This window comes from Akebia trifoliata, chromosome 16 (genome assembly GCF_017979445.1).
Source record: "Akebia trifoliata isolate Shusen 1 chromosome 16, ASM1797944v1, whole genome shotgun sequence".
Taxonomy (NCBI): domain Eukaryota; kingdom Viridiplantae; phylum Streptophyta; class Magnoliopsida; order Ranunculales; family Lardizabalaceae; genus Akebia; species Akebia trifoliata.
In genome coordinates this window covers 16,385,086-16,517,992 of record NC_141390.1, presented here as the reverse complement: position 1 = coordinate 16,517,992, position 132,907 = coordinate 16,385,086, and the positions used below count along the sequence as shown (strand labels likewise).

The window sequence follows — 132,907 nt, the reverse complement described above, 5'->3', positions numbered from 1 at the left end:
ATGAAGAAGAAAAAAAAAAAAAAAGCTTGAAGAATGAATGGGCCAAGAGTCGCCGAAAGCCGTCGAGATTCGAGAAAGCTCAACAATCTCGGAGGCTAGAACCGCATTCATTCTCAACCTTGGCGGCAACTCCTACAATTGGGAGGAACGTCGACGAAGATAGAGATCTAAAGCTCTAAGATTTCAATTCCATGAACGAAATCTCGCTTAGGCACCTTCGATAGGTCCTGATGAAGGGGTTTGAATGGTGTCTTCTTCAAGGAAAATCTTGGTTTTAGTCGAAAGCAACAGAGAAAAGGAGATTTTAATTTTAATTTTTGTTATAAACTCTATTGACACCCCAATTTTTAATTGTAAAACCTCAAAGGTTTTGCACAAAGCGACAAAAAAAATATGCAAAAGAAAACAACAGGAAAGATAGTAGGATAAGCCTACTAACTTAGTAAGATTGGAATCTTACTAAGGGATCTTAGTTCAGCTTCAATAAACTTGAGGCCCATTGTAAGTCCATTCAAAGCAGCCCAATTGGATATGGAATGACTCAATAAGTGTAAATCATCTTGAATAGATATTGAAGCAATTTAGTCACAACCCATGGGTAAACATTTTATGACTCAACACAGATTTTTGACAACTCAACGAGACATCTTCGGTCTTTGGGATGTTTTCCCTCAAAAATTTGCTTAGCTCAAGCAAGAAATTCAAAAATGACCAACATGGGTTGAACATTACTGAACAGACCTTTCAGGGAGTTTGGCTTGCTAAAGTTAAAGAATGGGATTTTCATTCCATACATCACCATGCTCCAATTGAACATGAGTTGGATTAAAAAAAAAGGGGGACTTGCTGTTGGGACACTGATGGGCAAAGCAAATGATTCCATGTGTATGTAGTGAGTAACACTGATCGAATGGTAGGGAGAAAATGTCAAGAAAAAAAAATTTGTAATGCCACCTGTCTTATTTGGCATCACGCCTTGCCGTAGATGTATTGTAACTATCTGAAGTCAATACCAACTTTATGCCACGTAACAAAAGAAAATTGGTAACCTTGTGGGCTTTGCACTCTCCAACGAATTTATTTCAAAACCCAGCTTCTATAAGCCCATCACAATCTCCTTTAAATCACAAAAAGATTTCAAAAAGTGGGCTCATTGCTACGTGAAGAAAAACAGATTTGACTCCTTTTATTTCACCAACACCTGAGCATAAACGTTTGGGGATCAATCAAATATTCTGTTTGGGTTCATTTATTCTTAAACCGAATCCAATCATTAATGCATCTTGCACATGCCTCTAATGACTCTTATCATAGCTTAAAGAACATCACGTCTTGGTTGAACAGATCAATGATGCACCATCATCAGCTTCGCCTCTGACAATGCATCCTTGAGGGGGCATTTGTAGACATCAAAATTTAAACGGGCCCCAAACATACAAGTCTAAATTGGAGGTCCATTTATCGGGACAGACTTCATATGTTTGGGTTTGAGTTTTCGTAGATAAAGCCCATGATCCAGCAAATCCAAGTGATCCATATTAAATATCGGGCCTTATACCTAAATAAATGGGTTTGGCCCAATAATAATCCATAAAATCCTTAAATGAGATTTGGACAAATTTAGCCTCTTAAACAAATCAATTAAACTTCTTTAAGTTGGGGTATAATTGGAAAGCTAAAAGACATTTAAGTCTATAAATACAAGAGCCTCTTTTATTGAGAGGGGATCTGGATTACTTTCTCTCAGAAGACAGAAGCTCTCTCTCTAGAGAAGAAGAAGCTCTCAAGCCTTCCTCCAGAGACAAAGCAAGGTTCTTCAGAGATTCAGACTCCGGCTAAAGAGAAGATCAAGCATAAAGCCCTTCTCCGGAAGCCAAGAAAACATTCTCAATAGATAAAACACGAAGCTCGGAGAGAAGAAGATTTACAGAAGCCTCTACAAAAAATTAATCACAAAGCAAAGACATCGTCAAAGCATCATTCTCAACCGATAAAGCGTGAAACACGGAGAGAAGAAAAGTTACATACGTCATCACTATTTTGTATTTGACTGTTAATCAGAGGAAACATTGAGATCTGTATCTCCTTTTAATCGAAATCAATAAAATCATTTGCGATCATATTTCACGAATCTCGAGGTAGAATCGTAGAAATTTATTGTCGACAGTGTCTGTTTAAAGTAAGCATCAAAAAAATATTTTCTAATTAATTTAAAAAAAAATAAAATGTTATTAATTTTTTAAAGGAAAATCATGTTCGTTCATATCTTCATTTTTTTATTTTTAGCAACATTACAATATAAAAATATTTGTTAATATTTAATTGTAATTATTGTTATAAAAATATTTTTTAATTAAATTTTAAAATTATTTGTTACTATAATAATTGTTAAAATTTAATACTACATTAATTTTTTAAAGAAAAATCATGTTTATATCTTCAAATTTTTGTAAGCAACATGACAATTTAAAAATATTTATTAATATTTAATTGTTAATAATTTAATTTTTAATTATTTTTTTGTAAACATAATAATTGTTAAAATTTAATATTAAATTAATTTCTTAAAGGAAAATCATGTTCATATCTTCAATTTTTTATTTTATTTTTAGCAATATTATAATTTAAAAATATTTATTAATATATAATTATTAATTTTTTAAATTTTAATTTTTTTGGTGTAAATATAATAATTGTTAAAAATATAATTTTTAATTAATTATTTAAAAAGAAATAATAAGAAATTACTTACACTGTTTTGAAAAGAGGTGGGATAGTGTTAAGTTCTATTTATTGTTTATTGTTTAAATTAAAAATTAATATAGTTCTTTTTTAAGTTAATTTATATTTATTTTGTAAATTTAAAAAAAAAAAACTTGGGATAGAGTTAATTTCTATTTATCTTTTATAATTAATAAGTAATTTTTTTTTAAATATTGACATGCTTTTTATTTTTTAAACTATATAAGAAAAACATGGTGTAGAATCCTATCTAACGATAATTTCTATTTATTTTTAAATTAAAAAAATTATAAATAGAGTCCTATTTGGCATCAATTTCTATTTTTTTGAAAATTCAAAAAAAAATTAGAGGAATTGAATCGTACATGGAGTTAATTTTTATTTATTTTTAGAAATTAAAAAAATTAATTTTTAAAAATTAATGAATCGAAACTATTGCTTTTTAAGATCTAAGCAGAGGTTATATTTAATATTTTAAAATGTACTTTTTATTTTATTGATATAAGAAAACTAGTATAGAATCCTACATGGGCATTTTTTCTATTTATTTTTAAAATAAAAAAAAAATGTAGTCCTACTTGACGTTAATTTTATTTATTTTGTAAATGAGAAAACATTAAGATAGAATCATATTGGGGTTAATTTCTATTTATTTTTTAAATTAAAAAACTAATTTTGTTTTTAATTTCGACGTAATTTTAAGTTATTTTAATTTTGGAAAAACAAGAAATAAAATCCTAATTGGAGTTAAAGTCTTACTTGACATTAATTTAGTGAATAAAATCCTACTTTGAGTTAATTATTATTATAATTATTATTATTATTATTATTTTTTAAATTGATTTTTAATTGATTTATTTTTAAATATTGACATACAAAAAAGCTTTTGCTTTTAAGAAAATTTTTTAATATTTAATTATTAATAATTTAATTTTTAATTATTTTTTATAAATAGAAAAAAAGGTGTAAATATACTAATTGTTAAAAATGTAATCTTTAATTAATTATTTAAAAAAATAATAAGAAAATTAGTTACACCATTTTGAAAAGACATGTCTGGTTAGAGCATAATTTTTTTTTTAATATAATAATTGTTAAAAAAATATTTTTTATTTAATTTTTTAAAAATAAAGCGTAATTAATTTTTTAATTAATTATTTGAAGAGACGTGTGTGCTTAAAGTGAGTATTATTTTTAAATAAATTTATAAATAAAAAATATTAAAAAAATGAAAATATAATAACTAATTATTTGAAGAGACATGTTTGCTTAAAGTGAGCATTAAAAAAATATAATATAATAATTGTTACAAAAAACATTTTTTAATTAATTTAAAAAAAAAACATAATTAATTTTTTAAGAAAATTTGTTGATATTTAATTTTTTAATTATTTTTTATAAATAGAAAAAGTAAAAATGTGTAAATATAATAATTATTAAAAATATAATCTTTAAATAATTATTTATAAAGAAATAATAAGAAAATTACTTACACCTTTTTGAAGATACGTGTCTACTTAGAGTGAGCATCATAAAAAGATATTTTAATATAATAATTGTTAAAAAAATATTTTTTAATTAATTATTTGTAGAGACGTGTCTGTAAGTATTATTTATAAATAAATTTATATATAGATAACGTAAAAAAGTGCTAATATAATAATTAATTGTTTAATTAATTATTTAAAGACACGTGTCTGCTTAAAGTGAACATTAATTAAAGATTTTTTAATTAATTTTTAAAAATAAAACGTAAAAAAAATTAATTTTCTTTTTAGAGGTAGAGGATATATATTATACACATCTCAGTTGGATTATGGTCCACGTTTATAGGGTTGACAGGATGTCTTTCTCTGTAGCGGAACCACAAAAAAAGTAACACCATTAGGATGATTATGAGAAGACCACTAGGATAAAGAATAATTGCGGGCTTCATTGTATCGTTGTCATTTTGACCATAATTATTTGTATGCTTATATCCAGAATTATTCCTAATCACGAAACAACTTTTGGGAGATTTGATATGAGCTTACGATTCTAGAATGTGAGCTAGTTTACATTTTAAAATTACAAGATGAAATTATCACTTTGTAATTTGTATCTATTTATAGATGAATAAATAATGATTAAGTAGGCATTTTAACTCTGAAAGTGAATGAAATTTATGGGAGGGACATATTTCTAAATACACCGTGAGTTTAGGGACGAAATCTTAACATCCCACTCATTAAAAATCTTTCGTTATTTAATTAAATTTAAAATTATTTATTACTATAATAATTGTTAAAATTTAATATGAAATTAATTTTTTAAAGGAAAATCATGTTCATATCTTTAATTTTTTTAGCAATATTACATTTGAAAAATATTTGTTAATATTTAATTATTAATAATTTAATTTTTTAATTTTTTTGTATAAATTTAATCATTGTTGAAAATATAATTTTTAATTAATTATTTTAAAAGAAATAATAAAAAAATTACTTATACCGTTTTGAAGAGATGTGGGATAGAGTTAATTTCTATTTATTGTTTATTGTTTAAATTAAAAATTAATATAGTTTTATTTGAAGTTAATTTATATTTATTTTGTAAATTAAAAAAAAATTGGGATAAACTTAATTTCTATTTATTTTTTAGAATTAATAAGTAATTTTTTTTATATATTGACATGCTTTTTATTTCTTAAAATATATAAGAAAAACGTTGTATATAATCCTATCCAACGATAATTTCTATTTATTTTTAAATAAAAAAAATATGAATAGAGTCCTATTTGGAATCAATTTCTATTTTTTTTTAAATTAAAAAAATTAGAGGAATTGAATACATGGAGTTCATTTTTATTTATTGTTTTAAAATTAAAAAAATTAATTTTTAAAAATTAATGAACCAAAGCTATTGCTTTTTAAAATCTAAGTAGAGTTTAATATTTAATATTTTAAAATTTAATTTGAAATTTTTTTATAGAAGAAAAATTGGTATAGAAAACTACATGACATTTTTTTCTATTTATTTTTAAAATTCAAAAAAATATATAGTCCTACTTGACGTTAATTTCTATTTATTTTGTAAATGAAAAAAAAAATAAGATAGAATCTTATTGAGAGTTAATTTCTATCTATTTTTTAAATTAAAAACTAATTTTGTTAATATTAACGTAATTTTTAATTTTTTTTTTTAATATAAGAAAAATATGGTATAAAATCCTAGTTGGAGTTAAAGTTAGAATCCTAGGTTGAGTTAATTTATATTATTATTATTATTATTATCTTTTACATTGATTTTTAATTGATTTGTTTTTAAATATTAGCATACAAAAATGCTTTGGCTTTTTAAGAGAATTTGTTAATATTTAATTGTTAATAATTTAATTTTTAATTATTTTTTGTAAATAAAAAATGTGTAAATATAATAATTGTTAAAAATATAATCTTTAATTATTTATTTAAAAAAATAATAAGAAAATTACTTACACCGTTTTGAAGAGACATGCTTACTTAAAGCATCAAAAAATGATTTTTTAATATAATAATTATTAACATAATATTTTTTTAATTAATTATTTGTTACTATAATAATTTTCAAAAAGGTGTAAATATAATAATTAATTTTTTAATTTATTATTTGAATAGACGTGTCTGTTTAAAGTGAGTATTATTTATAAATAAATTTATAAATAGAAAACGTAAAAAAGTGTAAATATAATAATTAATTTTATAATTAATTATTTGAAGAAACATGTCTGCTTAAAGTGAGTATCAAATTTTTTTTAATATAATAATAGTTAGAAAAATATTTTTAATTAATTTTTTTAAAAATAAAACGTAAGAAAATTAATTGGCTTAAAAAAATAGAGAATCTTAAGATAATATTACATGATTGCCTTTTTTGTATCCCTAAAAAAATTGGACCGGGGCTCTACCCGTTTGCCCTAGTCCGTTGATTGAAATTTTGCGTAGAACAATAGAATGCAAGACATTTATTGCGCTACAAGACATTTATACAACAACATACACAGACGACTCAAAAAATAGGCAATCACACCAACAAGATTATTTTAGTTGGAAATGTCATTTGAAGAGCAAAGGTTTACTTCAACAAATCAAGTTGTAGATCTTTATAGGTAAATTTCATCTCTATATCAAATATGAACTTTGAAACATTAAAATCTTTACAAATTTACTTCAATTAATATTACTTGCTACCAATACTAAGAATACCAAAAATTTTGATACATCAAACAAGTTTGAACTAGGAAATTACAGAACTATGCAACATGTAAAATAAAGACTCAATAGTGGTAAATTGTACTAGAATTTAAATTATTATTATTTTTTTTACATTTCAAAAATACAAAAAAATGGTCTTCCCTGGCATTTTCAAATCGCTTCAATATGCTAAAGAACCGTCGGTATTATATATTAACGACGGTTGGTGTTTAGCTGGCAATTATAACGGCGTTTTCAATGGCAGTTATAGAACCGCCACTAATAATATATATTTTTCTAGCGGTTTTATGACTAATTACCGACAGTTATGAAGTACCGATACAACTTTTCCTCCACGTGTGTTTTTCTATTATCGGTGGTTATAAACGGCCGGTAATATATAATATAAATGGCGCTTATTGGAAATCGCCACTGAAATAATGTATTAGAAGCGTTTGAAAAACTGTCGGTAATATAATATATTAACGGCAATTGTTAGGAACCGTCGTAAAATGTGGTATAAGAGGCATTTTACAACTGCCGGTAATATATCATATTAACAGCATTTCCTGTAAACCGCCGATAAATCATTATATCAGAAGCACTTGTGTCAAATGCTGGTAATATATAATATTAACGGCGTTATGTTAAAAACGCTGGTAAATCAAGTATTAGGGGACGTTTTAGAAACCACCGGTAATAGTATTACTAATATATCAAATAATACCGGCTATTTCCAATAAATGCCGGAAATCTTTAAATAAAAAAAAACAGAAAATCTTTATAAAAAAAAAATCCCTATAGGTGAGAAACAATAATTAATAACAGACAAACATGGCTCTAATTCTAAGAATATCCAACGATGAACAGCCATAGCTAAAACTATAGCGCATGGGGTACCCCACTTGTTTCTAAATCTGGACATACATGTCATACCTGGATTAATCTAACATTCTTAGATACATTAATGCAATATTTACAAGTGGATGAATGTTATAAGTACACAAATTGTTAAAAGAGAATAAGTGAACAAATTGTTACCATACAAGTGACTGAAAATACTTCCATTGGGAATGTACTCATTGATAAGTATTTGTTGTCCATTTTCTTGGTAATAACCCAAAAGACTGACGAAATTTCGATGCCGAATGGATGAGAGATAGCGTACCTGATAGGAAATAGTCTCAATCATCCAAGACAAAACATGAAAAATAAAAAAAAAAAGCAGGAATGCAAATTTATGGAATTCAAGGAAAAAAAAGATCACCATTGGCAAATTTGCTAACACAATATGAAAGAAGTAAGAAGGATTAATCCGTTAGAAAGAAAAATGATAAAAACTTGCTAGTATGCAATGTTTATATCTTGTGAAGTCCTTAGATAATTGGCAGTAATTGTAAATCATCCAAGGCGTTTATTACCTCTGTCATAACCATAGTAGGTGCACTAGCTCGCTTTTTATTTGCGACGATCATTCCATCATGAAGTAAAACCTTATACACCTCTCCAAATTTTCCTTACCCTATCAAGTTTATGTTGCTAATGTTCTTTGTAGCAACATCTAATTCTTCCAACATGAAAGACCTTGCTTCTCATGAATTAGATGGAAGAGATCCAGCTCTTGTCAAAGACAACTCAACCTCGTTGTTTCTTCCTTTTGCAAAATTCTAGAAAAAACAAAAAAACAAAAAATCATATTTCCTTATATTCATAGAAACTCAATAAACTTGAAAATTTCCTTATCCTCTTAAAAGTAATGTAGTTGCACATGGAACACTACCTTAAAGGGATGAATCAGAGAAACCTGTCTCAGAAGTTCTTGAAATGCTCCTTCTATGAGATAGGCAGAACCATAAAAATATAATTACAATTCCTACTAATACCATGGCTCCTGCAACACCTCCAAGTAATGCTACGAGATTCCTTTACATTTGGTATGGGACACGCTACAGCAATGCAGAACAATGATCTCAAGGTATGTACTCATAAACAATTAACTTGAAATATAAATTATATAAGAAAAAAAGCAAAGAAAAAGAAAGGGTGTGGTGGGAACACAAAATTGCAATTAGAAAACAACAACAAACAATCAAAACCATTAGATTTTTAACAAATGATTTGGGAAATACAAGTGCAATGGTGGCGACAAGAAGTTAGAAAATGCTATAGAATTTGAAATTTCCAAATAATTTCTTAATAGGAGAGTGAACTAAATATAGGATCCATTAAAGGCAACAAATTAACAAATCGATCTAGGATCCATTAAAGGGATGTGTTTATTCCCCAAACATTCAATGCTAAATACCAAAAAGAACTAAATATACATTGTAAGATACATGTCAACTATTTTCCTATTTGAGAAAGAAAAGCTTCAAGGGACATTTCACTATTTGGCTATAGGAATCTCTAACCCCTTCTCATGGTATATCTGCATTCCTTACTAATACATATATAATTCTCTATGAAGTATAATCATGTTTGAAAAAAAAATAAAGGAAAAAAAAGAAGAAACAAGTTATCATCTAAAATTATTCAATTTCATTGTGGAAATTACATACTTGATGCAATATCTACTGTTCCATTAACACATTATACATTTCCTTCTCAAATCATCTTTGGGTGGATCAAAACAAACATCCAAACAATCAATAAACAAGAAATACCCTGTTAAGAAATGGATATGAGGATCCAAAAATAGTTACAATTAGTTTTGATTGTGACCAATTAGAGAACTTGTAACCAATAGAACAAGCCCGAATTAGTTAAGGCTCTGATTCTGAATCAATCCACCAAGTGATTGTGTGTCTGTGTGGTGGGGGGGGGGGGGTGTGGGGGTAACTACACTGACTACAATAGCCAATTCCCTCTTACCTTACCTCAGACAAATGGCATTGCCACCATGCATGGATCAATATTAAAATTAAATGTTGAAATGGAAATTCATTCAACTGCTTCTCTGGCTCAATCTGCCATAACCACCTTCAACCAAGTGTCGCAACCTTCAGGTGTGCCAAACAAACAATGAAATGCAAATGAAAGCATGTGTTAGGAGGGACTTTGTCTACAATTTTAAAAGAAATAAGATTACAATCTATCCAAAAAAAAAAAAAAATAGAGAGAAATAAGCTTACAATCTGATTAGGTGCTTACACAAAGTTATCCTTCTTTGATCCACACTATTGCATAATCTACACTTTCATCTAATGAGGCAGTAGGTTTATCAATCTTGTCAACCCTCCAAATTTAATTTCAATAACTCAAATTACCAGACAAATAAGAAAACTCCAACCCTCAAGAAATAGATCCAAGTTCATGCTATAACATGAACTAGTAAACAATAATACTCACTATAAGTTGGGTATCTTTAAATATCAAATTACCAAGAACAGAACAAATCCCATAAAACTTAACCCTTAATTGTTGCTACCCATACTCTATTGATCAAAGATGCAAAGTAAGGCGAATCAAATATTGCCTTGAATTCTATTGCATTTAAAACATGATATTAAATAGAATATTCATCAGAGTCGTGATACACTGCCTAAATTGGAAGTGTACTGATAAACATAGATTTCTTTCCTCGAGATACAAGTTTAAAAATCAATGATTCTCTATGCATTGCTACTTCAGCGTAGTGTCCAATGCAGGCAGTCCATTATTTTCCTATTCATAATCTATTTATTGTTTTAGAGTGCCTAAATGGTACCTCGAAAACTAAATAAGTCTTTTGTCAATCTTGCATTTCTCTCCTAAATTCAAGCAAACTCTTTCAATCTGTACATTTTCAAAATTGGTCACATTTTGTACATTGTCATGGGCACCATAACACCATTTATTTTTAAATAATCAGAATGCACACATTTTCAAATTGTTGAGTAAAAGGACGATTCTATCTACTGATTGACATAAATGATCGAAATCTCCTTATTTTACGATCAATTGAATGTGGTGTTAACAATACATCAAAAATATTTAAAATGATCATTATAGTTGTTAGAGATAGTTATTTGAAGTTATAATGATATACAAAAGATATGCTAGAAGTCTGTGATATTGGACTAATTTTTAAAACAAATGGAACATGATCAATTTATTTTTATTTTTATTGTAATATCCCCAAAATACTCCATTAATGGTGTCCAAGACATGCAATTCCATTAAAAGAATGTGACCTTCATAATTGGAGTCCAATGGTCCCTATGTACTTCCATTTCTATAATCTTTTCTTCCTTGAACACGTCGTCAAATCTTTCATCTCCATTAATGGTGTCCCTATGTACTAAGGGTTTTATTATCTCCCAAATAAACTAAACATGCATTTACAAAAAAAATTAAAACATGCAAATTGGTCACTATATTTCCACAGGATTTGATAAATTTAATATTAATTTTTATCTAATCATTTGTTAAAATATTTTGGATGATTGAAATCATAAATAGTATAACATGCTTGTGGACATAGTTCTATAAAGAAAAAGAACAAAAACTCCAGCATTCATGAAAAAAAGAACATTCAAGATGAAGTACATGAGATTTAAATGAGACTTATCAAAGTAAATGAGATTTAAAAAATAAAACCTTCACAAACCTCAAATCTGCAGAGCCTTGGTAAAAAAATAGAAACGAGTTGAGCTACTTTTCCTTTTGTAGGGATGAAAACTGTAACAAATACGAAAAGGGTGTGAGAAGGAGAGATTGGGAGTTAGGGTGAGAGAGTAAAATAGAGAGAGTATGATATAGACAGAGAGAGAGTGCGAGAGGGAGAAGGAATGAAACAGAGGGAGACGTACAGTGCAAAAGGGAGAAAGGAAATAAAATCGAAGCGTGGCGTCAAAACAAAATGGTGATTCATCGTCGATTTCGCAAAAAATGTTGTCTATATTTACGCACACAAGTATACGTATCAAAACAAGTAATAAAGTGATAAGAAAGTATAGTTCCCATGGAGACTAAATACCAATCTATTGCTAATTACCAATTTATCTCAATCTAATTTTATCCAAACAAAAGTAAAAATAGGATTTAAAACTAAACAAGAAAATAACGCAGATAATAAATTTGAAGTTTAAAATCAATGAGTGATGAAATATAGGTTTATTATTTTCCCGAAACAATCCACTTGATTAAATTCTCCTTCCCTTTATGATAAATTAATCCACTATGATTGTCATCCAAGAATACTAAATTCTCTACAAGCATCTTCCGATAGTCATGTAAAAATACCCTTCTAGACTAACTCCCTATATGCCTATGAGAATTAAATCAAGAAGAATTCATTAAAAATAAGTTCTCATAAGGAATGCACATGCAACCTGAGTATATTCCTATATCAAATTAGCATATGTTAATCTATCTAGGTCATGAACAAAAAATAACTCTGCCGATATTATTAAGGTCCACCAAATCAATTCAATCAATGATCAGTTATTCAAATCGCATTAAACATTAGATAGAATAAATAATCACACGTGGGATCATAGAAGAAAAAAAGAAAACTAATCAAATATCATGAATAGGTTCCATTATAACCGTAGATTAGAAATTAGTTCATCATTGAAAAGAAAACAAAATCACCAAACTATTTAACCATTCTTAGATTACAAAATTAAGAGAAGAGTTAAAGTTAAAGAAGATAAAACTCAAGAGCCGATCTCCAATTCCTGTCATCCTTCTCAATCTTCTGCCTCCAAGAAAAATCCCAAAACTTCTGTCCTGAATAAGGCTTAATCATTCTTATTTATAGGTATGGAGTCATTAGGGTTTAAGAGTCTCAAAATCCATTTCTAATTCGGTCCCCAAAAATTAACATGTAATGCTGGAAACGTAAGCAGGCTATAGCCTCAAAACATGTCATGCCGCAGCTTGTATTTTCATATTTCTGTTGTGCAATTCTTGAATTTCTGCCGCGACTTCGTTTTCTATCAAGCTGCAGCTTGAAGACTTTTTAGCTTGTATGTTTAGCTTCTTTCTTCCGAGAGTGAACCAATTTGGAGTTAGAATTTCTCGTAAACATTGCCAAATATCCTAATGTTCCATATTGTTCCTAAACTATAAAATAAACATAAAAATTAAATAAAAACATAGAATCATATAAAAAGTATAAAATAAATTAAACTTAACTAAAAATAACTAAAAGACTCTAAAATTAACAAAATATTCTATTTAAAAGTGGTTAATTTGTAGGTATAAAACCTACTCATCAAATACTCCCAAACTTAACATTTTGCTAGTCCTCGAGCAAAACAAAAACATAGAAAAACCTAACTAAGGAAAAGAAATTTAAAACACAAATAAAACAAAAGTGATGACACTAACCTGATTCTCCATACTTGCCTCAAAGATTGCGCAAATTTCATAATTCTCAAAAAACTTTAGAAATTGAAACAGTCTAGATTTTCAACCCAAATGTCATTCAACCTCCTCTTGAACCATCTACATATGTGCAAACAACCCCTTATCATTTAATCAGTTTTCAACTCAAATCAGTTTATGCAATCAAGAGTAAACACAAGTGATCTCTAGATATTGAAATTGATGAACTCCATAGGCTTACTTTTCATGTTATTCTCCACTAATGTAGGTCGTCACTCAATCAAAAATCAATAGGACTTTTATTTGGCTGGTAATGTGTAGCTGGGTTAAAGGTAGGATAAAAGAAAATTTTGTGATTAGATTACCCCTTAAACACATCAATCTCTTAAAATTCTCACAGAATGCAAGCTTATATTTCAATAACAAGTCACTTCGCATTCTTAATCTTATTTCGCTTCATTTCCTTGAAAACCTTTTACTCACCAATTTTTTATTTTTTTTAAAGCCCACTGTACCCTCAAACTTATTTGATTCAATGCATTCTTTAACAAGAAGGGAAGTAGTAATAAGAATTTTTTTTCTTTTTCTTTTCTTTCAACATAAGTACTTTCCGAACCTTCAATTGAATATTCTCGAAACTTTGCCTTCCATATTCTCAAAACTTTACCTTCAACCCTTGTTTGCATAGCTCAAAATTATTTAGTAACAATCAATATGCCTAAGAGGTGATGGGTCAAATTTTGGAAAAATTAGACAAAAAGGCTTGGTTAAAATTGTGGGTGCCAAAGAAAATGAGAAACACGGCTCAATGGGGAAGACTAGTAATAAAATCAACATAGGTAAGCTTAAAAGGCTCAATCGATCAAAGAATGGCCTAAATCATGTCCCTAATCAAGTGCAACCTAGGATTTCGCCTCGAGTAACAATCAAATAAGTTTTAGAGTTCATTGAGATCATGAATCACACTCAAAAGCATAAACATTCTCCAAGTATATCAAACAACCAAGTGCATCAAGATTATAAGCTCAATGTAAAAGAGTTCAAAACAAGGTTGAATTTCATCAGAGTTAAGCACACAGACAAGTTCAAACTCCATCATTTTTCAAGAACCATGTCTATACTCATTCAAAATCATTATCATTGGCTGTAGAATATTAGGTAAAAATCATCACAAAAGACAAAAAATTTTTTATTTTTTATTTTAACTTAAACACACCAAAACCTAAACTTAAACACATGAAAGCAAACACAAAAATCAAAGAAAAGTTTTCAAAAAAATACTACTCCCACCCCCAAACTTAGTTATTGCATTGTCCTCAATGTAATCAATTAGAACCAAAGGTAGGTGAAAGAACTTCCTTGAAATATTTATTGACAGTCAGGAGTCATCAGCATCATCTACGCCATCTTTATTGCTATTGTCATTCAGTCCAGGCAGTAGTGATGAAATGGTGAAGTTCATGTTCTGTTACTTTTCACAACCAGTGGTTAAAATTCACTACTCCAACAACAACTAATCGTAACCCAATCACCAACAGCCGAAATGACAAGTATCGCAGCTGCACTTAATTATATCCAACAAACACCATGTATATCAAACAACCCCTAAAATTTTCAACAACTTAACCTTTCCAACCTCTCTCATTGTCATTGAACTTTTCACAAACACTTGGTGTGCACAAAAATTTAATGATCTCCCCAAAATTTAGTAATACTAGCTACGGTCACAAAAGACCGTACATATTGTAGCACATAGTACTCTACCAATCAAACAATCCACACACCTATTCCAACATCAATCACTCAACATCAATCACCAATTAAATCCATCAAATACTCCCAAACAGTCATAATTGCAATAAAAGGTCAAATTTCCCAATCCAAATAGTCAAATTTTGTTCACAATATGCAATATAGGTTAATTGAATGTAACACTTATGGAAAAAACCTGATGATACCCTAATTGATTTGGTTGAATCAACAAAGAAAGTACTTGGAAGATCTGTTGAAATTTGGTGAAATTGTGCTCACGGACTTGATCTCTCTTTAGCAACCCTTGAATATTGATAGGGACACGTAGAAATAATGTTGGAGAAGAGGGAGAGAGATGAAGAGTCTTCTGTCATAGAGGCAAGAAGAGAAGGTTGGTTGTGAAATTGTGTAACATTAGAAATATTAGGGTAAGTGTAACCCTTTTCTTTGTGGGTACGAGTTTGGCCCGAGGCCTGGTAGAATATTATGCTAAGGCCTGCATTTTTATATTTCTGATCAGTTCTATCACGGACTCGTGCCTTGGCCTGAGAAGAGTTAAGCCACGACCTCTTCGAACTATGAGATCAGGATCTGCTGTTTGGTTTAAATGCCACGGCTTCTTCAATTTGTACTTCCACCGTCTTGCATCATGTTACCAATTGAAAGCGCCCTCAATCTGCGGGGTGCGCGGATCCACTTTTGACCCTCGAGGTTTGGGAGTCGCCACCTAGTTATTACGGTCTAGGAACCGGATACTGACTTTAAACGGATAAAGAAACTAATCTACTAAAGAAAAACTGAATCCGGGGATCACATTACGGGATTGGAAGGTGTTAGGCACCAACCCCGCCCGGCCAATGCCGGTCTCTACTTATCCCAAATAAGACTACATTGCTAACAAATAACTTAGATGAAAAAATAAAAATAATAAAAGAAAGTTTACCTTCGAAACGCAACAATTCTATTCCCTCAGATCTGATAAAATCACTCTTTGTACCGTACTCTTTGCTTGTTCTGTCTTCGGATCTGATTTCTGATCTTCGAGGTGAGGTATCTCTTTCTTAGATCTGGATTCTTCGAGTTTGTTATGGATTTTGGGGTGTTTTTGAAGGGTTTTTAGGTATTTTTTAGGCTAAAATCGAAGAAGGGATGTTAGGTAAGGAGTTGGGGCTCCAAAACTAGGGTTTATGAGAGGCTAGGGGTTTTTTTTGACCTACTTCTCTTAGGGTTTATGATTTGATATGAAAATAGGGTGTGAGGACCTCTATTTATAGATTTTTTTAAGAGTTGATTTAGATAGCATTAGTGTTTGATTATAATTCTTTTAATTAGAGTTGTGTTTTAGTTAGAATTATTTTAGGTAGAGTTGTGTTTTAATTAAAATTATTTTAGGTAGAATTGTGTTTTAGTTAGAACTCTATTAGATAGAGTTATTATTTAATTAGAACTCTATTAGGGTTTTGACTTTTGGTCTTATTTGATTGACTTTAAGATTTTGACTTTAGTCTTAATTGATTGACTTTAGTCTTCTTAATTGACTTTAATTTTGACTTTAGTCTTACTTGATTGACTTTAAATACCTTTACTTTAGTCTTTCTTGATTGACTTTAATTGTTTGGAGAACCTCCTCTATTATATCTTTAATTCTTTGGACCCCCCAAATGGAGGGGTCCTTAAAGAAATATCTTACGAACCCTCAACAATTTTACTTGAGAGTCCGATTGATCGATTTTTTTAATTCAAAATTTTAAATTAATTTCATTAATGTTTCACTTTAATTATTTAATATTTATTTATTAATTTTGAAAATTTTAATTATAAAAATTGTGAAATTATCGTTTTACCCCTAAAGAGGACTTTTCGCGTTTTAAGTCGGTTTTTGATGTTCTAGGATGTTTTAGAATCGATTTTTCATAAGAAATTTAATGGAAATATTGGTTTGTGTCATTTATGAAATTTTTTGTGTGAAATGGTCGTGAACTTTATGAGGGGCATTTTCGTAATTTTGTCAAATTTTATGAAAATTGGTGAAATGATTTATTTGATTTCGATTTGTTATTTTATGTGTTCGAAAGGGTTTTCCTAAGTGTAATGTAGGCTCTAGGGATATTTTAAGGTTAGGGGTATTTTGATAATTTGATAATTTTTAGTGATTTTTATCGTGAAACTTCTTTTTTATCTAAAAAATGATGATTTCTATGTTTCTGGAGTCGTGTTTTCCTAGCGTAGCGTGGTTTCTACATTTTTATCAGTTCGAGATACCTCATCCGGATTTCTGAAACATTTCTGGTAACAAAAATAAGCAATGGAAATAACATCCATCATTGGGAACCATTGCGATCGGGTTGACGAGTTGATTAATCAGGCAAGTGCAAAAATGGGGTGTCTACAGATGCTCCTCTTTGGCATAGGATTGAAACAAACTAGATAGCAAATCTATTTTAGTAGATAGTGTGATATCCGAATGCCAAAGCTAGTGACAGTTCATTTTACAGTCTGATTTAGTAATTCGCCGGGGTGTTCGGATCCTTGAGGGTAAAACTCTCCCCGAATTAAAAAAAATGTCAGGTCCTTGAGCGCGAGCTCTCATTGACATTGTCAGATCTTTGAATTTTAAAGAATTCTCCTTGACTAAAAAGTGCAAGTGTGAGTGTGTGTACTGTGTGAAACTGAGTAAAAATGTGTCAAGTCCTAGAGATCTTCTCTTACTGACAAATAATGATTCAATATTGAAATGTGCTTATGCAACGAAAGCAATCATGGCAAGGTTGAACAATGAGGTAATTGGAGTCATAACAATGTAGGAACTTCGTTAAATCCTATTTGAAATTCTTTTTTAGAGTTCGAAAAAGTATGAGTCTCGTTTATCGGACTCGAACTTATTGTAGCCACGTTTCTCGGGCTAAAGAACTTAAACAATCCTGTTAATTCAATATGATTCAAACAAAGCTGGAGTCTTGTTTCTCGGACTCTGGCTAAGGTTTACAGGAACTTAAATAATCATATTAAACATGGAGTCTCGTTTCTCGGACTCGAGCTAAGGTTTGTAGGCACTTTAAAAAGCCTATGATTCAAAATGTTGGAGTCTCGTTTCTCGGACTCGAACTTAGGTTTATAGGCACTTCAAAAAGTCTATTCATTCTATGATTCAAAAAGTAGGAGTCTCATTTCTCGGACTCGCACTTAGGTTTGTAGGTACTTCAAAAAGCCTATTAATTATATGATTCAAAAAGTTGGAGTCTCGTTTCTCAAACTCGAACTTAAGTTTGTAGGCACTTCAAAAAGCCTATTAATTATATGATTCAAAAAGTTGGAGTCTCGTTTCTCAAACTCGAACTTAAGTTTGTAGGCACTTCAAAAAGCTTATTCATTCTATGATTCAAAAAAATTGGAGTCTCGTTTCTCGGACTCTAACTTGGGTTTGTAGGCACTTCAAAAAAACCTACTCATTCTATGATTCAAAAAGTTGGAGTCTCGTTTCTCGAACTCTAACTTAGGTTTGTAGGGACTTCAAAAAGCCTATTCATTCTATGATTCAAAAAATTGGAGTCTCGTTTCTCAGACTCAAACTTACTAAGCCACGTTTCTCGGGCTTAGATTTATAGGAAGTTAAACAATCTTATTAATTCATTCTATGATTCAAAATCGAGCTCAAAGTTTGAATGATTGGGCCTTTATTGGCTTATCATGCATCTGGATTCATAATTATCATTGGACTTCATCGAACTTCTAAGTAAGATTTTTCTTTTTATCATGTGATTAAGAACAAAAACTTTGGAATTAAATGACCTTTAAAAATGCCCCTAGTGTCAAGGTTGGCTTTAACTAGGACTTGACTACGAAACTGATGGAATGGATTACGTTTGAAAAATATGGACTCTGATGTATGACAGATAGAAGAACTGACATTCTCTTAAATTTAAGACTCTTAAGATTATCATATATGCAATAAAGAATTGATCATTATTTTTGAGAAATGCTTGAGTCGGACTTAAAAAATCTTAATAAATATTAGAATAGAAGATCTTTCTCTTCAAAGTGGTTGATGATTCTACATCTTCCATTAGCGAACACTTGAATAAGTAAACATACTTTTGAAGATCCTACAATGTTCAAGATGACTTCTGATTTTTTCGATTTCAACATTGTCTTCATCAGATGCGAGCTCTTGGCTGAAAAATGAATATTGTGACTTGAATGGTTCTGTATTTTCTAATTTCTACACAAAAGCTTCCTTCTAAATTTTTCTTCTTGATAAAACCTTTCCTTCCATTTGATGATGCCCTAATTTTTGCCTAGATCGTCTCTTCAGATTTTCAATCTAGCGGGCTTCGTTTTGCTTTTTCTTATGATGTCTTAATTTTTGCCTAGGTTGTCTTTTCAGGTTTTCAACCTAGCAGGCTTTCTTTTTTTATGGTTATGCCCTAAATTTTGCCTAAGTCGCATTTTCGGATTTTCGACTTAGCGGGCTTCTTTTTTTTTCTTGATGATCTTGAATAACCAGCTCGACAACTTCTTGGTTCCCTGCACCTTAACCGAGTCAATTAGCATTCATGAGGACTTAATAGGTGGGCTTAGGATATGGTTTAGAAAGAAAAGATATAAGGCTCAACTTCCCAAAATGCCCCTAGTTTGATATTCTCCCTTTTCTGTCAATTATTTTGATTTTTTTTCTAAATACCCCTAGTTTGACATTCTTTTCTTTTTATCAATTCTTTTGATTTTTTTTCTAAGGCCCCTAGTTTGGCATTCTTTTCTTTTAAACATTTCAATAGGGGATTTTCCTTTTAGATGACAAGAGAATATACATATTCTTTGCGTGACCGGGCCTGAAGTAACTTCTCAGGTTGCCTACGTACCCCAAATATTTCTTTTTCTTTTAGGATCAGGTCAAAACGTAGTTCATACTAATATTCCCTCCCAAGGTTGGTTGGTGTGGTTTAGAAAGAAACAGGCTATTTGATTTTTTTAGAGGCTGTAAGGGGCTAAAGAAGGTTTTCTTTTTCTTGGTAAGATAAGAAAATGGTTCGACCAAAGAAGGCCTCCCTTGATGAATGTTGCTCGACTTGATCAAATTTTTAGGAATTCGATATCTGGATTGCTCTGTCAAGTAAGGTTTTTTTTTTGGAATGAATATTCTTCAGTCTTCTTTTGTGAAATCGAGTATGATTGAATTTTCTGACTATTAAACTCTTCTAAAACTTCTAGAAAATCTTTTATTCTCTTATGAATGAAAACTTTCCTCTTTTGAGTAAGAAACATGGTAGATCTACTTGTAAGTCTTAGCGTCTTTGTCGATACTTTCAACTATATCATTTTTGACCGATAATCTTTGACTGTGAAATCACTCTTGACTTTATGTCTTGATCTATGTTTTTATGTAATCCATCCAATATCCTTATGAGATCATGTAAGAAATATTGTTGAATTTCTCAAGTAAGTTTACTATTCTCTCATGTTTTCTTGAGGATAATGTATCACCAATTTGCATTTCTTGAGTATACTCTTTAATTCCAATATTTATTAAGTTCAGTTAGTGAGCTTTAAGTCATTTCTCATGTTAAATCTTATATTCAAATCATTATTGCACACATGATAATCAAAAGCTTCTTTATTTATTGGAATTGAAAAGAACATAGACTGACAAACCTTACTAAAACCCAAAAATAAAGATGACTAACTGAATTCAAAGACTGACGCAACTAAAGCTAAAAAAAACTAAGAAGACTTAAAAGACGACATCATTCTGAATGGAGGGACACAATTCTAGAGTCTATTCCACTTTAGTTATCTTCGATGGATGACTTGAATTTGCCTACTTTTACTATCTTTTCATATTCTGATTCAAGCCTGTCATATGCGAGACAACCCGTTGCTTCAATGATTTCTCTATTCTTCAGTTCTGTCACTGCCTTAGGGTAGTTGAGCTCATTTTGGCATGGATTGAATGCACTGTTAAGACCAATTGGGTGAATAAAAGAAATTGGGTCAATTGATTCGGGTTTGGATATAGATATTAGGTTCAGAATAGAAGGGGGCTGATTTTGAGAGGTAGGCAAATGGTTAATCTTCACATTGGGTGCAGTAGGAGTGGGTATAGTGACTTTTCCTTGCTCAATAAGATCTTGAATAGTATGTCGGAGAGTAATACACCTGTCAAGAACATGACCAGGCATCTGATGGAATTCACAGAATTGCCCATTATCCATGTTTGGGGGAAGAGGATTAGGCAAAGGCTTAGGTTGTAAAGCTGTCAGCAATCCCCTTTTCATCACTTTTTGATAAGCAACACTAAGGGACATTCCAAGATTGGCAAACTGCCTTCTAGGCTTAGCTTGTGAAGGTTGAGTAGCTTGAGGAGATAGTGCGAAGGTGGTGTTGGCCACTTGTAAGGAATTGACATTAGGTTTGAATTGTTTGGGTTTTGACTTAGACTGGTTACCAAAAAGTTCCGAAGAGTAGGCATCCTCAACTTGATTTCCAACATCAAGGAGGGATTGAAAAGTGGGAAGGTATTGAGGCATTAAGTATTTGGCATAATTTGGAGTGAGATTCCTGAGGATAATCTTGACTTGTTCCTTCTCTTGAGGTCGATCCCACAATTGAGCGACTTTAGCTCTCCATCGAGCAATGAACTCAGTGAAAGTTTCTCCGGGTTTCTGTTTAGTAGTTTCTAGGTCTCTTTTTGTAAGTTCAATATCCGTGTTGAATGAATACCGACCAATAAACTCCTTCATCAATTCATGGCATGTTCTTACCCGAAATGAATCCAATGACATTAACCAGCGTAGGGCATGACCTGTAAGGGTTCTTTGAAAAAGTTGTGCCATCTGTTCTTCACTCAAACCCTGAGATTGCATGATGCCGATATATACTTTTAAGTGAGTCCTAGGGCATCCAATACCGTCAAACTTCTCCATATCTGGCATTGTGAACTTCTCTGGCAGACGGACCGTGGGAAACAAGGTCATTACCCCTAATCCAAGAGTAAGATCGTCAGGGTCTTTAATATTCTTCAAAGCAGTTTCAACCTGAGTTATTCGATGAGTTAGGACAGGGTCGACGTGTAACTGATCATCTTCTTGGTTTTTAATGAGGTCAAATACATCCTGAGGTTCTATAGCTTTATCTTTTCCCTTTTCAATTTTCAGGGATTCAATTTGTGTTTGGACAGAAGCAATAATCTGTGCTTGAAAAGATTCTAAAATCTGACAGAGCGCAGCTTCATCCATAGTACTCGTTTCTTCTCGTGGCAAAGACTGACTAGTTGGCAATGGTACTCTGGAAAGACGACTATTTTCATGGATCCAAAGTGGCATAGATGGAGATTTAGAACGTTTAGGACCAATTATCACCTGATTGGAAGTAAACCAAGGTTAACCATGGATTCTAAAGGTTTGACTCTTAACCACATGATTAAAGTTTCGATATAGAATAGCCCAAGTCCAGTGGAAAATATCGAAACCAAATGCACTATAAGTCTATAGTGACCAAGAAAGTGAGAAAGGTATAGGCGGGTCTACCCCTGATTGGAATTGAACTTTTGATCAGACAAATTAATTTGATCCTAAGATCGAATCTTTTTATACAAAGTGGTTTGGATCTTTAAAAGTGAAACCAATTAGTCCAATTGATTTGGTATTGATCAGTTTGATCCATTTGTCAATTGGGCCAACTGGTTTAAGTAGTTCAAATTAATTGGTACATTTCACCGATTGGGTCGGACCGATATTGCGGATTTTGTTTGATTATTCTGGATCGGTCCGCCCACTTACCTGTTGGTTGGATTAAATTGAGCAACCTGAGAACACCAATAGTCAGTTCGGGTCGTGACCTATAGGAAGGTTTCTAGACTCTAAGCTTACTACGTGCAATGCATTTTATCTGGCCACCCTTGCCCAAATACACCTATATACCTCTCGATACGTGGTGACTTGGTTTGATATACCGTATAGGTGATAATCTAAAACCTCAACTCACTTCTCTGAAGCCAAAAACAGTTAGTTTGATCTCCAGTTGAGAGGTGGCGCACGATGCTGAGTAAGGGCCCACTTAAATACCTCTCATCTAGAATAAACATAGTCTATCCCCCTCGTACAGAAGGGTACAGCGGGGCAAGATCTCGCTTAGGCACCGATTTTGACCAAGAAGTGCAATTGATATACTTAGATTATCTTTTACATACCTATGGGTACGGGTTAAGAGTTGTAGCTTTCATAAATGGTTTGGCATCCCACGAGGGGACCGACCATGTACTAGTACTACGTTGGCAATCGGGACATGTGACTGTGTGGCTCACAATAGGTCAAAGGCTCAGGTCGCGTCAGCCTGGGTGCATCAATATTACCTCTCAGAATAACCTGATCAGACGGTATTGATGCCCCAGTTTGATATACCCAAAGGTACGTGACTAGAGTTGTGGTTTTCATGAATGACGTCGCATCTCCGAAGAGACCGGGCTACGCACTAGTGCCACGTTGGCTACATAGGATGTGTAAGTGTGCAAAACAGTAAACGTGTATGTGGTGTGTGCAAACCAGGGTGGGGTGTACCCGGGGCCTTTTCTCGAATAAATGGGCCCATGGGCCAGATCAAACCATCAACACATGGATATCAAATATTGATAAAAAATACAGAAATATCCAACATATCCAATTCGAAATTAAAGCATGTATATATCCATTAAGATCATGGCATTTCAAATAATCAATCAATGAATATAACACAGAATAATCGATCAAATCCAATATTAAAACATGCACAAAAAATTCATTTTTATTTTATTTTATTTATTTTTTCCTTAGAATTTTAGGAATTTTTTTGCATTTTTGAATTTAGGACTCAACAAATTTCTCAATGGGAACTTGGGTTATCTCGACTAACACATTAAGATTCCAAAATTACTAAAGGTCATTTAGGCCACGTGATTTCTTCATTGATAATCTAATATCACAACCTTTTGATTTGATGAGAAAAGACTTGGATCGGAAAAAAAAATTAATTTTAAAAATGAGAAATTTAGATCCAAGGTTTTGAAATTGAGTGATTATGAAATCTTAAATCAAAGTTCAAGATGAAACTTAATTTTTTAAAAAATTAAAATCTTCTTTTAAAAGTTCATAGAATTTTGTTCGCCACAAACACGTGGTATGGGATCATGCTTTTAGATGCCACGTGGTGAGATAAAAATCTTTAACAAGATTTGAAATCTTGCTACCTTAGTAAGAAAAGCGATCTCCCTTTTTTTTTTTTTTTTAAATAAAATTGCCGCCACGTGGGGAGGTCAAAGATGTTAGCAAGATTTTAAATCTTACTAACTTTGTGAAGAAAACAATTCCCAAATTTTGTTTTCCGGCGACCCTCGCACTACTCACCGTTTTTATTATTTTTTCTTTAAAAGTATGGCAGCCAGCACACACAACCTATGCACCATGATCACAACAAATTTTTTTTTTTATGTGTGTGTTGCCACCAGCAACATTAGTTCAAAACTTTTTTTTGTTACTTTTTCAAATCAAACAGAGGAGCACGTTTGCTCTTTGTTTAAAAGTGTGACTGCCAACACATACCACCCATGTACCATGATTACAACAACAAAATTCTGTTCAAAACTTTTTCTGTCTCTTTTGAAATCAAACAGGAGCACGTTTGCTCTTGGTTTAAAAGTGTGGCTGCCAACACACACAACACGTGTGCACCATACGCGCAACAAAAAAAAACCCTTTTTTTTTATATGCGTTACTGCCCACACACACAAAACCTATGCACCTTAGTCACAACAAAAAAAAATAATCCTTTCTTCTTTATGTGTTGCTGCCAGCAAGAGAAAACTCGAAACTTGCTTCTTTTTTCTTTTTTTATATACGTTGTTGCAGCACACACAACTCACACGTACGCACATCACACGTCACACATGCAGCCAGATTCTCCACTCTCTCATAATTTCTAAAACGAACCCAGATTTCTTTGAAAAAAAGAAAAAAAAAAATCTCGTCTGCCATTTACGCTCTGTTTGAGCTCAAAACCGAAGCAGAGACCTTCATGGAACAGCTTCCATAAACATCACAAGCCACTCATTCTTCCGTTATTGGCTCAAAAATCACGAGAATTCTCGTGTTGCAGGTTTGATCGAGAACACTACAGTAGAGTTCGTGATTTACATTGAAATCCAAATCAAATTTTCAAAGAAAACACCAACAAAATTGTTATGAAATTTTTTTTAAAAAAAAAATCTTTAAGTGAAATTCCTCCAACTCTCCAACAAAAGAAATCAGCCTTACTATCCTTAAGAACTGGGTTTCAAACCCAAAACAGAAATTTTCGATCGCGGATACAAACGATTTCAAAAGAAATCAACAGGGATTTAATTTAAAAAAAAACTATTCCCAACGAGATCCATTATTTCACTTTGAGAATTGAAGGTCTCTTACTGATTTGAACCAGCAACTCTAAATTTATCCTCGACCGAAGAAAGAGAGATCGATCTTCTCACTTAAGTTGCATCGGTTTCGGAAAGAATTAAACTTTTCGTCAAGAAAAACAATGAACCCAAGTTACGAATCGATCGGGCTGAGATTTCAGCCGATCGGACAGAGAGATGAGCTTGGTCTCTTGTTGAAGACGATGAACACATGTTTAAACCGTTTGGGAAGATGGTGTGGGAATAAGAAAAAATAAATTTTATTTATTACACACCATTCCACACTCTCAAACGCTATTATTAAGTTGGTGTGTAAACCGAAAGCCCACGTCATTATTAATGACACACCAACCCAAAATTATTGTTGGCAGAACCTCAAAACGAAAAAAATTTCTCTTTTTTTTGTTAAAATTTTTTCTTTTTAATTTCCCTCTTGCTGTCAATGGACAACACTACTTTCCTAACCCAAAAAATTATTTTATTTAAAAAACTAATTACACACTTTTTTTTTAATTCTTTAAAAAAAAAAAAAAAACTAAGAAAACAAAACACTGTCCAATAATCAATGGCAAGCACCCTAAAAAAAAAAAAAAATCTACACACGTAAAAATTAAACGCTAATGGTTCACCAATTATCATATTATCTTTAATAAAACCAATCATTCCGCAACCCTTCATTATTTAGGGTTACGTTAGATGACCCTTGATTAACTCACAAGAATAGTATGTCGAAGCCAAATATTTAAAGTCAAAACACATGCTCAATGATCGAACAAAAAATAACAAAAAACAAATATGCAAATATAACACTGAATATACAAATAAACAAAGAATAAATAAATAAATAAAATCCTAAGTCATGTTAGCGATGATCTCATACTTGGGGGTTTTTCAAGTTTGATCCTCAAGAATCCCCAGCGGAGTCGCCACTGAAAGCGCCATCGATCCGCGGGGTGCGCGGATCCGCTTTTGACCCTCGAGGTTTGGGAGTCGCCACCTAGTTATTATGGTCTAGGAACTGGATACTGGCTCTAAACGGATAAAGAAACTAATCTACTAAAGAAAAACTGAATCCGGGGATCACATTACGGGATTGGAAGGTGTTAGGCACCAACCCTGCCCGGCCAATGCCGGTTTCTACTTATCCCAAATAAGACTACATTGCTAACAAATAACTTAGATAAAAAAAATAAAAATAATAAAAGAAAGTTTACCTTCGAAACGCAACAATTCTATTCCCTCAGATTTGATAAAATCACTCTTTGTACCGTACTCCTTGCTTGTTCTATCTTTGGATCTAATTTCTGATCTCCGAGGTGAGGTATCTCTTTCTTAGATCTGGATTCTTCGAGTTTGTTATGGATTTTGGGGTGTTTTTGAAGGGCTTTTAGGTATTTTTTAGGCTAAAATCGAAGAATGGATGTTAGGTAAGGAGTTGGGGCTCCAAAACTAGGGTTTATGAGAGGCTAGGGGGGTTTTTTGACCTACTTCTCTTAGGGTTTATGATTTGATACGAAAATAGGGTGTGAGGACCTCTATTTATAGATTTTTTAAAGAATTGATTTAGATAGCATTAGTGTTTGATTATAATTCTTTTAATTAGAGTTGTGTTTTAGTTAGAATTGTTTTAGGTAGAGTTGTGTTTTAATTAGAATTGTTTTAGGTGGAATTGTGTTTTAGTTAGAACTCTATTAGATAGAGTTATTATTTAATTAGAACTCTATTAGGGTTTTGACTTTTGGTCTTATTTGATTGACTTTAAGATTTTGACTTTAGTCTTAATTGATTGACTTTCAATATCTTGACTTTAATTTTGCTTAATTGACTTTAATTTTGACTTTAGTCTTATTTGATTGACTTTAAATACCTTGATTTAGTCTTTCTTGATTGACTTTAATTATTTGGAGAACCCCCTCTATTATATCTTTAATTCTTTGGACCCCCCAAATGGAGGGGTCCTTAAAGAAATATCTTACGAACCCTCAACAATTTTACTTGAGAGCACGATTGATCGATTTTTTAATTCAAAATTTTAAATTAATTTAATTAATGTTTCACTTTAATTATTTAATATTTATTTATTAATTTCAAAATTTTAATTATGAAAATTATGAAATTATCGTTTTACCCCCGGAGATGACTTTTCGCGTTTTAAGTCGGTTTTCGATGTTCTAGGATGTTTTAGAATCGATTTTTCATAAGGAATTTAATGAAAATATTGGTTTGTGTCATTTATGAAATTTTTTATGTGAAATGGTCGTGAACTTTATGAGCATTTTCGTAATTTTGTCAAATTCTATGAAAATTGGTGAAATGATTTATTTGATTTCGATTTGTTATTTTATGTATTCGAAAGGGTTTTACTAAGTGTAATGTAGGCTCTAGGGATATTTTAAGGTTAGGGGTATTTTGATAATTTGATAATTTTTAGTGATTTTTATCGTGAATCTTTTTTGTCTGAAAAATGATGATTTCTATGTTTTTTGAGTCGTGTTTTCCTAGCGTAGCGTGGTTTCTACAGTTTTATCAGTTCGAGATATCTCATCCAGATTTCTGAAACATTTCTGGTAACAAAAATAAGCAATGGAAATAACATCCATCATTGGGAACCATTGCGATCGGGTTGACGAGTTGATTAATCAGGCGAGTGCAAAAATGGGGTGTCTACACCAATGCCCTTGAATTGCTTATAGACTCTCAACATGTTTCAACAAAACATAATTTAATATAATTAAAGAGAATTCAAAAAATTATAATAAAAACAAACTAATTAACCATTTTTTTTAAATTAAAAAGAAAATAATGAAAATCAAAATAAACGAAGAGAGAGTTTAGAACGCTTGGGTTGCCTCCCAAAAAGCACTTGTTTTAAAGTCATTAGCATGACTTTGTCTAAAGTAACGTCGGGTTTGCTAGAGTGGTGGTGAATTTTTGACCGTCAATTCCCTACACATCAAAGATCTCCACCTCCTTCATGATTGGGTTAAGTCGACGTTGGTACTCAATAAAGGACTTATGATATTCATCCATATAGATTTTCTGCATGCTGGTAGGAAGACAAATCCCCTTAATATCCGTTGTGGACCATCCCAATGCTTTCTTATAATCTTTCAACTCCTTCAAATAACTAGGAAGAGACTTGAGCTCTAATGATAACGATTCTTGAGTTGACAGCTTCAAATGATAACCTAATGGTGGTACTTCTAACGACTCAAATTCTGGGTTAGAACGAGAGAATTTTGATGCAGTCTCTAAGGATTTCACCAACTCAAAACAATTAAAATCTTTTTCATTGTAAGTATTAATGATTGTTAATTCAAGCTGGTTAAATGGGAGTGTTTCTTCATGGTCATGTCGAACACTTGTGTCCACTGCATCAATTCTATAGCAATCTTCAGGCTCTTCAGTGGGGAACTTCATAGCTTTGAAAATATTCAAAGTCATCTTTTGATCTTGAACTCTCATAGTAAGCTCCCCCTTTTGCACATCAATAAGAGTTCTGCTTGTGGCTAAAAATGGTCTGCCAAGAATGATTGGAACATCCTTATCTTCCTCCATATCAAGAACAATGAAATCCATAGGGAATATAAATTTGTCAACCTTAACAAGCACATCTTCAATTTTTCCCCTTGGATACTTTAGTGATCTATCCGCTAACTGGAGTGTCATAGTAGTAGGCCAAGCTTCTCCCAATCCCAATTTTTGAAATATCGATAGTGGCATTAGATTAATACTAGCCCCCAAATCACACAAAGCTCTACTAGATAATTGGTCACCTATTGTGCACGATATAGTAAAGCTCCTTGGATCCTTAAGTTTTGCTGGAAGTTTCCTTTGAATGATAGCACTACACTCTTCAGTCAAATCCACTATTTCAAATTCACTCAATCGCCTCTTTTTAGTCAAGATATCTTTCAAAAACTTGGCATAACTTGGAATTTGTTCTAAAGCTTCAGCGAATGGGATATTAATATGCAACTTCTTGAAGACATTTAGAAACTTTGCAAACTACTCGTCATGTTTTTGTTTATTGAGACGTTGAGGAAATGGTGGGGGTGGGTTGTAGGGAGTAATATTTTTCAAGCCCGACTTTTTATGCTCCTGGTTTGTAGCTTCTTTCTCTTGTTCACCCTTCTTTTTAAAAATTGTTTCTTCTTCCACTAAAATATCTGGTTCCTTTGGTTCCTTGACAACATCATTCAACTCTTTTCCACTCCTCAATGTGATAGCATTGCAGTGTTCCTTACCATCGTTTTTCGGATTAGTCTTTGTATTGCTAGGCAAGGTTCCTTGTGGACGATTGTTAATTGTTGAAGCAAGCTGACCCAACTGAATTTTCATATTCCGGATAGAAGTTGCTTGGCTATGGAGTTGAGTTCTAGTCTCTGTCATGAACTGCTTAGTATTTTTCATGAACTGATTAGTGTTGGTTCCCATCTGATGTACTAAATCTTCCAAAGAAGGCTTCTTTTTTCTATGGAGAGCTTGAGGGTGATAACTCGATTGAAACATGGGCTTTGCAGATGAAGAGGCCTCAACTTAATTATTGTTACTCCATGAGAAATTCAGATGATTTTTCCAGCCCGGATTGCAATAGTTAGAGTATGGGTTATTCTGCCTACTACCAACAAAATTGAGAGACTCTGGATTATTAGGGCACATATCTCCTGAATGATTGTCTCTACAAACCTCGCATGTAACGGTAGGAGTTTGAATGGCATGAACTCCAAATGAATCAAATTTCTTAGATAACAATGTCACTTGAGCTGTTAAAGCAGTAAGAACATCTAATTCATGCACTCCTGGTGTTCTTCTTGGATTCATCCTCTCTATATGGTGTTGGAAGTTGTTAGAGGTCATCTCCTCTAATAAATTATACCTATCCTCAAATGTCTTTGCCATAAGAGATCCACCTGCTGCAGCATCAACAATCGTTCTGATAGATCCAACCAACCCATTATAGAAAATTTGGATGATCAACCATTCGGGTAGAGCATGATGAGGACATCTTCGAAGAAAATCTTTATACATTTCCCAGGCTTCATAGAGAGATTCACTATCCAATTGTACGAAAGTAGTGATATCATTCCTCAACTTTGTAGTTTTTGACGGCGGAAAGTATTTAGCGAGGAACTTTTTCGTCAAGTCATCCCAAGTGGTAATAGATTCCCTTGGCAATGAGTTCAACCAATTCTTAGCCATGTCCCTCAATGAGAATGGAAATAACCGCAACCGGATGACATCATCATCAACACCGTTATACTTAAACATGACACATATCTCTAGAAAATTAGCTAAATGTGCATTGGGGTCTACGACATGTGAACCCCCAAACTAAGATGCTTGTACCATTTGAATAGTGGCCGGCTTGAGTTCAAAATTATTGGCTTGTATAATTGGACGACGAATACTGGTGTGAATCCCATCTAATAATGGAACAACATAGTCCTGCATAGACTTAGGACCTTCATTACCATTAGTTTGGTCGGCCATTGTATGGTGTTGAGAAGTTTCTCGCTTATTCTTTCTATTTCTTCGACAAGTTTTCTCAATCTCAAGATCTAAAGGAACAAGTTCTGAATTTCCCGTACTACACATATACTAGCCAAACACCTACCAAATAAAGAAAAGTTTGATCTAAAATTAAATAAGATTGAATTAATATTAACAAAAAAGATTAATAAATTAGTCCCCGGCAGCAGCGCCAAAAACTTGTTGTCTAAATTTACGCACGCAAGTATACATATCGAAATAAGTAATAAAGTGATAAGAAAGTATCGTTCCCAAAGAGACTAAATATCAATCTATTACTAATTATTAATTTATCTCAATCTAATTTTATCCAAACAAAAGTAAAAATAGGATTTAAAACTAAACAAGAAAATAATGCAGATAATAAATGTGAAGTTTAAAATCAATGAGTGATGAAATCTGGGTTTATAATTTCCCCCAAACAATCTACTTGATTAAATTCTCCTTCCCTCTATGATAAATTAATCCACTATGATTGTCATCCAAGAATACTAAATTCTCTACAAACCTCTTCCGATGGTCATGTAAAAATACCCTTCTAGACTAACTCCCTATATACTTATGAGAATTAAATCAAGAATAATTCATTAAGAATAAGTTCTCATAAGGAAGGCACATGCAACCTGAGTATATTTCTATCTCAAATTAGCATATGTTAATCTATTTAAGTCATGAATACAAAATAACTCTGCCGATATTATTAAGGTTCACCAAATCAATTCAATCAATGGTCAGTTAATCAAATCGCATTAAACATTGGATAGAATAAATAATCACATGTGGGATCATAGAAGAAAGAGAGAAAACTAATCAAATATCATGAATGGATTCCATTATAACCCTAGATTAGAAATTAGTTCATCATTGAAAAGAAAACAAAATCACCAAAGTATTTAGCCATTCTTAGATTACAAAATTAAGAGAAGAGTTAAAGTTAAAGAAGATAAAACTCAAGAGCCGATCTCCAATTCTCGTCCTTTTTCTCAATCTTTTACCTCCAAGAAAAATCCCAAAACTTCTGTCCTGAATAAGGCTTAATCATTCTTATTTATAAATATGGAGTCATTAGGGTTTAAGAGTCCCAAAATCCATTTCTAATTCGGTCCACAAAAATTAACGTGTAAAGCTGGAAACGTAAGCAGGCCATGGCCTCAAAACATGTCATGCCGCGGCTTGTATTTTCATATTTCTGTTGTGCAATTCTTGAATTCCCGCCGCGGCCTCGTTTTCTATCAAGGTACGGCTTGAAGACTTTTTAACTTGTATGCTTAGCTTCCTTCTTCCGAGAGTGAACCAATTTGGAGTTAGAATTTCTCCTAAACGTTGCAAAATATCCTAATGTTCCATATTGTTCCTAAACTGTAAAATAGACATAAAAATCAAATAAAAACATAAAATCACATAAAAAGTATAAAATAAACTAAACTTAACTAAAAACAACTAAAAGACTCTAAAATTAACAAAATATTCTATTTAAAAGTGGTTAATTCGTTGGTATAAAACCTACTCATCAAAAAATGCCACTACTTTCATCTTTTTGGCAACGGTTCACAATAAAATCACCTCTAATAAACAATTACTTTCTTTGGTTGATTTACATATGAATTAGGTGACGTTAGCAAAAGTTGGTGTGGCGATAGAAACTCTCTTGTTTTACTCCATTTAAATGAGTTGAGATTCAACTCTATGTAAGGCTGTCAACGGATGCTTATCGGTTCGGATGCAGTAATATCCGAATCCGAATTCGGATTTGAATCTGACGGATGTTCTAAAACTCTATCCGAATTCAAATCCGATTATCCTATCGGATATAGGATAATATCCTGTTCGAATTCGAATTATTTGTATATAAAAAAAAAAACATAACTTTTCCTTATCCAATTAATTTTTCATTATTAAAATAATTATTATATATTATACTATTTATATAATAAATAAATAAAATAAAATAATATATATTATAGTATTTATATAAAAAATTAATCAAATAAAATAATATATATTATATATTACTTCGAATCGGATATTATCGGATTCGAAATGTTAATATCCGAATTCAAATTCGATATCAAAATTTTTTGGATAATATTTGATTTTTGAATTTGAATTTGAATTTTAAATTATCCATTGACATCCCTAACTCTATGAACATCTAAACCGAGTCAGGTTTTCAAGTGTATTTAATCAACATGAAATTTTACACTGTTTTAAAACTTGAAAGCTTGAATCGAATCAAATGTCCAACTAATTCAAAAGGATAAAAAACTTGCAAGTCTACTCAGATGAAATAAATAAATATATTTAACATATAAGTATTTTTAATATACATCTCCTAAAAAATATCATATATAGTCGATTAAATTGGTTGAGTTTCTAACCCAATGTGGTTCATTTTTTAGGATGACTCGGTCGAGATGAGGAGTTGAGTCAGTTGATCTGCCGAGTTAACCGATGTTATATCATTTTTATGCATTAAAAATTAATTGAATTAATTAACGACATTTTTATAAACACACTGTTATTCCAATGGTATTACCAGCGGTTTAACAAACAATGCCATTGTTTCATGTGTATTAGCGGCACATAATAACCGTCGTTAAATCATTTTTATACATTTAAAAATTAATTGAATTATTTAACCGCATTTTTATAGAAATGCCATTACTTGTATGGTATTCCCAGCGTTTGTATGGAAACTGCCATTGTTTCCTATGTATTAACGGCACATCATAACCGTCGTTAAATAATTTGTTATACATTTAAAACATTCATCGAATTAATTAACAACGTTTTTATAGAAACGCCATTATTTCTATGGTATTCCCAGCGATTATATAGAAACTACCGTTGTTTCCTATGTATTAACGGCACATAATAACCACCGTTAAATCATTTGTTATACATTTAAAAATTCATCGAATTAATTAACGGTGTTTCTATAGAAACGCTATTATTTCTATGGTATTCCCAGCGGTTATATAGAAACTGTCGTTGTTTCCTATGTAATTAACAACACATAATAACCGTCGTTAAATCATTTGTTATACATTTAAAAATTCATCGAATTAATTAACGGCATTTCTATCGAAACGCCATTATTTCTATTATATTCCTAGCGGTTATATAGAAACTGTCATTGTTTCCTATGTATTAACGGCACATAATAATCGCCGTTAAATCATTTGTTATACATTTAAAAATTCATAGAAACGCCATTATTTTTATTGTATTCCCAACGATTATATGGAATTCCCAGCGCTCTAGTGAAAATCGCCGTAGTTGGTCAACAATTAGAGGCGATTTTTAGAAAACGCTGTTAACGTTCCGTCGCAAAAAAATGTCGTTTTTGTAGTGCGTGTTTTTCCAATCTTTTAGAGGATAAAAATAAGAACCTTCTTCTATGACCCTCACCAATTCCAATCTTTAATTTCAGAGCTAAACTAAGAAAATTGATGTCATCGACATCTTAATTATCAAACACAAAATTACCATTTATACATTATTTATTTAGTTAATTAGAAGGTAAAAATACTTCAAATCCAATTGAACAACTCAAATGTATTTCAAAAGAAAAAAATAAATTTATCCAAAATTCAAATCCAATCTCCAACATATTGAATTATTTTTCCTTTTAAAAATAAAATGTTGAAATCAACATCAAATCTAATTTAAGAACTTGTAAACTTTGTCAGCACCTTAATAGTTGAGGAAAAACTCCTTTCAACCGATCAAAATTGATAAATTACGAAGATAAAATCAGAGAAAACAAAGAATACAAGAGATTTACATGGTTCAATAAAATTGCCTATGTCCACGAGCGGCGATGATATTTCTTTATTGAGGAAAACTGCAAAAATACAATACAATTTTTAGGATTTCTGGGGTTTTTGAACTTTGAATATTTATGGCATCCTAAGGCAAAACATGGATTTTTAATTACGAAAAATGCCTTCCGACCCCACCTACTAAATACCCAAAAAACTCGACTTAGGGCCAGAAACCAACATTAATAACATCGATATCTTGATTATAAAACACAAAACAACTATATCCGATCAATTGAAACTAAAATAGAATCAATTAGATGTAAATGAACAAAAGTCACAAATTATCAAACTTAATTGAACAACTCAAATGTATTTCAAAAGAAAATGAACAAATTTATTCAAAATTCTAAATCCAATCTTCGACATACCAATTTTTTTCCCTTTTAACAAAGAAACCACCATTAAACCTAGTCTAAGAACTTGTAAATTTCGTCACCGCTTTAGTCCCCTTAGAGACTGCATGCTTCAACAACTCACTAGGCAATATGAAATGCATAACAGTCTGGATCTCCCTCATCGCGATCGTAGGCTTCTTGTTGTATTGAGTGAGTTTCGATGACTCCTGTACAAGTCTTTCGAAGATGTTCATGATCCCCATAGCTTTGCTTGAGATTGTGATATCTAGATGAACTTGTTTAAAAACCTTGAAAATGTAAATCTTGTAGGTTTCAACAACTCGCTTTTATTTCTTCTACTTCTTCTTGGCAGATGAAGATTCGTCCTTTGAGACCTTTGAAACATTCTTTACGACTGGTTTCTTCTCAACAATTGGCTTCCTTCCAGGTTTTAGCGCCATTGATTCCGACGAGATCGATAATCGAAGGTGACAAAGAAAGATAAGAGGGTTTTGACGGTAAAGGTGGTGAGTTTAACGAAGTTTGATTAGTATTTATAGTAGTTTGTGAGGGGAAGGTAAATATGTATGAACATTTCTAATTGGTTGGATAAGAAAGTTATGGATTGAGTGTATTTTTGGTAGTGGGGTTTAGTAGATGTGATTGTAGTCATTCATTTGTGGCAAGGGGTGTATTTAAGGGGTTTTCTTAATATGTGCCCTAAGGGCACACATTTGGGTGCATTAAATACATCTTGAAAATTGAATTTCCTACCAAAAATGCTTAAAAGATTTTTTATACTAAAAATATCCCCAAATACTTATTTCCTAGGTGTATTTAATGCACCTAAACGCGTGCCTTTAATTAGAGCATATGTTAACAATACTCATATTTAAATTGGGAAAAAACTTTGAAGCGGGCAGTCGGCGTTAAAATTTTGAATATACCATCTCCATTGGATTACATCGCCCATTTCCAAGGAGGTATTTCAAATTTTGGCTGAAATGCAGGGGCATGTAATGAGCGGATTCCTTCACATTTTGAAGTGGGTTGCCTTCAGTCTAATTAGGACACTAATTGAAATGACCTAGAAGTCCTCATCTTCAACTTCTAGCTTTAACAAATCCATCATCTTCAAGTTCAACCCATAGTCGCAAAATTCTTAGAATTTTTCAATGTAAAATTCTCTACAGACTTGACAATAATTCGACAATTCAATGTTTAATGAAATGCATGTTTAATGTTTCTATTTGGTCAACTAGATTTATATATAAAGAAAATGCTATAGTGAGTACTGTTGATTGATGTAATGTCAATTTTAAAATGTTTAGTTGCTCATCCCTGGCTATATGTACCAGTTAAATGTAGTTTATTCTGTAAAACTTTGCATATGTTAAAATAATTTAATATGCTTATTCGTTCATACTAGAAGAGGTTATTGGCAGAAATTGTTTGTCTCCTTACTGGGTAACTATTGTTACTCACCCGTTCCTTCCTCTTTTTTTTTAGCTTCAGAGCCTACAGCTGGTGATGCGGGTGTAGAACCAGTGAGTGGGGACCATCTGGTGGGTCAGATAGATGACCAGAGTCCGTTACCTGGTGAGTACTGGGGTTATATCCCCTAATTGTGTCAGTTCGTTTAGAGGTATTTTTTATTCTGTATTGAGTGTTAGGAATTTTGTTAGAGTGAGGAATTTCTGTATAATCCTGTATATAAATTTTTTCTTCCGCACTTTGATCTATCGTACGTTGTTAGATGTATATAGGCTTTTGCTAATATTGTATTTTGTATGTATATATGCAAGATTGTATGTCTCTTATCAGGTGCAGGTTGAACGCCTTGGAATACTAACATAAACAAAAGAAACCATGCTAAAATTTTGAGGCACCACCTAATGCCTCGAGATTTAACATGGGACTTTGTGTTAACGTTTTGCGGGGCGTCACAGATTTGAATTTTTTTGCTTCCTTAAGTAAACCAAGAGGAAGAAGGGTAGATTCTACGATGAATCTCAAAAGAAAATGTTCTGTTCTCTTGATCTTGACTCAAAATCTTCAATACAAAAAGTCAAAATTAAAAATTGAATCTTTATTGCGCTTATGGTAATCAAATATTTCAAATCTTCATAATAAGGGGCACTTTCTTTTTTTAGTTTTCCCTTTTACACTAGGGGCATTTGTTTTTTCAAATTATGTTCAATTATCTCCAATGTAATGTTTCCTATCAAAGTAGGGCATTTTGTTCTCAAACTTGATCAATGTGACCCTAAAGGATAATGGGAACCCTGAATTTAAGATTACCCTCTTGATAACAATGTTTTGAAAACCCGTAAGGTTCAAAAGAAGTTAAAATTTTGGTTTAAAATTCATAAAATTTTTGAAAAACCTTGAAGTTCAAATAGAATCGTTTCTAATATCATATTTGGTTTTGCCCAGAGAATAGCTTATAATCATTTCACTCAGAATAGTAGATAGGGCATTCATTCTTTCTTAGATTTATTCATTCTTGCTCAGATTTATTCATTTTGTTTATCTTTTCTTAGATTTTGCTCAGATCCCACTGAGATTTTTTTTTTCAGATTATGCTTAGATCCCGTTGAGATTTTTCTCAGATTTTGCTCAGACCTTCTAAGATTTTGCTTAGATTTTATTCAGTTTTTACTTATTTTGCTCAGAATCTTTGAGATTTATCTATGATTTTAGTCAAACTTACTCAGAACTTACTCAAATTTATCATACTCAGTTTTTCATTTTGAAGTTCATCATCCTCTCATTATAAATGCATAAAATGGAGGCATTTTCTTTCAAAATCATCATTACACTGTTGCACACACTTTCATATTCATTACATTTGCATTAGTTAAGGAGAGCTTTTTTTAAATTCAAGGATCTGATGTCGTCAGTGAGAGTTTTACCTTCAAAGATCCGAACGTCTCAACGAATTGCTAAATCAAACTGCAAAATGAACTGTCACTAGATTTGGCATTCAGATATCGCACTATCTACCAAAGTAGATTTGCAATCTAATTTGCTTCAACCTTCCACCAAAGATGGGCATTTGTAGACACCCCATTTTTGCACTCGCCTGATTAATCAGCTCGTCAACCTGATTGCAACAGTTCCCATTGATGGATAAATATTTTAATATTTTTTTATTTGTTACTTGATGTGTTTTCAAAGCTCGGATGAAATACTTCAGGCAAGAAAAACTTTAGAAACCACGTTACGCTACAAAAATATGACTCAAAACATAGAAATCATCATTCTTTAGGTAAAAAGAAGCTTTACGAGAAAAATCATCAAAAAATGATCAAATTACCAAAATACTTTTGACATCAGAACATCTTTAGAGCTTACATTACACTTAGGAAAATTCTTTTGAACACATAAAATAACAAACTAAAATCAAATAAATTCTTTCATCAATTTTTACCAAATTCGACAAAATTACGAAAACGCCCTCATAGAGACACAATCATTTCATACCAAAAACCTATAAGTGACACAAATAGATACTCCCATTGAATTCCTTATGAAAAATTGATTTCAAAACATCTCAAAACGTCGAAAATCAACTTCTCAACTCAAAAAAACCTTCTTTGATGGCAAAACGATAATTTTTCAATCCTTAAAAATTAAAAATTTGAAACTAATAATTAAAACATTAATTAACGTAAAGTGAAATATTAATAAATTAAATTAAAATTTTTAAATAAATAAAATCCATTGGCCAAATTTTAAATGGTGGCCCATTTATTTAAGTGGGGCCCACATGATATTGAATAAAGAACCCTCCATTGAAGGGTTTCTCCAAGAACTAAAGAATTTTTTTCATTCTATGTAAGATTCAAAATCTTAATTAAATAACTTAACATTATCTTGAAAAGACCTAATCAACCCTTAATTTTCCAAAAAACTCTATAAAAAGGTGTTTCCACAATCTAAAATCATAGGTCAAGAAAAATTCTAGGAAATAAAGGCTAAAAACTCTCCTAAGACTTCCAAAAACTCTAAATTTGAAGTCCCAAGTCCTTACCTAACATCCAAATCCCATTTTTTTTACTTAAAAAACACCTAAAAATATTTAAATCTAGGAGGAGAATATCTTATCTCGGAGATCGAAAGTGGATCTAGTGACGAAGACAAAAGCAGCAAAACCCACACGAGGAACGCTCTCTACCAGTTTTGAGGGAATAGACCATTGCAATCATCCAAGTAAAGAAAGTTTTTTTTTTTTTAATTTTTAGGTCATTTTTTGCAATGTAAAACTTTTGGAAAATGTAGAGACCGACATTTGCCTAGCGAAATTGGTGCCTAACACCTACCAATCTCGTAACGTGATCTCTAGACCCATTCTTTTCTTAGATCAGTACTTTTTATCTGTTTAGAGTCATGTTTCGATTCCTAGGTCGTAAAACTAGGTGGCGACTCCTAAATACATAAAAAACAGATTCGTACCCTCGGATTGAGAGCTCTTTCACCAGGTGTGTTGGTGTACCGCAAAATGGCCAAATAACTATGGTTGATAGGCCTGAATGAGTGCGCCACATGGTGCAAATTGGAGACAAGGAGCTGGGTATAAGGGTCACTTCGAATTTGGTATAGGGATATATTTTACATGTTTAGTATATATATATATATATATATTTAGGAAGTCACCGTATTGTTTAATTGTTTTGATTTATTTGATAATAAATGCATGTATCTTATAGGTGTACTTTTGAAATGTTGAAATTCAATGTGATTTTAGTCAAGGATTTTTTTTTTCAAATGGGAGGATTGTCAAAAGTATGTGAATGAATACTATAGACACCCCAATTTGAACGGGCGCTACTCGAAAAGTGTTCAAAAAATGTATTTTATATTAACAAAAAAATAATAACAATAATAACCATTAACGGGCCTAAAGGTCCAAAATTTTAAAATTTGATCATTTTTTTTTCAAATCAAAAGCATTAGGGATTTCCAATAGCACAATGGCCCCACCATAGGACTAATTTATCATCTAAACCTGAAAGTTTCGATCCGCATGTATAGATCCACTTTTTCTTTTTGGGAGTCGCCACCTAATTTTGTGGTCCATTACTATTGTATGACATATTAGAGCATATAAAAAGTAAACAATACAAAATAAATGTTATGAGTTGCTGATTAAAATAGTATGGTACTATGTATCCCAATTTTTGAGAGAGAGAGAAGAGATCATTAGTACATCATATTCCTTCCATTTGATAAGAACATATTACACAAGTTTTAAAATATTATTCATAAACTATCATATGTTGTTGATATGTGATGGGCATGATTAATTTAGAAATGTTTTGTTATCTTACCAGTCAAATTCCTTATAGGACCTAAAACACTTGATAAAATAAAAACACTATAATAACACATGGCATGCATACACATGTTTTAGATCCATCACCCACGACCCATTTACATTGGCTTGTATCAAACTTCAGCTTGTTAGGCCAAATTATTTGATAATTTGATACCCAAAATGCCCTTGATTCCCAGAGAGAATCATTAATTAGTTTCCACTTTCAACAAACAAGCTTCATTTTTCCACATACACATAGAGACAGAAACAAAAATAGAAAAAGAGAGAGAGAGAGAGAGAGCATCAGATTCAAATAAAAAAGACAATTGAGTATATGTCAAGTTATTTGTGAAATCTCATCTGTCTGGCTAACAAGTTACAGATGCCAAATAAAACCCTACTAGAGGGTAAAATTTGAATTAAATCAAACTTTCATTGCTTCTGCTTCAAAGCCCAAGTAAGATGTACTAGTGTGATGGGAAGAGCTATTAAGATCCCAAAGATGACCCTGCCAACAACAACCAAAAAAGAAAAACAATCATTCAAACCAAAATTGTAAGAACAAAAAATACGTTATCATTTGTTCCCCATTAGTTTGCTACTTTAATCATGTAAAGAGGAACATCATCGAAGTTACTGCAGTCAGGCAAAGAAAGGGAACGCATCAAAACTACAATATAGGACTCCAACAAGAAGAAATTGAGCAATAGTTTGGCTGAAGCACCTTGCACACATCACCTCAAGAAGAAAATGGACCCAGTAAAATATAAACACACCCAACTCAATCCCTTTTTCTCTTACATAACATATCAGAGATAGATTATTAGTCATCAAATGAATTAGTTTACTCATCATCATCAAAGTCATGTCCAATAACCTAGAATTAGTTCAAAACACACATTAAAAGAGTATATTGAATTTGTAAACAAAAGGATAAGAGAAACTATCAAATTTCTAATGCAAAGCCTCATGATCACTCTCCATGGATTGTTTTAACAGTGCACAAATAAAACAATATATTTGAAGAAAATCGACATGGATTCCTAATGATTTGTTTGCATCAAATAAAACAACATATTTGGAGAAAATTCAACAAGGATTCATGAATCATCACTGAAGAAAAATTAAGTTGCAAGCAAAGTAACCAAATAAAAAAAAATCCAAATAATTAAGTGAGATTCCAAATCATTCCATTAAAAAATACAGGGTCTAATGGGCCACTAGCTACGTAAAAGGGTCAAAAACATGTATTTTTTAGACCATCAAATCAACTCATAAACTCAACCTGACTTGATCCTTAATACCAATTTGAAAATATATTTGGTCCCTAATAAAACCCATAATAAATTGTGGAGAGAGAGAGTGTGTGTGTGAGTGAGAAATCGTACATAGGAGGTTGATCAGGTTCCTTCAATAAATCGCAATCATCTCTGATTCGAATTGGCAACAAGCTCCCAAATCATAGAAATATCAAATGTTAGGGAAATTTGAGTCTAAAAAATCACAGAAATCCCTCGTTCTTGAAAAATAAAATAGAGAGAGAGAGAGAGAGAGAGAGAGAGAGAGAGAGAGAGTTTGCGTGATTTAGGTTCTTCAATCTACGAGAGAGATAACGAGGGTTGTTTGTGAGGTTCCCTGTGCTTAACTCGTTATGGGAATTACAGAAAGAAAGAGAGAGATTTGCAGAGAGGGGTAGAAGAGGAAGACGGACTAGAGAGAAGAAGAGATGACTGAGAGACCGGTTTGGTTTTTTGTTTTGAGAAGGGGGTCTTTATAATTTTGAAAATATAAAGTAAGAACGTGTTTTGGATTTTGGGACACTTTGAGCCATTGAATTGTCCAAGATCGTGTGATTCTTCTTTGTAGGGTGAAATGTAGGATAAAAAAGTTGATGCCGAATGGCTCCCATATATATATATATAGGGAAATATTCAGCAACAAACATTTTGGCAAAACATTTTTCAAAACATGGGTTAAAGGTTTTGGAATGGGCTGATTTTTGGTGAAGATGATCTCTACGGTGAAGAGATCATCCTCACCAAAAATCAGCCCATTCCAAAACTTCTTGCCCCAGTTTACAAGCTGAAAAATCGTGGACCGTCCATTTTTTGTAAACCATTTTTGATGGGGTTAGAAGTTTTGGAATGGGCTGATTTTTGGTGATGATGATCTCCTCACCGTAGAGATCATCCTCACCAAAAATTAGCACATTCGAAAACCTCTAACCTATGTTTTAAAAAATGTTTTGCCAAAATGTTTGTTGCTGAACATTTCCCATATATATATAGGGGATGGTTCAACAGCCCTAAAGTTTGCCAAGTTTGGTGCCAAACATTTTTCAAAATATGAGTTAGAAGCTTTGGAATGAGCTGATGTTTTGTAAGGACTATCTCTATGATAAGGAGATCATCCTCACCAAAAATCAGTCTATTCCAAAACTTCTAACCCCATCGAAAGTGATTTACAAAACTTGGACGGTCCATGATTCTTCAACTTGTAAACTAGGGTTAGAAGTTTCAAAATGAGCTGATTTTTTGTGAGGATGATCTCTTCACTGTAGAGATTATCCTCACAAAAAATCAGCCTATTCCAAAACTTCTAGCCCCATCAAAAGTGATTTACAAAAATGTTTGGCACTAAACTTGGCAAACTTTAGGGCTGCTGAACCGCTCCCATCTCCCATATATATATATCTAACCCATGTTTTGAAAAATGTGTTTGCCAAAATGTTTGCCAAACTGTTGGCCATTGAACGCTACTCTATAAATATATATAGGGTCCCGTTCAACAACAAACATTTTGACAAACATTTTGGCAAAACATTTTTCAAAACATGGGTTAGAGGTTTTGGAATGGGCTAATTTTTGGTGAGGATGATCTCTATGGTGAGGAGATCATCCTCACCAAAAATCAGCCCATTCCAAAACTTCTAGCCCTAGTTTACAAGTTGAAAAATCGTGGACCGTGAATTTTTGTAAATCATTTTTATGGGGTTAGAAGTTTTGGAATGGACTGATTTTTGGTGATGATGATCTCCTCACCATAGAGATCATTTTCACCAAAAATCAGCCCATTCCAAAACCTAGATACCCATGTTTTGAAAAATGTTTTGCCAAAATGTTTGTTGCTGAACATTTCCCATATATATATATATATAGGGTCCATTCAGCAACAAACATTTTGACAAACATTTTTGCAAAATATTTTTCAAAACATGGGTTAGAGGTTTTTGAATGGGCTGATTTTTGGTGAAGATGATCTCAACGGCGAGGAGATCATCCTCACCAAAAATCAGCCCATTCGAAAACTTCTAGCCCCAGTTTACAAATTGAAAAATCGTGGACCATCCATTTTTTGTAAACCATTTTTGATGGGGTTAGAAGTTTTGGAATGGGCTGATTTTTGGTGATGAAGATCTCCTCATCGGAGAGATCATCCTCACCAAAAATCAGCCAATTTCAAAACCTCTAACCCATATTTTGAAAAATGTTTTGCCAAAATGTTTGTTGTTGAACATTTCCCATATATATATATATATATATATATATATATATATATATATATATGGGAAATGTTCAGCACCCTAAGTTTTACCATACACTTTAACAAACGTATTTTGTCTTACATGGGTTAGAAGTTTTGGAATGAGCTGATTTTTGGTGAGGATGATCTCTATGATTAGAAGATCATCCTCCCCAAAAATCAGCCCATTCCGAAATGTTTAGCCCCATGTTTACACGTTGAAAAATCGTGGACCGTTCATTTTTTGTAAATCATTTTTGATGGGGTTAGAAGTTTTGGAATGAGCTGATTTTTGGTGAGGATGATCTCCTCACCATAGAGATCATCCTCACCAAAAATCAGCTCATTCCGAAACTTCTAACCCATGTAAGACAAAACGCGTTTGTTAAAGTGTGTGGTAAAACTTAGGGTGCCGAAACGGGACCCATATATATATATATGGGTCCCGTTTCGGCACCCTAAGTTTTACCACACACTTTAACAAACGCGTTTTGTCTTACATGGGTTAGAAGTTTCGGAATGAGCTGATTTTTGGTGAGGATGATCTCTATGGTGAGGAGATCATCCTCACCAAAAATCAGCTCATTCCAAAACTTCTAACCCCATCAAAAATGGTTTACAAAAAATGGACGGTCCACGATTTTTCAACGTGTAAACATGGGGCTAAATATTTCGGAATGGGCTGATTTTTGGGGAGGATGATCTTCTAATCATAGAGATCATCCTCACCAAAAATCAGCCCATTCCAAAACTTCTAACCCATGTAGGACAAAAAAACGTTTGTTAAAGTGTGTGGTAAAACTTAGGGAAATGTTCAGCACCCTAAGTTTTACCACACACTTTAACAAACGTTTTTTTGTCCTACATGGGTTAGAAATTTTGGAATGGGCTGATTTTTGGTGAGGATGATCTCTATGATTAGAAGATCATCCTCCCAAAAAATCGGCCCATTCCGAAATATTTAGCCCCATGTTTACACGTTGAAAAATCGTGGACCGTCCATTTTTTGTAAACCATTTTTGATGGGGTTAGAAGTTTTGGAATGAGCTGATTTTTGGTGAGGATGATCTCCTCACCATAGAGATCATCCTCACCAAAACTCAGCCCATTCCAAAACTTCTAACCCGTGTAAGACAAAACACGTTTGTTAAAGTGTGTGGTAAAACTTAGGGTGTTGAACGATATATATATATATATATATATATATATATATATATATATATATATATATATATATATATATGGGAAATGTTCAACACCCTAAGTTTTACCACACACTTTAACAAACGTTTTTTGTCCTACATGGGTTAGAAGTTTTGGAATGAGCTGATTTTTGGTGAGGATGATCTCTATGATTAGAAGATCATCCTCCCCAAAAATCAGCCCATTCCGAAATGTTTAGCCCCATGTTTACACGTTGAAAAATCGTGGACCGTTCATTTTTTGTAAATCAATTTTGATGGGGTTAGAAGTTTTGGAATGAGCTGATTTTTGGTGAGGATGATCTCCTCACCATATAGATCATCCTCACCAAAAATCAGCTCATTCCGAAACTTCTAACCCATGTAAGACAAAACGCGTTTGTTAAAGTGTGTGGTAAAACTATGGGTGGCGAACGGGACCCTATATGTATATATATATATATGGGTAGCGTTCAATGGCCAACTTTTTGGCAAAACATTTTTCAAAACATGAGTTAGAAATTTTGGAATGGGCTGATTTTTGGTGAGGATGATCTCTACGGTGAGGAGATCATCCTCACCAAAAATCAGCCCATTCCAAAACTTCTAACCCATGTTTTTAAGTTGAAAAATTGTGGACCGTCCATTTTTTGTAAACTGTTTTTGATGGGGTTAGAAGTTTTGAAATGGGCTGATTTTTGGTGATGATGATCTCCTCACCGTAGAGATCATCCTCACCAAAAATCAGCCCATTCCAAAACTTCTAACCCATGTTTTTAAGTTGAAAAATTGTGGACCGTCCATTTTTTGTAAACTGTTTTTGATGGGGTTAGAAGTTTTGAAATGGGCTGATTTTTGGTGATGATGATCTCCTCACCGTAGAGATCATCCTCACCAAAAATCAGCCCATTCCAAAACTTCTAACTCATGTTTTGAAAAATGTTTTGCCAAAAAGTTTGCTAAAAAGTTTGCCATTGAACGTGACCCTATATATATATTCATAACACACATCTCAAGGATATTAATGCCTAAGGTAAATTCCTAGCTAATGTTATATTTATAGCATAAACGGCCATGATCATGAATTAGTGGAATAGATTGTCAAGGTTAACGAGAAGGGTATCTCCCTCTGTCACACTTACCACCCTCTTGGAAAAGGCTGTGTCCAGGTTGAGTCGAGGGTCAGTCGAACTCTAGAGAGAAATTCATAACTTTGTGGGGTTCTGAACACTTGACCTACTCTTCTTGAAGAGCTTATCAAGGCTCGGCTTGCCATTTGTGTATCTAATCAATTTGAAAATGCAGGTCTATCTCAAATATTTACCAAAACATGTACGGTATGTCTACATCAACCTTAAAAATGGACAGTCTAGATTTATTGGCATGCAATATCACACATCTCAGAAATACTCATCTAGAGGACAAATCTGGACCATTGTATTTGTTTTTATGAGAAGGCTTAAAGCCCATGAGAGGAAAATTACACTTGTTCGAGACTTTCCATCAAAACCAACGGCTGAGATTGAACGCTACTCCGAATAATTCCAATTTAGACAAGGTTTCCTAATCGGGAAAGAATCGTGCTAATTTATTTAGAAGTAAAATTAGAGAAAAACTATAATTAAACTCTCCCTCTCTCTCTCTCTCTTGAATTATTCTATAAATTAACTTCAATAACTCCTGATTTTTCACTCATTCTTTCCGGAAGTGATGGAGACGATGATTCCGTCCAAGAACTCTGCTTTCACATTTTATAAGTCTGAAAATTTTAAAGAAGCTTTGAATTTGTCACGGCAAGTTATCAAAGAATTTCTTGGGAATCCTACAAGATTGTGTTCGAATCCTACAATCTCAATTCATCCTATTTCATCAAATCCTGGATCAGAAATAGAGGTTTTAAGACCGAAAGAAGAAATAATAGAAAACAACAATTTGGGGCGTCAGAGGAAACCAAGTGTTCTTAAAATAGTTGGAGTTGGAGATGAAGCTCGCAATTCGAATTCGGAATCCCAAAAGTATGTTTTATTATTATCTTTTTTCCTTTCTTTCTTTAAGAATTAATTTGATTCGCTGCAAATTTACGTTTTGCAGTAAATTTTTTTTATAACTATAATGATCTTTCTAATTATCTCCATTAAAAGAGTACTCGATGTCAGATTCTAGTTTTCTAATAGTTTTCGATGTGATCTATTAAAAATTTGACAAATTTCAAGAACAAATTTGTGCAGAAATCTTCTAATAATAACATTGTAATATGATCAAACTTTTCCGAATTTCTATATTTTTGGTTAGATTTCCCTTGGAATTTTATTATCTTGATCTTTAAACCTCAAAGGAAAGCAATTCTTTTCATCTCAGGAAACCAATAAAAGAGAAGATGAAAACAGAATGTAAGGAGGGATCAAGATCGACATTACAAGTATTTAATCCAACCAACTCAACATCTACATCATCAATTTCTGAAGAACAGTCTTCAAGATTGAACAATACCATTGAAAGTAATAATTCAACACTATTTGTGGCATCAACCACCGATACAATGGAAACAAGTCAGAAGAAGAAGAAGTTACTCTTTGAGAAAACATTGTCGTCAAGTGATGTAGGTGACTACAACAGGCTTGTCATCCCTCGGAGATACGCTGAAGCTTACTTCCCTCCTCTAGAGGTAAACGGAGGTAAGAATAAGATAGAGATACTCAACTTCTTCGATAAAGACGACAAATCATGGGAAATCAAGTTTGTATTTTGTCCAAAAAGCCAAAGTTATGCGTTAACAAGAGGGTGGAAGGCGTTCGTCCTGCATCATGGGTTGAGATATAGGGATGTAGCACGAATTTATAAACTTAGCCAACATCCTGAGGAAAAACACTTTGGGATTGATCATTGCGGACCTCCTCCAATAATCGTAACTCGTAACTTTAGATTGTTTGGTGCAAACATTACTTGTGAGGACGAATGTGTGTTAACAGTTGAAGAGGATGAAGCCATTACTAGCAATAGAAGGAGCAATGGTGGGCGTCGAAGACTTCACAAAGAAAGACACCAACGAAAGAGAAAACTGTGCTAATTGTTGGAGGGTTATTATTTGTTATTAGTGAGGATTCTTTCTACTTAATTGAGAGAGTTAATGTAGAACCTCCCCACACATGCTGGGTGAGGAAATTTTTGTTTGGAATTTAAATTTTACTTTTTTCTTTCTTTCCATATGAGAGGGATGTTTGGTTGAGAATTTTATAACAAAGCAGCATTATCCCAAAGACGCATATCATGAAGAGTAGTTTTCAGTGGTTCAATCACTAAAATGGGTAAAGCATAGTTTCGTCCGTCCCTCTCACTGTCAGCGAGATTCGAAGTCTCATGAACTACTACTATACTTAGTTTTTTGTTTTGTTCATGGACAAATGATTTGTGTTAATTCATCAATTTGATTAGGATTTTAGTAATGGATAAAGAAACTAAAGAATCATGCAAAAAAGAAAACACACAAAATTTAAGTATGTCGTGTGAAAGAACGAAATAGTAAAAATAACAAAAATCACACAAAACACAAGGATTTACGTGATTTGGTTGTATTTCTACATCCAACCAATCTCAATCACATATAAACCAAGTTGCTGCTCAAGTCATAGCAAAAATGGAAGTACAGTTAGGAAAATTATCATTATCCCTAGGGAGAAGGGAGAAATGTCAATTCCCGAGCAAAATAATTCACAATCCAACAGGTCAACCTAAAGGGCCATTCTGAAATTGGTAGCAATTCTAGAGTCACACATGATTCTGTCCAAGCTACCAAATCCCCCAGATCTGGCAAGAAGGTGGACAATCAAGTCCAACAACCATTAGAAATTAATGTCATCCCACCAGGGGACAAAGTCCGAACAAAATAAGAAGTATTAGAAGAGAAGAAAAAAAAAAAGATGTTCCCGAAGAGAATAAAAAGCCAGATCACAAGGATCTCTAAGTTATCTCAATTACCCCTAGGATTCCATTTCCACAGCCTTTCAACGAAAATAAGAAGAGTCAGTTTGAAGGAATTCTAGATGCATTTCAAAACACTCAAATCAACATTCCATTCCTAGATTCCATCAAACAAATTCTCTCATACACTAAGTTCTTGAAAGATTTTTTTTAATTGCATCATTTTGATTTTCTACTTCTAAAATAAAAAATTTCATTATCTCAAATGCTTCACTTTTATGTTTAATTAAATATACATATGTATATTTTGAGAAATCATCTGCAAAGGTCCGAAAATACCTTTTTTCCTCCACATGTTAAAATCTCTTCCATCTCACAAATATCTGAATGTACTAACACTAGAAGTTTAATATCTTTTTGGACATTGTTACGAGATGTTCTTGTTATTTTGGCTTGACTACACAATTTACAATTGTTAAAGGTATCATTTCTTGAAGAGGGTATTAAACCTAAGGAACTCATATTCTTAACATATTTTTTGTTAATATGACAAAGCCTAACATGCTACACATTCATAGAAGACAAGATGTAAGCAAAAGTGGAACCTTTATTAGGATTAAAAATATTCAACTTAAACATTCCATCACATGCATATCCTTTCCCCTCAAAGGCCCCATTCTTTGAGATTACATATTGGACAGACCCTATGGTTTGTTCAAAACCAGCCTGGTTTAACAAGTAACCCGAAACTAGGTTCTTCCTCTTCTTTGGGGTATGAAAAACATCCTTCGGGATAATTGTCTTCCCAGAAGTAAACTTCAATTCAACATCCTTGATACCTTGAATCTTGGTAGTGTGCGAATCTCCTAAGAGGACTTTCTTGTGTCAGTAGGAAAATATGACTTGAACCAATTTCAGTTAAAACAAATATGTCAAGAACCACCGGTATTTTTCCACCACCCTTCGAAACCACCAAGCATGTGTGTTTCAGTTATCATAACCATAAGAGGCTCTTTGACCAAGTTTCCCTGCTGAGCAAGTTTACAACTTCAGCAATTCCAAGCAAATTGCTCAATCTTGTTACAGGCATAGCAAACGACCTGACTATAGTCATTAGCTTTTCTTGAAGGGTTCTATTTTTTTTTTTTTTAATTTTTATTCTGGGCATCTTTTTGTTCTGTACCTTTTTATTTTTCAAGGTTTTTGTTATTAGGTTTAACATAAACCTTCATCCCAGTTGGCTTCTCAGACAATTGATTTATCTTAACTGAAGACCCATGTTCTTCTTTTTGGTCTTAACAATAAGCTTCTTCTTCAATCCGGAGAGGAACTATAGGACTCTCCATTAAAAACTCTTTTGACTTATGCCAAAAAGTATTCTTAAATCTTTCTAGGAAGGAGGCAATTTATCGATCAGAACACTCACTTGGAATTATTCATCAATTACCATTCCCTCTTACAATATCTCATGTGTTATTTTATGTAATTCATGAGATTGAGATACCACTAATTTTCATTTGCCATCTGAAATTATAGATAGCGCCGTACATCGTATTTCTTTTGGTCGGGTCTCTTCTATATCATATTTCTTTTGAATCACATTCCAAATTTCTCTAGCCGTCAAATAATTAGCATAGTAATCATAAAGGTCATCCCCTAACCCATTAAGAAGGTAATTTTTCCACGAAAAATAACCTCTTTCCACTATCGAGAGACTGATGTTCTGGCAGGTTCATAATTGCCTTCCTTGACAGATTCATCTTCTTGTAAAAATGCAACTCTCATTGTTGTAAAGTAAACAAAATAAATAAATATTTGATGGCTCCACCTTTTATAATGAAACCCTTCAAACCAAAATGGTTTGTTGTTATCAGAAGAGGTAGAATTATTCTGTCCAGCAACAATGAATATGCCTTAAAATTGTTGAAATTAATATTAATTAAAAATAAAAAAACCTAGAGCAATTTTCCAATCCAATTTCTATATGGATAAATTGTTCAATCTGACCCGAAACACAAAAGAAGGTTGAACCGAGTTGAGGGACGTACTTACTTTCTCTCTTTAATGCGTTCCACACCTCCGAAGAAAATTGAGTGTGCAGGCAGAGTAACATACAACAACTGATTACCACCAATGAATAGACTTATATATATAGCAACTCAGTTATATTTTATTATATAGATTTTTATTAAAATATTCAACAATTTTGATGATAAATTACAATTGTTTAATTTTGTATTTACACAATGAAGATCATATGTTCTTACATAAGTCACTAAATGTATATATAGATTTTTTGCATAAAAATAACATGAGTATTAGCTAACCATAAAAACGAACCATTATAAACGTAATAGACCGAACCGTTCATCAAGTATGGTAAAACCTATCTTCGGAACGAAATATCTTTGTCAATGTTTTATATGAGAATCCCTGCTAAATTAGATTTTTAAACATCCTCCCTCTCCTCCTCTCATCTCTTTTAACTTACCTGACTTTTCCAAATGTGATTGCAATACACTACATTGATTTGTGCCGTTGAATCATGAATGAAGGGCAATATATTTAAGTTTGGAAGATTAAGATCAACTTTCGATATGCCTTGACAATTTATGATAATGAATGACAAATGAATAGAATTATAATTTTGATGATTTAGTCATAAAAAGTTGTATCCGAGTGCTCATTTGACCACTATAATTTATGCATTTTAGATATTTCAGAAAGATCTATCTATTGTTAACCTTAAAAATATTGAGATTCGATGTTTTAGTGTCAAGCCTCAATAATTTCAATTTTTCAATCTCAACATTGAATACATCATTTTTGAAAAACCCAAAATGCGTAAAACATACATTTGTTTCAAATCTTCAAAATTATTAATAACATTGTTATCCATTCATCATTCGTAATCACAAATCTTTCAAGCAAGGAGAGAATTGAAAAAACCCAAACAACCCTAGAAAGAAAGTAATATAGAGAAGATGACTGATTGAATCAGGCTCGTATGGATTACCACATTTGCAATCCATTATCACAGCCCTCTAGACTTCATGGAAAACTCAAACTAAGGGGGAAAAATGGGTTTGATCCAAGGTGACAAACTCCCAAATATAAAATTAAAATTCATAATTGATAAACTACTTTTTTGAATTTTTTTTTTTTCAAAATTCTTAAAATTTTGTCTGATATGTGACTGTGGCATTGGATTATTGTTTTTGATACCACGAGTAATAATGTAGTAAGAATTAAACTTTCCTTTGTAATTTAGAAACTTGAAATCGTGCTAGCTAGCCTGAGTGTCTGACTCCTTATCGAAATACATCACCTTGAAGAAAAACTCTTGCCTCAAATAATGTTTAGTTGATGTTTACCATTTGAAAAGAGAGCTGCTATTGGCACTGCAAATTTTACTTATTACACTCCAACAAAAATGAAAAAAATAAGAGAGTTGATATTGGCACCCCAACTTTTACTTTTTACACCCCAATTAAAATATAAGAGAAATAAATTAATGGCTGAAAATAAGTAAAATTTTGGGTGCCAATAGAAGCTCTCTTGTTTTTTTTCACTAGATTTCTATATTAACTTAATTTTTTAAAGGAAAATCAAGTTATATCTTCAATTTTTTTAGCAACATTACAATATAAAAATATTTGTTAATATTTAATTATTAATAATTTAATTTTAATTATTTTTTTATAAATAGAAAATGTAAAAAAGTGTAAATATAATAATTGTTAAAAAAATATAATTTTTAATTAATTATTAAAAAAAATTAATAAGAAAATTACTTATACCGTTTAGAAGAGCTGTGCGATAGAGTTAATTTCTATTTATTGTTTATTGTTTAAATTAAAAATTAATATAGTCCTTTTTGAAGTTAATTTCTAATTATTTTGTAAATTAAAAAAAACTTGGGATAGAGTTAATTTCTATTTGATTTTTAGAATTAATAAGTAATTTTTTTTAAATATTGGCATGCTTTTTATTTTTTAATATATATAAGAAAAACGTGATATATAATCCTATCCAATGATAATTTCTATTTATTTTTAAATTAAAAAAATTATGGATAAAGTCCTATTTGACATCAATTTCTATTTTTTATAAATTAAAAAAATAAAAGGAATTGAATTGTACATTGAGTAAATTTTTTTTTTTTTGAAATTAAAAAAAAAATTAGTTTTTAAAAATTGATGAGCCAAAGCTATTCCTTTTTAAGATATAAGTATAGGTTAATATTTAATAGTTTAAAATGTAATTTTAATTTTTTATATATAAGAAAAACTAGTATAGAATCCTACATGGCGTTTTTTCTATTTATTTTTAAAATTAAAAAATATATATATATATAGTTCTACTTGACATTAATTTCTATTTATTTTGTAAATGAAAAAAATTAGGATAAAATCTTACTGGGAGGTAATTTCTATTTATTTTTTAAATTAAAAACTAATTCTTTTTTCATATTGATGTCATTTTCAATTTTTTTTAATATAATACAAACATGGAATAAAATCCTAGTTGGAGTTAAAGTCCAACTTAGCATTGATTTAATGGAATAAAATCCTACTTTGAGTTAACTTATATTATTATTATTTTTTTAATTGATTTGTTTTTAAATATTGGCGTACAAAAATGCTTTTGCTTTTAAGAGAATTTGTTAATATTTAATTGTTAATAATTTAATTTTTAATTATTTTTTATAAATAGAAAATATAAAAATGTGTAAATATAATCTATAATTAAATATTTAAAAATAATAATAAGAAAATTACTACCACCATTTTGAAGAGACGCGTCTACTCAGAGCATCAAAAAAAGATTTTTTAATATAATAATTGTTAGAAAAAAATTTTAATTAATTTTTTTAAAATAAAACGTAATTAATTTTTTTTAAATAAAATGTAATTAATTTTTTAACTAATTATTTGTTACTATAATAATTGTTAAAAAAATGTTAATATAAGAATTAATTTTTTAATTAATTATTTGAAGAGACGTCTGCTTAAACTGAGTATTATTTATAAATAAATTTATAAATAGAAAATTTAAAATAGTGTAAATATAATAATTAATTATTTGAAGAGAAGTGTTTGTTTAAAGTGAGCATCAATTTTTTTTTTAATATAATAATAGTTAAGAAAATATTTTTTAATTAATTTTTTAAAAATAAAACGTAAGAAAATTAATTTGCTCCAAAAATAGATAACCTTAAGATAATATTACACGATTGCCCTTTTCACATCCCTAAAAAAATTGGATCGGGGCTCTACCCCTTCACCCTAGCTCGTTGATTGAAACTCATCGTATAACAATAGAATACATAACATTTATTGCGCTACAAGACATTTATACAATAACATACATGGATGACTCAAAAAATAGGCAATCACACCAACAAGATTATTTTATTAGAAATGTCATTTGTAACGCAAAGATATACTTCAACAAATCAAGTTGTAAATCTTTATAAGTAACTTTCATCTCTATATCAAATATGAACTTTGAAACATTAAAATCTTCATAAATTTACTTCAATTGAGATTACTCACTACCAACACTAAGGATACTAAAAATTTTGATCCATCAAACAAGTTTGAACTAGAAAATTACATAACTATCCAACATGTACAATAAAAACTCAATAGTGGTAAATTGTACTAGAATTTAAATTATCTTTTTTTTACATTTCAAAAATGTAATAATTACGTGTTCTATCAATCTTTTAGAGGATAAAAATTAATAACCTTCTTCTATGACCCTCACCAATTCCAATCTTCAATTCCAGAGCTAAAGTAAGAAAATTCATGTTATCGACATCTTAATTATTAAAAACAAAACTACCATTTATACCTGATTTATTCAATCAATTAGATGGTAAAAATACTTCAAATCCAATTGAACAACTCAAATGTATTTCAAAAGAAAAAAAAATAAATATATCCAAAATTATAATCCAATCTCCAACATACTGAATTATTTTTTCTTTTGAAAACAAACTATTAAAATCAACTTCAAATCTAATTTAAGAACTTGTAAACTTCGTCAGTACCTTATTAGTTGCGAAAAATCTCCTTTGGACCGATCAAGATTGACAAACTACAAAGATAAAATCAAATAAAACAAAGAATATAAGAGATTTACGTGGTTTAGTAAAATATCCCATGTCCACGGGTGACGATGATATTTCTTTATTGAGGAAAACTACAAAAATACAATACAATTTTTAGGATTCTAGGATTTTTGAACTTGGAATATTTATGGCATCATAAGGTAAAACATGCATTTTTAATTACGAAAAATGCCCTCAAACCCCGCCTACAAGATACCCCAAAAACTCAACTCTGGACCAGAAACCAACATTAATAACATCGATATATTGATTATAATATACAAAACAACCATATCCGACTAATCTGAACTAAAATAAAATCAATTAGATGTTAATGAACAAAAGTCGCAAATTATCAAACCTAATTGAACAACTCAAATGTATTTCAAAAGAAAATGAACAAATTTATTCAAAATTCTAAATCCAATCTCCACATACCAATTTCTTTTCCTTTTAACAAAGAAACTACCATTAAACCTAATCTAAGAACTTGTAAACTTTTCCATCGCTTTAGTCCCATCAGGGACTGCATGTTTCACCAGCTCACCAGGTAATATGAGACGCATAGCAGTCTGGATCTCCTTTGCTGTGATTGTAGGCTTCTTGTTGTACTGAGCGAGTGCCGATGACTCTTATACAAGTCTTTCAAAGTTGTCATTGATGAAACTGTTCGTGATCCCCATAGCCTTGCTTGAGATTACGATATCTGGATAAACTTGTTTCAAAACCTTGAAAATGTAAATCTTGTAGGTTTCAACAGCTTGCTTTGATTTCTTCTGCTTCTTCTTGGTAGATGAAGATTCATCCTTTGAGACCTTTGAAACCTCCTCGACGATTGGTTTCTTCTCGACAATTGGCTTCCTTCCGGCCTTTGGTGCCATTGATTCCGATGAGATCGATGATCGAAGGTGAAAAAGAGAGATAAAAGAGTTTTGGAGGTAAATATGGCGAGTTCGACGAAGTTTGATTGATATTTATAGTAGTTTGTGAGGGGAAGGTAATTATGTACGAACATTTCTAATTGGCTGCATAAGAAAGTTGTGGATCGAGTGTATTATTGATAGTGGAATAAAGTCTTACTTTACATTAATTTAATGGAATAAAATCGTACTTTGAGTTAAATCATATTATTATTATTTTCTTAATTGATTTGTCTTTAAATATTGGCATACAAAAATGATTTTGCTTTTAAAAGAATTTGTTAATATTTAATTATTAATAATTTAATTTTTAATTATTTCTAATAAATAGAAAATGTAAAAAGGTGTAAATATAATAATTATTAAAAATATAATATTTAATTAATTATTTAAAAATAATAATAAGAAAATTACTTACACTGTTATGAAGTGATATGTCTGCTTAGAGCATCAAAAAAAGAATTTTTTAATATAATAATTGTTAGAAAGATATTTTTTAATTAATTTTTTTAAAATAAAACGTAATTAATTTTTTAATTAACTATTTGTTACTATAATAATTGTTAAAAAGGTATTAATATAATAGTTAATTTTTTAATTAATTATTTGAAGAGACGTGTCTGTTTAAACTGAGTATTATTTAAAAATAAATTTATAAATAGAAAACATAAAAAAGTGCCAATATAATAATTAATTTTATAATTAATTATTTGAAGAGATGTGTCTGCTTAAACTGAGCATCAAATTTTTTTTTAATATAAAAATAGTTAGAAAAATATTTTTTAATTAATTTTTAAAAAATAAAACATAAGAAAATTAATTTGCTCCAAAAAATAAAGAACCTTAAGATAATATTATACGATTATCCTTTTTGTATCCCTAAAAAAATTGGACCGGGGTTCTACCCCTTCACCCCAGCCCGTTGATTGAAACTCTACGTAGGACAATAGAGTACAGGACATTTATTGCGCTATAAGCCATTTATACAACAACATACACGGACTACTCAAAAAATAGGCAATCATACCAACAAGATTATTTTAGTTAGGAATGTCACTTGGAGAGCAAATGTATACTTCAACAAATCAAGTTGTAAATCTTTATAGGTAAATTTCATCTCTATATCAAATATGAATTTTGAAACATTAAAATCTTCGTAGATTTATTTCAATTAAGATTACTTACTATCAATACTAAGGATACTAAAAATTTTGATCCATCAAACAAGTTTGAACTAGCAAATTACATAACTATACAACATGTAACATAAAGACTCAATAGTGGTAATAGTACTAGAATTTAAATTCATTTTTTTTAACATTTAAAAAATATAATAACTTCGTGTTCTTCCAATCTTTTAGAGGATAAAAAATAAGAACATTCTTCTATGATCTTTACCAATTCCAATCTTCAATTCTAGAGCTAAAGTAAGAAAATTGATGTCATCAACATCTTAATTATCAAACACAAAACTACCACTTATACTTGATTTATTCAGTCAATTAGATGGTAAAAATACTTCAAATCCAATTGAACAACTCAAATGTATTTCAAAAGAAAAAAACAAATTTATCCAAAATTCAAAGCCAATCTCCAGCATACTAAATTATTTTTCCTTTTAAAAACAAAATGTTGCAATCAACATCAAATCTAATTTAAGAACTTGTAATATTCGTCAGCACCTTAATAGTTACGGAAAAACTCCTTTCAACCGATCAAGATTGACAAACTACAAAGATAAAATAAAAGAAAACAAAGAATACAAGAGTTTACATGATTCAGTAAAATTGCCTATGTCCACGGACGGCGATGATATTTCTTTATTGAGGAAAACTACAAAGATACAATACAATTTTTAGGATTTCTAGGATTTTTGAACTTGAAATATTTATAGCATCATAAGGCAAAACATGCATTTTTAATTACGAAAAATGCCCTCAGACCACGCCTACAAGATACCCCAAAAACTCAACTTATGTGGCGCCCCGTCAAACGCAAACACAAATCCCCATGTCAGATCTCGAGGTACTAGGTGACACCTCTAAATTTTGACATGGTCTCCTCTGTTTATGTTAGCATTCCAAGGTGTTCAACCTACACTTGATAAACGACATAAAATCCTGCATATAACAAGTAAAATATAATACTAGTGGAAGCCTATATACGTTTAATAATGTACGATAGATCAGAGTGCGGAAGAAGAAAAATTATATACCAGATTATACAGAGACTCCTCACTCTAACAAAATTCCTAACGCTCAAAACAAAAATCTATATTACTCTTAGACGAATTGACACCACTAGGAGTAATAACCCCAATACTCACCAAGTGACGGATTCTGGCTGTCTACCTGACCCACCAGATGATTCTCACTCATTTTCTACACTTGTTTCGCCAAGCTTCGGATCTGAAACTAAAAAAATGGAGAAGGAAAGAGTAAGTAATAATGGTTATCCAGTAAGGAAGAACACAATTTCTGCCAATAATCTCTTCTAACATGAACGAATAAGCATACTAAATCATTTTAAAATATGTAAAATTTTACAAAAAAACTACGATTAACTGGTACATATAGTCAGGGATGAGCAACTAAACATTTTAAAACTCACATTACATCGACCATCATTACTCACTATAACATTCTCTTTTTATACAAATCTAATTGATCAAATGGAAACATTAAACATGCATTTCATTTTATATATCAAAATAAGACAACATATACATAATAAACAATGGTGGAGTACTGGAATTAGAGTGTTGGGATTCATGACTAGATCGCTCCCAATTGGGACATGATGTTACCATTCTTCTCTGACTTTTAGTTCATGATTTTGTGGCTGGTCGCTGCATTGACCACATTTGGTTGATCATTTATCCGGCTCAAGCTGGCCATTTGATGTGACCGTACGTAATGGGTCTTTTTTCGGTGTGTCAGAACGTTCGACTATTATAGATTGTTAGTAATCACTAACTAATCATCTTCGTCTATGCCTATCAGGCGTACATGTAATTCCTAAATATACAAACCATTCGTATACGACCACCTTTACATTACAAGTTCACTAGTAAAGATAGAGAAGAATATCCCGGATTCCAGTTGTGACTCCACTCTCATACGCGTCCCATACCACGTATGAGCTTGGTGGTCCCTACCGTCCATCCCAAGATAGTACACCACTCCGGATGATATGACGCACTATCCCTTCAGGCATTCCCAGACTCTTTAATAGCTCACAAAATAGCTACATATATATATTACTTTCATTTGAAAACAAAAGAGAAATTAACAATACAAGATTGAGAATGGATATCCAGTTTCCTACCATGCAAGTGTGGCCACCCGGCCTAAAATAAATAACATAACGGAAAAGTAAACAGCGCCTCGCGCTAACAGAAATTTAAATAAACATGCAACCAGCAATATTATCCTTGGATATTTGTTCACCAACCTACACACAACACAACAATGTAAAATGCAGACATCACCCCTCGGGTGTGACTCTGACATTTTACCGTTTTCTACCATTTTTCGATTTTTACAGTTTTCAATCTCTTCAATAAAATATCCATTTTCTAATATTCATCAACTCAATATGAGTTCATTGAATATTAAATCAGATTTTCCAACTAAAGAATTTATTTTTATCAATAATATTGAAAAAAAAAATACAATTTTTTTTATTAAAACGAGATCCGAGCAGTGCACAAGACCCAATTGATGAAAATAACCCGTTAAAATACCCTACCCACGTATAATTTGTTAAAAAATACAATTAAACATATCAAACATGCAATTTTTGACGTGAATTTTTAAATAACAAAAGAATTCTATATTTTGAAAATACATCAAAATTTTTTCGATAAAATCCTAAATGCAAATTTCACAATCTACGATTACTAATAGAAATTTAAAGTTCCTTACTATCTCTATGCGAAGGAATTTAAACACATGCACGGAAATCGAGGCAAATGGTGCGGAAATTGAGGTAACTTGTACTTCAAGACGACTAATTTTCGAAATCGGCCCAGTGATTTCGAAGATCTCAATGTAGTCGTCTTTTCTCCCTTCTGCGACGGATGATGATTTGACCCCGAAACGGATGAAATCCGAGGTCAAAGTTTCGAAATCCCCGTATATACGTACGGCTGATTTTTGACAATACGAGGTGAAAAAGAAGATGAAATGAAGAGATCTTGGATGGATTTTGTAGATGTCAAGGCTACGGACGTTTCTCTCTTCTGCGTTGGTTGTCGACGGCGAGCCATTTGTGAGGGATCTACGTTTGAAGTTTTAAAAAAAAATAATTTTTTCTTAAATACGTTGGCTGTTGGATAGGTTGGAGAAGACGAAGTGATAAAAGAAATTAAATTTTTATTTATATAACATTTGGGACAAAATCGATATTTCGCCTATTGTTTTGATCGAACGATAACTTGACCGTCTAGACTCCAAAAATGACGAATGAATACTCTATTTTCCCTAACTTTTCATTCCGGATCTAATGGTGTGGTCAATTTCTACAATTTTTATCTTTAACAAAAATTTACATTTTTGGCCTGAGGTGACCTCTAAAATTGATGTCATTTTTGTTTTTGACGATAATTAGACTTTTTGATCTCCAAAAATGACAAATAAGTAGTCCATGTTCAATAATTTTTCATTACGAACTCAATGGTATAATCAAATCTTAATAATTCTAGCTTTAGCTAAAAGTCACTATTTTAACCTGATCCGACTCGATAATCGAGGATTTTGTAACTTTTATATTCGGACTCGTATTTGAGCGTGCTTACAGGCTAAAGTATAGTCTTCGATCATTTTGAATATAATGGTGAGGTCAGATTCCATTAAAAATGATCATAAACATCCTAAAGTTTTATCCCTAAGTCCCATTTTCAGGATTTTCTCAAAATTCCACTATTTATTTTTTTTCCTCGAGATACGAATTAAAAATTCGAGGTTTTACAACTTAGGACCAGAAACAAACATTAATAACATCGATATATTGATTATAAAATACAAAACAACCATATCTGATCAATCTGAACTAAAATAGAATCAATTAGATGTAAATGAACAAAAGTCACAAATTATCGAATCTAATTGAACAACTCAAATGTATTTCAAAAGAAAAGGAATAAATTTATTCAAATTTCTAAATCCAATCTCCAACATACCTATTTCTTTCTCTTTTAATAAAGAAACTACCATTAAACCTAATCTAAGAACTTATATACATCGTCATCACTTTAGTCCCCTCAGAGACTGCATGTTTCGCCAGCTCACCAGGCAATATGAGACGCATAGCAGTCTTGATCTCCTTCGCTGTGATCGTAGGCTTCTTGTTGTATTGAGTGTGTGTCGATGACTCCTGTACAAGTCTTTCAAAGATATCATTGATGAAACTGATCATGATCCCCATAGCTTTGCTTGAGATTGCAATATCTGGAACTTGTTTCAAAACCTTGAAAATGTAAACCTTGTAGGTTTCAATAGCTAGCTTTGATTTCTTCTGCTTCTTCTTGGGAGATGAAGATTCGTCCTTTGAGACCTTTGAAACCTCTTCTACGATTGGTTTCTTCTCGACAATTGACTTCCTTCCGGCCTTTTGTGCCTTTGATTCCAGCGAGATAAATGATCAAAGGCGAAAAAGAGATATAAGAGAGTTTTGACGGTAAAGATGGCAAGTTCAATGAAGTTTGATGGGTATTTTATAGTAGTTTGTGAGGGGAAGTTAAATATGTACGAACATTTCTAATTGGCTGGACAAAAAAGTTGTGGATCGAGTATATTTTTAGTAGTGAAAAAAAGTCCTACTTGGCATTGATTTACAGGAATAAAATCCTACTTTGAGTTAATTTATATTATTATTATTATTATTTTTTAATTGATTTGTTTTTAGATATTGGAGTACAAAAATGCTTTTGCTTTTAAAAGCATTTTTTAGCATTTACTTGTTATTAATTTAATTTTTAATTATTTTTTATAAATAGAAAACATAAAAAGGTGTAAATATAATCATTGTTAAAAATATAATCTTTAATAAATTATTTAAAAATAATAATAAAAAAATTACTTACACCGTTTTGAAGAGACATGCGTCTACTTAGAGCATCAAAAAAAGATTTTTTAATAGAATAATTGTTAGAAAAATATTTATTAATTAATTTTTTAAAAATAAAACGTAATTAATTTTTTAATTAATTATTTGAAGAGACGTGTCTACTTAAACTGAGTATTATTTATAAATAAATTTATAAATAGAAAACATAAAAAAGTGCAAAACCAATAATTATTGTAGAGATGTATTTGCTTAAACTGAGCATCAAATTCTTTTTAATATCATAATAGTTAGAAAAATAATTTATAATTAATTTGCTCCAAAAAATAGAGAACCTTAAGATAATATTACACGATTGCCTTTTTTGTATCCCTAAAAAAATTAGACCGGGACTGTACCCCTTCACCCCAGCCCGTTGATTGAAACTCTGCGTAAAATAATAGTGGACAAGACATTTATTGCGCTACAAGACATTTATACAATAACATATACGGACGACTCAAAAAATAGGCAATCATACCAACAAGATTATTTTAGTTAGGAATGTCACTTGGAGAGCAAAGGTATACTTCAACAAATAAAGTTGTAAATCTTTATAGGTAAATTTTATCTCTATATCAAATATGAACTTTGAAACATTAAAATCTTCATAGATTTACTTCAATTAAGATTGATTACTACCAACATTAAGGATACTAAAAATTTTGATCCATCAAACAAGTTTGAATTAGAAAATTACAGAACTATACAACATGTAAAATAAAGACTCAATAGTGGTAAATTGTACTAGAATTTAAATTATTTTTTTTTTTAAATTTCAAAAATGTAATAATTATGTGTTCTTCCAATCTTTTAGAGGATAAAAAAATAAGAACCTTCTTCTATGATCCTCACAAATTCCAATCTTCAATTCCAAAGCTAAACAAAGAAATTGATATCATCGACATCTTAATTATCAAACATAAAACTACCATTTATACCTGATTTATTTAATCAATTATATGGTAAAAATACTTCAAATCCAATTCAACAACTCAAATGTATTTCAAAAGATAAAAAATAAATTTATCCAAAATTCAAATCCAATCTCTAACATACTGAATTATTTTTCCTTTTAAAAATAAAATATTAAAATCAACATCAAATCTAATTTAAGAACTTGTATTCTTCGTCAGCACCTTAATAACTGCAGAAAAACTCCTTTCGACCGCTCAAGATTGACGAATTACGAAGATAAAATCAGAGAAAACAAAGAATATAAGAGATTTACGTGGTTCAGTAAAATTGCCTATGTCCACGAGGAGCGACGATATTTATTTATTGAGGAAAACTACAAAAATACAATACAATTTTTAAGATTTTTAGGATTTTTGAACTTGGAATATTTATGGCATCCTAAGGCAAAACATGTATTTTTAATTACAAAAAATGCTCTAAGACCCAGCCTATAAAATACCCCAAAAACTCAACTTAGGGCTAGAAACCAACATTAATAACATCGATATATGGATTATAAAACACAAAACAACCATATCTGATCAATCGTAACTAATATAGAATCAATTAGATATAAATGAACAAAAATTATCAAACTTAATTGAACAACTCAAATGTATTTCAAAACAAAATGAACAAATTTATTCAAAATTCTAAATCCAATCTCCAACATACCAATTTCTTTCCCTTTTAACAAAAAAACTACCATTAAACCTAATCTAAGAACTTATAAACTTCGTCATCACTTTAGTCCCCTCAGAGACTGCATGTTTCGCCAACTCACGAGGCAATATGAGACGCATAGCAGTCTGGATCTCCCTCGCTGTGATCGTAGGCTTCTTGTTGTATTGAGTGTGTGTCGATGACTCCTGTACAAGTCTTTTGAAGATATCATTGATGAAACTGATCATGATCCCCTTAGCCTTGCTTGAGATTGTGATATCTGGATGAACTTGTTTCAAAACCTTGAAAATGTAAACCTTGTAGGTTTCAATAGCTCACTTTGATTTCTTCTGCTTCTTCTTGGCAGATGAAGATTCGTCCTTTGAGAGCTTTGAAACCTCCTCTACGATTGGTTTCTTCTCAACAGATGACTTCCTCCCGGCCTTGGCGCCTTTTATTCCAGCGAGATAAATGGTCAAAGGCGAAAAAGAGAGATAAGAGACTTTCGATGGTAAAGATGGAAAGTTCAATGATGTTTGATGGGTATTTTATAGTAGTTTGTGAGTGGAAGCTAAATATGTACAAATATTTCTAATTGGTTGGATAAGAAAGTTGTGGATCGAGTGTATTTTTAGTAGTGGAAAAAAGTCCTACTTAGCATTAATTTAGTGGACTAAAATCCTACTTTGAGTTAATTTATATTATTATTATTATTTTTTAATTCATGTTTAATTGAGTTTTTTTTTAGATATTGGAGTATAAAAATGCTTTTGCTTTTAAAAGAATTTGTTAGTATTTATGTGTTAATAATTTAGTTTTTAATTATTTTTTATAAATAGAAAATGTAAAAAGGTGTAAATATAATAATTGTTAAAAAATATAATCTTTAATTATTATTTAAAAATAATAATAAGAAAATTACTTACATCGTTTCGAAGAGACGTGTCTGCTCAGAGCATCAAAAAAAGATTTTTTAATATAATAATTGTTAGAAAAATATTTTTTAATTAATTTTTTAAAATAAAACGTAATTAATTTTTTAATTAATTATTTGAAGAGATATGTCAGCTTAAATTGAGTATTATATATAAATAAATTTAAAAATAAAAAACGTAAAAAAGTGCAAAGACAATAATTAATTTTACAATTAATTATTTGAAGAGATGTGTCTGCTTAAACTGGTCATCAATTTTTTTTTAATATCATATTAGTCAGAAAAATAATTTTTAATTAATTTGCTCCAAAAAATAGAGAACCTTAAGATAGTATTACACAATTACCTTTTTTGTATCGCTAAAAAAATTAGACCAGGGCTGTACCCTTCACCTTAGCCTGTTGATTGAAACTCAACGTAAAACAATAAAGTACAAGACATTTATACAATAACATACACGGAAGACTTAAAAAATAGGCAATCATACCAACAAAATTATTTTAGTTAGGAATGTCAGTGGGAGAGCAAAGGTATACTTAAACAAATCAAGTTGTAAATCTTTATAGGTAAATTTCATCTCTAAATCAAATATGAACTTTGAAACATTAAAATCTTCATAGATTTAATTCAATTAAGATACTTACTACCAACACAAAGGATACTAAAAATTTTAATCCATCAAACAAGTTTGAACTAGGAAATTACAGAACTATGCAACATGTAAAATAAAGACTCAATAGTAGTAACAGTACTAGAATTAAATTTTTTTTTTTTTACATTTCAAAAATGTAATAATTACGTATTCTTCCAATCTTTTATAGGATAAAAAAAATAAGAACCTTCTTCTATGATCCTCACCAATTCCAATCTTCAATTCCAAAGTTAAACTAAGAAAATTGATGTCATCGACATCTTAATTATCAAACAATAAACTACTATTTATACCTGATTTATTCAATCAATTAGATGGTAAAAATACTTCAAATCCAATTGAAGAACTCAAATGTATTTCGAAAGATAAAAAACAAATTTATCCAAAATTCAAATCCAATCTCCAACATACTGAATTATTTTTCCTTTTAAAAATAAAATATTGAAATCAACATAAAATCTAGTTTAAGAACTTGTAATCTTCGTCAACACCTTAATAATTGTAGAAAAACTCCTTTCGACCGCTCAAGATTGACAAACTACAAAGATAAAATTAGATAGAACAAAGAATACAAGAGATTTAAATGGTTCAGTAAAATTACATATATCCACGGGGGGCGATGATATTTCTTTATTGAGGAAAACTACAAAAATATAATACAATTTTTAAGATTTCTAGGATTTTTGAACTTGGAATATTTATGGCATCCTAAGGCAAAACATGTATTTTTAATTACAAAAAATACCCTCAGACCCCGCCTACAAAATACCCCAAAAATTTAACTTCGGGTCAGAAACTAACATTAATAACATCGATATCTTGATTTTAAAACACAAAACAACCATATCTGATCAATCTTAACTAAAATATAATCAATTAGATGTAAATGAACAAAAGTCACAAATTATCAAACCTAGTTGAACAACTCAAATGTATTTCAAAAGAAAATAAACAAATTTATTCAAAATTCTAAATCCAATCTCCAACATACCAATTTCTTTCCCTTTTAACTATTTTTTTTATAAATAGAAAATGTAAAAAGGTGTAAATATAATAATTGATAAAAATATAATCTTTCATTATTATTTAAAGATAATAATAAGCAAATTACTTACACTATTTTGAAGAGACATTTTAGTGAGCATCAAAAAAATATTTTTTAATATAATAATTGTTAAAAAAATATTTTTTAGTTAATTTTTTTAAATAAGATATAATTAATTATTTGTTACGATAATAATTTTTAAAAAAGTGTTAATATTATAATTAATTTTTTAATTAATTATTTGAAGAGACGTGTCTGCTTAAACTGAGTATTATTTATAAATAAATTTATCAATAGAAAACATAAAAAAGTGTAAATATAATAAGTAATTTTATAATTAATTATTTAAAGGGACGTGTCTGCTTACAATGAGCATCAAATTTTTTTTAAAATAATAATAATTAGAAAAATATTTTTTAATTAATTTTTTAAAATAAGACGTGTCTGCTTAATTTTTTAATTAATTTTTAATTTTCTCCAAAAAATAGAGAACCTTAAGATAATATTACACGATTGCCCTTTTTGTATCCCTAAAAAAGTTGGACCGGGGCTCAACCCCTTCAACCCAGCCCGTAGATTGAAACTCTTCGGAGAAGAATAGAATAAAAGACATTTATTGCGCTACAAGACATTTATACAACAACATACACGAACGACTCAAAAAATAGGCAATCACACCAACAAGATTATATTTAGTTAGGAATGTCATTTGGAAAGCAAAGGTATACTTCAACAAATCAAGTTGTAAATTTCATCTTTATATCAAATATGAACTTTGAAACATTAAAATCTTTATAGATTTACTTCAATTAAGATTACTTTCTACCAACACTAAAGATAATAAAATTTTTGATCCATCAAACAAGTTTGAATTAGGAAATTACAGAACTATGCAACATGTAAAATAAAGACTCAATAGTGGTAAATTGTACTAGAATTTAAATTATTTCTTTTTTACATTTCAAAAATGTAATAATTATGTGTTCTTCCAGTCTTTTAGATGATAAAAAATAAGAACCTTCTTCTATGATCCTCACCAATTCCAAAGCTAAACTAAGAAATTAATGTCATCAACATCTTCATTATCAAACACAAAATTTTCATTTACACCTGATTTATTCAGTCAATTAGATGGAAAAAATACTTTAAATCCAATTGAGCAACTAAAATATATTTCAAAAGAAAAAAATAAATTTATCCAAAATTCAAATCCAATATCCAACATACTGAATTATTTTTCCTTTTGAAAACAGAATGTTGAAATCAACATCAAATCTAATTTAAGAACTTGTAATCTTCGTCAACATCTTAATAGTTGTGAAAAAACTCCTTTTGACCGATCAAGATTGACAAATTACGAAGATAAAATCAAAGAAAACAAAGAATACAAGAGATTTACATGGTTTAGTAAAATTGCCTATGTCAACGGGCGACGATGATATTTCTTTATTGAGGAAAACTACAAAAATACAATACAATTTTTAGGATTTCTAGGATTTTTGAACTTGGAATATTTATGGCATCCTAAGGTAAAATATGCATTTTTAATTACGAAAAATGCCCTTAGACCCCGCCTCTAAGATACCTAAAAAACTCAACTTAGGACTAGAAACCAACATTAATAACATCAATATCTTGATTATAAAACACAAAACAACCATATTCGATCAATCTGAACTAAAATAGAATCAATTAGATGTAAATGAACAAAAGTCACAAATTATCAAACCTAATTGAACAAGTCAAATGTATTTGAAAAGAAAATGAATAAATTTATTCAAAATTATAAATCCAATCTTCAACATACCAGTTTCTTTCCCTTTTAACAAAGAAACTACCATTAAACCTAGTTTAAGAACTTGTAACTTTCGTCATCGCTTTAGTCCCCTCAAAGACTGCATGTTTCGCCAACTCACTTGGCAATATGAGACGCACAACAATCTGCATCTCCCTCGCTGTGGTCGTAGGCTTCTTGTTGTATTAAGCAAGTGTCAATAACTCTTGTACAAGTCTTTCGAAGATGTCATTGATGAAGCTATACATGATCCCCATAGCCTTGCTTGAGATTGCGATATCTGGATGAACTTGTTTCAAAACCATAAAAATGTAAATGTTGTAGGTTTCAACAACTCGCTTTGATTTCTTCTGCTTCTTCTTGGCAGATGAAGATTCGTCTTTTGAGACCTTTGAAACCTTCTCTACGATTGATTTTTTCTTGACAATTGGTTTCCTTCTAGCCTTTGGCACCCTTGATTCTGACGAAATCGATGATCGAAGGCAAAAAAGAGAGATAAGAGAGTTTTGACGGTAAAGATGTCGAGTTCGACGAAGTTTGATTGGTATTTATAGTAGTTATTGAGGGGAAAGTAAATATGTGTGAACATTTCTAATTGGCTTGATAAGGAAGTTGTTGATCGAGTGTATTTTTGGTAGTGGGGTTTAGTAGATGAAATTATAGTCATTCATTTGTGGTCGAGGGTGTATTTAAGGGGTTTTCTTAACATGTGCCCTAAGGGCACACATTTGAGTGACATCTTGAAAATTGAATTTCCTACCAAAAATGCTTAAAAGATTTTTTATACCAAAAATATTCTCAAATATTTATTTCCAAGGTGTATTTAATGCGCCTAAACCCGTGCCTTTAATTAGGGCATATGTTAACAATACACATATTTAAATGAGGAAAAAACTTTGAAGCGGACAGTCTGCTTTAAAATTTTGAAGATACCACCTCCATTGGATTACATCACCCATTTCCAAGGAGGTATTTCAAATTTTGGCTAAAATGCAGGGGCATGAAATAAATTCAAAATGCGACAAGTTATGTAACGAGTGGATTCCTTCACGTTTTGAAGTGAGTTGCCCTCGATCTACTCAGGACACTAATTGAAATGACCTAAAAGTTCTCATCTTCAACTTCTAGCTTTAACAAATCCATCATCTTCAAGCCCAACCCATTGTCACAAAATTCTTAGAATTTTTCAAAAAAAAAAATTGTAAAATTCTCTAAAGACCTAACAATAATTCGACAATTGAATAGATTAATCTTTAATTTATAAATGAATTGCAGAATATGGTAATCTTTTTTTTTACTTTTCACCTTCCAATTTTTTTTTAACATTTTGTTCATCCAAGGAATTTCCCCACTATTCGGTGAGACAAATCTACCTGGAACCGCACGAACCATCCCATCTTGTTACATGATATGATGGGTAAGTAACCTGTAACACCCCGAATTTTTAATTCGTATCTCGAGGAAAAAATAAATAGTGGAATTTTAAGAAAATCTTGAAAGTGGGATTTAGAGGTAAAACTTTAGGATGTTTTTGATCATTTTTAATGGAATCTGACCTCACCATTAGATTCAAAATGATCGAAAAACATAGTTTAGCCTGTAAGCACGCTCAAATGCGAGTCCGAATATAAAAGTTGCAAAATCCTCGATTACTAGGTCGGACCAGGCTAAAACAGTGACTTTTTGTTAGAGGAATAATTTTTAAAATTCGATCATACCATTGGGTTCATAACGAAAAATTATTCAACATGGACTATTTATTTGTCATTTTTGGAGATTAGGAAGTTGAATTATCGCCAAAAACGAAAACGACATCAAGTTTAGGGGTCACGTCAGGCCAAAAATGTAAATTTTTTATGGAGACATAATTTGTAAAAATTGACTATACCATTAGACCCGGAACGAAAAATTAGGCGAAATAGAGTATTCGTTTGTCAGTTTTGGAGACCGAATGACCAAGTTATCATCGATCAAAACAATAAGTGAAATACCGAATTCGTCCCAAATATTATTTAAATAATATTTTTAATTTTTTTATATAACTCATCTTCCCCAACGCGTCATTACAGCCGAGCCAAATACGAAAATAAAATTCGATTTCCTCCGATTTTTCCACTTCAGATCTCTCGCAAACGGTCCACTTTCGACGATCGCCGCAGAAGAGAAAAAGGTCCGCAGCTTCGTTCTCTACAAAACCCACCCAACCTATCTTCATTTCACTTTCTATTTCACCCGATATCGTCAAAAACCAGCCGTATTTGGATACGGAAATTTCGAAACTTTGACCTCGGATTTCGTCCGTTTCGGGGTCAAATCGCTTTCCGACGCAGAAGGGAGAAACATCCGCAGCCTCATTCTCTACATAACCCAACCAAGTTCCTTCCGTTTTCTCGTCTTTTTCACCCCGTATAGTCAAAAATCAGCCGTATTTTTATACGGAGATTTTCGTAACTTCGACCTCGGTTTTCATCGATTTCGGGGTCAAACCGTCTTTCGCCGTAGAAGGGAGAAGAGACGAGTACATCGAGATCTTCGAAACCACCAAGCCAGTTTCAAAAATCAGCCTCTTCGAAGTTTGGTCCGCCTCGATTTTCGTGCCATTCGCCTCGATTTCCGTGCACGTGCTTCAGTTCCGTCGCCTAGTGATTGTAAGGAACTCTGAATTTCTATTAGTAATCTAGATTGTGAAAATTGCATTTAGGATTTTATCGAAAAATTTGGATGTATTTTTAAAATATAGAATTATTTTGTTATTTCAAAAATTCACGTCAGAAATTGCATGTTTGATATGTTTAATTGTATTTTTAATAAATTATACGTGGGTAGGGTATTTTAACGGGTTATTGCCATAAATTGGGTCTTGTGCACTACTCGGACCCCGTTTTGATATGAAATTTGTATTTTTTTTCAATATTATTTATAAAAATAAATTCTATAGTTGAAAAATGTGATTTAATATTCAATGAACTCATATTGAGTTGATGAATATCAGAAAATGGATATTTTATGAAGAGATTGAAAACTGTAAAAGTCGAAAAAAGGGAAAAAGGGTATGAAACGGTAAAATGTCAGTCACACCCGAGGGGTGATGTCTGCATTTTACGTTGTTGTGTTGTATGCAAGTTGGTGAACGGATATCCAGGGATAATGTTACTGGTTGCATGTTTATTTACTTTCTGTTAGCGCGAGGCGCTTTGTTATGTTATTTATTTTAGGCCGGGTGGCCACACTTGCATGGTAGGAAACTGGATATCTATTCTCAACCTTGTATTGTTAATTTCTCTTTTATTTTCAAATGAAAATAATATATATAAGTAACTATTTTGTGAGCTGTTAAAGATTTTGTGAATGCCTGAAGGGATAGTGCATCATATCATCCGGAGTGGTGTACTATCCTGGGATGTACGGTAGGGACCACCAAACTCATACGTGGTATGGGACGCGTATGAGAGTGGAGTCACAACTGGAATCCGGGTTTATTCCTCTCTATCTTTACCAGTGAACTTGTAATGTAAAGGTGGTCGTATACGAATGGTTTGTATCTTTGGGAATCACATGTACGCCTGATAGGCATAGACGAAGATGATTAGTCAGTGATCACTAACAATCTATAGTAGTCGAACGTTCTGACACATCGAAAATAGACCCATTGCTTATGGTCACGTCAAACGGCCAGCCTCAGCCGGATAAATGGTCAACCAAACGTGGTAAGGGCAGCGACCGGTCACAAAATCAGGAACTAAAAGCTAGAGAGAAATTGTAACATCATGTCCCGACTGGGAGCGATCCAGTCGTGCATCCCAACATTCTAATTCCAATACTCCACCATTGTGTATTATGTATCTGCTGCTTTACTTTGATATATAAAATGAAATACATGTTTAATGTTTCCATTTGATCAATTAGATTTGTACATAAAGAAAATGGTATAGTGAGTACTGTTGTGATGTAATGTCAGTTTTAAAATGTTTAGTTGCTCATCCCTGGCTATATGTACCAGTTAATCGTAGTTTTCTTCTGTAAAATTTTGTTTATTTTAAAATGATTCAGTATGTTTATTCGTTCATGTTAGGAGAGATTATTGGCATAAATTGTTGTTTCCTTACTGGGTAACCATTGTTACTCACCCTTTCATCCTCCATTTTTTTAGTTTCAGATCCGAAGCTTAGCGAGGCAGGAATAGAACATGAGTGAGAATCATCTGGTGGGTCAGATAGACAGCCAGAGTCCGTCACCTGGTAAGTATTGGAGTTATACTCCATTTGTCTAGGAGTATTATAGATTTGTATTGAGCGTTAGGACTCTTGTTAGAGTGAGAAAATTTTGTATAATCCCGTAAATTTTCTTCTTCCGCACTCTGATAATTCGTATGTTATTAGACTTATATAGGCTTCCGCTAGTATTATATTTTGTATATGTATGCAGGATTGTATGTCGTTTATCAGGTGCAGGTTGAACGCCTTGGAATGCTAACATAAACAGAGGAGACCATGCCGAAATTTCGAGGTGCTACATAATACCTCGAGATCTGACATGGGGATTTGTGTTAGCGTTTCGGCGGGGCGCCACATAACCACATTTCTATGGAGGGGTATATAGAGATTCAAAATCACGATTTGAGGAGCACACTAAGTCGCTTCTTACCATCTCAACTAACAACTTGGTGGGCACCCTCCAAATTTATTTTTACCAACATCCAAATCTCATGATCAAATTAGGATTTTTAGACATTACGTGAAAAAAAAGTTGTAAATTCGATGTCAATGTTTGTCTAATTTAGCACTTATTTCGCGTCGAATTTGTCCAATGCGTTTTGGTAAGAAACACAAAAACTTCCTATACAATTTTAAAAAAAAATATCTAATGTTTTATTTACAAAATTTATCTCAAATTTCTCTGAAAACATTTAATATTTAATATTTAAATATTTTTTATAAATAGAAAACATAAAAAGATGTCAATATAATAATTGTTGAAAATATAATCTTTAATTAATTATTTAAAAAAAAATAATAAGAAAATTACTTACACCATTTTGAAGAGACATGTCTGCTTAAGGTGAGCATTAAAAAAGATATTTTAATATAATGATTGTTAGAAAAATATTTTTTAATTAATTTTTTAAAAATAAAACGTAATTAATTTTTTAATTAAATAATTGTTATTATAATAATTGTTAAAAAGGCATAAATATAATAATTAATTTTTTAATTAATTCTTTGAAAAGACGTGTCTTTGAGTATTATTTATAAATAGAAAACGTTAAAAAATGCAGATATAATAATTAATTTTTTAATTAATTATTTGAAGACCTTGAAGTGAGCATTAAAAAAAATTAATATAATAATAGTTAGAAAAATATTTTTAATTAATTTTTTAAGAGAATTTGTTGATATTTAACTTTTAATTATTTTTATAAATAGAAAACGTAAAAAGGTGTAAATATAATAATTGTTAAAAATATAATCTTTAATTAATTTTTAAAAAGTAAAACATAACTAATTTTTTAATTAATTATTTGAAGAGACGTGTTTGTGAGTACTATTTATAAATAAATTTATAAATAGAAAATGTAAAAATGGGCAAATATAATAATTATTTTTTTAACTAATTATTTAAAGAGACGTGTCTACTTAAAGTAAGCATCAAAAAAAAGATTTTTTAATATAATAATAATTAGAAAAATATTTTTTAATTAATTTTTAAAAATAAAACGTAAGAAAATTAATTTGCTTTTTAGAGGTAGAGGATATATATTATACACACCTCAATTGGATTCTAGTTCATGTTTTTAGGGTTGACGGGATGCCTCATCATGAAACAACTTTTGGAAAATTCGATATGAGTTTTCGATTCTAGAATGTGAGCTAGCTTATGTTTTAAAATTACAAGATGAAATGATCACTTTGTAATTTATATCTATTCATAGATGAAAAAATAGCGATTAAGTGGGCTTTTTAATTCTGAAAGTAAGTGAAATTTATGAAATGGACGTATTTCTAAATACACTGTGAGTTTAGGGGCGATATCTTAACATTTCACTCATTAAAATATGATTTAATTAAATTTAAAATTATTTATTACTATAATAATTGTTAAAGTTTAATATTAAATTAATTTTTTAAAGGAAAATTATGTTCATATCTTTAATTTTTTTTAGCAACATTACAATTTAAAAATATTTTTTCATATTTAATTGTTTAATTATTTTTTATAAATAGAAAATGTAAAAAAGTGCAAATATAATAATTGTTAAAATTTAACATTAAATTAATTTTTTAAAGAAAAATCATGTTCATATCTTCAATATTTTTTTTTTACTTTTAGCTATATTACAATTGAAAAATATTGTTAATATTTAATTATTAATAATTTAATTTTTGGTGTAAATATAATTGTTAAAAATATAATTTTTAACTAATTATTTAAAAATAATAATAAGAAAAGTACTTACACCGTTTTGAAGAGACGTGGGATGTAGTTAATTTCTATTTATTGTTTATTGTTTAAATTAAAAATTAATATAGTCCTATTTGAAGTTAATTTCTATTTATTTTGTGGCACCCCGCCAAATGCTAACACAAATCCTCATGTCAGATCTCGAGGTACTAGGTGGCACCTCGAAATTTCGACATGGTCTCCTCTGTTTATGTTAGCATTCCAAGGTGTTCAACCTGCACCTGATAAACGACATACAATCCTGTATATAACAAACAAAATATAATACTGACGGAAGCTTATATATGTCTAATAATGTACAATAGATCAGAGTGCGGAAGAAGAAAATTATATACTGGATTATACAGATACTCCTTATTCTAACAAAATTCCTAACACTCAAAACAAAAATCTACATTACTCTTCGACGAATCGACACCATTAGGGGTAATAACCCCAATACTCACCAAGTGACGGACTCTGGCTATCTATCTGGCCCACCAGATGATTCTCACTTATGTTCTACACCTACCTCGCTAAGCTCCGGATCTGAAACTAAAAAAATGGATAAGGAAAATGTGAGTAACAATGGTTACCTAGTAGGGAATCAAACAATTTCTGCCAATAACCTCTCATAACATGAACAAATAAGCATACTAAATCCTTTTAACAATATAAAATTTTACAGAATAAATTACGATTAACTAGTACATATAGCTAGGGATGAGCAATTAAACATTTTAAAACTCACATTACATCAATCAACAGTACTCACTATAATATTTTCTTTATGTACAAATCTAATTGATCAAATGGAAACATTAAACATGCGTTTCATTTTATATATCAAAGTAAGACAATAGATACATAATACACTATGGTGGTGTATTGGAATTAGAGAGTTGGGATTCACGACTGGATCGCTCTCAGTCGGAACATGATGTTACAATTTTTCTCTGACTTTTAGTTCCTGATTTTGTGGCCGGTCGCTGCACTTACCACGCTTGGTTGACCATTTATCCGGCTTAGACTGGCCGTTTGACGTGACCGTAAGCAATGGGTCTCTTTTTGATGTGTCAGAACGTTTGACTACTATACATTGTTAGTGATCAGTGACTAGTCATCTTCGTCTATGCCTATCAGACGTACATGTGATTCCTAAATATACAAACCATTCGTATACAACCACCTTTACATCACAAGTTTACTGGTAAAGATAGAGAGGAATATCCCGGATTCCAGTTGTGACTCCACTCTCATACGCGTCCCATACCACGTATGAGCTTGGTGGTCCCTACCGTACATCTCAGGATAGTACACCACTTCGGATGATATGACGCACTATCCCTTCAGGCATTCACAAACTCTTTAATAGCTCACAAAATAGCTACATATATATATATATATAATTTTCATTTGAAAGTAAAAGAGAAATTAACAATACAAGGTTGAGAATGAATATCTAGTTTCCTACCTGAAAGCGCCCTCGATCCGCGGGGTGCGCGGATCCGCTTTTGACCCTTGAGGTTTGGGAGTCTCCACCTAGTTATTGTGGTCTAGGAACCAAACTGACTCTAACATGGATAAAAGGAACTAATCTACCATAAAAAATCTGAATTCGGGGATCAAGTTACGGGGTTGGAAGGTGTTAGGCACCAACCCCGCCCGGCCAAAGCCGGTCTCTACTAAATTCCCAAGTAAATTACATTGCTAAAACCTAGATAAAAAAAATAAAATAAAATAAAAATTTACCTTTCCGATGGCAAGGACTTGGTTCCCTCAGATCTGACAAAAAGAACTCCTTGTACCGTGCTCCCTTGCTTCGTTCTGTTTCCGGATTTGACTTCGGATCTCCGAGGCAAGGTATCTCCTTGTTTTTGAATATGAACTCTTCAAGTTCGTTGATGATTCGGGGGTAATTTTAGAAGGCTTTTGGGTGTTTTCTAGACTAAAATTGAAGGAGGGATGTTAGCTAAGGAGTTGGGGCTCCAAAACTAGGGTTTATGGGGGGCTAGGGGAGCTTCTAGACTTACTTCCCTTAGGGTTTATGATTTGATACGAAAATAGGGTGTGAGCACCTCTATTTATAGATGTTTTTAGGGGTTGATTTTGATAGAGTTAGTGTTTATTTCGAGATCTTTTAATTAGAGTTGTGTTTTAGTTTGACTTGTTTTAGGTAGAATTGTGTTTAATTAGAATTATTTTAGGTAGAATTGTGTTTTAATTCAAATTGTTTTAGGTAGAATTATTTTTAAGTTAGAACTCTATTAGATAGAGTTATTATTTAATTAGAATTCTATTATGACTTTTGGTCTTATTTTTTGACTTTTAATGTTTTGACTTTAGTCTTAATTGATTGACTTTTAATATTTTGACTTCAGTCTTGCTTAATTGACTTTAATTTTGACTTCAGTCTCACTTGATTGACTTTAATACCTTGACCTTAGTCTTGCTTGATTTACTTTTGATTTTTGGAGAACCCCTCCTCTAAAATATTTTTAATTCTTTGGACCCCCAAATGGAGGGGTCCTTAAAGAAATATCTCACGAACCCTCAACAATTTTGCCTGAGAGCCCGATTGATCGATTTTTTAGGTTCAAAATTTTAAATTAATTTCATTAATGTTTAAATTTAATTATTTAATGTTTTATTTATTAATTTCGGAATTTTTTATCATGAAAATTGTGAAATTACCGTTTTGCCCCCGGAGAGGACTTTTCACGTTTTAAGTCAGTTTTTAATGCTCTAGGATGTTTTAGAATCGGTTTTTCGTAAGGAATTCAATGGAAATATTAGTTTTTGTTATTTATGAAAAAATTTTATGTGAAATGATTGTGAACTTTATGAGGGGCATTTTCGTAATTTTGTCAAATTATGTTAAAATTGGTGAAATGATCTATTTGGTTCCGATTTGTTATTTTATGGGTTCGAAAGAGTTTTCCTAAGCGTAACGTAGGCTCTAGGGTCGTTTTGAGGTTAGGGGTATTTTGGTAATTTGGTAATTTTTAGTGATTTTATCGTGAAGCTTCTTTTTGGTCTGCAAGATGATGATTTTTATGTTTCTGGGGTCGTACTTTCCTAGCGTAGCGTGGTTTCTAAGGTTTTTGTCAATTCGAGATACCTCATCTGGATTTCTGAAACAAATCTGGTAACAAAGTAAAGCAATGGAATACACATCCATCATTGGGAATCATTGCAATCGGATTGACGAGTTGATTAATCAGGCGAGTGCAAAAATGGGTGTCTACAGATGCCCCTCTTTGGCAGAGGTTGAAGCAAACTAGATAGCAAATCTATTTTGGTAGATAGTGCGATATCTGAATGCCAAAGCTAGTGACAGTTCATTTTGCAGCCTGATTTAGCAATTTGTCAAGGTGTTCGGATCCTTGAGAATAAAGCTCTCCCCGAATCAAAAGGTTGTCAGGTCCTTGAGTGCAAACTCTCATTGACGGTGTCAGATCTTTGAATTTTAGAGAATTCTCCCTGACTAAAAAATGCAAATGTGCAAGTGTGTGCACTGTGTGAAACTGAGTAAAACCTGAGCATAAATTTAACATAATCTGAGTATAAACTGAGCATAATTTGAATATAAACTGAGCATAATTTGAATATAATCTGAACATAGTTCCTGAGCATAGTTCCGAGAAAACCCTCGGCGGTATCTGAGCATAATTCCGAGAAAACCCTCGGCGGTATCTGAGCATAGTTCCGAGAAAACCCTTGGCGGTATCTGAGCATAGTTCCGAGAAAACCCTCGGCGGTATCTGAGCATAGTTCCGAGAAAACCCTCGGCGGTAACTGAGCATAGTTCCGAGAAAACCCTCGGCGGTATCTGAGCATAGTTCCGAGAAAACCCTCGGCGGTAACTGAGCATAGTTCCGAGAAAACCCTCGGCGGCATCTGAGCATAGTTCCGAGAAAACCCTCGGCGGTATCTGAGCATAATTCCGAGAAAACCCTCGGCGGTATCTGAGCATAGTTCCGAGAAAACCCTCGGCGGTATCTGAGCATAATCCAAGATAACCCTTGGCGGAAACTGAGCAAAATCCAAGATAACCCTTGGCGGAGACTGAGCAAAATCCAAGATAACCCTTGGCGGCAACTGAGCAAAATCCAAGATCACCCTTGGCGGAGACTGAGCAAAATCCAAGATAACCCTTGGCGGAGACTGAGCAAAATCCAAGATAACCCTTAGCGGCAACTGAGCAAAATCCAAGATAACCCTTGGCGGAGACTGAGCAAATCCAAGATAACCCTTGGCGGAGACTGAGCAAAATCCAAGATAACCCTTGGCGGCAACTGAGCAAAATCCAAGATAACCCTTGGCGGAGACTGAGCAAAATCCAAGATAACCCTTGGCGAAAACTGAGCAAAATCTAAGATAACGCTTGGCGGCAACTGAGCAAAATCCAAGATAACCCTTGGCGGAGACTGAACAAAATCCAAGATAATCCTTGGCGGAAACTGAGCAAAACTGGCAAAGGAATGAATGAATTTTGGAGAAAACTGATTAGAACGAATCGGAGAACGAATAAATCTGGAAGATAATGAATCTGGAAGAGAAATGATTGATTCCAAGAATGATTGAATCTGGAAAAGAATCTGGAGAACGAAAGAATGTTATATCTCCTATGTGAGATCCAATATGCTTTTGTTTGAACCTCAAGGATTTATCAAAATTTTTTATGAATTTAAAACCTGAGTTTTTATTTCTTTTGAACCTCAAAAGTTTTTCGAAAGAACTGTTATCAAGAGGGTAACCTTAACTTTGGGGTTCCTATTATTTTTTAGGATTAACATTGCTCGAAGACAAAATGCCCCTAGTTTGACAATGACCATGGCCTTGAAAATAATTGAACACATCATAAAAAAATGCCCCTAGTATAAGGGGGAAAAGTTACATTAACAAAAGAAAGAAAATGCCCCTTGTATGAAGGTTTGAAATAATTGATTACCACAAGCGCAATAAAGACTCAACTTTTAATTTTGATTAATTTTATTAAAGGTTTTAAGTCAGGCTCAAGAGTACAAAATTATTTCCTTTCGAGACTCATCATAGAATTCAACTTTATCTCCCTTGGTTCACTTGGGGAAGTAAACATTTTCAGATCGATCATAGACAAGATACTTGTGGCTTCTGAGTCTATGCCTGGCTTAAGCTAAGTATTGAACTTGGTTATTCGGACTTCTAATGTTTCAGCTCGGACCGCTCTCAGCTTGGGATCTTTTTCTATTTTTCTTTGTTGCTCTAACTTTTACCTAGATCGCCTTTTCAGGTTTTCAATCTAGCGAGCTTGCTCTAGCTTTTGCCTAGATCGCCTTTTCAGGTTTTCGATCTAGCGAGCTTTTTTTTTCTTCTTGGCTCTGATTGTTGCCAAAGTTGTCCTTTCAGATTTTCAACCTTGCGAGCTTGCCTTAATTTTTACCTAAGTCGCCCTTTTCGGGTTTTCAACTTAGCAGGCTTCATCATTTTTTTTATCTTCTTTTTCTCCTCTGCACTTCTGGAGTTGCTGTCTGATCATGCTTTGCTATCTTCCTTGACTTTTTCACACGGTACTTAGGAGGACTTTCATGGGTAAGCTTAGGACTGGGTATAAAAAAGAAAGGGATTTTGAGGCTCAAAAACCCAAATGCCCCTTGTGTGGTATTTCATTTAAACTTTTTTCTTGAATTTTCTTCCCCATTTTGAATGATATTTCTTTTCTTTTGAATTTTTTTGCTTGATTTTTTTTTTATTTTGTGGGGAAATAGATTTTTTTTTATTGATGTGGTCGGGCCTAAAGTAACTTCTCAGGTTGCCTATGTACCCCAGAATTTTGGGATCAGACCAAAACGTAGTTCGAAGCTTCCCTCCCCTAGGTTAGGTGATCGGGCTGAGAAAGAAAAAAGGCATCATTCATTTTTTTTTTTTGAAAAGGCTACAAAGGGTTGAGAAAGGATATGTTGAACAGGGTAACTGGGTAATATGAGGATTGATTCGGCAAAGATGGCCTCCTTAAATGTAGTACCGCTTGATCTGGTCAAGGTTGGTTGGTTCTGGTAGTTCACCTCCATTATGATCTTGAAGTCTGACGACTTTTCCAGACAGTATTTCCTTAATGAATGAATTTCTCCAATTTAGACTTTCTCCTATAGTCGATGAGGAGTGTTCAATTTTCTTTGAAGTCTGATAGTTAAATCTTTGACTTGTAAATGATGAGCTTTGACCTTCTTGTCAAATGCACAGGTGACTCTTCTTAGATAAGCTTGCACGTGGTACAGGGCTTTAACTCATTTTCTTCGATCAAATTTAACTTTTCATACCGTTGGCGAACTCAGTCTGCTTCTGACAACTGACTTTCCATCAAGACCTTGAAATACAGGATTTCCAATTTAACTAGCAAAACTGCTTCCATATCATATACTAGAGAGTAGGGAATATCTCCAATAGAGGACTGCATTGAAGTATAATGTGCCCCTAGTGTGAATGGTAATTTTTCTAACTAATCCCAGTGTGATTAACACATTTTCTTGATGATTATCTTGAAACTCTTACGAACTGCTTCAACTGCTCCATTAATCTGAGGAAGGTAGAGTGATGATCTGCGATGCCGGATTTTGAACTTTGTACACAGAATAATGACTTATGCTTTGAAGTACGACCCATTATCAGAGATCAGTTTAGAAGGTATCCTCATATCGACTGATAATATGTGATTTGCAACTCAAGATGTAGTAAGGATAGTGCTGATACATTTTATAAAATCTTCTTTGATTCCATCGATATAGACGAGTATCTAGTCCATGTCGAACAAGACTCAAGCTTGTACCTAACATACCCTCATATGATCACACGAACAAGTCTTTTGAAATTTCTGAGAAAATTCATTATCCCCTTGTGTTCCTCTAGAGATAAGATGGTTTCTATTTGAATCTCTTTAGGAATTTAATTATGTTCCGAGGTCAATGACCTTTACTCTCTTGAGCCCGACTCTTATCTTCTTGTTCAGGAGAAAAATCTATCTTTGAAGTCAGATCAGTAGTTAAGTATTCAAAAATTTCCTTTATCCAATCAAATTCAGAAGGGACGATAAACACCTCTATAGACTCGACGAACTAACTTGACTCAATAAGAAAGAGTAGACTCAATCTAAGGAAGACATGATCTTGCTAAAAAAAAGGACTCGAGCTAACCCAAATGACTCATGAAAACTCAAGACTACCCAAAACGGGCCTGATGAGAACTGAGACATTGCTTACAACCGGTAGGATTGAAGCACTATGATTTTCAAAGAATAACTGGATGATGTTGAGAAATTTTGAGGTCATTTCTGATTGTTGACTTGATATTGACGTTTATTCTAACTAACCGGATTTACAACCTTATCTTGACGATGGACGATTGAGCTTAGATACAATGATAACCCTTAAACCTCTTTGAAGGTGAATTTAACCAATTTCAGTGTCACCCCCTTGATAACATTTTAAATGAACCTTGAGATTTTATTGAATTTTGTACATCAATCCATTAAAAAGTTCATCCATTTAATGATTATTCAGAAGAAAAATATTGACAAATAATGTTTTCATTGAATAATAACTTCAAACATATTTCAATAATTTTTCATGCAAATATATATCTTTTGTAAATCATTTTTCCTTCATTTTCTTTTCTTTTGGAAAACATTTTCTTCTGGAAAACATTTTTTCCTTTGAAAAATAATTTTTATTTGGAAAACATTTTCTCTTGAAAAATATTTCTAGAAAACATTTTTTTCTTAGAAAACATTTTTTCTAGAGAATAACACTTTTTCTGGAAAACACTTCTTTTGGAAAACATTTTGTCCTAGAAAATACTTTCTTTTTCTTCTTTGAAAATTCGATTTCCATTTAACTGGCCCGGTCCATCATGATTGTTGGATCGGGATGGACTGGGTCATTATTGTAAAATAATGAATTTTTTTTATTGGATCGGTGCACCCATTTTACTTTTCAAAAGCAACATTTTTATCCTTGAGATCAATTATGCACTCGGATTTCATCATTCACATGCATTCATCAATCACATGCATTCATTCAATAAACAACCCGGGAACACCCACGATAAGTTCGAGTCGTGACCTACTGGGAAGGTTTCTAGACTCTAGGCTTACTACGTGCAATGCATTTTTATCTGGCCACTCTTGTCCAAGCACACCTATATACCTTTCGATATGTGGTGACTTGGTTTGATATACCGTATAGGTGATAATCTAAAACCTCAATTCACTTCTCTAAAGCCAAAAACAGCCAGTTTGATCTCCAGTTGAGAGGTGGCGCACAATGCTGAGCAAGGGCCCACTTAAATACCTCTCGTCTAGAATAGACATAGTCTATCCCCCTCGTACAGTAGGGTACAGCGGGGCAAGATCTTGCTTAGGCACCGATTTTGACCAAGAAGTGCAATTGATATACTTAGATTACCTTTTATACCTACGGGTACGAGTCAAGAGTTGTAGCTTTCATAAATGGTTTGGCATCCCACGAGGGGACCGACCACGTACTAGTACTACGTTGGCAATCGGGACATGTGACTGTATGACTTACAATAGGACAAAGGCTCAGGTCACCCCAGCATGGGTGCATCAATATGTCTCTCAGAATCACCTGATCAGACGGTGTTGATGCCCCAGTTCGATATACCCTAAGGTACGTGACTGGAGTTGTGGGTTTCATGAATGACGTCGCATCTCCGAAGAGACCGGGCCACGCACTAGTGCCACGTTGGCTAAATGGGACGTGTAAGTGAGTAAAGCGGTAAACGTGCATGTGGTGTGTGCAAAGTAAGGTGGGGTGTGCCCGGGGCCTTTTCAAACAAATGGGCCCATGGCCCAATCAAGCCAATCAAGAGAGGATATTAAATCATACAAGTGCAAGCAAACATCGATCAGGAACATACTCATTGGTTTAATTCAAGCTTTAAACGTGCACATCTCTAGCATTCATCAATTAGCAAATCAATTAATAAATAAGGGCCTATAATAATTAATTAGATCTAATCATCGCAATAGGCACAATTTTTATAATTTTTAAAGTCCAATCAATGATCACTTTTAGGTGATCCAAAATAAATCGAGATTCCAATAGGTGTTACATTGATGATAGAATGACAATGGTTGAGATGAGCTCACTCTCAAGAACATTAATTGTGCCAACATTAGATAAATTCAGATTTTCTGTGAATTAGGAAAATACAATCTGAACTTGCATCGATGATATCTAAGGCTCTCGATAACGAAATCGAGTGAACTCAAGTTCTAAATTAATCTACTCGATGAGATCTACATTTTATTAATAGGTGTCCAGACTTAGTTCTCACCAGAATGTTCTGTAAAAACGTTTTAACGTTGCTGTCCCAACTTTCATTCAGAAAAAATTCCAGATTTACAGATTGAACTTGCATCGATGATATCTAAGGCTTCTGATAACGAAATTGAGTGAACTCAAGTTCTAAATTAATCTAGTCGATGAGATTTACGTTTCATTAAGAGGTTCCCAGATTTAATTCTCACTAGAATGTTCTGTAAAAAAGTTTTAACATTGCTGTCCCAACTTTCATTCAGAAATAATTTCAGATTTATAGATTGAACTTGCATCGATCATATCTAAGGCTTCTGATGACGAAATTGAGTGAACTCAAGTTCTAAATTAATCTACTCGATGAGATCTACGTTTTATTAAGAGGTTCCCAGACTTAATTCTCACTAGAATATTCTGTAAAAAAATTTTAACGTTGCTATCCCAACTTTCATTCAGAAATAATTCCAGATTTACAGATTGAACTTGCATCGATGATATCTAAGGCTTCCGATAACGAAATTGAGTGAACTCAGATTCTAAATTAATCTACTCGACGAGATCTATGTTTTATTAACAGGCTCTCAGACTTAATTCTCACTAGAATATTCTCTAAAAACGTTTTAATATTTCTGTCCAACCTTCATCATTCCATCAATTTGAATCTTTCATTATTTATGGGTCATCAAAAAGTGATCCTTAATTGAAAAAAAAAAAAAAAAATGCAATACCCAAAATCATCTACAATCAAGACAAAATAAATAAACAGAAAAAATAAATAAAATAAATCCAACTAAATAATAAAAAAAAACTAGGTCATCTTGGCAATGCTCCCATACTTGGGGTTTTTCAAGTTTGATCCTCAATAGTCCCCAGCGGAGTCGCCACTGAAAGCGCCCTCGATCCGCGGGGTGCGCGGATCCACTTTTGACCCTTGAGGTTTGGGAGTCGCCACCTTGTTATTGTGGTCTAGGAACCAAACTGACTCTAACATGGATAAAAGGAACTAATCTACCATAAAAAATCTGAATTCGGGGATCAAGTTACGGGGTTGGAAGGTGTTAGGCACCAACCCCGCCCGGCCAAAGCCGGTCTCTACTAAATTTCCAAGTAAATTACATTGCTAAAACCTAGATAAAAAAATAAAAAATAAAAATAAAAATTTACCTTTCCGATGGCAAGGACTTGGTTCCCTCAGATCTGACAAAAAGAACTCCTTGTACCGTGCTCCATTGCTTCGTTCTGTTTCCGGATTTGACTTCGGATCTCCGAGGCAAGGTATCTCCTTGTTTTTGAATCTGAACTCTTCAAGTTCGTTGAGGATTCGGGGGTAATTTTAGAAGGCTTTTGGATGTTTTCTAGACTAAAATTGAAGGAGGGATGTTAGCTAAGGAGTTGGGGCTCCAAAACTAGGGTTTATGGGGGGCTAGGGGAGCTTCTAGACCTACTTCCCTTAGGGTTTATGATTTGATACGAAAATAGGGTGTGAGCACCTCTATTTATAGATGTTTTTAGGGGTTGATTTTGATAGAGTTAGTGTTTAATTCGAGATCTTTTAATTAGAGTTGTGTTTTAGTTTGACTTGTTTTAGGTAGAATTGTGTTTTAATTAGAATTATTTTAGGTAGAATTGTGTTTTAATTCAAATTGTTTTAGGTAGAATTATTTTTAAGTTAGAACTCTATTAGATAGAGTTATTATTTAATTAGAATTCTATTATGACTTTTGGTCTTATTTTATTGACTTTTAATGTTTTGACTTTAGTCTTAATTGATTGACTTTTAATATTTTGACTTCAGTCTTGCTTAATTGACTTTAATTTTGACTTCAGTCTCACTTGATTGACTTTAATACCTTGACCTTAGTCTTGCTTGATTTACTTTTGATTTTTGGAGAACCCCTCCTCTAAAATATTTTTAATTCTTTGGACCCCCAAATGGAGGGGTCCTTAAAGAAATATCTCACGAACCCTCAACAATTTTGCCTGAGAGCCCGATTGATCGATTTTTTAGGTTCAAAATTTTAAATTAATTTCATTAATGTTTAAATTTAATTATTTAATGTTTTATTTATTAATTTCGGAATTTTTTATCATGAAAATTGTGAAATTACCGTTTTGCCCCCGGAGAGGACTTTTCACGTTTTAAGTCGGTTTTTAATGCTCTAGGATGTTTTAGAATCGGTTTTTCGTAAGGAATTCAATGGAAATATTAGTTTTTGTTATTTATGAAAAAATTTTATGTGAAATGATTGTAAACTTTATGAGGGGCATTTTCGTAATTTTGTCAAATTCTGTTAAAATTGGTGAAATGATCTATTTGGTTCCGATTTGTTATTTTATGGGTTCGAAAGAGTTTTCCTAAGCGTAACGTAGGCTCTAGGGTCATTTTGAGATTAGGGGTATTTTGGTAATTTGGTAATTTTTAGTGATTTTTATCGTGAAGCTTCTTTTTGGTCTGCAAGATGATGATTTTTATGTTTTTGGGGTCGTACTTTCCTAGCGTAGCGTGATTTCTAAGGTTTTGTCAATTCGAGATACCTCATCTGGATTTCTGAAACAAATCTGGTAACAAAGTAAAGCAATGGAGTACACATCCATCATTGGGAATCATTGCAATCGGATTGACGAGTTGATTAATCAGGCGAGTGCAAAAATGGGGTGTCTACACTACCATACAAGTGTAGCCACCCGGCCTAAAATAAATAACATAACAGAAAGGTAAACAGCGCCTCACGCTAACAGAAATTTAAATAAACATGCAACCACAAATATTATCCCTGGATATCTGTTCACCAACCTACACACAACACAACAACGTAAAATGCAGACATCACCCCTCGGGTGTGACTCTGACATTTTACCGTTTCATACCCTTTTTCCCTTTTTTCGATTTTTACAGTTTTCAATCTCTTCAATAAAATATCCATTTTCTGATATTCATCAACTCAATATAAGTTCATTAAATATTAAATCACATTTTCCAACTATAGAATTTATTTTTATCAATAATATTGAAAAAGAATACAAATTTTATATCAAAATGGGGTCTGAGCAGTGCACAAGACCCAATTTATGGAAATAACCCGTTAAATAATACCCTACCCACGTATAATTTGTTAAAAATACAATTAAACATATCAAACAAGCAATTTCTGACGTGAATTTTTGAAATAACAAAAGAATTATATATTTTGGAAATATATCTAAAAATTTTCTGATAAAATCTTAAATGCAATTTTCAAAATCTACGATTACTAATAGAAATTAAGAGTTGCTTACAATATCTAGGAGAAAGGATTGAAGCGTGTGTGCGAAAATCGAGGCGATTGGCATGGAAATCAAGACAGATTGAACTTCGAAGCGGCTTATTTTCGAAACCAACCTGATGGTTTCGCAGATCTCGATGTGGTCGTCCTTTTTCCCTTCTGCGACGGAGGACGGTTTGACCCAAAAATGGATGAAATCCGCGGTCAAAGTTACAAAATCTCCGTATAAAAATATGGCTGATTTTTGACGATACGGGATAAAAAAGACAAGAAAACGAAAGGAATTTGGGTGGATTTTGTAGATGTCAAAGCTGCGAACGTTTCTCCTTTCTGCGTTAGAAGACGATTTGACCCCGAAACGGACGAAATCTGATGTCAAAGTTTTGAAATTTTAGTATTTAAATACGGTTGATTTTTAACGATATTAGATGAAAAAGAAAGTAAAATAGAAAGAGGTTGGGTGGGTTTTGTAGAGAACGTAGCTGCAGACATTTCTCCGTTCTGCATCGATCATCGACAGTGAGCCTTTTGCAAGAAATCTAAGGTAGAAGATCGAAGAAAAATGTTTTTTTTTTTATTTTTAAAACGGGTTGGCTGTTGAACGGGTTGGAGAAGATGAAGTATTAAAAAAAAAAAATTATATATATAAAATTTGGGACGAAATCGATATTTTGTCAATTGTTTTGATCGACGATAACTTGGCCATCCGGACTCCAAAACTGACAAACGAATACTCTATTTCTCCTAATTTTTCATTCCGGATCTAATGGTATAGTTAATTTCTGCAAATTATGTCTCTATCAAAAGTTTTCATTTTTAGCCTGAGGTGACCCCTAAACTTGATGTCGTTTTGGTTTTTGACGATAATTCGACTTCTTGATCTCCAAAAATGACAATTAAATAGTCCATGTTCAATAATTTTTTGTTACGAATCCAATGGTAAAATTGAATCTTAATAATTCTTACTCTAGCAAAAAGTTACTATTTTAGCTTGGTCCGACCCGATAATCGAGGATTTTGTAACTTTTATATTCGGACTCGCATTTGAGCATGCTTACAGGCTAAAGTATGTTTTTCGGTCATTTTGAATCTAATGGTGAGGTCATATTTCATTAAAAATGATCAGAAACATTCTAAAGTTTTACTCCTAAGTCCCACTTTCAAGATTTTCTTAAAATTCCACTATTTATTTTTTCCTCGAGATACGAATTGAACATTCGGGGTTTTGCATATTTTGTAAATTAAAAAAATCTTGGGATAGAGTTAGTTTGTATTTATTTTTTTAAAATTAATAAGTAATTTTTTTTTAAATATTAACATCCTTCTATTTTTTAAAAATATATAAGAAAAACGTGGTATAGAATCCTATCCAACGATAATTTATAATTATTTTGAAAATTAAAAAACAATTATGGATAGAGTCCTATTTTGCATCAATTTTTATTTTTTTAAGTAAAAAAATTAGATGAATTGAATCGTACATGGAGTTAATTTTATTTATTTTCTTGAAATTAAAAAAATTAATTTTTAAAAATTGATTAACCAAAGCTATTGATTTGTAAGATCTAAGCAGAGGTTAATATTTAATATTTTAAAATGTAATTAAATTTTTTTTAATATAAGAAAAACTGGTTTAGAATTCTATATGGCATTTAAAATTTTTTTTTTAAATTTAAAAAAAAATATAGAATCTCACTTGTCGTTAATTTCTCTTTATTTTGAAAATGAAAAAAAAATTAGGATAAAATCCTATAGGGAGTTAATTTCTATTTATTTTTAAAATTAAAAACTAATTTTTTTAATATTGATGTAATTTTTAATTCTTTTAATATAAGAAAATCCTGGGATAAACTCTTAGTTGGAGTTAAAGTCCTACATGACATTGATTTAGTGGAATAGAATCCTACTTTAAGTTAATTTCTATTATTATTTTTTTTAAAATTAATTTTTAATTAATTTGTCTTTAAATATTGACGTATAAAAATCTTTTCGTTTTTAAGAGAATTTGTTAATATTTAATTGTTAATAATTTAACTTTTAAGTATTTTTTATAAATAAAAAACGTAAAAAGGTTTAAATATAATAATTATTAAAAATATAATTTTTAATTAATTATGTAAAAAAATAATAAGAAAATCACTTACACCATTTTGAAAAACCTGTCTGCTTAGAACATCAAAAAAAGATTTTTTTACTATAATAATTGTTTGAAAAATATTTTTTAATTACTTTTTTAAAAATAAATAGTAATTAATTATTTATTACTATAATAATTATTAAAAAGGAGTAAATATACTAATTAATTTTTTTAATTAATTATTTGAAGCGATGTGTCTGCTTAATGTGAGCATACATTTTTTTTTAATATAATAATAGTTAGAAAAAGATTTTTTAATTAATTTTTTTAAAATAAAACATAAGAAAATTAATTTACTTTTTTAAGGTAGAGGATTAGTTAATATTTAATATTTACTTATTTTTTATAAATAAAAAACCTAAAAATGTGTAAATATAATAATTATTAAAAATATAATTTTTAAGTTATTATTTAAAAAGAAATAATAAGAAAATTACTTACACCGTTTTGAAGAGACGTGTTTACATAGAGTGAGCATCAAAGAAAGATATTTTAATATAATACTTGTTAGAAAAATATTTTTTAATTAATTTTTAAAAAATAAAATGCATTAATTTTTTAATTAATTATTTGAAGAGACGTGTCTTTGAGTATTATTTATAAATAAATTTATAAATAGAAAATGTAAAAAAGTGCAAATATAATAATTCATTTTTTAATTAATTATTTGAAGAGACTTAAAGTGAGCATTAAAAAGATTTTTTAATATAGTAATAGTTAGAAAAATATTTTTTAATTAATTTTTAGAAATAAAACGTAGTTAAGTTTTTAAGAGAATTTGTTGATATTTAATTTTTAGTTATTTTTTATAAATAGAAAATATAAAAAGTTGTAAATATAATAATTGTTAAAAATATAATCTTTAATTTATTATTTAAAAATAAATTATAAGAAAATTACTTACACTGTTTTGAAGAGACGTGTCTTGTTAGAGTTAGCATAAAAAAAAGATATTTTAATATGATAATTGTTAGACAAATATTTATTATTATTATTTTTTAAATAAAATGTAATTAAGTTTTTAATTAATTATTCGAAAAGACGTGTCTGTGAGTATTATTTATAAATATAAAACGTAAAAAAGTGCAAATATAATAATTAATTTTTTAATTAATTATTTAAAGAGATGTGTCTATTTAAAGTGAACATCAAAAAAGATTTTTTTAATATAATAATAATTAGAAAAATATTTTTTAACTAATTTTAAAAAATAAAACGTAAGAAAATTAATTTACTTTTTAGAGGTAGAGGATAATTTTTTACTTATATTAAAATTAGATTTATATATGATTGGTCTTTTTGTAATTTAAAAACAGATCCGTAAAAAAGACTTATTTGTTATTTGATTTTTATAATTAGATGATTTATTTAAAAAAGAAAGATATTTTTGTAATTTTAAAAAGTAAACAATGTGATTTTAGTTGTAATTTTTAGATTTTTATTTAAAATAACCCTAATTATATTAAATTAAATAAAAAAATAGAGAGTATTTATGACCACTTAATTTTGGTGTCAAACCACCTTAAAAGATTTTAGTAAGAAAATATTTTTTAATTTAAAAAAACTAGCTAATATAAGGGGTTGTAACGTTTGAGGGCCTTATTGTAATTTAAATTATTTACTCAAACGATTTTGGTTACAAGATTGTGAGATTGTAGAACTTAATAATAGGAAGGTGAAACGTAAATATGGGGGCATTTTGGTGAAATAAAATTTTGGCATCAAACCCAGTTATATTTAGGGGTGCACATGGTTCGGATTGGTTCAGATTTTGACAAAATTGGAACCAAACCAAGTATGATCAGTTCTACAAATTTGAGCCCGAACCAATCCAATTACCCCATAGAACTGAACCAATCCAAACCAACCTTGGTTCGGATTGGATCGGATCGGATTTCAGTTCTCATACTTATTATTTTCAATACTAAAATTAAAATAGTAAAAACTTAAAACTAAGCAAAATAAATATTAAACAAAGCATCACGCATAACATATAGCACGCATAAACAAAACATTGACATATTTATTATTTCAACATAAACAAAGCATCACACATAACACAAAAATATCAAACTCTTAGTCCGATCTTATATTGGTCTACCTATACACTAAAAATTACTGGAATTTATTTAAAAAAATGAAAATTTCATGAATATTTCAAGTGGGAGTGATCGATAGAGAAATTCTTATAATTAAAACAAAGATTCGTAATTAATGAAAAGGAAAGAAAATAAATATTAGAACCATATTCAAATATGTGTGTGACATAAAACACTCATAAAATGAAATAGAAAAGAAGTTAAAATTTATTATGAGAAAATCATTCTTTTTTTAAATCTATTATTAAAGCATATAAAAATTAGTACAAAATATATATATTGTAGTAGATACTTCGGATTAGTTCGGTTCTATTATACCCCTAATTCGGGATCGAACCAAATCAATCGGATTTTTTTTTACAATTCGCAACCGAACCAAATCATGCTCAATTCGAACCAATCCAATCCAAAAGGCTTCAGATTGGTTCGGTTCTCGGATTTACCCAATCCAGTGTGCACCCCTAGTTATATTATCAAGAAATTTATATTTATTAGTGTTGGAGTAAAAAAAAAATAGTCGGCAACATTCTAGAGAAGCATCTCCAACTGGAAATTCTCATACATGGCATCTGTGTTTATGGGCTTGGGTCCAACCAAGCCCATGAACAATTTAGTCAGGCGGTATTGCAGACCTTGGTAGTGTCCTGTTGGGCTTGGGCTAACTTTTTCATGCCCATTGATTGCAAATAAGTAGTCTGAGTTCTGTTGGGCTTGGGCTAACTTTTCCATGCCCATGAATAAGTTCATTTATGAGAAAAAGGGAAAAATGTCAGTAGATTGTATCGATGATAAAATACAACAAAGTTATAAAAACAGATTTTTCGAGAAATTGCAATTAAACAGACTGTTGATTGCCAATTTTTTATGTCAACGTCTTTTTCTCAAAGATCATTCATTATTTTCCCCTCCAAGCAAAAATTATTTTTGCTAAAGGGAACGACCCCTTAGCAAAATGATTTCTCATTAGGGTAGGAAAATTATATCACGTTTCTTTGTCACAATTTCCACATCCTTTAGTCAATTATTAAAAGTTTGATAAAATTCATGAACAAATAAGAAAAAAATTCTTATTTTCTTCACTCAAAAATAAATTTGCACAAATCTTATAATTAATAACATTGAATTATGATCATAATATTCCTACATAATTTTTTTACGCCGAATTGCTATGCTTTTTTCTTAGATTTCCCCAGGAATTTGATTTTCTTCATCTTAAACATCATTATATTCCTTTCTCATCACAGGAAACCAATAAAAATAGAATGGAAGGTGAGATTAGGGTCTACGTTAAAAGTAGTTAATCCAACGAACTCAACATCCCCGCCAACAATTGCTGAACAGTCTTCAAGATTAAACAATGCCATTGAAAGTAATAGTTCAACTTCCTCAACAATCGGGGCATCAACGACCAATAATACGGAACCAAGCCAAAAGAAGTTACTCTTCAAGAAAATATTGTCCTCAAGTGATGTAGGTGACTACAACAGGCTTGTCATCCCTCGGAGATATGCCAAAGCCTACTTCCCTCGTCCGGAGGTAAATGGAGGTAAGGATAAGAACAAGATACTCAAGGTCTGTTTTTTACAAAAGTTGGCTTTTAGAAGAAGTAGAAGCCCAGAGCCTGAAAAGCCACATCCAATAGAAGTTGGTTCATTAAAAAAACACATAAGCTAGAAATTGATGTTCGTTTGACAATCTTTTATTACTAGATTCTGATAAATGACCAGATTACCCTTTATTGTTGATAATTCACCTAGAATGCACCAAAAAATAAGCAGAATACCTTAATAAATATATAATTAAACTAAATATATATATAAATTATAAAAATAATTATTTTTAATTTAAATAAATTTATAAATTTTATAATTTTATTGAAATTTCAGTAACATCTCCTCTTAAAATGAACATATGATAAAAATAGTACTTGTATAATACACAATCCAACATCCACATAAAAATGAAGGGTGGTTTGGTAATAAAGTAGTGATGATGAATTGCTTTTGGTATTTGGTAGTAAAGATGAAGGGTATTTTTTTAAATCCCTTTTGTTTTTTAAGGTTAAGTTTGATTGGAAATTTGATTAAAGATGAAAGGTGTTTTAGTAAAGATGAAGAGTATTTTGGAAGATGAAGGGTATTTTGATAAAGATGAAGGGTATTTTGGTAATTCCCTTTTTATTTTTTAAAGTTAAATTTGATTGAAAATTTGATTAAAGATGAAGGGTATTTTTGGTAATTCCTTTTTTATTTTTAAGGTTAAGTTTGGTTAGAAATTTGACTAAAGATTAAGGGTATTTTGATAATTCCTTTTTATTTTTTAAGATTAAGTTTGGTTAAAAATTTGATTAAAAATAAAGGGTATTTTGGAAGATAAAAGGTATTTTAGTAACCTTATTTCATTTTTTAAAGTTAAGTTTGGTTGAAAATTTGATTAAAGATGAAGGGTATTTTGGTAACTACACTTGAGCCATTTTTACAGTTTTCATTACCCACAAAAGCTATTTGAAGAAACCCCTCTTAAGCGACTTTTTTTATGAGCTAATTTTGGGCTTCAATTGAAATCCATAGGAGCCAAAAAAGCCTAAACAAACATTATTTATCTGAATTTTTTGACTTAAAAGCAAAAAAAAAAAAAAAAAAAAGTCAAAAAAACTAACTCCTGAAGCTCAAACGATCAGGGCCTCAAGTTCTTCGATAACAACAACAAATCATGGGAAATAAAATTTGTTTTTTGGCCAAAAAGCCAAAGCTATGCATTAACAAGAGGGTGGACAGCACTCGGTTTACATCATGCATTGAGAAATAGAGATGCAACTCGAGTTTTAAACTTGGCTAACATCCTGAAAAAAAACACTTCAAGATGGATCATTGCAGACCTCCTCTAGTAGTCGTGACTCATAACTTTAGATTGTTTGGTGCAAACAGCATTTGTGGGCACGAACGCTTCTTATTGGTTGAAGAGGATAAAGCCAGTAATAGTGACAATAGAAGAAGCAACAATGGATGCCGATCACTTGGTAAAGAAAGACACCAACAAAAAAAACCTGTATTAATGGTTATAGGGTTATTACTTGTTATTTTTGTTACTAGTAAAGGCTTAAGCTAGATCATTGAGAGAATTAACAAATAACCACCACCTCACATTCTGGGTGAAGAAATTTTTATTTAAATTCTATGTTTTTTCCCCCCATACGAGGGATGTTCAGTTTTGAATTTTATAACAAAGTAGCATTATCCTAGGACTAAGACTTGTGTTTTAGAGTGGTGATGGTATGCCATGTTAAGAATAGTTTTTTTTTTTTTTGGTCTATAATATGTTCATATTTTAAAAATAGTAATAACACTTCGATGTTAAAAAAATTACACAATTGGCAATAGAAAATTAACATCAGTAATTTTTTTTCCTACCTTTAATTATTTAAATATTTCTTCATATCTTTTATCTAACAAAACACTGGAAAATTTCTATAAATAAAGTGAATATAACTAAAAATTCTGGTGCATCCCTTGGTACTAGGAACTTGCATCTCAAAGAACTTATTGAAAGGCTATGTAATATCCACACAAATTTAGTTTCATAATAAAAAAAAGTGTAGGCATGTGAATCATAAATAAGGTCTTTTTTTTAACAAATTATCCCTAGATTCAGCAAATTGGAGATCCACAAGTTCCTATAAATTTCCTTGGGAAAACACCTAATGAGAGTGTTAGAAAAAACCCTCAGATCTGCAGTATAAATCAACAAGAACACAAATAATCTCACAAAACACAAGATATACATGGTTCGGTCAAAGCATCGACCTATATCCATGAGTGAAAACGGTGATTTCATTATGATAAACAAAGAAGAACAAGGTTATAATTTCTCTGCCTCTCGTATATCTCTCCAACCCCTTTAGGGTTTCATCTCTTACCTTTTATATACTTAGGGTATAAAGAGGGTAAACAGGTTGGATCCAAGTCCAAACCAAATGGATCCAATATTTTGGTCTGGGGCTTCGCCAATGGATCCTTAGCAATAGTGGGGAAACCCCACATATTACCAATTAAATAGGTCATATGGGTCGTTAGCGGATCATCAAAAGATCTAGATTGAATTCACAACAACTCTTCATATATCAAGAATAGAAGACATAACCCAACAAATCTTCACCTTGACTTCAATTCCAAAAAAAAACAAAACACCCGTTTCTGCCACTCCCCACTAGGGCCTCAAGAACTACAAACACCTATCAAGTCCATGCTACCCCTAAACTTGATACTTGGGATGACCTTAGTCATTAAATCTGCTAGATTATTTGTTCTATCAATCTTTTTCACTACAATAGCACCCTCAACCACATCTCGGATGAAGTGCAATCTAACATCAATATGCTTGGTCCTCTCATGATACATCTGATTTCTGGTCAGATGTATGACACTCTGGTTGTCACAAAATACTGTGGTAACACCTTGTTCCAAACCCAAATCAGTAACCAAGCCCTACAACCATGTTGCCTCTGTAACTGCCATATACTTAGTCTCTGTGGTAGACAATTCGACTGTTGCCTACAAAGTTTCCTTCCAACTGATGGTACTATCGCAAAGAGTGAAAACGTAACTTATCAAAGATCTCCTCCTATTGAGATCACTAGCATAATCAGAATCGAGATACTCCACAACATTCTCGGAAGTGTCACTGTTTCTATCATTTAACAAACCAACTCCTGTAGTACCCTTTAAGTACCCTTTAAGTACCTTAGTATCCATTTAACTGCTTTCCAATGGATCTTTCTAGGTTTATCCATGTATATATTGACTACCCTAACTGCATGTGAAATATTAGGTTTAGTACAAACCATGCCATACATAAGACTACCAATAGTACTAGCATAAAGAACATGAAACATGTGCTCCACCTCCTCCTCTGTCTGCAGGGACATCTGAGCTAAAAGTCTAAAGTGAGCTGCTAGGGGGGTACTCACAGGCTTAGACTCTTGCATCCCAAAGTGATCCAACACCCTCTCAATGTATTTCCTTTGTGATACATACAATCTAACGGCTCTTCTATCCCTATAAATCTCCATACCCAAAATCTTATTTGCAGCCCTTAAGTCTTTCATCTCAAATTCACTACTGAGTTGTGCCTTTGGCCTCCTAATCTCATATGTATCTTTGCATGCAATTAGCATGACATCTACATATAACAGTAAGTACATAAACGAACCATTTGTGAGCCTTCGATGATAAATACAATTATCGTACTTACTTCTAATATAATCGTTTACTATCATAAAAGTATCAAACCTTTTATACCATTGTCTAAGAGAAGAGACTAGTTTAGGTCATATAAAGATTTTTTCAACAAATACACATGATCTTTAATAAATCCCTATGACTGGTGCATATAAATTTGTTCTTCTAACTCACAAAGTAGAAAAACAAAACAGTACTTACATCAAGTTGTTCAAGTTCTAAATTATATAAGGCAACCATAGTAAGGAGTACTCTGATAGAAATATATTTCACCACAAGTGAGAAAATCTCGGTCAAATCCACACATTTTCGCTGTGTATATCCCTTTGCCACCAATCGTACTTTGAACCTAACATCTTCAACACCTAGAACTCCTTCATTTTTCTTGAAGATCCATTTGCATCCTACAATCTTCTAACCCTTTGGATGTTCAACAATCTCTCATGTTTGATTCTTATGAAGAGACTCGATCTCCCCAATCATAGAAACAAATCACTATGTTGACTCCTCATATGTGATGGCCTCCTGATAGGTACATTCCTCCTTATCATCCATAGTCTTTGCCATACTAAGTATGTAAGCCACCAAATCTGTACGAGCAAATCTCTAAAGTGGTCTAACTTGCCTCCTTTGTTTATTTCTAGCCAAGCTATACTGTTGTAACTGAACATCATTCTTGATAGTAGGATCCTGTCATAGTTCTTTATCCTATTGATCTAAATCATCCGTGCCATTTTTAAAAAAAATAGAAGACTCTAGCTCTACCTGTTCAATGACACTATGAAGTCTCTCAGTATCGATTACCTCCTTTGTATTGAAAATGGCAAATTCATCGAATGTGACATCCTTACTGATAAGAAACTTTTTTCCTGTCACATTTAGGCACAACAATCTGTAACTTTTCACCTGCTTGATATCCAAGAAATATGCATTTATTTGCCCTCGGTTCAAGTTTACCATCATTTACATGAGTATATGCCAGACACCCAAATATCCTCAAGCCATAATATGTAGCAGGAGACCCGACACATCTCTTCTGGAGTTTTGGACTCAATAGCATTGTTAGGAGACATGTTCACTAGATAACAAACTACATTAACAGCTTTAGCCCAAAACTACTTTAACAAACTAGAATTTGATTGCATGCACCGCGTCTTTTCCAATAGAGTCTTGTTCATTCGTTTTGTAACCCCATTATGTTGTGGTGTCTTCCGTATTGTGTGATGCCACACAATATCCTCATTTTTACAAAACTCATCGAACTCACTAGAGCAAAATTCCAAATCGTTACCAGTTCTCAATCACTTGATATGTTTTTCAGTTTGTTTTTCTATTAGTGTCTTCAATTACTTGAATTTGACAAAAACTCCATCTTTACTCTTCAAAATAAATATCTAGACTTTCCTCGAAAAGTCATCGATGAACGTCAACATGTATCTACCTCTACCATGTAATACAATGGGAGATGGACTCCATAAATCAGAATGGATATAATCCACAATACCATTTGTTTTGTGAATACTCGTACTGAACTTTACTTTGCACTGCTTCCCAAAAACATAATGTTTACAAAAAATCCAATTTTCTCCTTGTCAAGCAAACCATGTTCGCTCAAGACTTTCATCCCTTTCTCGCTCATATGCCCAAGGTACATATGCCACAATCTGGTGGTATCTAAATCTGTTACTGACATTGACATCGTACTTGTAATTATCTGTTATTGCAATGCGTGCAACCCATTCTTTTCCAACCCTTTCATTATCACAAGAGCATCCTTAGAGACTTGAATAACTCCATCTCCTGCCTTGTAGCAACAACCGTTTGAGTTCAGCATATCCAAGGAAATCAGCTTTTTCTTCAATTTTGGAACATGCCTAACATCTGATAATGTCTTCACAATACCATCAAACTTCTTTACCTGAACTATGCCTATCCCAACTACCTTACAAGTAACATTGTTTCCCATAAAAAATTCACCTCCATCAATAAGCCAATAGGTTATGAACCAGTCCTTTTTAAGACATATATGATAGGTGCACGCTGAATCAAGAATTCATTCCTCCCCAGAGAGATTGGTAGAAACTGAAAGTACATTACCGTTGTCACTATTTCCATTTGCCACTACTACATCACCAGCATCATGGTAATTATGTTTTTGTTTTCCTTTCCCTTTATGCTCTAGACCAATTTCTTTTCAAATGTCTTTCTTGATGACAATTGAAACACTTTAACTTTCTAATCTTCTATTTTGATATAAACTGTCCTCTTCCATTATGGTCCCCTTTATGATTTGATCTCCTCCTAATAAACAAACCTTTGCTTGAGTTTTCTATAATTCCATCCACCTTCGTCTTCAATTCCTTAGAATTTAAAGCAGATGTAATTTCCTCAACCGAAACAATAGTTTTGCCATACATTAGGGTGTCAACAAAATTCTCATACAAGGGTGGTAAAGAATAAACGAAAAGTATGACCTGATGTTCTTCATTAATTTCAACACCTACATTCCGTAAATCCAAAATAATATTATTATATTCATAAAGATGATCAGAGGAATAGAAGTACCTTCTCGCATTTGCAAGGTATAAAACCGTTTCTTTAAGTACCACCGATTTGTTAGAGATTTTGTCATGTACCCAGTTTCCAGCTTTCACTACAGTAAAATTTGGTTATAGCGATGGTTGTGACCGTCGTTATAGTAAAAAGAACCATCGTAAAACCTTATAACAATAACCATCATGGCCGTTGTTGCTCATTGTAAAAAACATCTTTGCTGTATGTATCACCAATAGTCAATTATTCCAAAAATCGTTGTTGAATACCAAAAGGAATTGGACTTATAGCAACAGTCGCTAGTGGTCGTCGCTTTAGTACAATTATTTTTTTAATGAGATCTTTAAGTACAGTAGTTACCATCACTATAAGAACAAATTTTGAAAGAAAAAGTAACTTTACACATGCTTCCTCACTTCTTGTTGAATATTGGAGATAACCTTGTGTTTTGAAATTGATGACATGCCCCCTTGACCCCATCCACAAATACGAAAAAACCCAAATGCTCTTTGTCTATTTCAACCCCTTTTACATGAAATTTGCATCTTCACTAATAAGTAAACAAATTCACTTATACTAATAATGTCTCTAATTTTCTACATGACGAACATGAACTCAAATCCGAACCAATAACACAGATTCACCTATATTGATAACGTCTCTAATTTTCTACATAATGTACATGAACTCAAATCCTGATCCGATAGCACAAATTCACCTATACAGATAATGTATTTAATTTCTACATAATGAACATAAAATCAAATCTCAAACCGACGAACTCCTCATTCAAGCACGCCAAATCCATCATCCAGCAACCCTACACAATATTAGTTATATAAACAGGTTGATAAATAAAGAAGTATGGATTGAAATTGAATAAGATTTTACCTTTGTGATCTTGTAAAATTTGTAGATTCCTCTACATACTATATTGTTGTCAACTGATTAGCCGCATCTACGTCACTGATGTTGATAATGGGGTCTTTCGATATAAAATAGTAAGACCACAAGGAACTGACATGGATCAAGTAAACCAAAAAGGGTTAGATTTCTAGAAATGCTTTCAAGAAAAATTAACAGAAAAAGGATCCTCGATGATCCTTCCCTTGATGCCTTCCAAATTTCAGATTTATCCTTTTTAGGTCGCTCTTCGGTGTCTGGACTTATCTCAATTATCATATCGAGTTTTAGTTTCACAATAACCTTCTTTTGAATCGACCTTCCTACCATGGCTCCATCAAGAACTACTGAAACTTATTTTTGCACATTGAGAAATCAAATATTAGACTATAAAAAGTCAGATTGGGAGTTTAAATTAATTGAAAAAATGATGATAAAAAAAGTGGTTATTACCTTGTTCTCTTTTGCTGTCGCTTGTGCTTTGGCAAGTAATTGTGCATAGAAGTTCCTAAAATCAAAGAAATCAAATAATCAGGATCGATAGAGAGTTATGGTTGGATTGATGGATAGAAAGTGAGTTGTGACAATAGGGTAACCAACCTTGTCACGGGGTGAAAACGCCCTTGATCCGCGGGGTGCGTGAATCCGCTTTTGACCATTGAGGTTTGGGAGTCGCCACCTAGTTATTACGGTCTATGAACCAAACTGACTCTAAAAAAGGTAAATATTATTAATCTACTAAAGAAAAAAAGGTCCGGGGATCACGTTACGGGGTTGGAAGGTGTTAGGCACCAACCCCGCCCGGCCAAAGCCGGTCTCTACTAATTTCCAAATAAATTATATTGCTAAAAAAAACCTAGATAATAAAAAAAATTAAGAAATTATACCTTTCCGAAGACAACTTTATCGTTCCCTCAGATCTGATTGAATAACTCCTTGTACAGAATTTCTTACTTCGGTTTGACTCCAGATCTGATTTCTGATCTTCGAGACGAGGTATCCCTTCCTTAGATCTGGATTCTTCGGATTTGTTTATAGATTTTAAGATATTTTTGAAGGGTTTCTAGGTGTTTTTTGAGCTAAAATTGAGGTATGGGTGTTAGGTAAGGAGTTGAGACTCCAAAACTGGGGTTTATGGGAGGCTAGGGGGACTTTTTGACCTACTTCTCTTAGGGTTTTTGATTTGATATGAAATTAGGGTGTGAGGACCTCTATTTATAGATTTTTTTAAGGGTTGATTTAGATAGAATTAGTGTTTAATTAAAATTCTTTTAGTTAGAGTTATATTTTAATTAGAATTGTTTTAGGTAAAGTTGTATTTTAATTAGAATTATTTTAGGTAGAGTTATATTTTAGTTAGAATTATTTTAGGTAGAGTGATATTTTAGTTAGAACTCTATTAGGGTTTTGACTTTTGGTCTTATTTGATTGACTTTAAGATTTTGACTTTAGTCTTAATTGATTGACTTTAATACCTTGACTTTAGTCTTTCTTAATTGACTTTAATTTTGACTTTAGTCTTGCGTGATTGACTTTAATACCTTGACTCTAGTCTTGCTTGATTGACTTTAATTTTTTGGAGAATCCCTCTCTATTATATCTTTAATTCTTTGGACCCCCAAATGGAGGGGTCCTTAAAGAAATATCTTGCGAACCCTCAACAATTTTGCCTGAGAGCCTGATTGATCGATTTTTTTAGTTCAAAATTTTAAATTAATTTCATTAACGTTTCAATTTAATTATTTAATATTTTATTTATTAATTTCAAAATTTTGAATTATAAAAAATTTGAAATTACCATTTTGCCCCCGAAGAGGACTTTTTGCGTTTTAAGTCAGTTTTTAATGTTTCAGGATGTTTTAGAATCAATTTTTCGTACGAAATTCAATGGAGATATTGGTTTGTGTCATTTATGAAGTTTTTTGTGTGAAATGATCGTGAACTTTATGAGGGGCATTTTCGTAATTTTGTTAAATTCTATTAAAATTGGCAAAATGATTTATTTGGTTTCAATTTGTTGTTTTATGTGTTTGAATGAGTTTTCCTAATCGTAACGTAGGCTCTAAGGTTGTTTTGATGTTAGGGGTATTTTGGTAATTTGGTCATTTTTAGTGATTTTTATCGTGAAGCTTCTTTTTGGTCTGCAAGATGATGTCTATATTTTTGGGGTCGTATTTTTCTAGCGTAGCGTGGTTTCTAAGATTTTGTCAGTTCGAGATACCTCATTTAGATTTCTGAAACATATCTGGTAACAAAATAAAGCATTGGAATAAACATCCATCATTGGGAACCGTTGCGATCGGGTTGACGAGTTGATTAATCAGGCGGATGCAAAAATGGGGTGTCTATAGATGCCCCTCTTTGGCAGAGGGTTGAAGCAAACTAGATAGCAAATCTATTTTGGTAGATAATGCAATATCCGAATGCCAAAGCTAGAAAGAGTTCATTTTATAGCCTGATTTAGCAATTCGTCAGGGTGTTCGGATCCTTGAGAGTAAAACTCTCCCCGAACTAGAAAAATGTCAGGTCCTTGAGCACGAGCTCTCACTAGTAGTGTCAGATCCTTGAATTTTAAAAAATTCTCCTTGACTGATGTAACAACTGTGCAAGTATGTGATTTAAAATCTAAGAGTTTAAGTTGGAACTGAGTAAAATCTGAGCATAAACTGAGCATAATTTGAATATAAACTAAGCATAGACTGAGCATAATTCTGACTCGGCGGCATCTGAGCATAATTCTGAGAAAACCCTCGACGGCATCTGAGCATAGTTCCGAGAAAACCCTCGGCGGTAACTGAGCATAATTCTGAGAAAACCCTCGGCGGTAACTGAGCATAATTCCGAGAAAATCCTCGGCGGCTCTGAGCATAGTTTCGAGAAAACCCTCGACGGCATCTGAGCATAGTTTCGAGAAAACCCTCAGTGGCATCTGAGCATAATTCTGAGAAAACCCTCGGCGGTAGCTGAGCATAATTCCTAGAAAACCCTCGACGGTAACTGAGCATAATTCTGAGAAAACCCTTGGCGGCATCTGAGCATAGTTCCGAGAAAACCCTCGGTGGCATTTGAGCATAATTCCGAGAAAACCCTCGGCAGTAACTGAGCATAATTCCGAGAAAACCCTCGTTGGTAACTGAGCATAATTCCTAGAAAACCCTCGGCGGCATCTGAGCATGATTCCGAGAAAACCCTCGGCGGCATTTAAGCATAGTTCCGAGAAAACCATCGGCGGTAACTGAGCATAATTCCGAGAAAACCCTCGGCGACATCTGAGCATAGTTCCGAGAAAATCCTCGGTGGCATCTGAGCATAATTCCGAGAAAACCCTTAGCGATATCTAGCTGAGTAAAACTGAGACTAAAGGAATAAATCTGGGAAAGAACGATTGAAAATGAATTTGGAAAAGAGGGGTTGGATCTAGAAATGAATTGATCTGAGACAGAATGAATGCCCTATCTCCTATGTGAGATCCAAAATGCTTTTGTTTGAACCTCGAGGTTTTATCCAAAAGTTTTATGAATTTAAAACCCAAGTTTTTATTTCTTTTGAACCTCAAAAGTTTTTCGAAAAACTGTTATCAAGAGGGTAACCTTAAGTTTGGGGTTCTCATTATCTTTTAGGATTAACATTGCTCAAAAACAAAATGCCCCTAGTTTGACAATGAACATGGCATTGAAAATAATTGAACACATCATGCAAAAATTAAAAAAATGCCCCTAGTATAAGGGGGAAAAGTTATATTAAAGAAGAAAGAAAATGCCACTTGTATGAAGGTTTGAAATATTTGATTACCACAAGCGCAATAAAGACTTAACTTTTAATTTTGATTAATTTTATTGAAGGTTTTGAGTCAGGCTCAAGAGAACAAAATTATTTCCTTTCAAGACTCATCATAGAATTCACCCTTATCTCCCTTGGTTCACTTGAAAATGTAAGAATTTTCAGATCGATCGTAAATAAGATACTTGTGGCTTCTGAGACTATGCCTAGTTTAAGCTAAGTATTGAACTTGATTATTCGGACTTCTGATGTTTCAGCTCGGACCGCTCTCAGCTTGGGATTTTCTTCTGTTTTTCTTTGTTGCTCTAACTTTTGCCTAAATTGCTTTTTCAGGTTTTCAATCTATCGAGCTTGCTCTAGCTTTTGCCTAGATCGCCTTTTCAGGTTTTCAATTTAGTGAGCTTTTTTTTTTTGGCTCTGATTGTTGCCAAAGTTGTCCTTTCGGATTTTCAACCTTGCGAGCTTGCCTTAATTTTTGCTTAAGTCACCCTTTTCAGATTTTCAACTTAGCAGACTTCATCATTTTTTTTTTAAATCTTTTTTCTTCTCCTCTGAACTTCTAAAGTTACTGTCTGATTATGCTTTACTATCTTCCTTGACTTTATGTATGGTACTCAGGAGGACTTTTATAGGTAAACTTAGGACTGGATATAAAAAGAAAGGAATTTTGAGGCTCAAAAATCCGAATGCCCCTTGTATGACATTTCTTTTACTTTGCCTTAAATTTTCTTCCCCATTTTGAAGATATTTTTCTTTTCTTTTGAATTTTTTCTTGATTTTTTTATTGTGTGGGGAAATAGATTTTTTTTTATTTTGATGTGGTCGAGCTTGAAGTAACTTCTTAGGTTGCCTACGTACCCCAGAATTTTGGGATCAGACCGAAACGTAGTTCGAATCTTTCCTCCCCTAGGTTAGGTGATCGGGCTGAGAAGGAAAAAAGGCATAATTTTTCTTTTTGAAAAGGCTGCAAAGGGGTTGAGAAAGGATATGTTGAACTAGGTAACTGGGTAATATGAGGATTGATTCGGCCAAAGATGGCCTCCTTAAATGTAGTACCGTTTGATTGGGTCAAGCTTGGTTGGTTCTGGTAATTTGATTCCATCATGATCTTGAAACCTAACAGCTTTTCCTGGTAGTATTTCCTTGACGATGAACAGACCTCCCCAATTTGGTTTGAACTTCCCTCTAGGGTCGAAGATAGGTGCCCGATTCTCTTTGAGTACTAAATCCCCGACTTGTAAGTGACGGGCCCTGATCTTTTTGTCAAACGCACGGATAACTCTTCTTTGATAAGCTTGCATGTGATACAAAGCTCTTAGTATTTTTCTTCGATCAAATTCAATTCTTCATACCGTTGGCGAACCCAATCCGCTTCTGATAACTAACTTTCTAATAAGACCCTGAGAGATAGAATTTTCATTTCAACTGGCAAGACTGCTTCCATGCCATACATTAAGGAGTAGGGAGTAGCTCCAGTGGAGGATCGAATTGAAGTTCGATATGCCTATAATGCAAATGATAGTTTTTCTGACCAATCTCGATGTGATTGACATATTTTCCTGATGATAGTCTTGAGATTCTTATTAACTACTTTGACTGCTCCATTAGTCTGAGGATGGTAAGGAGATGATTTGTGGTGTGAGATTTTGAACTTTGAACACAATTTCATAACCTCAACTTTGAAGTGTGACCCGTTATCAGATATAAACTTCGAAGGTACCCCGTATCGACTGATGATGTTCGTTTGAATAAACTTTACAACTCGAGACGCAGTGAGGACAGCATAAGAGGCAGCTTCGACCCATTTGGTAAAATAATCGATGGCAACTAGAATGTATTCATGCCCGTTTGATGCCTTAGGCGATATTTTACCAATAATGTCAATTTCCCAGACTAAGAATGGCCATGGTGAAGTCAAACCCACTACTTGAGATGGTGACACATGTATAAGGTTCGCATGTATTTGGCACTTATAACAGGTTTTGACCATGTGATGATAATCTGTTTCCATCGTGGGCCAGTAGTATCCTTGTCTCATAATTTTCTTAACTAACATTTTCCCACTCATGTGAGGGCCACATTCTCCTGAATGTAGTTCAACCATTATCTGTTCAGCTTGATCTTTATCAATACACGATAAATGAATCCCATCATAAGACCTTTTGTATAAACTTCCTGCGCATATGATGAATTGAGATGCTAATCTTAGTAGGGTTTGTCGTTCCTTCCTCGATGCTTCTTCTAGGAATTCTTGTTTTTCCAACACCTTTTTAATGTCTGTGTACCACGACTTTCCATCGGGTAGTCGAGTAGCAATGTTGATCTGATGGCAGTATGCGGGTTTGTCTTTGACTTCAACAGCGATCGGCCTCAATTCCATGCTAGGGGGCAAATGGATCATTGAAGATAAAGTTGGTAAAGAGTCAGCAAATCTGTTATCCTTCCTTGACAAGTGTTGGAACATGATAGCTTTAAACTTACTGACTAAGTTTAACAAATAATCATGATAAGGTTTCAATTTTTCATCCCTAGTCTTCTATACTTCCAATGACTGATGTATGACCAAGGTTGAATCCCCAAAAACTTTAATTTCTGTAATGCCCGGTTCAAAGCAGCTTCGAGCCCCGCGATGCATGCCTCATATTCAGCCGTGTTATTGGTGTTCAAAAAGGCTAATTTAATAGCGATAGGAATGTGGCATCCTTCCGGAAAAAATAGGACTGCCCCTATTCCATACCCATTTTGATTGGCGGCTCCATCAAAGTACAACTGCCATGTTTGGTTCTGCGGTTCTTCTTTAATATGCAAGATGTTCTCATCTGGGAATTAATCAATAGGCCTTATTCCTTCTACTATAAGGTGATCTGCCAGGTATTCTGCTACAGCTCTCCCCTTAATAGATTTCTGTGTAACATGCGTGATGTCAAACTCTGATAGTAACAATAACCATCGTGCGGTTATCCCTGTCAACGTCGGCTTCTCGAAAAGATACTTGAGAGGATCCATCCGAGATAATAGGATAATTGAATGAGATAGCATATAATGTCGGAGTCTCTGAGTAGCCCATACCAGTGCTAAGCAAGTTTTTTCGAGAGTCGAATATTTTCGTTCATATTCTAGCATCTTTTTACTGATGTAGTATATAACCTTCTCTTTACGAGTATCTTTGTCATAATGTGCAAGCATGCATCCCATAGCTTCTTCTGTGACTGACAGATAAAGAAGAATTGGTTCACCCGATGTAGGTGGAACCAAAACAGGTAGGTTCAATAGATACTCCTTGACTTAGTCGAAAGCCTTTTGACATTGCTCATTTCAAACTGTTGGTTCATTCTTCTTGAGAAGTTTGAAATAAGTTCGCAGACGTTGGTGAGTTGAGCGATGAATCTGCTAACATACTGGATTCTGCCCAGAAAACCTCGAATTTGCTTTTCAGTCTCAGGTGGCGGCATCTTTTGGATAGCTTTAATCTTTACAGGGTCTACTTCGATCCCACTTTGACTGACTATAAATCCCAATAATTTTCCAGAAGTTACTCCAAATACACATTTCTGCGGGTTGAGGCGGAGTTGGTACTTTTGAATCCTTGTGAGAAACTTTTCTAACGCAGTAACATGCCCCAGTCGTTCCTTAGATTTGACTATCATATCATCTACATAGACTTCGACTTCCTTGTGTATCATGTCATGTAGTAAAGTCATGGCTGCTCTTTGATAGGTGGCTCTAGCGTTCTTCAAACCAAAAGGCATGACCTTGTAGCAGAAGGTCCCCCACTGTGTGATAAACGACATTTTTGCATATCTCGAGGATCCATTTTTATCTGATTGTACCCCAAAAAATCATCCATGAAGGATAACAAAGCGTGCCCTGCTGTACTGTCCACTAGAATATCTATGTGTGGTAAAGGAAAACTATTATTTGGGCTTGCTTTATTTAGGTCTCTGAAATCCACACACATTCTAACTTTTCCATCCTTTTTCGGTATTGGGATGACATTAGCAATCCACACAGGGTATTCTACTACTTAAAAAAATCCAGCGTTAATCTACTTCGTAACTTCTACTTTAATTTTCAGAGTCCATTCTGGCTTCATACATCGAAGTTTTTGTTTGATTGGTCGAGCATCAGGATATAACGGAATTCGATGTTGAACAATATCTGTGCTTAACCCCGGCATATCCTCGTAAGACCATGCGAATACGTCTTTGAACTTTCTGAGCAAGTCTACTATCCCTTTGCGTTCATCGGGAGATAAAGTGACCCCTATCCGAATTTCTTGAAGACTTTCTTTTGTTTCGAGGTTGATAACCTCTACTTCCTCTATTAGAGGTTGAGCCCGACGTTCCTCTTGTTGTTCAAGTAATTTGATTATTTCAGGACGAGGTTCTTTGTCAGAAGATTCTCCCTCCGAAGCTAGATTATTAGTCAAATTATTATTGCGCTCGGGGTAATAAAAAATTTCTTTCATTTCATTAAAAAGAGATGGGGTAACATGACTCATTGTAGACTTGACAGACTCACTTGAATCAACAAGAAAAACAGACTCAACAGAAACAACTGACTTACTCGACTCAACAGAAATAAAGGACTCAACTGGTATGTCAGACTGAACAGGACTAATGGGACCGACAGACCCAACCTTGACATGCAACACAGGACTAATTACATGATAATTTGAGAGACACCCAATCCCTTTCTCAACTGACAACACTGAGACACTATAATCTTCAATGAATAGCTGATCGATGTTGAAGGAGTCTAGATCGAGCTACCAGTCTTCAACTTTCTTCTTTTTAACTTCTGTGCTTGCTTCCTTTTCTGGCCATTCCATGCCAAAGAAGATTTCAAACCCCGACAGACGAGTACCTGTGATGTGATCAATGAACGGCTCTGAGAACCCATAGTAACGGAAGTCTTCTCCTTCTTTCACAAAATAATCATTGAGGATTTTTCGATAGGGCTTCATTTTAATGAGATCCGTGGTGTGCCTTTGCCTTTTTACAATGGCCTTGTCCCGTTTTGTCTTTCAGTATTGGGCCCAATCTTCCTTAGTAGGCTTATATCCTAGTCTGAATGTGCCGATGACTTCTTTAATCATTGGTGCCTCTTTAATACCTTGCTGCTTGCGACCTAAGCCCATACTAGGGAAGAATCTCATTTTCTTGAATATATTGGCCATGTAGCAATTAGAAGTATTTTCCATTGAAAAATATTCTTTCATGGCTTGATCCCATTGGACTAAGCATATCTTTTCAAACTCGAACCCACTGAGCTCTACTCCCTGTTGTTTTGGTTGAATCTCAAGCAACGGCTCATCCTTAACTTCAGTACTGTTTATAATCCCTACAATTTTAGCATCTCCTTGGAGAGTAATCACTAGCCCATCCTTGATAAATTTGACCTTCTGATGCAGCGTGGAAGGGATAGCTTTGATCTGGTGTAACTATGGCCTCCCTAACAGTAAATTAAAAGAGGACTGGATATCAATGACCTGAAATTCCATAGGAAATTCAGCTATGTCTGTGGACAATCGAAGGTGCAAAATTCCCAGTACATCCCTCTTGGTGTTATCGTAAGCCCTAACACCTTGATTAATAGGCTTGAGATCTTCAGCCCTAAACCTAAGACAAATAGCCGTTTTCAGCGGGCAAACGTTCAGTACACACTCGTTATCTATCAAAACCAGAGGTACCCTCATCCCGTTACAGTCAACTGTAATGTGCAACGGCTTAATGTGGCTTGCCCCTTCTTTTGGGAGATCTGAGTCCGAGAAGGATAGGATATTCTCCACGTAAGTTGCCCCTACTATACTGGCTAGCTGATTTGGACAAGTATTAAGGGAGACTTGGGCTGTGTTTAGTGCTTTGAGAACAGCCTCCCTATGAGCAGTGGCTACTGATTTTTTCAACTACTTGGTCACGGAGTTATCTTCTTCGATGCTTTCCTTAGTGGGATCTTCTCCTTCTTTTCTTGCCAGGACTGCAAGATTATCAACACAGAGTTCTTGTGGCTTAAAAACTCTTTCCCCTCGAGTCATATGTCTAACTTCATCACAGGAGAGGGGGAAGGGCTCATCTTCTTCAGTCAACAAATATGGATCTTCATCTGTCAAAGGTACAGGGCTTTTCAGGTTCATCTAAGCCAATAGGTAACTAGTGAATGCGAGACTATTGTAGCGAGGCGGGGATAAACAATACGTATCATCCGAGGTTAAATCAAATAGTTCATAGTTTGTGGTGAAAACCTCATCAGTGAAGGCTATCCCGGCAAGGGGGTAACTAGGCGGTTTAACTTGGATTGGATGGATGAGAAAAACAGGGTCGAATAGTAATGGGGTGTGAGAAACCAATTTGTAAAGCGCTACAGTAATACTCATCCCTAAATTGATAAACTGATGCGAAGTTCGAGGTTGACTTGGGTGAACCTGGTTATTAGTCCGGGCTAGGGGTTGAGCTGGGGTAGCTGACGTGTTGGCTATGTATACGTGGTTGGTACTAGGTTTGGGAACATATGGTTTCTTAGATTTGTTATTTGAGGGGTTAGAAAGAACCCCAAAGGCAAATGCATCATCGAGTTGACTTCCAGCTTGTAGTAGAGACTCAAAAGTAATGAGATATTGGGCCACTAGGTGTTGAGCATAGTCTTGTGAAAGGTTCTTTAAGATAATCGCTACTTGTTCCTTCTCCGAAGGTCTATCCCACATTTGAGTAGTCTTGGCCCTCCAACGACCAATGAAATCAGTGAATGTCTCCCCATTTTTCTGTTTAGTTGCTTCCAAATCCCTTCTTGAGGTATCAATCTCAGTATTGTATTTATACTGATGCAAGAAAGCCTTTGACATGTTCTCCCATGTACCCACAGTAACTGGATCTTGAAACATTAGCCAACGTAGTGCTGATCCTGATAAAATTCTTAAGACTAATAATGTCATCTGTTCGCCACTGAGCCCCATAGTGCGCATGTTGGTAACATACACCTTAAGATGTGTTTTCGCACACCTTGTCCCACTGAACTTGTCCATTTCAAGCATCACAAACTTTTCTGGTAATGGATTTTAGGGATGCGGTTCAGAGCTTCAATGCCTGCTGCAATTTCATCAATACCTTTTATACTCTTCATAACTAACTCCAATTGAGATATTCTGTTGGATAATGTCGGATTTTCATCAATATATTCTTCGTCTCCGTCGAGTTTGAAGACTTCACGTGGACGTTTCTCTTCTACATTTTTTTCCTTTGGGTCATCTAGAGGATTACCCGTCGATTCCGAGGTCTATTCTAACACTTCCACTTTGCCTTTTATACTGTTGCTATCATTGGCAAAGGCTGCCAAGATCTTACGGATCTCTGTGAACTCAGATTCTGACGCAATCTCTACTTGTTGACTTGGTACTGTGGCTCGTTCTAACCGACTAGACTTACGACTCCAACTAGGAGGTGGACGCTTGAGTTTGAGCGCAATGATAGTCCTATATGACCCCATCAAAGGTAAATTTAGTCAATTTTAGTATTACCCCCTTGAAAACATTTTAAAGAATCATTTTATTGAGGTTTGTGCACCAATCCATTAATTAATCCATTCACACAATGCATATTCAAAAGGGAAATAAATATTTATTCAAAAAGAAAACTAGCTTTATTGAAAATGATTGACAAAGAAAATGTTCTTATTAAAAACATCTTTTAACATATTTGACTCGAACTATTTTTACATGGATGCTTGGCTTTGTCTTAATGGTCATCAGGATTGCTGTCAGGCTTGACTCTCTTGGCTCTAACAACTGGCTCTTTGAATTCAGCTGGTCCGTCGGGATACCCTAAGGTGCGCTTGTTCCAAGCTTTCTCAATGAGATGTACTAACTTTTCAGTCGAAAGCTCGGGGGAAAAAAAAGTTTTGTGTTGAGGTAAAGATAACTCTATAGGTACGTCGTACTGTTCTGGGATCAGATTATGATGGTAAAAAGATGTTTCTTCTAAACCAATCAGACGGACATAGTAGGATCCTTTGATTCCTAAAACAGGGGGATCAGTCGTCCACCAAGGACACCTAAAATCGATATGACAGACAAGGCGAGAGTCTAAGCTTCGACTGATTTGTAACGCACTAACAGGTTTCTCTTGGAAAAGTATTCTGGCCCATATTCGAGATTTGAGGGAACATCTACGATTTTGAGACGATCACAAAGTCAAATATAGAGTAAGTAGGGGCTTCTTTTGAAGTTTTCCCGTTCACCCTTTTTTATGGCATCTAGACCAGAGAAAGTTTCAGCTAGGATGAGGGGTACTGGGTTGGCTTTCCTTGAGAGTTGAGAGGCTATATCTATGAAGGACTCATGGATAGTTTGGCCATCACTATTGGAGGTCAGTATGTATTGGACTAGGATTCCTAGGCATAATCGATAGTCTTTAGTGGCTCGCCAGGCTTTGGGTTTTACATTGACGGGATGACTGCGGGAGCGATATGGGTCCAATAAAGGTACTAAGTCCAATTTCCCGTTATGAACTAAGGCCTTGGCTTCTTCCTTGGAAATATTCAGTCCTGTGGCGAGGTCACCAGAATATCCAGTCTTCAATGAGGGCCTGATTAGAGGTTTTGAAGTGGATATCCTCATGATGCTACAATAATCCTCGTGAATGGGGCACAAGTGCATATACCCCATATGGAATATGTGAAGATAAGGGTTCCATCGCTTAGCCATAGCATGTAAGAGGTTTCAGTCTATCTCAATTTCGTGGAAGTAAAGAGCACTCCTCAACATGAATCTCCCAAAATTGATCTTCTCTACAGGGTGCATTCTTATTACGCTTAGCCACCCTTGCCCAAGCACACCTATATACCTCTCGATACGTGATGACTTGGTCTGATATACCGTATAGGTGATAATCTAAAACCTCAATTCACTTCTCTGAAGTCAAAAACAGCCAGTTTGATTTCCAGTTGAAAGGTGGCGCACGATGCTGAGCAAGGGCCCACTTAAATACCTCTCATCTAGAATAGACGTAGTCTATCCCGCTCGTACAGTAGGGTACAGCGAGACAAGATCTCTCTTAGGCACCGATTTTGACCAAGAAGTGCAATTGATATACTTAGATTATCTTTTACATACCTATGGGTACGAGTCAAGAGTTGTAGCTTTCATAAATGGTTTGGCATCCCACGAGGGGACCGACCACGTACTAGTACTACGTTGGTAATCAGGACATGTGACTGTGTGGTTCACAATAGGTCAAAGGCTCAGGTCGCTCCAGCCTGGGTACATCAATATACCTCTCAGAATCACCTGATCAGACGGTATTGATGCCCCAGTTTGATATACCCTAAGGTACGTGACTGGAGTTGTGGTTTTCATGAATGACGTCGCATCTCCAAAGAGATCGGACCACGCACTAGTGCCACGTTGGCTATATGGGACGTGTAAGTGGGTAAATAGTAAACGTGCATGTAGTGTGTGCAAAGTTGGGTGGGGTGTGCCTGGGACCTTTTTCAAACACATGGGTCCACGGGTCCAAATAAATCATCATAAAATTAATACCACGTGAATATTAATCAAGGTATACAAAACACATTATATCGCAATTAAAATTAAAACAGTCATGTCAAACACATCTATCAATCAATATTATGGCACGCTAGATAAGCAATCATGAAGTCGAGTTCGATTATTGAATCAAACATGCAATCTAATCTGGATATATATATATATATATTTTTATACAGTTCAATCAAGGGTTATTTTAGGGTGACCCTAGCCAAATTGATATTTCTAAGGACATTGAATTAAGAATGAAGTGAGAATCGTTGGGATGAGAGGTTACGATGATCTTTAAACAAATTGAAAGAGAAAAAAAAAACAATGGAACATTTTAGAAAACAAATTGACTTTCATCAAGCAATAAAAATCATTTTTTCTCTTTTTATTTTTTATTTTTAACTTAAAAGAACACATTTTTCTCTTTTTTTTTTTTTAAAAAAACCATATAAAAAAAAAAATTAAAACAAAACCACCAATATTTGCCATGTCAAACCGTTGGTCATTAGATAAATCTCGATGGTGAATTGGTTTGTCAACAAAAAATCTCTTAGTAGTCAAGTATAAGCTGTTAGTAGTCCTTCCCTTCACCTATTATTATTATTTTTTTAAAAATGTTTTGTTTTCAATTTCGAAACCAGTGAACCTAAAACAACTCAAGGGGCAATAATCGTTATTCTGTCAAGACTGGATGTACCTAAACTAAATTGTTGAAAAATCATCGAATTATCTCTTTCAATCTGCTTCTCAGTTTCCAATTCAGAATCTGGAATCATTCTATCCCTTTTTCTAACTTTTTTTACTGAGAGGAGGTTACAAGATCGGAATTAAAACAGAGGAATAGAGATTTTAATTTTCTCTCTTACAGGATTGGCGAATGTGGCAACTGTAAAATTTCTCAAAGTCTGCCCTTCCATTCTTTCTCTATCTCTTTGATCTATAGGGCCATCAAATTCCATAATTTTACAAAGGGAACTTGCAGATAAATTGAACCAGCAGGAAGAGCTAGTTTAAAGTAGTGGCAGCCAAAAAAGACAACCAAAATTAGATGAGATCAGCAAAACTCCTTACCGATCGAATCGGCAAAACTCTGCATTTCTAAAATAGCCAAAAAAAAACATTGATTTCACCAGGAAACCTTCAAGATTGGTTAGGTTCGATGATTCCAAATCTTGCGTTTCTAAATTAGATGAGATCAGAAAAAATTTCTCCAAATATTAATGCCTTAAAACCGATTAGAGTGGAAGGTTCCACCGGACTGAGAGAATAGGCTAAACGACTCAAGCGAGTCAAATCGGTATCTGTTGAAAACACAACGAACGTAGCTGAAAACCGTTTAGAATAGAAGGTTTGCCTGGATTAAGAAAATAGGCCGATCGGTTTCTGTTGAAAACGCGAAGAACATGGCTGAAAGCTGATTAGAATGGAAGGTTCGACTAGTTTGAGAGAATAGGCCGATCGATTTTTATTGAAAACGCGAAGAACATGACTGAAAACCGATTAAGAAGATGGCGTGAGGTCGAAAGCAAGCTCAAACGTCCAAGCTTTAGATCGTTCGAGTTTCGCAATCCAAAAATACGGGTTTGAAACCCTTGAGGAGTCGATCTCTCTGTTGAGGTCGACAGAACCAACTAGGGAAGAAGATGATGGATTCCTTTTTAAAAAAACTATTTTAAAAGGGGTGAAAAAGAAATAAGTAAAAAGGCTTTTCTACTAACAGCACCCCATCGAAATCATTAGTTGATTTGTACTAGGGACACACCACCAAAAGCTTCTGCCGGCAGAAGTTCAAAATTTTTTTTTTTTTTGTTTTTTTTTTTTTTGAAATTCTATATGCTGTCAATGAACATCATGTCTTGTCTACTAAAAAACAGAACACCTAAGTAGTAAGCAAAAAACAAACAACTAATAAAGACGAAAAAATTTCTCTCTTTAAAAAACGTTATCAAACAATGTATCCACCATGTTTTTTTAAGAAAAAAAATCTTTCGTTAGCCAAAAATGGATCGACATACCCCAAAAGGAAGAATAACCAAAAACAAAATCCCTTTCGTTTCATTATTCCATCCTCAATGATCATTATTCCACCCTCAACAAACTTATCCGTTGAAATTTGGTATTATTATTTAAAGTCACCCTAAGTGACTCTCGATTGAACTATATAAAAATAATAATATGCTAGATTAACGTGCTCAAAATTGAACCGAAATTAATGATTGGACTCACAAATATATCAAAACAACAATAAACGAACAAAAAAAAACTAACTAAAAATTAAATAGAATCAAATAAAATAAAAACTAGGTTATTGGCAATGTTCCCACACTTAGGGTTTTTCAAGTCTAATCCTCAATGTCCCCAGCGGAGTCATCACTGAAAGCGCCCTCGATCCACGGGGTGCGCGGATCTGCTTTTGACCTTTGAGGTTTGGGAGTCGCCACCTAGTTATTACAGTCTAGGAACCAAACTGACTCTAAAAAAGACAAATATTACTAATCTATGAAAAAAAAAAGGGTCCGGGGATCACGTTACGAGGTTAGAAGGTGTTAGGTACCAACCCCGCCCGGCCAAAGTCGGTCTCTACTAATTTCTCAAATAAATTACATTGCTAAAAAAAAACCTAGATAATAAAAAAAATTAATAAATTATACCTTTTCGAAGACAACTTTACCGTTCCCTCAGATCTGATTGCATAACTCCTTGTATAGAATTCCTTACTTCGATTTAACTCCGGATCTGATTTCTGATTTCCGAGGCGAGGTATCCCTTCCTTAGATCTGGATTCTTCGGATTTGTTTATGGATTTTGGGCTGTTTTTGAAGGGCTTCTAGGTGTTTTTTGAGCTAAAATTGATGTATGAGTGTTAGGTAAGGAGTTGGGACTCCAAAACTAGGGTTTATGGGAGGCTAGGGGGACTTTTTGACCTACTTCTCTTAGGATTTTTGATTTGATACGAAAATAGGGTGTGAGGACCTCTATTTATAGATTTTTTTAAGGGTTGATTTAGATAGAATTAGTGTTTAATTAGAATTCTTTTAGTTAGAGTTATATTTTAATTAGAATTATTTTAGGTAGAGTTGTATTTTAATTAGAATTATTTTAGGTAGAGTTATATTTTAGTTAAAATTGTTTTAGGTAGAGTTGTATTTTAATTAGAATTATTTTAGGTAGAGCTATATTTTAGTTAGAACTCTATTAGGATTTTGACTTTTGGTCTTATTTGATTGACTTTAAGATTTTGACTTTAGTCTTTATTGATTGACTTTAATACATTGACTTTAGTTTTTCTTAATTGACTTTAATTTTGACTTTTGTCTTACTTGATTGACTTTAATACCTTCAATTTAGTCTTGCTTGATTGACTTTAATTTTTTTGAGAACCCCTCTATTATATCTTTAATTTTTTGAACCCCCAAATGGAGGGGTCTTTAAAGAAATATCTTGCGAACCCTCAACAATTTTGCCTGAGAGCCTGATTGATCGATTTTTTTAGTTCAAAATTTTAAATTAATTTCATTAATGTTTCACTTTAATTATTAAATTTTTTATTTATTAATTTCAAAATTTTTAATTATAAAAATTTTGAAATTATCATTTTGCCCTCGGAGAGGACTTTTCGCATTTTAAGTCAATTTTTAATGTTCCAGGATATTTTAGAATCGATTTTTCATAAGGAATTCAATGGAAATATTGTTTTGTGTCATTTATGAAGTTTTTGTGTGAAATGATCGTGAACTTTATGAGGGGCATTTTCGTAATTTTATTAAATTCTATTAAAATTGGCGAAATGATTTATTTGGTTTCGATTTGTTGTTTTATGTGCTTGAATGAGTTTTCCTAATAGTAACGTAGGCTCTAGGGTTGTTTTGATGTTAGGGGTATTTTGGTAATTTGGTCATTTTTAGTGATTTTTATCGTGAAGCTTCTTTTTAGTCTGCACGATGATGATTCCTATGTTTTTGGGGTCGTATTTTCCTGGCGTAGCATGGTTTCTAAGGTTTTATCAGTTCGAGATACCTCATCCAGATTTCTGAAACATATCTGGTAACAAAATAAAGCATTAGAATAAACATCCATCATTGAGAACCATTGCGATCGGGTTGACGAGTTGATTAATAAGGCGGATGCAAAAATGGGGTGTTTACACGGGGTGATTGATCTGTGTTTGTGGCTTCACATCTAGCCCTCAAATAGTAATATGGTTTCTGATCTCCAAGGGCGCGTCAGTTGTTTCCTTTGCCTTTGGTAGCCTTTTGCCTCCCCCAACACCAGCTCCACTAACAAATGCCCATCTTGTAAATGATTCATTAATGTTTCTATTGACTCAGTCTAATCAATACCTATTTCAATACAGTAGCACAAAATAAAACCTAGAAAAAATTTCAATACAGTAGCACTAAATTGATCACTTCAAAAAGCAATTTGTTTGTATCAAGCATTACGCTTAAATGCTTACCTGATATTTCAAAAGTAAAAGGAGCAAACATAAACTATTTCATAATCAAACCCGACTAAGTAAAGGGATAAAGTAATATAAGTGTTCTTTGATCATGTATTTCTTCATCTCCAAAACAAGAATTGGCTCATCCAGAGTCTAAGCTCACCCCCAAACTGAGGGGTGAGCTTTTCTTGCCCAAGATTTGTTTCTTGTCTTTGTAAGACAATCACATAACAATGAATGCATTTCCAAGTCTGAGCTCAACCCATAAAGTTTCAACTAAGTTGATCAAGTAGAACTCTTGAAACCAATTTGTAAGTCATACAGACTTAAGGCAACGCATGCTTTCCAAAAATGTGGGATATGTTAACTAATCATTCCTAATAACTAAAGAAAATTTAAGATAGTACAGTACAAATATCTTTTTAAATTTTAACCATAGTTCACAATTATAGATGCATGTAGTGTTTTAAATTTAACTTGAAGAGAATTACTTACTCGACATATGCGAAGATCAAAGTGATGTGCACTCAATGTCCAGAACCTCTTTAGATTGCTAAAACTCCTTTGGTGGTATTGGAGCCTCCCAAAACATTGGTTGTCAATGACACAACAATAATGTTATTGTACCTCTGCTCAGCCCACATTTATTGATATACTGGTTGAAGAAAGTACGAAAGCAAAGCCCCTGTAACAAAGGTGAACAAAGTGTGTATCATTCAACTGCTTCAAGTAAAAATTTGGACAGTATTCCTGATTAGATGCTAGAACGAGAAGTAAGACAACTCATGTAAGTTTATTAAATGTCATTCTCACTTGGGAATTGATTAATGAATTGCGATGCTTGTCGGATCCATCTGGTGATAAGTTGAAGGTTTGATTATTTCAACAATTTGAGCAAATAATTGATTCTAACTTCCAATAAATAAAATTTATGTACTAAATTAACTGCATTGATTCAATCATCCCATGATTTTATAGGAATGGATAAAAGAAATGGCAATGCACATAAAAACCATCTATCCAAAGCACATATTGGAGATTGGATTAGAAGGATTTGATGGTCCATCAACGCCAAGTTCAATTTAACCCCAACACATTTGCACAACAAAAACAAGCTTTATTAGGAACGATCAAGCTCTTGGTGTTGATTTTGCTTCTGTTCACATTTATGCCGACTCTTGGTGAGAAGTACATATTGGAAAACTTATGACTCTCTATGCATAAATAAATCACAAATGTTAACTAATTGAACTTGTTCTTAAGGATTTCACAATCAATCTTCGACACTCACCTCTAGTTTGTGAAGTCATGGATAACAATATTTAGAATTGTGTAGTTGTGAATCATTATCCTTTTAGGTATTACTCTATGATCCTTGTGTGTTGTATAATGATTCTCGTGCCTCCGCAACATTTTCTTTGGAGTTTCTTATCCTTGTGCTGCCCAAGAGTTCAGCATTCATCATATAGTATTTCTCCTCCATAAAAGCTATAGTTCTAAGAATTATTATCCATACAAAATTCAAAACTAATTCCATCGAGCTAATGTAACGATGATGGAGGACAAATTTAAAGGTCTAAGCATGAAGAAACAATATTCAAAACTTTAAGTAAGCACCTGTGACCCAATTTTCCCAGGTAGGGATTGCAATGCCTCCTCTCTGAATCCCAATGAACCTCTAAAACAATTATTCCATTAGTAGAAAGGCATAAAGAAGCTATTATGTATCATTAAAAATCATATGATAATAGTACTAGATACAGAACAATAAACAGCCATAAATAAACAAGATCTCAATCATAATATACATATCAAAATTTAAAACTACTCCAATGCTAAATAACAAAAGAAGTAGCCTTGGAAGGTATTGCTTCTTATGAACGCCAATGGTTTACTTACTCCTCCTTTGACTAATTTGTTATCACTTAGCAAAATCTATAATTTAAGAAAAAAACCATTCTCTACAGAGACTTGCCATTTAAATTAATTACAATAACAAAAAAAGAGTAAAGGCAACTATAAAAAGAGATCTTGTTGTCTCTTTTGGGGAGGGGGCCTTATATGATCATAAAAAATAGGATAGATGTACTAAATAAAGAGATTTTTCATCCTTCTTTTAAGAATTGGGTGATAGGGTAGAAAGAAGACACAATTAATGTCACTCCAAGAGACTTAAAAGCTTTATTCTTTTCACCTCAAGAAGAAAGAATCAAACTCGTTAATATCTTTATTTTTCAGATAAAATATCTAGATCATGTGTTCAATAACATGTGTTAATTCTCTACTGACATCCCGTCTTCCTTGAAACACAACAAATATAAAATGAGTCACTATCAACCTATGGAAGCCTCATAAGAAAGTTAACTTTTTTAAGAAGAGCATGTACATCTACTTTAGGGAGCTACTTAAAATCCAACTGAATCAAACACCTTTTAAGTGGTTGCTTCTCATCCTAAATAGGCAAACCTATGGTAGCAGGACCCACCCTAGATATATTTGAGAAACCCATCAAAATATTAAGTACTCATCCTCCTCTCACAGTCTGAAAATCCCTTAATCTTCCTAGTTCCTACTATTAATTAAAAATATTATCAGCTACTAGTATAGTTTCTTAGCCACAACCCCAAACATTTGAAATCTAAGGCTGTGAACTTTCTCAAGATGGAACCAAAACTAGTTACTACAAATTTTATACCCTGAAAACTATCTCTCTATAAATAATAGGAAAAAATAATAAGAATAAATCTTCCAAATTAACCAAACTATTACCAAAAGAAATAAAATCAAAGCTCCATGAAACCGATTTCTCAGAACAAATCAAGTCATAACTCATCAAAAGAAAAAACAAATAAATATATAAGGAGTAGAAACAAAAACCAATATATAAAGATTTGAGAACAAGAAATGATCCAAAGAACATAAGAAAACATTTGCAGAAATGCTGAAGCATTGCTCTCGAATACAAGATAAAATACATACATGGGTTTAAGATTTCTTACCTTTGAAACTTGTGATCAACAAACCAAAACCCTAAAAAATACAAATGAAATAGATGATTAGAATGACCTTATGGTTTAATTTTTTTCAAACTAGGTTTTTGATGGTGAGAGACTAGATAATCTTGGATTTAGTGTCTAGAATCCTTAAAGAAATGCTAAAACAAGCTTCTTAAACGTGAGATTCTTTGTCAAACTGGACCACTTACACCTTCCAATCTACTTAAAATCCTCGAATAATCCTCAAACACAAGAATCCTTTATCACCCTCGATAAACACCAAAAAAATTTTAAAAACAAAAAAAATTATAGAGTAACGATATGAGAAAATTGGCTCAAACGAGCTTTGATTAACACAAGATTCCATTTTTCCCCAAATTCAAACAGTTCAACCTCCAATAAGCAGCAAACAAGCTTTGATTCCAGTCTGTATCTTCACATTTCAAGCTTCAATTTCAAAGAGGAAACTCTAGAAATAATCATTTTGCGACTGACATAAATCAACAATTGAAATGGATTCAAATTTCACACAACAATTGACATCATTTTGAAAAACATCTTTCTGGCAAATTTGCAGTCCACTTTGATATAAAAAAAATTGATTTAAAGATTCACTTCAGGAATTTGGAATAATTGCCAACAAAATTATTCCACAATCAAAAAAGAAATTCTTGCAATTATCATGTGTGTCTTAAAATTTCAAGGTGATATTTTAAATCAAAAAATTTTTTTTAATCAAAGTTGATTGCAAATCTGCCAAAGATGTTCTTCAAAAAGATGTCAAAAATTTTGCCTCAAAATTTTTTTTTGCACGATGGCAAATACTATAATCTATATTTGAATTTGATATCGACTTTATAAGCAGTTCACAAAATTGTTTAGTCGACTTTTTAACTCGAGAATTCCTTTAGAAAAAAATGAATACTCGAGCAAAAACCACTGTCAAAGGCAAAGGCAAAACTCAAATCCCATATAATCCTTCAAATCTCACCTAAAAATAAAGAATAATAATTAGTCCGACCACCTTCTTAGACCACTTCTCCAACCACTTCTGGTATTAGAGCCAAAGTCCTGTTCAAAGTCCGTTGGTAATAGTCAAAGTTTGTCAAGGAATAACTGTTTCATTCAAAATACTATACAAAGCCTGCCAAGGTATACCTACTGTAATATTTCAATATCAATATACATATATATGCTCTCTTTTCTCAAATTACACCCGCACACACACTTCTTCATTACTGTACTTTGTACAGTCAAAGATTGAGAACACAGGGATCTCTCAGCGTGGGACTGAGAGTTGGGCATTACTCTGACTTTCTATATGTTAGTCTAAATTCTAGCCTCCTAATTTCTCTATTTGATTATACATCGTTTAAAAAATCAAATTTATTATTTACTATTCACTATTCACTATTTGAATTGTTTCCTTATCATTTGATTTCCTTGATTCTTCTTGAGATTTTGAAAATATCTGCTAAAATTTTAAATTTCTTTATAAACTTTTTTGAAATTAGGTCCAAGGTTTCCTGGTCGCATTGTAAGTCTAGTCCTTCTAGTAAATCTAGCAGGAATATGTTGACCAGCTACTAATTAATTCAGAGTTTTCTAAGAAAGATAAAAATGATAAACAATTTTTTGCAAAAACTTAAAAAAAAAATCAGATGATCCCTCAAAAGAAAACACAGCTCAATCAACATCTCTAAAAAACACAGAAGAATTTATCTTTGAAGATATAACTCAATCTCTAAAAAACTGAGATATTCCAAAAATCAAATCAAATGAAATCTATAATCACTTTTTAATCAAATATTCTTGTGATTATGTAATCAAAACTGTAGAACATACATAAAATATTACACAATATGCATAAAATATTCAAGTATTTTCCCAACAAACAATAGAACTACTCAAACAAAAACATAAATACATCCACTTTGGATGTGTTCAAGTAGCCCTCAAACCCCTTACTAGGTTTGGACTCAATACTGCCTCCCTTGTTTATTTTTGCAATAAAAGACAGAAAATTAAAAAAATCAACTAATAGGAATGGTAGAAGCTAGTCTTCATGATAGACTAGCTTTCTTCAATTGCCTCCCAAATTTTACCTATTTCTCATAGATCCAACAACAACCAATGCCTTAACCATGGGCATAAATACCAAAAGATTGGACATGCCTAATTCTGAAAACATAACCTTAATATGTAGAGTATATGACAAAGTCATGAATACCATTGTCCCTGATGTAGCTTACATAAGACAAATATTTGGAGCAACCACATTGTTCTTTACAAATTTTAAGAACAAGGTTCTAACTCCAAAACCAATCACATGGGATGATATAGATATAGAATCTAATTGGGAAATAAAAACAGCCCAAAAACTAGAACCAAAAGAAAATAAACAAATTGAATCAATAATAGAAAAACTAGACAGATCAATTCAAATAAACTTCACTAAGCAAGACACTGATTCTTATCTAATTTCAAGACCTTCAACATCTATGCCTTCCACATCTTCTTATCCAAATTCTAAATCACTAGATAACCGAATGTATAGAATTGTCCCTTCTCATATTTCTTATCTAGTATATTCAATTGATAAGAATAGGGAAATTGAATATAATCTTATAGAATCAAACTTTAGAAGTCTACCAAAATAAATGAATGCACTAACACTCATAAAAGATGAACCATACCAATTCCAAATAGATAAATCTCTTTTAAAAGAAGACTTAATTTCTCATCTATTGCAAAATTGGTTATTCTCAAACTTCACTCAAAAGAAACAACAAACTATCAAAGAAAATTGGTTCATAAAAATAGAAAAATCTAAAAAATACATATTCCTCTTTGACTAGTTAAAAAACCAAGTAGGCATAAACCATGTAGGTTCTGTTTACATGTTAAAAAATAATGTGTAAATATGGGAAACAATAAAAAATGAAAAAATACCTTCAAAATTACCCCCTTTCAGATCTCTCAAACATTTAGAAGTTATAACAACACCAATAAAAATTGAAAAATTGTTCAAAAAAGAAGATCCCAATACACAAAAGGATCTTTCACACATCATTGAACAAAATAATTACACCAATATCTACGTACACACTTTAGGACAACAATTACAAAATTACAACTTAAATCAAATATCTCCAAATCCTCCTAAACTAACAACTCCTACAAAAATTACTCCAGCTAAAAATAATGTTCAAATAAATTGTAACCCTTTTTCTAATACAACTTTACACCAAACTTAAATACCTCTCTCTCAACTCTCTAAATAATTCATAGATAAAACACTAAATAGGACAAAATCCAATAACACAAATCCATTTACTTGAAACACAGTAAAAGTCCTTTCAATCCTCAAAGATCTTCAAACTTATCTTCAGAAGAATCACAATCCAAAATAGAATCTATAAAGACATGTTGCCAACAACCCAAAATAAACAAACTCTTCTCATCAAAACCTTATAAACATTATACATCAAATAAAAATTATTATTGAAGACCTTTCCTTATAGATCTTCAATATGAAGAAACTACGAAGAAACTACAATTCCAGCAAAAAAAATTTGATGGTTATATGGAACATGGATGGTTTATCAGAGTACCAAATTCTCACTGTCTGCAATTCTCTCCTAACTTATGCAAATGCTTGTCATATGCATAAACACCCCCAAAGAAATATCTGTCTAGCCATAACTACTGGCTTTTCTAGCCAACTATTTGGTTGGTGGAACCAATACCTATCCCAAATACAAAGAGATCAAATCCTCGATTCAGTAAAAGAACAACCTGACAATACCATGTCGGATATAGACTACAAACTAGAACCTGATTATATACTTACCCTTTTAATAAATATAGTCCATCACTTTGTTGGACGAGTAGAAGATATTGATAGAAAAAATAAAGAATCATTAATGAACCTAAAATGTCATATTTTAACAAATTTCAGATGGTACGAAGATGTTTTCCTATTAACCCTATATAAAATAGACAATTCACATGAAATGTTCTAAAAAGAAAATTTCATCTCTGGGCTTCCCAGATTATTCACTGAAAAGGTTAAAGAATCTCTTGTTTCAATCCATGGAATATTAGATTATGATCAATTTAATATAGAAAAAAATAATCCAACAAGTAAATTTAACTAGTTTAAAACTATGCAACGATATGAATTACAAAAGAATCTCAAGCATCAAAAGTCAAAATCTAGAAGAGAATTAGGAGACGTTTCTTATTAATTTGGCTTCAATCCAATAGTAGCTCCTTCTAGACCATGATATATGATCGATAAAACATATACCAAAAAAAACCTTTTCGAAAGTCAAATAATACACCTTAATATCAAACTAGATATAACCAGAATAATTATAGAAAACCTTTTTCAAAAAGAAAATACTAAAATAAATGAACCCAACAATCAAATGAAAAATCAAAAAATTGTTATAAATGTGGTCAATCAGGACAATTTGCTAATAAATGTCATCTCAAAACATTTAAAAGAAAAGTTAACGAAATTTAAATAATAACTGACCACTCAGAAAATAAAGATCAGATAAAATATTGTTCCAACTCTTCTTAAACCTGTGCTTGCCCTTGGCATATTCCAAATAAATATTCAAGCTCTTCAAACCCTGAAATTAATGTTCTAACTGCAAATGAAGAACTAATGTTAAAATTAATAGCTAAATTGATGACTCGCTTATTAAAAGTAAATACCTAAAACAAATTTTGATAAACACCAATCAATCATCAACTTCCTTAATCCACGAAAAATCTCAAGCACAAAGTCTAAATAATAATGAAAAAATCGACCTTCCATTTACCATGAAAGATGTATTTTCATAAATGAACACCAAAGAACCCCAAAGCCTATCCCTTCCAAAACTTCAAAATCAAATTAACCATCAAAACAAAAAAAAGAGACTTAAAATTACGAGTCAAAGCTATCCAATATAATAAAACTCCAACAGAACTTGATACTCAAAATGAAACCAATGAAGTAGATCTCTTTTTAGGATCTATAACACATTATCTATATCAAAAATGGTATACCCAAGTTACTCTTAGTCTCCTTGATCATCATCATAAATTCATTGCTCTCCTAGATTCTAGAATAGACATGAATTGTATTAAAGAAGGAATAATCCCTACTCAATTCCTCAAACAAACCAATTCATCACTCGCCACTGTTGATGGCACCAATATGATAATAAACTACAAATTAACAAATGCATAAAAAATGTTATCCCACAAAATTTGTTATAGTTCCAGACTTTAAACAAGACATAATTTTAGAAACACCTTTCCTAATGGAAATCAAACCCTTCTCTGTCACTCATAAAGGAATAGAAACAAAAATAAAATCTACTAATAAAAATCTCTTATTTGAACTTGTAAGTCCTCCAAATATAGGAAAACAAATGATGATCAATTTAATACAAAGCAAAGAATCTCAACTAGTTTCGTCAAACAAAATTCTATCCAAAAAATGATTCAAGAAAAATTATCCACAAAATACTTCATTCAACAAAAGGAAATATTTGAGCAAAATCTTATAAAAGAATGTTATTCTGAACTCCCTAGTATTTTATAGCATAGAAAAACTCACAAAGTGTCTCTTCCATATGTTCCAGACTTCGACGAAGCGAAAATTCCCACAAAGGCTAGACCGATACAAATGAATGCAAGATATTTAGAATTATGTCAAAATGAGATAAATGAACTTTTGACCAAAAAACTAATTCATAAATCGAAATCCACTTGGAGTTATGTAGCTTTCTATGTCGAAAACATTGTAGAACTAGAACGAGGAATGCCTCGCCTAGTTATCAATTATAGACTACTTCTCTGATCACCTTCTCCAAACACTTTTCTGACCACCTTCATATCCTCTGCAACTTTTGATCACCTTCTTTGACCACTTCTCCAATCACCTTCTTCGACCACTTTGGTATCAGAGCCAAAGTCCTGTTCAAAGTCCGTTAGTAATAGTCAAAGTCTGTTAAGGAACAATTGTTTCGTTCAAAGTTCTATACTAAGCCTACCAAGGTATACCTACAATAATATTTCGATATCAATATATATATATATGCTCTCTTTTTTCAAATTACACCCACACACACACACACACACCCCCCTCCATTACTATACTTTGTACAATCAAAGATTAAGAACATAGGGATCCCTCATTGTGGGACTGAGAGTTGTGCATTACTTCGACCTTCTATATATTTGCACAAAAGAGTTATGGGGTTTTGGAGAGTTTCATGATCTTACTAAAAAGAGAAAACAGTCTAGAAATAGAGTGAGAATGAGAACTAAGATTGAAGTTCATGTTTTAAGAATTTGGGCAACCTTGTAGCAACGGCCAGATAATAAGTCTGTAGCTGAATGTTGTTATAGTGGCATTCCTGATGTGACTGTCGCAAACATCCGTCGCTATAAAACCACTTTCCTATAGTATTTTTTCATAGTAGATCTACCGTTTCTAAATCACCGACCTCTCGCAGGACCTCATTCCCCCAAAACAACAGAATCGTACTGTGTGTCTTCTCCATGATCTCCTCTTTCTATTCTGATTTCAACGATTTAGACAAATTATCGCTTCCCTATTGCACCTTTGATAAATCTTGCTGAACAAGCGAAGCTTTCATTCGAATCTGCCATAGATTAAAATTATTTTTTCCATCGAATTTCTCAACATCATACTTGACAGCCATAACTCTGATACCAGTTTGTTAGAAAAAACCCTTAGATCCAAAGTATAAATTAACAAGAACACAAATAATCTCACAAAATACAAGAATACATGGTTCGATCAAAGCAACGACCTATATCCACAAGCAAAAATTGTGATTTCACTATGATAAGAGAAAAAGAACATGATTATAATTTCTCTACCTCTCGTATATCTCTCCAATCCCTTTAGGGTTTCATCTTTTACCCTTTATACACTGAGAGTTACAAAGAGGGTAAACTGGTCAGATCCAAGTTTAGACCAAATCAATCCAATGTTTTGGCTAAGGGCTTTGCCATCGGAGCCCCGGTAATGGTGGGGAAACCCCACACATTACCAATTAAATGGGTTATATAGGTCATTAGCGGATCATCAAAAGATCCAGGTTGAATTTACGACCACTCTTCATATATCAAAAATAAAAGACATAACCCAACAGAGAGTTTCTCGGTTGCCTCTACCAATGAGTTTTAATAGATTTGAAGGGTCACCCATTAAACATTCAATTACCTGGGAAGTTAATAAATATAGGATATCCAATCATTTCTATGATTTTTAGCAACACAAGCCATTACAGGAATTTTCTTCTTGGCAAAATTTCTCAATATAACTAAGAAGCATGCTCTCTGTACCAGCCAAACACACTCAACTAAATGAAAAGGAGAATCGAAAAAGAAATATGTTCAAAACGATTTAGTCTCAACGTTATTTTACGTTGAGATTGAATGAGCAAAGATAGAGAATTCCATCAAATTATGAACTCACTCTGCTTTGGAGAACCACATTTTCTTCAAGGAACCAAGAGACATGAGAAGATTCCCTCCTATCCAGACATTGCAAAGCCCTTCACATTATGAAAGAGATTATAATTCATATTAATTATTCGCGAAACAATATGAAAAAAATTTGCCCAAAAAACAGAAACTGCAACCATCTAGAATTGTCGAAAGAATAAATTATTCACATAAATAATATTTATTATTATTTTTTTTTTCAATAGTATTTTCCATGAAACTATACTCTATTCTAGAAATAGTTGGTACGAAACATCTTAGGGTAGATTATGTAAAGTCCAACTAAAACATTAAAAATGATTGTCTTTTAATTACGGGTCACATATGATCCATATTATCTAAAAATAAGATAGCATGAAAATCCTATTCTTAACCCTTTAGGGAAGGGAAAAAAAAAAGATAGAACATTAGAGGGTCCCTCAAATTTTTTTAGGGTATTTCATGTGAACCATGAATTAAAATCAGACTATAAAAACGGTTCATTATTTACAAACTTGGCAAGTAAAATTTAGTTCCGAATAAATAAATAAATTTCCTTCATGTACAAATTCAATTACTGTTTACTTAGGGAAGTTCAGTTAGAAAATTATAAGAAAGTGATATCAATGGCATTTTAAAGGTCGTATCTTCGAAAAACTGCATAAAATAATTTTTTATTTTTTGTGCATGTGTGTGGGAACCAAGGTATTTGGGCCCCTTAGAGCACCCAAGTAATCTCAGTACTAAAAGCCTTAGATGGTTAATAAAAGAAGCTACCATCATGTCAGCAAAAAAAATATCCATGTATACTTGTATGAATGCATAATTCCAACTATGAAAAAACAAATGACAGTTTAAGAGAGTATTTCCATTGCATTCCCACTAACAAGTACCTTAACTCTAGTAGCTTGAGGAGACTCCTAATACCAATAACAAACAAAATCATTAAAAATTTAAGAGCCAAAAAATTGATCTCCTTATCTCAAAAACAAATATAATGTAGCTGCTAATAAACAAGAACTCAACCACATTGAAACCTAGTGATCCGGTGTTTAATATTGACCTTGAGTCAAATCAATCCAACCAGAAAATCAAAACTGATTCCATGCAATACAAAAGAGGATACAAAGTACGATTTAGATACATAATAAAATCTCAATTATGAGTCAAGCCTCAAAACAAGTTTGATACCGAGTCAAAGGCAAGTCAGGCCAAATCAATCCCGAGTAAAGGTAATCGACCCAACACAAATTTGTTGAAACAAGTGTGAAATATGAGATTCAACAAATAATTGGATGAAATGTGATAGTATAGACTTCTGTCAGAAACTTTTACCTCCTACAAGTCTTTCTCAAGACATTCTTTCAACTATTGCATTGATGTTGTACCACCAGCAAGCTATTCCAAGCAGAAAACAATTGGAAAAAAATTATATCTCAATAGTCCTACAAATTATAATTGAGAAACACTTTGGGAGAAATTATTCGACTACAGGCGATATATGAGCAACATAGCCTTATCCCAAAGATCAGGGATATAGGTGGAACATGTCATCCCTCTTTTAGGACTCATTCTACATAAAAGGTTGTTACAACAAAAGGTGATACTTCCAGATGTCTAAGGATGAATGTTGGGACCAGTGTCAATGTCTATATAATTAAACACAATGGTGGGGTCCACTTGTGGGGGATAAATGTCCCCTCAGCTATAATAGTGCCTTTCCTCGTCCCACTTTCAATTTTATTGTCTTTCCTCTCCTCCACCCCCCCCCCCCCCCCTTTCAAATATCTCTCAAATTTTACCATATTTTCTCTTTTAGCCCTTTTTCAATAATACCCCCTCTAACTTTACTATTGTTCCTCTTTTACATCTTTTACCCCAAAGTGGACCTCACTCCTTTCTTTCTGTTTAAATAATACCCTTCCAAATTTAGTATTTTTCCTTTTTCACCCCCTAAACCCCAAAGAGGATGCCCATAGGAGAACTCTACTATTTCAATATGACAGGGCTCTAGTATTTCTTAAAAAGGAACTTTACCTAAAAGTTCTATGCCATTGTAACATGGGTACAAGTAAGAAATCAATCAGCAAAAAGATTGTAATTGAAAATGTTTGATAAAGTTTTGAGTTATTTCTAAGAAAAAAGTTTCTAACACCGCATGATGCCAAAAAGCGTGATGAAAAAATAAATGAGAGAATGACAAGCACCAAACTAGGATAGAAAACACATACAACTCACCATCATCAGAATTCACTGTCGATAAGAATTGTAAAAGGCACATAATTCACGCAAAATTAAAGAAATGAAAAAAAATGTTCTTCAAAAGCTCAAAGCTCAAAATTCATTTTCACCTACCAATTACAAAGTTATGGACATAATAAATAAATACATGGAACACCCCTTAGCTATAGAAGTTATTATAGTTTCATTAAAATTCTTGAGAACCATGTAAACTTAATAGGCGCTAATCGAGCCTCAAAACATTGAAAACTACAAAAATTAACTCACAATAAAATGTACTGGACCAAAAATCAAAAGATAGCAAAATGTTGATTTTTGCAGCTTCCAATCACCCAGACTCCTATCAAAATGGCCATAACTTTCTCTAGGGAAGTCTAAATGACGTACCATTCGATGCATTGGAAAATAGAAAAAACTATCTTTCCAACCATATATGATTTGTTGTATTTAATGTAGACAATATTTCCAGAAATTAATTGTAAACCACCCAAGAATTATAGAGGTACACCCACATGGATTCGTGTGCACATAATTGGGTCAGCATGCACACAAGCTCCTGCATCACCATCACAACATTCCTCATAAGTCAATCTTCCCTTCTAGGCGAATGAGACAAACTACAAGGGTTAGAAATATCTAAATATAGATCTAAATTAAAAATGTTAACCATGTTTAATAGTTTTGCCTCCTAGAATTTAATACAGTTGCATTCAAGGTGTCCAAGATTTTTATGACAAATCATTTGTTGCATCAAAGAATTATAATCCTTATGGCCAAAACTATTAAAATTTTCATAAAATTTACAATCAAATTACCAGTATACTGCTGAACAGCTCTCTTCCAATGTCCACATCACTCTTATTTATGCTCTCAAGAACCTGACCATACAGGAAAAGAACAAAATAGGTCAATAAAAATAAATTAAAATGAATTACAGATGAAGTAAGTCAGGCAAACATAACTAAAAGAAAAATGATTTACCATTTGTGGAAGACCCCAGATTGAAGAAGAAGAATCAGCAAAACTCTCCATACCATGAATGGTCTAATGATTTAGAATATCCATAAACACCTACTTTAATTAGTTAAGTAAAACTTCATGTACCAATGAAACTACACAGACCATCTAACATTCAAATCATACACAAAAAGTTGAGATATTTCATTAACTAAGATGATTTTCTCATGCATTAATGGAATCATATTGTATTATAAAATAAACTTAAAGTAAAATGTCCATCAATTACTTCTTTCCTCTGTTAAAAATAAGTCTTCCATCACGATGTCTCAAAATTCTTTCAATATGACACTCATCCTATAAAAAACTACTAACAAAATATCATAGGGGAGTAACTTCCTTCAGGATGTCAGTTGTCAATTGTGTATGCATGATGAGGTTATTTCCAATGGTGAATCCCTAGACCATGGTCAGCTAGTCTAAATAGTTTGCATTCTCGATTATGGTTGAGAGATCATATACGTACGTACATAAGTACATAAACCTACTCCGTAAAATAATACAACATTGAATTGAGTTGTATAGATAAGATTATGTTTCTTGTGGTGGTGTAACATTTAAAACATCTTTCTACCAATTTTATATTTTTCTTTTTCAATGTGCTCTACCAACATAATTAACTATTTATCAATCGTGTATGCATAATAAGTCCACTTCTAATTGTGAATGTCCTAAAATGTGTCAAACTAGGATAAAACAACTTTCATCCTTGACTATGATCAAGAGATTGTGGCACTAGTTGTTTGTAGGTTCACGAATAAAGGATTTGGGAATAAATTATAGTACAACAAATTATTTATAAGATAATAGAAATTATGTTTATAGCGATGTTGTAACCATTACATCATCTTTCCTATTCACACACGTTTATTTAATAATCCAGAGAGATATTATCTTATGAAGTAGTTAGGAAGTGAAACTGTCTCTACGTAAAGAAAATTTTCCTACACAATAAATGTGAATTTATTAGAGATGAGAAGGCAAACTTGATTGGCTTTTGTGAGACAAAGGTTCAAGCAATAGATGCATCAAAATTTTAAAAGCGGATATGTAGAAATTGGAAATTCATCGATAACTATGAATCCCATTATTATGGTCATATTTGGGTGGGATGGAATCAGATGTTTTTTTTTTTTTTGTACAAAAGATACATGATCTGACTTACTCGATTACG

General features: G+C 32.5%; 2 protein-coding genes, 1 non-coding gene and 2 pseudogenes across 3 annotated transcripts; 1 reads left to right on the top strand and 4 right to left on the bottom strand.

Annotated features, from left to right (window-relative positions):
- Positions 1-30,427: 30,427 nt before the first annotated feature.
- Positions 30,428-30,534, top strand: LOC147382650 (small nucleolar RNA R71). Its single transcript, XR_015174111.1, has one exon. It is a non-coding gene; the product is annotated as a small nucleolar RNA R71 (small nucleolar RNA).
- A 4,674-nt stretch (positions 30,535-35,208) lies between these two features.
- Positions 35,209-35,592, bottom strand: LOC147382649 (histone H2B.9-like). The gene is made up of 2 exons (XM_086427209.1): positions 35,527-35,592; positions 35,209-35,439 (listed from the first exon to the last, which is right to left on the bottom strand). The coding sequence occupies exons 1-2, from the start codon at positions 35,590-35,592 to the stop codon at positions 35,209-35,211; spliced, it is 297 nt and encodes a 98-aa protein (XP_086283335.1).
- A 20,080-nt stretch (positions 35,593-55,672) lies between these two features.
- LOC147382648 (histone H2B.9-like) lies at positions 55,673-56,071 on the bottom strand (annotated as a pseudogene).
- A 5,265-nt stretch (positions 56,072-61,336) lies between these two features.
- On the bottom strand, positions 61,337-62,213 carry LOC147382647 (histone H2B.9-like). The gene is made up of 2 exons (XM_086427208.1): positions 62,196-62,213; positions 61,337-61,729 (listed from the first exon to the last, which is right to left on the bottom strand). Exons 1-2 carry the CDS (start codon positions 62,211-62,213, stop codon positions 61,337-61,339), a joined length of 411 nt encoding a protein of 136 aa, XP_086283334.1.
- A 1,678-nt stretch (positions 62,214-63,891) lies between these two features.
- On the bottom strand, positions 63,892-92,250 carry LOC147382646 (histone H2B.9-like; annotated as a pseudogene).
- Between the last annotated feature and the right edge of the window lie 40,657 nt (positions 92,251-132,907).

Bases quoted from the DNA above. Each gene is read 5' to 3' on its own strand.
- LOC147382649 (XM_086427209.1), bottom strand. From the start codon at position 35,592: ATGGCGCTAAAACCTGGAAGGAAGCCAATTGTTGAGAAGAAACCAGTC. The intron at 35,440-35,526 runs GTCTCAAAGGAC...TACATTTTCAAG, and splicing joins TCGTAAAGAATGTTTCAAAG to GTTTTTAAACAAGTTCATCT.